At 48.3% G+C, this 140,949-nt stretch overlaps 6 protein-coding genes across 6 annotated transcripts; 3 read left to right on the top strand and 3 right to left on the bottom strand.

Moving 5' to 3' along the window:
* Positions 1–5,721: 5,721 nt before the first annotated feature.
* CNGB1 (cyclic nucleotide gated channel subunit beta 1) lies at positions 5,722–50,233 on the bottom strand (the record flags this gene model as incomplete). The annotated part of the gene is made up of 31 exons (XM_083370245.1): positions 5,722–6,404; positions 7,149–7,332; positions 8,333–8,479; positions 11,557–11,675; positions 12,958–13,041; positions 13,125–13,222; positions 14,914–15,073; positions 15,710–15,851; positions 15,950–16,072; positions 17,549–17,613; positions 17,826–17,912; positions 18,441–18,491; positions 18,852–19,060; positions 21,254–21,412; positions 21,705–21,862; positions 24,623–24,724; positions 27,322–27,478; positions 31,743–31,984; positions 32,131–32,225; positions 33,769–33,853; positions 36,510–36,657; positions 40,334–40,391; positions 41,028–41,120; positions 46,125–46,196; positions 47,095–47,170; positions 47,743–47,902; positions 48,584–48,617; positions 49,348–49,429; positions 49,740–49,812; positions 49,926–49,965; positions 50,057–50,233. 31 exons carry the CDS (start codon positions 50,231–50,233, stop codon positions 6,204–6,206), a joined length of 3,681 nt encoding a protein of 1,226 aa, XP_083226371.1. The 3' UTR covers positions 5,722–6,203.
* Positions 50,234–71,500: 21,267 nt separating this feature from the next.
* Positions 71,501–75,167, top strand: SPMIP8 (sperm microtubule inner protein 8; the record flags this gene model as incomplete). Its single annotated transcript, XM_083370900.1, has 7 exons — positions 71,501–71,723; positions 72,141–72,202; positions 72,532–72,706; positions 73,349–73,410; positions 74,374–74,438; positions 74,545–74,577; positions 75,130–75,167. The coding sequence occupies 7 exons, from the start codon at positions 71,501–71,503 to the stop codon at positions 75,158–75,160; spliced, it is 651 nt and encodes a 216-aa protein (XP_083227026.1). The 3' UTR covers positions 75,161–75,167.
* A 4,935-nt stretch (positions 75,168–80,102) lies between these two features.
* ZNF319 (zinc finger protein 319) lies at positions 80,103–84,925 on the bottom strand (the record flags this gene model as incomplete). Its single annotated transcript, XM_083370244.1, has 3 exons — positions 80,103–82,712; positions 82,846–82,932; positions 84,246–84,925. 3 exons carry the CDS (start codon positions 84,923–84,925, stop codon positions 80,966–80,968), a joined length of 2,514 nt encoding a protein of 837 aa, XP_083226370.1. The 3' UTR covers positions 80,103–80,965.
* Positions 84,926–97,043: 12,118 nt separating this feature from the next.
* USB1 (U6 snRNA biogenesis phosphodiesterase 1) lies at positions 97,044–106,853 on the top strand (the record flags this gene model as incomplete). Its single annotated transcript, XM_083370589.1, has 7 exons — positions 97,044–97,177; positions 98,412–98,572; positions 100,578–100,761; positions 102,454–102,507; positions 104,107–104,212; positions 104,534–104,617; positions 105,437–106,853. 7 exons carry the CDS (start codon positions 97,044–97,046, stop codon positions 105,539–105,541), a joined length of 828 nt encoding a protein of 275 aa, XP_083226715.1. The 3' UTR covers positions 105,542–106,853.
* An 859-nt stretch (positions 106,854–107,712) lies between these two features.
* Positions 107,713–120,294, top strand: MMP15 (matrix metallopeptidase 15). Its single transcript, XM_083370524.1, has 10 exons — positions 107,713–107,898; positions 108,022–108,170; positions 111,511–111,633; positions 112,569–112,876; positions 113,502–113,663; positions 114,708–114,892; positions 116,052–116,190; positions 117,452–117,602; positions 117,681–117,796; positions 118,563–120,294. Exons 1-10 carry the CDS (start codon positions 107,797–107,799, stop codon positions 119,042–119,044), a joined length of 1,917 nt encoding a protein of 638 aa, XP_083226650.1. The 5' UTR covers positions 107,713–107,796; the 3' UTR covers positions 119,045–120,294.
* Positions 120,295–130,420: 10,126 nt separating this feature from the next.
* On the bottom strand, positions 130,421–134,213 carry CFAP20 (cilia and flagella associated protein 20). The gene is made up of 6 exons (XM_083370334.1): positions 133,798–134,213; positions 133,610–133,689; positions 133,395–133,506; positions 133,120–133,308; positions 131,480–131,590; positions 130,421–130,830 (listed from the first exon to the last, which is right to left on the bottom strand). Exons 1-6 carry the CDS (start codon positions 133,879–133,881, stop codon positions 130,825–130,827), a joined length of 582 nt encoding a protein of 193 aa, XP_083226460.1. The 5' UTR covers positions 133,882–134,213; the 3' UTR covers positions 130,421–130,824.
* Positions 134,214–140,949: the final 6,736 nt, after the last annotated feature.

Genomic DNA, 140,949 nt, shown 5'->3' with positions numbered 1-140,949 from the left:
CGTGCCGAAGAAACCATCTGTGTCTTGCCTCAATGACTACCGTCCCGTTGCACTTACTCCCATCATCATGAAGTGCTTCGAGAGGCTCGTCATGAGGCACATAAAGACCCTGCTGCCCGTAACATTGGATCCACTGCAGTTTGCATACCGCTCAAATCGTTCCACCAATGACGCCATCTCTACTACAATCCGACTAGCTCTCACTCATTTAGAAAAGGACTCATACGTACGTATGCTGTTCATAGACTTTAGTTCAGCATATCCCCCAACACCTGATGGGGAAGCTGGCCCTGTTGGGCCTGAACACCTCCCTCTGTAACTGGATCATGGACTTTTTGACTGGAAGACCTCAGTCAGTCCAGATTGCGAATAACATTCCTAACATCATCATACTGAACACTGGGGCCCCTCAGGGCTGTGTGCTCAGTCCCCTGTTGTTCACCCTGCTGACACACGACTGTGTAGCAATGCACAGTTCGAACCACATCATTAAGTTTGCTGATGATACGACCGTGGTGGGTCTCATCAGCAAGAACGATGAGTTAGCATATAGAGAAGAGGTGGAGAAGCTAATAGACTGGTGCAAAGCCAACAACCTGTCTCTGAATGTAGACAAAACAAAAGAGATGGTTGTTGACTTCAGGAGGACAAAATACGACCGCTCTCTGCTGAACATCGATGGCTCCTTCGTGGAGATCGTAAGGAGCACCAAATTTCTTGGTGTTCATTTGGCGGAGAATCTCACTTGGTCCCTCAACACCTGTTCCATAACAAGGAAGGCCCACCAGCGTCTTTACTTTCTGAGGAAACTGAGGAAGGCACAGCTTCCACCGCACATCCTCACAATCTTCTACAGAGGGACTATTGAGAGCACCCTGCCTGGTTTGGAAACTGCACCGTTTCGGATCGCAAAACCCTACAGCGAATAGTGAGGATGGCAGAGAAGATCATCGGGGTTGCTCTTCCCTCTGTCATGGATATTTACATCACATGTTGCATCCGTAAAGCCAGAAACATTGTGGCTGATTACACACACCCCTCACACACACTCTTCACTCTTTTTGTCATCTGGAAAAAGGTACAGGAGCATTTGGGCTCAGACATTCAGATTGTGTAACAGTTTCTTCCTACAAGCCATTAGAATTCTCAACACGAAGAAACTGGAACTATAAATACTTGTATTTGTAGTTTTTAAGTTTTTAGTTTAGAGTTATGTGTAGTTTGTTGTTCTGCTCTTCTTTTGATTCGTGTCGTCTGAGGGTAGCACCTTGGTTCTGGGGAAACGTTTCGTTTCACTGTGTACTGTACTGTATATTGTTGAAATGACAATAAAGTCATCTACCACTACTACTACTACTGTTACTACTACTACTACCTTGGGGCTGAGGCTGATGGCTATGTACTGTGTTGGATTTTTTTGGTGTGAGGGATTGATGATTCTAGGGATCTTTTTCTAATCCCATCAGCTCTAAATTTCCTGGTGCCAGACCTTCTGAAAGGATTATGATATCTGCACTTCTGCTTGGGGGAGGGAGACTTGGGTCTATTAAGAAAAACTGGGCATGCTTTTCTGCCTTTTTAAGATCCTTTGAGGAAATATAATATTCTGCCTTTTTAATATTTCGGGGGGGGGCTGACTTCCCACATTTGTTTTTGATGAATGCGTGCTGGTGTGGGAAGTCTGGGCAAATGGGCATGGATGGAGGGCAGGGGCGGAGGGCCAGGGGCCAAGCCTTAGTAAGACCAGACTTGGAACACTGCACCAAGTTCCAGTCACCCCAATATAAAAGCGATGCTGAAACTGGACTTAGAAATCTGGTCTAGATCTCAGCCTCTTCATTCTTTTTTGAGGTGGGGGAGGATCAAAGGGATCCTGCCCATGATGCGAGGGGCCCCCACCCCTGCTTTACTCTCCCACCCATCGCTTTCACTTGCAGGGCTGGGCTGTACATCCAGGTGCAGATGGAGCGACCGGCTTTAAAACCAAAGGTCTTTATTCTTCCAGATTCGGCCATCTAGTTTCTGCTTTGGGTTTTCCTACACGCCTTCCTCCAAAAGCAGAGCGGTTGTGTTCGTCTCTGAGCTTTACTAATTTCCAGATCGGCTTCCCGGGTCGGTTAAAATTCTGAGAATTTAGCCCGGGGGGGGGGGGGGGAGGAATCAAATTAAAAGGTTGTGGCTTCCAGTGGCCGGCAGGAGGCGCTCCGCTTCTCCCATCCCAGCAGGGGCATTTTGCCCGCGCTGCTCCCTCGTCGCCCCTCCCTCAGTCGGAAGGGGCCGCGGGAAGACGCGTGTAGAGCTGTGGCTGCCAGCCGGGTCTGCCCGGGGTCTCCGGATGGCGGGGCCCGAGGTTTGCAGTGGCGCAAGCAGGACTGCAGCCCCCTCCGGGCTGTAACTGCGCTTTTCACAAGCGGAGGCCGGGAGACGCGAGATGCTATAACGCAGGGGTCGGCAACCTCGGCTCTTTTATGACTCGTGGACTTCAACTCCCAGAATTCCTGAGCCAGCTACGCTGGCTCAGGAATTCTGGGAGTTGAAGTCCACGAGTCATAAAAGAGCCGAGGTTGCCGACCCCTGTGCTAACGGAACTGTTCCGCCTTCCTCACGACGCGCTGCTCTCGGACTGCCGAAGGTGCCTTTCCAGGAGGCAGCCGGGCGTTCTTCGTTTCGCTTCTCGTCCAGGGAGCTTCTTCAGCCTGGTGGAAAAGCCCCTCTGGGAGACGACCGGGGCCGCTGAGACTCTCCGCGGGCGGCCTCTTCCGAAAGGGCCTCTTCCGTCCGCGGACCCCCGCTGCCCCTGGCTGCGCTCCGAGGGAGCCGGGAAGGGAGCGGCAGGAGCCCCGCTGGACCCCGGCCCGGCCCCGCCAGCAGAGGGCGGCGGCGGCGGCGTCTCCGTCCAGCCCGGCGCCGGGTCCCTCTTGCGGCGGGCGGGGCCGAGCCGAGCAGCCCCGGGAGAAGCGGCCGCGCACCGACTCTGCGCTTTCGCTCTGCGCGCGGGCCGAGCCCGGAGGGACCCGCGGGGCGAGGCGGCGGCCCCGAAGCGAGCGGGCCTTCTGGGGAAAGCGGAGCGCCCGTTCCCGGCCGCTGCTTCGAGGCCCGGAGCCCGAGCGCCGGCGGCGGCCCAGAAGGCGTCTCGGAAGGGCGTTTGGGGAAATTCCGGCCCGTCGGAGCAGCCGGAGATCGAATGGAAAACTCCGCGTCTGGAGATGCTAACGAGCTGAGCAACTGATCTGATACAGTCCATTGAGGGCCTCTCAAATTAATATTTCTATAGGTGCAGTTCTGGTTTCGTTTTATCTTTACTGAATTACCTTAATCCCTTCAATGACTCTGGTATTGTAAGCAAATAAGGCAGTTCATTTATTTTTAAATCTCTGGAAAACAGGTCAATATTTTGGACCTTTTTCTTCTACTCTGTGGCAGCTAGCAGTGCAAACGACTAGATAGCATAAAATCAATCTTCTACTTGGCCTTTATCTTCTACTGTGTGTAGATCAATGCTGTTTTGTAAACTATAACTCACACTTTTTTTTGCACTCTTGTGCTGTGCACTACAACAACAACAACAACAATAATAATAATATAAAGTTGGAAGGGACCTTGGAGGTCATCTAGTCCAACCCTCTGCTCAGGCAGGAAACCCTATACCATTTCAGGCAAATGGCTGTCCAGTCTCTTCTTAAAAACCTCCAGTGTTGGAGCATTCACCACTTCTGGAGGCAGGTTGTTCCACTGGTTAATTGTTCTCACTGCCAGGAAGTTTCTCCTTAGTTCTAGGTTGCTTCTCTCCTTGGTTAGTTTCCATCCGTTGCTTCTTATCCTGCTTTCAGGTGCTTTGGAGAATAGCTTGACTCCCTCTTCTTTATGGCAGCCCCCCAAATATTGGAAGACTGCTATCATGTCACCCCTCGTCCTTCTCTTCATTAGACTAGACATACCCAATTCCAGCAACCGTTCCTTGTATGTTTTAGCCTCCGGTCCCCAATCATCTTTGTTGCTCTTCTCTGTACCCTTTCTAGAGTCTTAACATCTTTTTTACATCGTGGTGACCAAAACTGGATGCAGTATTCCAGGTGTGGCCTTACCAAAGCATTGTAAAGTGGTATTAGTACTTCACGTGATCTTGATTCTATCCCTCTGTTAATGCAGCCTAGCACTGTGTTGGCTTTTTTGGTAGCTGCAGCACACGGCTGGCTCATATTGAAGTGATTGTCTACTAAGACTCCGAGATCCCTCTCACAGTTACTACTATTGATCAAGGTACCACCTATACTATACCTGTGCATTTGATTTTTCCTGCCTAAATGTAGAACCTTACTTTTTTCACCATTGAATTTCATTTTGTTAGATAGTGCCCAGTGTTCGAGTCTGTCCAGATCCTTCTGTATCTTAAGCCTATCTTCTGGAGTATTGGCTATTCCTGCCAGCTTGGTGTCGTCTGCAAATTTGATGAGTTCTCCATCTATCCCGTCATCCAAATCATTAATGAAGATATTGAAGAGCACTGGGCCCAGAACAGAGCCCTGGGGCACCCCACTACACACTTCCTTCCATGTAGATGCGGTTCCATTGAGGACCACACGCTGAGTACGGCCTGTCAGCCAGCTACGAATCCATCTGGGGGTAATGCTATCTAACCCACATTTTTCTATCTTACCAAGTAGTAGGTTGTGATCTACTTTATCAAATGCCTTACTGAAGTCCAAGTAAATTATATCTACAGCGTTCCTCTGGTCCACTAATTTTGTCACTTGGTCAAAGAATGTAATAGTATTTGTCTGGCATGATCTGTTTTTGACAAACCCATGTTGGCTTTTAGTGATAACTTTGTTCGCATCAAGGTGTTCGCTAATTTGTTGTTTATCTTTTCCAGAATCTTCCCAGGTATTGAGGTCAGGCTGATAGGTCTGTAGTTTCCTGGATCTATTTTTTTCCCTTTTTTGAATATGGGAACTACATCAGCTCTCTTCCAGTCCTCTGGTGGTTCCCCAGTGCTTCAGGATCTTTGAAAAATATAGTTCAGTGGTTCTGAGATCACGTCTGCCAGCTCCTTGAGAACCTTGGGGTGTAATCCATCTGGTCCTGGTGATTTGAACTCATCTAGGCTCATTTATGGCACTGGTTTGAGTAGGTTGGACTGTTTTTTCCCTTTGTGTAAAGACAGATGCAAAAAACGAATTAAATAGTTCTGCTTTCTCCCTATTGCTTGTCACCTTCTTGCCACTTTCCCCCACTAATGGACCAATCATTTCCTTAACTGTTTTCTTGTTTTTTATATGTTGAAAGAAGCTTTTTTTGTTATTTTTGACTTTGGTCGCAAGCCTTAGTTCATTTTGAGCCTTAGCTTTCCTCACTTCATCTTTGCAGGCACGGGCTATTTGCTGATATTCTGCCTTAGTTATGTGCCCCTCTTTCCACTTCTTATACTTGTCCTTTTTATCTTTCAGTTTATCAGAGAGTTCTTTATGCAGCCATGGTGGTTTCTTTTGAGAGCTGTTATTTTTCTTCTTTGTTGGTATTGTACTAGACTGGGCCTTTATTATCTCACTTTTCAAAATTTCCCAAGCTTCTTGAGTTGTTTTCCCCTTTAGGATTCTCATCCATGGAATTAAAAGACCACACAACAGAAAAAACTACAGCCATTTTAAGCAAATCAAATTTACTGTATATATAGAATCTTTAAAAAAAACAGTATTGCTTAAGAGTTTTCACTCGCTCTAATTTCTTTTGGATTTTTGCTGAAATTCTTCTAAAAGATACAGTTAAACAGTTTGGTGTGTAAAAATGTGCTTTTTCTTCCATTCAGTCATGTCCAATTCTCACAGACGACCAGGACAAGTCCCTGCAGTTTTCTTGGCAAGGTTTTTCAGGAGTGGTTTGCCATTACCTTCTTCCAAGGGCTGAGATAGAGTGACTGGCCCAAGGTCACCCAACTGGTTTTGTGCCTAAGGTAAGACTAGAACTCACAGTCTCCTGGTTTCTAGCTTGACGCCTCAACTATGACACCAGACTGGTTCTCTAAATAAAGCGTAAAAAATTGTAGGGGGTCTCTAATGGCCAGCCCTCCGTCTCAGCCCCCTTTCTTCTTAATAGCGGAAGGCGAGAGATTGCTTGGAGTGGCTGGATGATCCAAGCAAATGCGACCAGCAAGGAGCCTTTCTGGACTTACAGCGTGCACAGACACGGAGGCTCGTCTGCTTCGTCTAGTTGCGCTTCTCTTTTTCTAGGATTTCCACCGACAGAATCTCTTCATCCCCAGCAGGGCTTGGACTCATGGAAACCCGAATAGGATGGTCAGGACGTTTGGAGGGCATCGCCTCAGTTCCGCAGTCGTCGGGCTTGGAAGCAGCTGGCGAAGCATGGCTGGCTGGTGACTTAGGGACAACTGGTGTGGAAGCGGCAGCCTGAAAGAGAAGTCGGTCAGGTTGGGAGTTCTGCAAGGGGTCTTGGTAGGAAAAAGCTGCTTGCCTTAAAACGGAAGCAACACCTTAGTTCTAGAGTCCATCCTTCTAGACAGGGCCCAGAGCAATGTCCCTGGGCGTGAATAAGCCCCGAGATATTTCATCCACTTGGCTCCCTGCTCAGCTGACTGTTGGGTTAGTAGGGTTAATTACAATGAGATTGAGACGGGAGCTGGGATGCTGCAGAGCAAAACGCCCATGGAGCAGCAGAAGCATTCCTGGAAGATAAAATTGACCTCAGCCCCAGACAAGATTTGCTCATAAAGAGGAGCAAATTTGGTAGAATCCACCTTAATGAGGGGGGGAAAGTGAAGAATCATCAGCATCATCCCAGTCAACAGTTATTTTGGGACCGGCCGTGCTCAGCTGCTTTGTGAGAGCACCTGACACGCACTCCCAAAATATGTGCCCACCCCCTCCAAATGGGGGGGGGGAATCTCATTGAACCACCTGTTCAAGGCTCAGCTATGATTTCCTCCATTCTGGTGTCTCAGGGGTTTACTGTGCAAGCTGCAATTTTCTGGGTTCATGTAACGCTTGAGCCGTGGTTCATTAATTTTTGGCTTGCTGAATGACAACCATGATTTAAAAGCTGTAGCAATTATATCCATTAGTGGACCAAGCCCAAGGTGAAGAAGGTCAGAGGGCTCCAGCCCGGCCAGGCCGCCTGCGGCGTTTCCAGCGCACCTGCATCGCCTTCAGCTCCTTCAGTTTCCAGCGGAGGTGAGCCAGCCGGCCCTTGCCCCCCATTCTCCCTGCAGCCACCAGGGCGGCTTGGAAGAGCTTGGGGGTGCCAGCTCTCGGAGGGATGATGAGGACATCTTTGGGCAGCCCCTTTTGTTCTTTGGGCTTGGTGCCCTTCAGCATTCGCCTAGAACAGAAGAGAGGCACAGAATTGGATCAGCCAGATCTGAGGGAATAAACCGCGTAGCAGACTGAGCGAACTCTTCTCATGCTCCTCCTCTGATCTTCCTGCAGAGGCTCCTTGTTTCTTTGGAGTTTTCTTCTAAAGCAACTTCCAGATGTTACTGCCCCGTGTGAGTCACCAGAATCACTTTGGATAGTGAGACGTGTGGCACACATCTGTTTGCAGTGAGAAAACATAGGAAGAGTGCAAATAGAAGAAAAATCTTTTTCCCTCTTGGGGCAAAGAGCTGTATAGCTAAACCTCATATGGGAACTCTGGTAGTCCACAGAATTGTGCTAATCAAGAGCAGCCTACCTGTTGTTTCCATGAAATTGGGGAAATCATCCAAGGTATCAAAAACATGGATAATTGAAGAAAATAATTTAAGCAGCATCTGAAGTGAATCGTAAAGGCCGCCTCTAATAGCAACTCTTAAATATAACTCGTTCAGTGCCATTCATATATTGAATCTCTTCCCTGTCTTGATCTGTTAGCCCCCCTCCCCAAATTTGTCTTGTTTCATGGCAGGTATGAGGAACCAAATAAAGCCCGAAGGGCTGAAGGTCTGTTATCTGAACTGTCAGTTGGGCAGAGCGATGGGCAAGGAAGTTACCCCTGGCAGACAAGGGTGTTCTCCTGACAGATTTCCACGGACAAACTCAACCCAACACAGAGGAGAGGAGAAGGGAGGGGGAGGGGAGGGCTGGAGGGAAGGGGAAGGTTGAGGAAGGGCGAGGAGACCAGATCACACAGCAGATCAAACCAGATCCGGTCAGGCAGGAGAGGAAGGCATATTTTACCACCAACTGATCCCGACAACAGACCTGGCCTCTTGGAAAATAAGCTCCTCACACATCGGCTAGCATGAGCCTCTTGGAATTGGATTGATTGGAATGGCATAGAAAGGAGAGCAAGTTGATTAATGAATCAATTAAAATAAACCCTTGAGCATCCTACATCTCACCTGGCTTTCTTCCGCAACAGCTTTTGGGACTCTGGATAGTGCACCAGAATTTCATTCAAATCCTTCTTATCCAGAATGAAAAGGTTACTAAATCCATGTGCCACAACATTAGCGGTACGTCGATTTCCGCCTCCCACAGCCAGTAAACTAATAGAAACGGCAAAAATACAAACTCATCAGCCAATTTCTCATCTCCCACAGAAAGGGGCAGCAACTTCATTCTGCCTGTCTCCACCGTATCTTTTCAGTAACAACAAATGCAAGATCCAGTAATCCAAGCAGTTCGAAAGTACAAAACCTCTGCAGCCAGAGCAGCGGCTCCGTCTGTCGCGAGGGGAAGGCAGGGCTGCGCTGGCAGGGACTGGCCTGCTCCTGACTCCTGCTGGCTGGGCAGGCGGGTGAGGGAGGCCAGCGATGAGGGGGCCGGGATCCTCTTCTCTGCTGTTTGCCTGACAAAGGGCTTTTTGGAGGGTGTCTGGGCTTGTGTGGCCAGGCCTTGAGACCTGCACTTGGTGGGCATTCTGGCTCTCCCGGGGGCATCTTCCTGGCTGCCACCTGCATGGCTCTGCCAGAAACAGCAAGTACTGGGCAGGGGGGGACCAAGCCGGGCCAAGAGTGCAGCTCTTGAAGCTTTCTAAGACGAAACTGCGTCCTCGTAGCTGTATGGGAAACCTGGTGTAGGGTCTCCTGCTTGGGCAGGGGGTTGCACTAGATGACCTACGAGGTCCCTTCCAACTGTTACTCTGATTCCTCATGCCTTGCGATACAAGTAATCCTCAATTTATGTCTAACTCTGCAAAGTTATGGCAGTGCTGAACAAAGGGGCTTATGACCAGTCCCCAAAGTCACAGTTGTTGCAGCGCCCACATCACAGGACCAAAATCGGGGTGCTTAGTTGCCCACTTGCACTGAGGCCTGCAGAGGGGTGCTTCTATTCCCCCCGCCCACCCATCTCCCCATCTATGTCCTTTTTGCACCCCACCACCCAGTTGACCCTCGCTACCTTCTTCCTCCTGCCTCTGACTAAGCTTGCCTGGCCGGGCCTTTTGCAAGGCAGTTGCCGGCTGCACAAGATTTTCTTTACAAGATGGCAGCTGCTCCTGAGGCCTCCTGTGGCCAGCAGTTTCCGAAGCCAGGCCAGACACGTTTTGTCAGCAACAGGACCAAGAAGCTGCTGAAGGCCTGCTGGGCAGGTGGGGTGGCTGGAGTCAGAGCGGCTGCGGTTTCACGCCATGCTTCTGCAGCGTTCCGGGAGGGCTTTGTGCTGCTCTGCACTGTAGCTCAGCGACCTCTTGCAGCCCCAGAGCTGCAGTGTGGCAGGCAGCCCCAGAGCAAAGGCAAGGTGCAGAGTACCCAAAAGGACAGAGATGGGGGGAGATAGGCAAGTGGGGGCAGTTGAAGAAGGAGCTGTCCGTTGCTGACGCTCAGGGCAGCAAGGGAGCAAGCCCCAGATGGCTTGAATTGGGGTGGCTTGGCTAGCAACTGATGAGATTCGGATAATAATGCCGCTGGGGATTGCTCTCGCTAAGAGACGTGCTCAGATGACGTCAAGCTTTACAACCACATCCCTTAGCAATGAACATCCTAGTCCCAATTGTGCTAATAGGTTGAGGAGTACTTGCATCTGATGTCTTTCGGAACAGAAGTCTGAGGCCCGCCCACTGTAGCGTGGGAGACGATGGGGTTTGGTGAGCAAAGGATTTGAAGTTGCTGCTCTGTGTTTGGCCAATTTTTTCAATCTGAAGCTGCACAGCTTTAATCCATTCTATAGGTTAAGAAAGTCAGTCTTTACTGCTTACTGATCTTGTGCAGCAAGATTGGTAAGTTCTGGGACCCTCTTCTTGGCACCCCAAACATTTCCCAAGAAGTCCCATAGCTGTTGTCTAAACAGAGAACTGGATGTAGTCAGTGTCTTGGTGCCAGCGGAAAGTGCCCCTCCCCCCACCTTTTCTGCTTGTCTAAGCCATCTGCACTTTCCCCAGCCAGACAAGGAGGGGCTGAGTAGCCGGACAACTGGGGGCTGAGTAGCTACATCCCATTGAGTTGCCCTGAGAAGCTGAAATTGTCTACCACACCCAGCCATTGTTGAAGGGGGGGCGGGGATTCAAACTTTGCCAGGAGCCATATGTTCATTGAGTAAGGCACTACTACTGACTACTATGGTGCCAGGCCATAATAGCCATGCAGCCTCAAGATAACCTGAGGGGGAGATGGGAAAGGACCATCAGATTTGTGGGGAGAAACTGAATACAGAAGCTTAATTAACCAAGATCTTTGCTGCTGGAGATCATCTCGGCGAGGGTTAAACCTTTGACCTCTTGCAAGTCATCCAGCTAGCAGGCTAATAAAGGCTATTTTACCTAATCTCTAAGACTGGCCATGGCTGGATTCCATTTACCTCAGTTTCTCCCTATTTATTCCAGCTACCAAGCCCGGTTTCCTCCAGGCAAGATGGTGCAGCTTTATTCAAGCATTTCTTTTATTAGGTTTATGACCTGCCTTTCTACTTGTATCAATGTTCAATGCAGCTTATAAGTTTAAAAATGTTCAAAGCAAACATTAAAATTAACTATTAAAGACTAAGTGAAAGGATGTTCTTTTGTATTTTTCTAATCCTGGAGATAGGAGATGGTGCAGTTTTCTTGGGAGATGAGCCTCCAGAGGCAGCAAGGCTGTCTTCAGAAGAGCTGCTCTGGTGATGGAGACCCACTTGCTCCCACCAAGCTGCTAGAGCAGGGGTCCCCAACTCCCACTCCGGACTGCAGCATGCCAGCAACCGGTCCACACAAACAAGCAACGCCCCCTCTGTGAGATTCAGTCAACAGAAAAAGCCAGACACCCTCTAGTGCACGGAAAAACCTCTCTCCATGGAGCCGGTTCCTGGTGCCCAAAAGGTTGGGGACCTCTGTGCTAGAGCCTCTCATTTTGCCTGGAAAGTCACCAGGAACAGCATCGTGGGTTCCTGGTTATTGCACCTGTCAAGGGTTGCTTACATAAAACTATGTCTCGAGATGAGATGCCTAAAGAACAGTCTTGTGGCCTAGATGCTGGATTTGGAAGGGGAGATTCAGATGATGGCTGCCCTCCTTGCCCACACTGGACCAGTCCCGTCACGGGCTTGTTGCTGTGAAATGCAGTTGGAGAAGCTCCCCTGAGCCTCGGAGAAAAGGCAGAAGAGAAATGCAGCAGAGGAGAGAAAAGGAAGATCAAACGGTTGGCCTGACCTTATTTCTCCAAAGACGGAGCCGGCTTTCAGTGTCACGAGCACGGTTTTCCCATCCGGTCCCCCAAGCACTCGGACTTGTCCCACCTGAATGATGTACATCTCGCGGCCAATCTCTCCCTAAAGGAAAAACAAGGAAAAAATGGATCTGAGCAGTTCTGCCCCCCTGGGTCCTTCGGCTCTGCAGAGTTGAGGGTTAGTTGCCTGAACTTCATTAAGGTTCCCCTCAAAGGGAAGAATAATTGGCACAACTTTTTCTTTTGAAAACCTTACGCAAATTATTATTGTAGTTCATCACACAGTCAGCCAGCTGTTCAGACTGGATTTGGGATTTTTATCCCCCTATCGAGTCCTTCCCAAAGACCTGGGATAGACAGAGGTGGATGTTTGATGGTGTTAGATCTCGTCGCAGCACACTAGCTGTTCTGAGCAAAGACGCCTTTTGCAATTGACTGAGGGTGAATTTGTCGATTGTAATGGTGTTCAGTTGTTTTGGGATTGTACACTCAAGGCGCCTATGACTATTGGTGCTACCTTTGCTTTATTTTGCCACCCATCTCGTGATTCAAGGTGACTTTGATCGGAGTTGCCTTGAAATTATAACTTGTGCATCCTAGAAAATTGCATCTGCAGTTGCAAAATGGAAATGCAGTATTTCTGTGGGCTAGATAGAGATTTTAACAAGGGAAGTGTTACCAGAGCAACTTAAGGCTTAAAGAGGCTTATAGAGACGGTGCTGTCTTCAGGGGAAGGGCTGAGCTACCATCCTTCCCAGTGTAGGCCCCAGAGAGGTTGTCAGAACTGGTCTGTGAGGAAAATTTGCAGCACCAAACTTTAGACAGGAAAAAGAACTAATTTGCCATCTCTTCATTCTTGTGAACTTAGGGTCAGCAACTGTAACTGGCAAATAATGAACAGGAAAATGAATAATGCCTGATATTTGTATATTTGCAGATAATCCTACTTTGGATGTTTTTTGTCCTGTTTTCATTTGTAACTTCTGATTTTCAGAGGAGAAAGAAGAAATGAATTCCCTTTTAAAGAAACCAAGCTCTTCCTCCAAAACTTTGTGTTTTTTTTAGCTCTGCTGCTTCTGCTTTGCCATTATTTTAGCTTCTGACTTGAATGCTGCTTTCCCTGACACCTAATCATTAGGGATCGTGTAATGGTTGTGACGATGGCCAACTAGATTTGGCTACTGCAACCAAGCAGATCTAATTCCACTGACATTCCCCCACTTAAAAACAAACGCCCCAGCGAAATCTTTGGATAATACCTGCTTCAGTGGCATTGTCCAAAAAAAGCACAATGCGGGGAGTGTGAGATGCAGAACACCACCTGTGCCTGGGAGCCTCCCTTACCATGCTGACTGAATTCTGCTGCAGAAGTACTCGCTGGTTACCTTTTTGCACACGTAGTCGTTAGGTAGGTACACCACGGATCGCAGCCTCTTCAGCATGTCAAAAATCATTTGCCGATCACAGCCCTGTCCCAAAAGAAGGAAAGAAGGATTGGAGTCTGCTCTTTCAGCCAGGTGAGTAAGAGGAGCCCGGAGTCAGCTGGCAGTACCTGGAAAAGCGGCACTTTGCTCACAATGCTGTAGTTTACATCGATCGCAATGTCCAGCTTCATCTTTTCGGGAAGCTGCGTGAGCAGCTCTGACTCATCTGCAGCGGGGGAAAGAAGAAAACCTGTCTTCTGGCCTCGTGTTGCAACAGAAGAGAACTGGGCTAGGGTATCTGTGATGGACCCCATCCCGGAATCATCCTGAGCAGCCTTGCATTTGCTCAGGTGGGAATACCAGCCTCCCGTGATGAGAAACTTCTCAAGGCTTGGTGGCTCTTTTTGCCTCCAGAAACCTGGAGAGGGCCAGCAATGAGCTGCGCTGAGTTCAGCCGATTCTCAAGTGATGGGCAGAGAACCAAGATTACGGTGCCAGCTGGATAAGAGGGAGGTAAAGGCTCTCACCCCCACACTCAAAATGCTCCCCCAGCATTTTAAATTATTATTTTAAATAACATTTTCACCCCAGGAAGAATTGGATGTAATACGATACATTGGATGTGCACTACAATAAAGGTTTCCCTGCCGAGTCATGTCCAACTCTATGGGTGGTGCTCATCTTTTCTTAGCCAAAGAACCAGCATTGTCCGAAGACACTTCCACGGTCATGTGGCCAGCATGGCTATACGCCAAAGGCGCATGGAACACTGTTACTGTCCCACCATGCCTGCTTTCGAATTGCTAGGTGGGCAGGAGTTGAGGCAAGTAATGGGAATTCACCCCTCTGCCTGGTTCTCAGGACCCAGGCTATCAGCTTTCCAGCTGACAAGCTCAGCATCTTTAACCCCTGGGACATTGCATCGCCTCCACAAAACAGGAAAAAAAGAGAATGCCGGGAGGCGCAAGAAGTATTTTTCCCCAGCTTGTGCAAATAAAATGTTTTCAGCTGTACCCCCAAAGTGTCTCCGTCAGCCTTCTCAGCAGACAGCAAGAGCGGGCTTTGCTTAGCCAGAAGAGCGACTCTTTCGCAGGTAAATGGAATGAATTCTCGGAGGACCCTTTGGACCCTGAGCCTACAGCTTTCAAGTGTGAATAATACAGACCAGGACCGAGCCATTTGTCTCAGTGGTACAATTTAGAAAATTGACTAGATTTTGGCATTGCTGGAGCTTATGCGCCATTATCAAGGGCTGCATCCTGTTACAGGAATCCTGCCAGAGATTGCAAGAATCACCACAGCGAACCGGCCCACCCCATGGCTGGAAAAGAGGACCCACCACTTTTCTAAGCCCCGCAGCTTCTGCAAGATCTTGTGACATCAGAGGACAAGAAGGCGGCTTCAAACGGTGGGTCTAACCATACAGAGGGAGAACCGTCTCCAGAGCAGGCAAGGGGAAGGTGTTTTTTTAAAAATTGGGATAGGGAAGTGCAGGTTCTCAGGAGAAGAACCACCCCTGCAGGTCTGCTGATGGACAGGAGACCATCTCCCCCCACCCCTTGCAGGCTTCCTTCCTTAGCTGACGATCGGCTGGGAAGCCTGTTGGGCAGGACTGGAGAGGCAGGAGAAGACTGCTCTCCCCTCTAGTTCCTGCTCTCAGGGTTCGCTTAAGTGCACAGATTTGGGTTAAAATGCATTTAAATGCATTTAAATGCTACACCTAGTCTGCCGCAAGGAGTGTTTGCCAGGGAGGATCGAAAAGGCAAGACGGCAGCAACATTATGATGCACATAAAAATGGGCAGGACATTTGCCATCACCATCTTCTCTATACCTCTACTTGTAGCCAACAATAATTGTAATTACACAACAGAGAAAGACCAAAGAAATCCTTTGCCTCTGAAAATAAGGTGCTTACCCAGCATGCCTTGGGAATGCCAAGTATATTCATACCAAGTTTTGATTCGGTTCTGAACTGAACGGGGAATTCTGTAAAAAGCCATGTATTTTACGGTATTATCCATGCAACTCCGATAGTACGATTGTCCTGCTGTGGCAGCACCAACAACATCCCTCATCTGTATAAGATTTAAAGAAAAGGACAAATGGGAGAACAGTATTCCACGGTGCCAACAGTCACGACTCGGTTGATGGAATTCACTGGGCTGCGGCAGGTGACTCAGATGTCAAAGAGGCCTTCGGTGCTGAGATGGATTAGCCATTAGATACATCTGAAGAGCTAAACCTAACAGGCTGAGAATCTGGCTTGTTTTTGTTAGGCTGGGGCACAATATCTGAAGGGCAACCCTTCATTTAAGGACAGTTCAAATGGCTTCAAAAAAGTGATTTATGACCTGTACTTACACTTAAGACTCTTGCATCACCCCCACATCACATGATTGCAATTGAGGCGCTTGGCAATTGCCCGGCATTTATCACCGGTTGCAGAGTCCTGCGATCATGCAATTGCAATTTACAACCATTTTTGCCAATTTTTGGCAAAAAACACCCATTGGAAAACCTGGATTTGCTTAACAACCATGCTGATTTGCTTAACATCTGCCATAAAAATTGTCAAAAAATCAGGTCCAACTCAACAACTGCTACGGCTTACGATGGAAATTGGCATTTCCATAAAAACCGTGGTATGCAGCAAATGAGAAAAGAAGGCAGCAGTTTTCCTAACCCAGAGAAGGTGTGAAGTGAGAGCCCACCTGACCAATCATCACTGAGAAGGCAAAGACGCCTGTGAAGTAATTGAGCAGCTGAAAAACGATCTCGAAGAGGTTGTGGGGCTCTGGCAGCCCTCCGATGGTGATTAGCGTCTTGACAGCCCAGTAATAACAGCGGATGTAACTGCCAAAGACAAAGCACAGGAGACACACAAAGGTTGTGCACGTCTTCCTCCCTGCCCCTTCTCCAGAGACGGCTGGCCAGTTGCCCGTGATGTCTACCTGTTTCCTCTGCCGTCGTAGACCCAGGCGGAGGAGCCGAGTCCCTGGAAGGAGGAGGCCCAGTAGTACAAGCAGGTGTTCAGGTGCAGGCTGAAGAGCAGGTAGGCCGTGATCCTTACCACTCTGCCAAGAGGGCAAAACAACAACCCTGCTAAGGATGGGCTGCTGAAGTCCCTGCAAGACCTGAGGCTGCCTGTGCCCTGCTCCTCTGCTGCTTCTCGCCCCACCCCACCCCTGGAGGGCATTGCTTGCCCTGCGTTGCTCCCAGAAGGAATGCAAGAAGCAGGACCCTCAGAGGGTGCACGGGGAATCAGGGATGGCTGGAGAGGAGCATCCACACGGCCAGGTGCAGCCCAGCTCTTCTAAGCCAGCCAAGATAGCGAGATTGTCTGCAAAGGGCCCCCCCACAACAATGCACTCACAGCTCTGCCTGGCTGCTATGTAAATTGTGCAACACACACACACACACACACACAATACAGGCACTGCTTCGATTGCATATCACAGCTGCCATCTTGGCTTTCTTGACTCTGTCCTGCAGACCAATGGGGGGTGGGGCGCTCCGTTTTGAGTCTGGAAGTTGCTCCTGGGCGTTCAGGGCCTTTTCCCTCTTGCAGGGCCCAGGGTGCTCCTCCTCCTCCTCCTCTCCTCCTGGTCAGAGTGGCAGTCAGGAGCCTTTCTTTCCCTAGTTTCTGGGCATACAGTCGTTCTCTTGATGTTAGGAGGGGATGGGGCTGGGGTGGAGGAGGGGCGCAAGAAAACCAGTGGCCTCCTTCTCTTGTTTCTCCTTGTACAATCCTTTCAGTTGGGGCATCCCATCCCACAGCAAGGAGAAGGCCTCCGAGGCAGAGGCTAAAGGCCAGGTAGCCTCAGGCTTTAAAATTGGTCTGGGGTTTATGCTCAAAAAGGTCACAGATAGTACAATCCTTTATGGATCAACATATCCAGCTCCCAGCGGCTCCTCCAGCCTCCATGTCAGCCGAGCTTCCCAAGCTGTTTCTAGAGGTGGCCCTGCACAAACTGCGTTATTTAGTCTGTCTGAGGATTTCTGCTTTAAATTCAGTTTACCTCAGCATAAAGGTAAAGGCAAAGGTTTCCCCGCACGTGCGTGCTAGTCGTTTCTGACTCTCGGGGCCGGTGCTCATCTCCGTTTCAAAGCCGAAGAGCCAGCGCTTGTCCGAGGACGTCTCCGTGGTCATGTGGCCGGCATGACTAGATGCCAAAGGCGCACGGAACGCTGTTACCTTCCCACCGGAGTGGTCCCTATTTTTCTATTTGCGTTTTTACGTGCTTTCGAACTGCTAGGTTGGCAGAAGCTGGGACGAGTAACAGGTGCTCAGCATACCATAATATTAACAAGAGTGCTGGCCTTTAAAGTAGAAATCTCCGCTCTTTGGCTGCAATAAGTGGCTTGTAACATTGGAAATAAAGTGGACACACATTTTGATTCTACAAAACCATCGTGTAGATTTTCCTGTTGCTATTTCTTTTAGAGAGTCGCATGTCAGATTTTCCTGTTGTTGCTATTTACTTTAGAGAGGTTGCATGTCAGTCAGACACGTGAGAGAACTGCTCCCTGCCCAGAAGGAGAGAACCCACCTGTAAACATAGGCCTTGCTCAAAATAGCTTCCAGTCGATTGTTAAACTCGAAGAAGGCCAGGTACTGTGAAAAAGAAATAAAAGTCCCAGTGAGCTCCAGAGAAGATTCTGCCCACAGTTCACGAAGGAAAGGAAAGGAAAGGAAGCTACGGGTGAAGTGTTCAGGAGCAGCACGGAGAGGGACCAGTCCCTTGGGAGCTCCTCTGGGTTGACCTTCAGGGTTACGCCAACACCTCCTTCCCGGAAGGTGCAAAATCAAGATGGCGCAGGACTGACCTTTAGGCAGCGAGGCAAGCGCAGGAGAGGATGAACGCCAACCTTGAAGTACAGGAAGTCCAGGGGAAGAAGGCAGAGGGCATCCATCTGCAGAGAGAAAGAGCTTTTCTGGCATCCCATTGACAGACACATTCGACCTGCGTAATTCATTTGTAAAGGTTAAACAAAATTGCAAACAAAAATGTATATATCTCAGAAATATGCATAGTAACATGTTTTTGAGCAAACATTTTAAAAGTGATCAGGTGTAATGAATCAGATTTTACCATTTTACAAACAAAGAGACCAATTAACAGAAACTAATTTTGAAAAAGATAGACTCACCCATCTCCCCTTCACTCAAAAGATATCAGTGATCCGATATTCCCAAATTATATATGAATATTATACTGTATACAATTTTTACTGCACATAACAAGAAAGACATTAAACATAAACCTTACATTTGTAAACTTCCTAGTCATTGTTACAACAACCCAAGCAGATAATATCTCTAGTATGACAAAGAATTCAGCATCCAGAATACTGCTGATCATATGATGGAGAACAATGTTTCACTCAGATGATTTTGGGGGTCATTTTAATTAGGGGTAAATTAAACAAAACACTACACACCTTAAAGCGACGGGACTTCAGGTAATTCTTCCTCATGGCTCTCTTATCAGTCTAGAAGCAGAAAGAAAATGCAAAAGGGCAGCACCTGAAACTCAAAGGGAAACTGAATTTATGTGTCCTGGTCTGGCATCAAAATCTGCTGCACAAGAATTGCTGCTCTTCTGAAGCTTCTTAAGTCTTGCAGATTGTTTATGCTCAGTGGGGTTACTTGCCTGTTGCAGATGATACCTCGTATTATAAACCTAAAATAAATGTCTTGGGAAAGGCTTGGGAAAGTCTCAGTGGTCACTGAGGTTTTTGCAGCCCGGATTTGGTAGCTTATTTATGGATGAAGGGCTTCACTGCTTCAGGTATGCTCTCAAAGCAGGAGTCAGAACCCAGACACAGCTTGGCTTGCTGAGTGCCACTTACAATAATATCTCCTTGATGGACAAACTGCAGGCGGACCTGAAAGACGGCGATGTCCAGAAGGTAGATGAGATCACAGAAGTAGTCAGTAGCCATCCAGTAATAGACATTCTCAGATGATTGATATGGGAAAGCCCAGCGGACCGGAATCAGCCAACAGTTCCAGTTCCATGCCAGGACCACAAGTAAGAGCCACAACACATACATCAGATCTAGAAGAGGAGGGAAGCCCAGGAGATACTCAGGACTCTTGTGGAGCTTCCCTCAAATTCCCATCTCCAGGTGCAAGAACAACTTGCAGATCAGAGAGAAGATCAGAGACCAGGCCAGAGTTGTCACACAGTGGGCCAAATGGCCTGTGTAGCAAGTGGTGGGCTAAGAGGTGGAACTACTCCTCCCAAAGTCAGTTCAGCATGAATGTACTGGCAGACCACGTCCCAGGCATCTTTCTCAGCTTCAGAAAAAGTGATAAAGATGGAGATATCGCCTTAGCCTCCCCATAAAATATGGAACCAACACAGAACAGAATCAGAGGGCTGGAAGGGAGGTCTTCAACTTCAAGCTTCTGCTCAAGGCAAACAACCTTATACCATAGACAGTTGTCCAGTCTATTCTTGAAAACCTCCAGTGATGGAGCACCCACAACTCAGCATCGTTTTTCTATCACAGGGACCAGATACAATTTGCATGCAGTACACAGTACCCCTAGTTATACTGTGCTCACTAGTGCAGTACAAAGCGGTACAATCACTTCTCGTTGTCTTGACGCTATCCCTCTCTTGATGCAGCCCAGGACTATACTGGGATTTTTTGGCAGCTGTAGCACATTGCTTGGCTCATACTTAAATGTTGGTCCACCAGGACTCCTAGATCCCTCTCACAGTTACTGCTGTTGGGCTGGGTACTGCCTATTCTATACCCATGCACAGTGCTTTTTTTGTAAAAGAAAAAGGTGCCGGAACTCACACATGTCATACAACCCGCCTTGCCTACCCTACAAGGTTCCATCCAAAAAAGGTGCCGGAACTCCGTTCTGAGCGTTCTATGAGAAAAAAAGCCCTGCCCATGCACTTGGTATATCCTGTAGGACTGACTTTTCTCACCAATGAACTGCATTTTTTTTGGATAGGGCCCAGTGTTCAAATCTGTCAAGATCCTTCTGAATCTTGAGTCTATCATCTAAAGTGTTACCTATTTCCAGCTGACACTTGATGTCATCTGTAAATTTGATGAATTTCCCTTCTCTCCCCTCATGTAGATCATTTACAAAGCCGTTGAAGAACACCGGGCCCAAGACAGAACCTTGGCATACTCCCTGCATGCTTCCTTCCATGTAGATGTAGTTCTATCAAAGCCTATCCATTCAGTGCAATTTGCTTATTTATTTGTTCAATTTATATGGCCGCCCACCGCGTAACAGAGTGAGCGCCTGTTACTCGTCCCAGCTTCTGCCCACCTAGCAGTTCGAAAGCACGTAAAAATGCAAGTAGAAAAATAGGGACCACTACGGTGGGAAGGTAACAGCGTTCCGTGCGCCTTTGGCGTCTAGTCATGCCGGCCAAATGACCACGGAGACGTCCTCGGACAAGCGCTGGCTCTTCGGCTTTGAAACGGAGATGAGCACCGGCCCCTAGAGTCGGAAACGACTAGCACACACGTGCGGGGGAACCTTTACCTTTTACCTTTACAATTCAATTAGTCAGCCAATTGTGAATCAATTTGGTGGTCATTCTCTCTATCCCACCTTTGGCTAACTTATGAAGAAGTAAGCTGTGTCTATTTTGTCAAATGCCTTACTGAGATGTGGAACTCTCAGGAAGAGTCCTCAACGGTCCCTACCAATTGCTTCCAATTTCCTTCTGGGAAGTCTGTTTGGAGATTAAGAGAGGCTTATGGATGGTTGTCCGCAATCAGTTTGCAGCTTAATTTATTTAACCTACATTGCAAAAATACTATTGTGGGTTATGAGTGTCTTTTCTCCACTTTTTGGACTATATTTGCAATAATTGAAAATGTCATTGGGAAAGACCTGAAGTACCTTGCTGTATTTAAGGGTTTATACAAATGATCTTGCGTTTCAAGGGATAAGGATTAGCTTGGTCTGCATTCCTGACAGGCACAGAAGACCATGAAGTTCCAGTTAAACTGATTTATTGCTCATGCAATAAATGGATTAGCACATGATATGGATTAGCACTAGATATGGGTTAATGGAATTCAAGGAGAGTTGGACTTAGTCCATTTGTGACTATGTAGAGACTCTAGGCTGATTTCTCTTTTGACTCTGCCCCTGGTTCTGCTACTCTTTCTCCAAGAATTCCCTTTGCAAAGTCTCTCCTGCTCATCCTTCCCTTCTTTCTCAGGGTTCAGCTCCTCTTCAACCCAAAGCCCTTCCTGTTACTTACTGGAGGAGGGGTCAATACTGCTGGGGAACTGGACTTTCTTCACGTGGCAGAGGAAGGGGTGGCATTTAAATCTGCAGCAAATGGTTTCGTAGAAATGCTCCTCTCCATCTTTCTCGGCTTCTTTGCCTTTCTCCTCTGGAATTTTCTCTTTGGAAGGAGCTGAGGGAACAAACCAAATCAGTGAAATTGAAACAAAATGTTTTGCCCATCATTAGGGGCCAAATGAAGAGAAAGTTCAGACACACTCTCTCTAGCAAGAGTGGACAACCCATACTGCAGCTTGCACCTTGATGGCCTCTAGGATGTCAACCTGCCAAGGCGGAGGCTGCTTTCCCCCTGTGAGCTGAGCATTCCCCCCCCCCCCCCCGCCAGCCCCAGCTGGCCAGTCAAGGCTCTCTCTCAGCCCCCTCGGGACATGGGAGCCCCAGCCCTTAACACCAGACTCACTCACAGGCTGCTGGGGTCTCATCCTCGGAGGAGGCGTCGGGGTCCGTCAGCTTCTCCTTGACCTTCTCAGTTCGGTCCTTGAAGAGTCGCACCAGCTCCTGCAGGCGGTCATTTATGACGGCACTACTCTGGCTGGCGGCTGAGCTGCTGCGCCTGGGTGAGCTGTGGAGCAACCAAGAGGGAGAATCGGCTCCTGCCTTCCCAGGGACTCTGGAAGGGCAGGGCCGGACATTTGTGGCTGAGGGGGCAGAGATAAGAGTGGGAATAGAAGAGTTTTGCCCTGCCTTCTCACTCTGTTTGAAAACCCCTCCAAATGTGCTTCATCTGATTTGCTGCTGAACCCTTAGTGGGGTGCTCTCGGCATGTTTAACAGATGGCCCCGGGGCTCTTGGGGCCACATGCAGCCCATGCCTTCCTTGTCTTTTTCTTAAGGGCTGCTTGGAAATTCCAGATCATTCCTCCAAGAGCCATTTTGTTCCTGCCCGGGGAGTCACACAACATTTAAAAAATACATGTAATTCCTACAGTTGTGTCGGATGTTTCTCCTTGAGCCAAAGCCATTTCCCTCGCTGTGTAAAAACAAGACTTGGGGGGGACAGGGAAGAGGGCAAGAGGCCTGTATCCAGAAGTCCTTGATCAGAGACCAATCCAGGTGGGAAAAGAGGAGAGGAAGCACCTGGTCACTTGTCTGGGTTCTGAGCTAAGACTTCATGAAGGGAGAATAATCCGATGCAATAAAAGGAGCACCTGGTCATCCAAAGTCATCCCTCCACCAGTCTGCAAGACCAGCTGCAGAAGCCTCATAGACGCCACTCCCATGCCCTTTCATGGGCACAATCGAAGGCAGAGCGCAGGCAGGGCCTTTCAGCACAGGTGCTCCACAGAGCTTGGTCAAGTGACCCGTCCTCCCACCTTTGCCCGCTCTCTGGGCAGAACCTGACGTTGCATTCAGAAGTGGTGCCATTGGCACTTCTTCTCCCAATGGGGGTCTTGTCCAAAGAAGACCCTGAAGTGGCTCCTGGACGCTGCTGGGATAACTTGGTCGGGACGGGAACTGCCAGTCCTGCTGGCATCCGTCAGTCCTTCTAGGCAGACAACAGCTGGGAAATGCTCTTTTTTCCTATGCGATGGGTCGGATATAATAGTGGAAAGCTTTTCCATGTTTCTGTTTGCTCCATCTCATAGCAAATAAAATCAAAGTGGGGTTCTTTTGAGATTCTTATTCCTGATTTCTGCATTTCCAGGACAGAGTAATCGTTCCCTGAGCTCTTCCCCCCTCCCTCCTTCCAGAGCATCTCTCGTTGGGGCAGAGACAAGAAGCAGAAAGAGCTGATTCTAGCACGAGGCCTATATTTAAAAACAACGCAAGCAGCACTCCGCGCTTGTCCTGATCGGAAAGAATTGGGGGGAGGGGTTGACCCCTTGCCTTTCTACTTTTCCCGGCTTTTCAGGGGGGAGCCACCTCCCTCTGCTTCTTTCTATTCCCCTGTTTCTCTTGTCCCCCATCAGTTCTGCAGCCGTGAGAGCAGGGAGGGGAATGCTAGGAAGGGTCCCTAGCCCGCTCCCCCCGCCCCCCCGTGTTTCCTCCCCATTGGTCTTTAGTGTGTGGAGACATGCCAGATGGGAGACCCCTCGATGCATGTCGAAAACACACAGAGGGAGAGAGACAGGGGGAAAGGAAGGGGGGGCCTTAAGCTCCCCATTCTCTTCTCTCAAGATTTATTCTGTGGCTCAGAGAGCAGCTGGACCCCTTTTAACCTGCAGCAGTTTGGACAGGTTAAAAGGGCTGGTTAGAAAATAACCAAAATAAGGTTTTTGGTTCCCTGGTTGGCTGGTAGCTGCCCCCTCTGGCCTTGGGGGGGAAGAAGCAATTTTACAGGTGACCTTACGCTTGGATAGCCTTCTGCACCTGCTCTGCCGGACTGGGAGGTTCTACCCAGTTAAAGCAATGTTTGATCTCTCTCTCTCTCTCTCTCTCTCTCTCTCTCTCTCTCTCTCTCTCTCTCTCTCTCTCTCTCTGTGTGTGTGTGTGTGTGTGTGTGTGTGTGTGTGTGTGTTTACCTGGTGCACTGCCTCCTTTTGAGACACAACCACTCACCCCTCAGCTCCCCCCTTCAGCTGCCCCTTTGACTGAGGAGCAGTGAGAGAAGGTGCCGCCTGTCAAGGCAAGAGGTGAGAAAAATAAAAATGTGTCAGACTCCATCCAGTCTCCCCACCCTCCGGTCATCCCTGAATGGGCCCCAGAATATTCTGATGCCTTCTGTCGGTCTTAGTCAGGTTAGGCTTTCTGTGAGGGAGGAAAGATTGGACCAGGCTGAGGAGCCGTTATGCTTTGGGCAGCTTCGCCTCCACCTGAAGGACAGGACCGCTGAGGGGCCCCAGACCCCACCAAAGCGCAGATTTACCCCGCTTAGTCCACGCTGTTCTCTGCAAACTAGGCTCTCTTTCCTGTCAGGCATTTTGCACCCAGGAGGGACTCCATGCTGGAGTCCACCAAGAGGCTGACTCCCTCTGTCTAAAGCAGCCTTTAGTTCTCTGGGTCCATCCCTGTCTGAGATGGAGGGTTTGGGCCTTCAAGGAGGGATTTTTCTGAGATTTCTGCATACTTTCCCATCGGCACACAGAGTAAAAAATTACGGTTTGTGCAGTACCAGAGTGGATGATATTCTAGATTTTGTAGACTTTCTTTTTTTCCAAAACATGACTTTCCTCCATAATTAAATAGGCTTCAGCTTTTCAGGACACCATTTGGCAACTGGAGCAGGTCTGCCTGCGCCACCCCCAGGAGGGCGGAGTGGGATGCCATCCTGTCAAATGGTTGAAGTGTGACCCAACCACCAGCCCAGTCCCGTACGGGAAAGCGACAGGCCATTCATGTGGTCTCAAGCAAATCTGCTGAGGTAGGATGTTTTGGGATAATACCTGCTGAGTTCTTCTTCCCGTTGATTGGACTGGTCTGGCCAGGCATTGACTGGGGACAGTCTCAGCTCTTCCACATTTACTTCTTGGGAAGAGGATTTCCTCCTAAGGTAGGCAAAGAATTTGGAAAAACAAAGCATCACCACAGTACATTAATTGCTCTATAATATCTGAGTACTGAAAGGAATAGAATAGAATAGAGCTGTAAGGGACCTTGGAGGTCTTCTAGTCCAGCCCCCTGCTCAAGCAGGAGACCCTATACCATCTCAGACAAGTGACTGTCTAACCTCTTCTTAAAATCTCCAGTGATGATTTCTGAAGTCAGGCTGTTCCACTGGTTAATTGTCCTCACTGTCAGGAAGTTTCTCCTTAATTCAAGGTTGCTTCTCTCTCTGATCGGTTTCCAACCATTGTTTCTTGTCCTGCCTTCTGGTGCTTTGGGGGACAATGTGACCCGTTCTTCTCTGTGGCAGCCCCTCAAATACTGGAATACTGCTATCATGTCTCCCCTATTTCTTCTTTTCTTTAGACTAGCCAAACCCAAGTCCTGCAGCTGTTCTTTGTATGTTTTAGTCTCCAGGCCTCTGATCATCTTAGTTGCTCTTCTTTGAATTTTTTCCAAACTCTCAACATCCTTTTTGTGATATGGTGACCAAAATTGGCTGCAGTATTCCAGGTGTGGTCTTACTAGGGTTTTATAAAGCGGTACTAATATTTGCGTGATCTTGATTCTATGCCTCTGTTTATACAGCCCAGGATTGTATTAGCTTTTTTGGCTGCTGCTGCACACTGCTGGCTCATGGTTAAGTGATCGTCCACTAGGACTCCAAGGTCCTTCACATGGTTGCTGTTTTTGAGCCAGGACTTGAATAAGATTAAGGTACCACCAAATAAACAAATGTTTTGGTAGATCAGCTGGAGAAAGATACTCTTGATTACTCTTTCTAACTGCTGTCCCTATCCATGAATTGCAGTAACCAAATAACATTGAGATTTGATGAAGTAATGAAAAAAAATAAAGCAACACACCAACTTATGTGGAAAGAAGAAAGGAAACTTTGAGGGATGTAATTGATTTTAGGGACTAGTTGCAGGCCCCGATCGGAGTCGGTCACCAGGACCAGAGTTTTGTTCTTCCAAGCTGTCAGACTCATGCTGGAGCCCATCCTCAGGGAATTTCTCTCTCTCAAAGTTGATGGCTGGCTATTAAGTCTTTCATTGTTGTTTCCTTGTGCTGCTGTGCCCTTGGCTCCTAAGTACCTGGTAAGCTAGTGACAATAGCAATAGCAATAGCACTTAGACTTATATACCGCTAGGCAGTGCTTTGCAGCCCTCTCTAAGCAGTTTACAGAGTCAGCATCTTGCCCCCAACAATCCGGGTCCTCATTTTACCAACCTCGGAAAAATGGAAGGCCAGTCAAATTCGAACTCCTGCATTCTAACCTCCCTGTCAGGCAACAAATCACCAAGTATTTAGGAGCTGAGGGTGCAGCAGCACAAGGAAATAACAATCAGTGAATTAATAAGTGGCCATCAATACCCCAATCAACAACTAAAAGCCACACACAACCAGGCACCACATAAATGCCACTCATAGAACTGCCCTATGCACACATTCTGCAGACCGAGAAGTTCCCTGAGTTTGGGCTCCAGAATGAGCCGGAAAACTGGGAAAAACTGACTTCTGGCCCTTGTCCAGGGGTCGGCAACCTCAGCTCTTTTATGACTCATGGACTGAGTCAGCTGACTCAGGAATTCTGGGAGTTGAAGTCCATGAGTCATAAAAGAGCCAAGGTTGCCTACCCCTGCCCTAGTCACTGACATATTCGATCCTGCAACATTGTCCTGGGACACATAGATTTGCCTTCATTCGTTAGAGATTAGTGGACAAGTTCAGGGCTGTGAATAGGAATGAGAACTAAGAATACTTTTGCCACAGGCATCAAAGAACAATGATTATCTTTGACAGGACTGACAGAAAGGTTATGTAACAACTCCAAGGTGAGAAGCACAAGGCAAAAGGATTGCTTATATCAGGCAGGAAAAAAGAAGCAGAGAAATTAAACTGCTCTGGGTACAGGAAGCATCACTTGGTGGTGACTGAGGACAAGCAACTCATTCTATGAGATGGAGAATATTTCTACCTAAGAGGCTGAGCCTGCCTGCCAAGGCCAGAAGAGTCAGGGGCCTGCAGACTAGGGAGAGAGGAAGCAAAACAAAACGTGTTACGAAAACATGTCTCTGCAGGCCATGGTCATCCAGGGATCAGCCAAGAGTCTAAAACTCTAGACATGTCTCTAGATTGCAATGCAATGGGCAATCGGGTGGAGTATAAGGCTGCATTCTGGTCTGTAGTCATGTCTGAAACTTTTCTACTAGTCTCATCTACAGCAGAATTAAGGGTTAATTATCTGGAGACTCCTCTTTGCTGAGCCTCACTTGGAAGCCTGACATTATCTAGCTTTACCATGGCAAAGATCCAGGTAGTTCTGCCAAATTTAGCTGGGAGGTTTGCTAGTTCTAAGGAAATGGTCCCAGAATTTGCTGAATTATTTCCAGAAACTCCTGACAGGAGTTCAGGACATATATAATCCAGTGAGGATCTGGTGGGAGGGTGGAGATAGGTATTGCAGAAGAGTAATTCAGGCCGAGGTCCAGGTTCTCACAGAATACCAAACTCTGTATTGACACAGGCTTCGTACCTCTTGGGAGCCTTTGGTGTAGGTGGCACAGTGAGGGTGTGCAAGCCCTTGGGGGCTGATGGCCAAGCTTGGGAGGCAGGAATTGGCAGCCTGGAAGAGCCAGTCTTAGAATCCACTTTTGGAGTATTCACCGTAGGGTGTTTGCCTGATGGTTGTCCTTGGGCAGGAAAGACCAAGAAAAGTTGGGTTATTGACAATATGGATTCTTGACCTCAAGCAAATTCCAAAATGCTCAAAAACATGGCTGTTGGTTACAATCAAAAATCTCTGCCATAAAAAATGGTAGCTTCCTCTATTATGCTCTGTTTAGTTGTGCCCTTGTTTCTAGATTATTTTCTGAAGAAAATTCAAGTCATCTTTTCAAGGCATCAAAATTTTTATTAAATGTCTTATAATTCAACATCTAAAATGGAAAAAGTTGGGTTAAGAAAGGTAAAATCAGACTTTGCTATTATTTTCATAAGCAAGATATCCATTATGCCATTAGAAGATGCTTCTCTAGAATCTTTTCCCATGGAATGGAATATATGGAATGGAACAGAACAGAACAGAACAGAACAGAATAGAATATATGTAATGTAATGTAATGTAATGGAATGGAATGGAATGGAATGGAATGGAATGGAATGGAATGGAATGGAATGGAATGGAATAGAATAGAATAGAATAGAATAGAATAGAATAGAATAGAATAGAATAGAATAGAATAGAATAATAATAAAGGGAGGGTAATTAATGGACTGGAGTGGACTGGAGTGGAATAGAATAGAATAGAATAGAATAGAATAGAATAGAATAGAATAGAATAGAATAGAATAGAATAGAATAGAATAGAATAGAATAGAATAGAATAGAATAGAATAGAATGGAGGAGTATTAGGTATGTTCACTGCATTGTGTTATTTATAAAAATAATAAAGGGAGGGTAATTAATAGACTGGAGTGGAGTGGAGTGGAGTGGAGTGGAGTGGAGTGGAGTGGAGTGGAGTGGAATGGAATGGAATAGAATAGAATAGAATAGAATAGAATAGAATAGAATAGAATAGAATAGAATAGAATAGAATAGAATAGAATAGAATAGAATAGAATAGAATAGAATAGAATAGAATAGAATAGAATAATAATAAAGGGAGGGTAATTAATGGACTGGAGTGGACTGGAGTGGAATAGAATAGAATAGAATAGAATAGAATAGAATAGAATAGAATAGAATAGAATAGAATAGAATAGAATAGAATAGAATAGAATAGAATAGAATGGAGGAGTATTAGGTATGTTCACTGCATTGTGTTATTTATAAAAATAATAAAGGGAGGGTAATTAATAGACTGGAGTGGAGTGGAGTGGAGTGGAGTGGAGTGGAGTGGAGTGGAGTGGAATGGAATGGAATAGAATAGAATAGAATAGAATAGAATAGAATAGAATAGAATAGAATAGAATAGAATAGAATAGAATAGAATAGAATAGAATAGAATAGAATAATAATAAAGGGAGGGTAATTAATGGACTGGACTGGAGTGGACTGGACTGGACTGGACTGGAATAGAATAGAATAGAATAGAATAGAATAGAATAGAATAGAATAGAATAGAATAGAATAGAATAGAATAGAATAGAATAGAATAGAATAGAATAGAATAGAGGAGTATTAGGTATGTTCACTGCATTGTGTTATTTATAAAAATAATAAAGGGAGGGTAATTAATGGACGAGTGGAGTGGAGTGGAGTGGAATGGAATGGAATGGAATAGAATAGAATAGAATAGAATAGAATAGAATAGAATAGAATAGGGAATAGAGTAGAGAATAGAGTAGAGAATAGAATAGAACAGAATAGAGAAGGAATGGAATGGAATGGAATGGAATGGAATGGAATGGAATGGAATGGAATAGAATAGAATAGAATAGAATAGAATAGAATAGAATAGAATAGAATAGAATAGAATAGAATAGAATAGAATAGAATGGAGGAGTATTAGGTATGTTCACTGCATTGTGTTATTTATAAAAATAATAAAGGGAGGGTAATTAATAGACTGGAGTGGAGTGGAGTGGAGTGGAGTGGAGTGGAGTGGAGTGGAGTGGAGTGGAATGGAATGGAATAGAATAGAATAGAATAGAATAGAATAGAATAGAATAGAATAGAATAGAATAGAATAATAATAAAGGGAGGGTAATTAATGGACTGGACTGGAGTGGACTGGACTGGACTGGACTGGACTGGACTGGAATAGAATAGAATAGAATAGAATAGAATAGAATAGAATAGAATAGAATAGAATAGAATAGAATAGAATAGAATAGAATAGAATTGAATAGAATAGAATAGAATAGAGGAGTATTAGGTATGTTCACTGCATTGTGTTATTTATAAAAATAATAAAGGGAGGGTAATTAATGGACGAGTGGAGTGGAGTGGAATGGAATGGAATGGAATGGAATAGAATAGAATAGAATAGAATAGAATAGAATAGAATAGAATAGGGAATAGAGTAGAGAATAGAGTAGAGAATAGAATAGAACAGAATAGAGAAGGAATGGAATGGAATGGAATAGAATGGAATAGAATAGAATAGAATAGAATAGAATAGAATAGAATAGAATAGAATAGAATAGAATAGAATAGAATAGAATAGAATAGAATAGAATAGAATAGAAAAGAGACTAGGGAATAGGAAATAGGGAATAGGGAATAGGGAATAGAGTAGAATAGAATAGAATAGAATAGAATAGAATAGAATAGAATAGAATAGAATAGAATAGAATAGAATAGAATAGAATAGAATAGAATGGAATTAGAGCGGAATGGAATGGAATACAAATAGAATGGAATGGAGTAGAGTAGAGTAGAGTAGAGTAGAATAGAATAGAATAGAATAGAATAGAATAGAATAGAATAGAATAGAATAGAATAGAATAGAATAGAATAGAATAGAATAGAATAGAATAGAATAGAATAGAATAGAATAGAATAGAAAAAATGGAATGGAATGGAATGGAATGGAATGGAATAGAATAGAATAGAATAGAATAGAATAGAATAGAATAGAATAGAATAGAATAGAATAGAATAGAATAGAATAGAATAGAATAGAATAGAATAGAATAGAATAGAATAGAATAGAATAGAGGAGTATTAGGTATGTTCACTGCATTGTGTTATTTATAAAAATAATAAAGGGAGGGTAATTAATGGACGAGTGGAGTGGAGTGGAATGGAATGGAATGGAATGGAATGGAATGGAATAGAATAGAATAGAATAGAATAGAATAGAATAGAATAGAATAGAATAGAATAGAATAGAATAGAATAGAATAGAATAGAATAGAATTAGAGCGGAATGGAATGGAATACAAATAGAATGGAATAGAATAGAATAGAATAGAATAGAATAGAATAGAATAGAATAGAATAGAATAGAATAGAATAGAATAGAATAGAATAGAATAGAATAGAATAGAATTAGAGCGGAATGGAATTGAATACAAATAGAATAGAATAGAATAGAATAGAATAGAATAGAATAGAATAGAATAGAATAGAATAGAATAGAATAGAATAGAATAGAATAGAATAGAATAGAATAGAATAGAATAGAATAGAATGGAATTAGAGCGGAATGGAATGGAATACAAATAGAATGGAATGGAGTAGAGTAGAGTAGAGTAGAGTAGAGTAGAGTAGAATAGAATAGAATAGAATAGAATAGAATAGAATAGAATAGAATAGAAAAAATGGAATGGAATGGAATGGAATAGAATAGAATAGAATAGAATAGAATAGAATAGGATAGAATAGAATAGAATAGAGTATTAGGTATGTTCACTGCATTGTGTTATTTATAAAAATAATAAAGGGAGGGTAATTAATGGACGAGTGGAGTGGAGTGGAATGGAATGGAATGGAATGGAATAGAATAGAATAGAATAGAATAGAATAGAATAGAATAGAATAGAATAGAATAGAATAGAATGGAATGGAATGGAATGGAATGGAATGGAATAGAATAGAATAGAATAGAATAGAATAGAATAGAATAGAATAGAATAGAATAGAATAGAATAGAATAGAATAGAATAGAATAGAAAAAATGGAATGGAATAGAATAGAATAGAATAGAATAGAATAGAATAGAATAGAAAAAATGGAATGGAATGGATTGGAATAGAACAGGATAGAATAGGATACGATAGATAGGGTAGGAGAGAGCTGGAAGAGATCTTGGAGATGAATCCCTTGTCATTCTGATATCACTTTGAACAAATGCCTGCTCCCCAAATTGTGCACATTTCTCCTACATTTTGGAGGTGATGTATGTTGATCCCTCTGGAAATAACACTCTACTTGGAACTAAACCCAAGTGCCGGAAGGTCAGCCAGGAAAGCTGCAAGCACTAAAGTCTTGGCAGGTGCTACATTACCCCTGATGCCTGAGCGGGAAGCTTCTTCCTTCCGAAAACCGGGGTTGCTCAGGCCAGCCTTTGGTTTCCTAGGCAGGAGGATGGGGATGTGGGAGGGAGGAGCAGAGCTGCGGTAGCTGGGGACATTGGGCAGCTCTTCCACGCCAGCTGAGCAGGAAGGGGAGGCATGCGGATGATGGCGCGGCTTCTTGGGCACCAGGCGAACCAGCTCCACAGCGCGGGTTGGCCTGGACATGGCGGCACTAGGGAGCCAGATGCTTCAGGGCGAGGCTGGGAGGCTGGGAACTGCAAGAAGAAGCACACAACCGCCCAGTGAGGAGGGGCGTCATTCCGCCCTGAGGGAGGCCCTTCCCTGGGAGCCCAAGAGGTCCGAGCCGATGGGAACCACCTGGTGCCATGAAGGGAGACGCTGACTCTCCCCAGAGGGTGGGGCCTTGATGCCCACACGTCATTCTGGTCGGGGCACTTCCCAGACCGAGGCACCTAAATTCAGCACCAAAACAGCCTTTTCAGAACAGAATCTGCTGTTAAACCTAGCATAAGACGCTTTACGCTCACCCTTAACTCCCCTCCAATCCGCCCCTGAGTGTAAAAAAAAACCAAAAACAAGAAAAAAGGCAGAGGCTGAAAACTTTGGCCAGTGCAATTTCTGAGGGTGTCCCTGGTTTATGACATCGCCCTGTAGTCCCAAATAATTGTGTGTGTGGGATACAATTAGGTTGAAAACATTGCCATGGAACCGTCTGCATTTGTAAGCAAATCTGAAGTATCTGGAGATAATTCGAGATGACTTCACTTTTAACCCTGTTTTCCAGGCTTGTCCATAGGTTGTGATCCAAAAAGTCAAAATGGCAGCTGCACTGGCCTGATCAGTCTCCCCCCCCCTTGCTTGTTATGCGCACCAATTGCACTGGCAGAGGGCATGACCTTTTTGACTAACCCCCTGCAGGTACCCTGCTAGCTTCTCGGCACCAAAAGCTGGCCCTGCACTCCCTGGAAGAGACCCCAGTAGCCCACCAGAAGTGGGGAGGGGATGGTGGTCCTGCAGGGGGCAGACTGCCCTGGGTGATGCATGTGGTACCTGCAGGGGCAACCAAGGTGGGGGCTGCTGCTGTTGTTGCTGCTGCTGCCTTTATCTGAAAACAAACAAATAAACAGACATTATTCTAGAGAACATTAGCAAGGAAAAGCATCCCATCTCCCCAAAATAGCAAAAATGTGGATTTTTTTAACATATACTATAAAGATTTTGGAATCGAATTTTATTCCATTGAATTATTTATCAGTGTATAAAACATTTAATGAATCATTATGCTCTCAGCTGGTCATCAATCAACCACATATGTGCATCCAGCTCACAGACTTTTTAACCACAACATATTTAATTGGCTAAATTATCACATTACACTAAACAAGAATGTGGTTTGTCTAGCTTAGCCTTAGCATGTCTTGCAAACTTATCTTTCTTGTCTGTAAACCATGGTTTGTGACTTACTTCTGTACCAATTCAACAAATCAGGCTTAATGTGATGTATGAACCCCAGTGCTTTTTTTGTAAAAGAAAAAGGTGCTGGAACTCACACATGTCATACAACCCACCTTGCCTACCCTACAAGGTTCCATCCAAAAAAGGTGCCGGAACTCCGTTCTGAGTGTTCTATGAGAAAAAAAGCCCTGATGAACCCTATATTCAATTGCTGTAAGATTTGAACTAGATATGGTTTTCTGGAGAGCCTTCTGTTTGAGCAAAACAAAGTTAGCAGAAGATTCCCCTCAGGTCTCAGCAGTAGGCAGGCATCAACCTTTCCCAAGCACGAACAGTCTGAAGCCAAAGGCTCTGAAGGCCATGTACAAAATGTTCTTCATCAATGATTTGGAATATTAATAGAAGTAGTAGTATTAACATAATTTCTGTTGAGTGTTAAGAAATATTTCCTAACAATAAAAGCAGTTCTATTACTGCGAAACTAATTACTTAGAGGATAAATAAATGAATAAACATAGAAATACATGAACAGGCACCAACCTGAATTAAGGGGGTTGCAATGTCATCCCCTGCTTCAACTTTTGCTGAAGTCAGTTGTCCCAACCTGCCACCATTTGAAGCTTCCCTGGGACAAAAACTTAGTCGTCAGGATCAGATGGAATGGAAAATCACAATGGAATCTTACAGTCCTCTGGATCTGACTGCAGCATTCACACAGCTCACGTTAGCAAAGATCTTCAAATGGAGAGCACCGCAACCCAGAATTACCTGAATATCATCGCCAGGGCTTACTCCTGGCACTGCCATGAAGGTTACTTGCCTGGCTATTAAGCTTGCCGAAGTTGCAAACCTAGTGGCCATCCAGGTGAGATGTCCACTCTGCACAGCATAAAGATGTGATATAAATCCGATAGATAGATGAATAAACCAGGGTGAGGGGAAACATTTTGTAGTTGCACATGGGAGGTTTGAGTGTGCACCAAATGCTCCCCAGCCTTTTGCGTTACAGCACGGCATGATAAAGAAACAGAAGCAAGATGGGGCGAGAGGAGGGTCCTGAAGTCTCCCCTCCCCTCTGGGTGCTTTGCCTATCAGAGTGAAATCTCACGGATGTGGAAGGAGACTCCTGGAGATCTCTGGGCAAAGAGGTTCAACAAAGCGTCAGGCAACTTGAGCTCTGAATATCGGACCTTCTCATAAGACATGGAAATTGGGCTTCCCTAACACAAAGTAGGAAGAATTCTTTAATTGGAAGGCCCGATGGACAGAGCAAAAGTTGTCTTGTTCTTAAGGGCAAAATAAAAAATGGCCACCTCTTCCTCACTGAAGGCCCTGGGCATCCTTCGCGACTTTTCCAGTATCTGGAAAGTACCTTTGACTCATGAACCTGACATCAAATGAGCCCAGTTGAATTTATAATGGGAAGCATCACAGGAAAAAAAGAAAGCCCAGAACAAGGAAGCAGCAGCTGAAGACTCACCTGCTCGCCTCTTTGGATCACGTTCCTCCAAGGGCAAAGCACCGTCTCACCCTTCCATCCACCCTCGGGATTTGCTCCATCCTTCCAAAAGGCTTCCCTGTCTGATGATGCTACAATAATCCGCAACCGCTTCAGAGCCGGAATTTTGCCACTATTTTAGTTGCTGCTGGTTTAACTGCCTGCCCCTTTTCCTCCTTAACCAGGGTGTGTGTGTGTGTGTGGCTGTGTGGGACCTGCCCGTCCACCCGCCCTGCAGCCGAGCAGTGCTTGGGGACCAAAGACCTGCGGTCTCCAGGAGCAGAGGCAGTTGCTAAGAGAGAAAGCAGGTCACCAGGAGGCTCTGACGGTTACTAAGCACCCTGCAGCCCGGGAAGCGCTAACGGAGGCTCTTTCAGGCAGCGCTGCGCTGGATGCGCTCCTTTGGTGAGTTCAAAAACAAATGCAGGGACAATCCAAGGGGAGGCGTCGGGCACTTCTATTTTTCAGCTACAGTGCAACCTTCTGCCCTTTTTTGAGAAGTCAAAAGGTTTGGAAAGCATTTAATTTCTATTACTGCAACACGTGCCTGAAGCTGTTCTTTTAGAAACACGATTAATCTGAGCTCCTGTGAGGCGCTAATACTGCTTGAAGCCAAGGGCTTCTTTTTCACCTCTGTCTGAGGATGGATGTGACCACCGGAAGATGGGCTGATCTTCTGACTGCTGACTCTGAATGCCAAGGAGACTTTGGCTCAGAGCCAAAGTCTGACCGGGTCTCCATGCAGATGGGACTAAAAGCAAACTCAAAGGACGGAGGCTTTTTCAAAGGAAACGCAGGCTCTGCTGCTCTGGGAAAGGGCCTTTCCCTCGCGGATTCTCTATTTATGTCATGCCTGTCCTCTTTGTCTGCAGAAGCTGAAGGGCACACCCAGCACACACCCCTGCCCCTACTGGGGCCCATGGCAGCTCTCGGGGGGGAGGGGAGGGGCTGAGAGGGGAGTTGGCAGCTTTCCTGCCAAAGGAAGGGCCAGATCCTCGCCGGACTGGAACCACCCAGTTCCACCAAGGGCAGAGAGGGAGGCCTACCCCACCTTTCTCAGGGAGCTTCTGCGCCTGAGGGCTGCCTGAAACCTGGCTCTCCCCGCTTCTAGTCCAGCACCTTCACCCCCTGGCTCTGGGGTCCAGAAGGACTCCCTCAGGGTCCCCAGGAAATGTCCAAGGATGGGGGGGGATAGAACTCGAGTCTCCCTGGTCTGACGTCAAGGCCTTAATCCTCACCCTGCTCTGCCTCTTGGTCAGCCTTCCCAGGGGACCCGAGTAGGAAGCCCAAGTCAGGCAGGCTAAAGAAACTTTTATTACAGAGCTGGCCAGGCTCAACATGCCCCCCCATCTTTGTGGGAGAAGTAGGGAGACTCCTGCCTCAATTACATTTGTGTCACAGATCCCTCTGATCTGACCATTGTCTTGGCAGTGGTTCTTCCTCCTGCCCAAAGCCTCCAGGAAGCTTCTGGCACTGAGGAGGACTAGAACCTGGTTCTCCCTGCTCCTAGCCCAGCACCTTCATCACTAACCATGTGGGTTTTCGCAAGGAACCGCCCAGAGCAACCCATGGTTGCTGGGACCATCCTTGAAGGGTCTGCTTGTGGCAGTGGAAGAAGCAAGAAGAGTCCACACCTCAGGAAGAATGTTCTGGAGGATCTGGGATCCCATCCAGCCTTTGCTAGGCAGCCCCCAGCCCCGCTCTCACCCCCACCAGGCAAGGCCCTGGCCACAGCTCTCCATCATCTCCCATCTGCCCCAAAGGACCATTTCTTAGCCTTGACCTCTTTCTTTCCGGCTGGCCTCCGTAGGGCTTCCTGCCTGGGCTGGGGGGAGAGCCCAGAGGACACTCGGCTGGGTAGGTCCAACATCTCACTTCCACGACCATCTCGTCATCCTCTTCTGCATCCCTCTGCATGGAAAAGGTTCCGGCTGGAAAAGAGAAAGCGAGGCTAAGAGGTGAAGGTGGACTTTACAGAGGCAGCGGGAAAAATGGTTTCTAAAATAGGTTTAGGAAAGAAAGAGGAATGTTTTTGTTTTTGTTTATCCCATTTATATCCCGCCCTTCTCTGAAGACTCAGGGCGGCTTACACTCTAAGCACAAATCAATGTGCTTAGCAATAGCCTTCATTCTATGTATATGCCTGCTTATTAGGGCTTTCGGCCCCATCTCAAGCGGCATTATTACAAAGTCAGCTTATTGCCCCCAACAATCTGGGTCCTCGTTTTACCTACCTCGGAAGGATGGGAGGCTGAGTCAACCTTGAGCCTGGTGGGATGCGAACCTGCACTAATTGCAGGCAGCTGGTGTTACTTAAGGAGGCATTAGCCCACTGCTCCACCAATGTGGAATACTTGTGGCTCCAGACTGAATAGCCCTGCCTGATTCAGACTCTTCTCTTGCTCATCAAACCACCTAAAGGGCACCTGGGCTCACAAGACTCAGAAATCACCTGAATGGCTGCGTGTCTTTCTCTTAGCTGCCACACTGACAATTGACAGGGGACTCTGGCATGGAGGACCTTCACTTCAGGTCCCTGTAAGGGGTCCTGGCCTCTTTCAACTGGCTGTCTTTCCTTGGAGCGACTCTCTGGCCTGCCTATAAGACAGTTTCTTCCAGAGACAACAGCTTCCAATTTCATTCCCTCATGAATCTTCCTGGACAACTGGGGCACCATCTTGACCTATTTTGTGCCTGGACTGTGTTGTTGTGAGAGTAGAATAAGGGGAAGCAAACCACTATAAGTGGGTCTCTACTGGTGGGACTTTTGCCTCAGGTGGGACTCAATACTGTAAAGTGCTCTGACAGATATATCATCAGTATGTTTCTAAATCAAAACATTATTCTGGGAGAAAGTGGCCTTTTTCTTTCAATCATGAGGTCCTTTGATAGAGTGAGGGGCAGGACATAAGATGTAAGATTGAGAACATTGGTGTGCTGGTGCACCCCAGACAAAGAGTGGGCTAAATGTACAATACTGTCAAACCTGCCCCAGTTTGCTCTCTCAGGAAAGTAGGACTTGTTGACACCATTTAGTTGAAGCAAAGGAACTTTTGTGAAAGAAACTGGTTGCAGCAAAGTCAGGCAGAATCCGGGGTTCCCGTGCAAAATACAAAGCTATTCTTTCCAACTCCAAATCCCTCCCCCACATGGCCAGTCCCCCACCCCGGCCAGGCAATGTGATGCCGGTATGATGTTTTGAGAAACTCTGAGGTGTGAAACTGCTAACCTTCCATTCTCAGGGCAAATGGCCTTGAAGATCCTGGCACAGTTTGGTGATCTGGTCTTCTACTGTTGTCACTCCCCCCTCCCCATTTCCCACCATTAGATACACAGGTGTGGATTGCCCCAAGATGCCTCCCCCTTTCCCTTCCCCTTTGATGGCAGGAATCCAGCAAGGCCGAGGATGGAGATCCGGAGGGAGGTCCTAAATAAAAAATTAGGACCGATCTGGACAACTGAGAATCTGAGATTCAGGCAATACATGACCTGTGGATGCCTCCTTCGAAGTCTACTAAGCTCCAAATCGTTGTTTCATGTAATTATTTGTACTGTAGATTCTTTTCATTAAAAAGAGAAAATAAGTGGGAAGATAATATTCTGGAGAGCATAGCACCATCCTTTTCATCCCTGGGATCCACAGGTTTCTTGTGGAGATCTTCTAACTACTGTATTTGTAGAACCTACAAATGTTGAGCGAGTGTGAGAGTTTGCTTGAAAATGTGTTCACAGTCTAGAAAAAAGAAAGAATTAAAAGTAAACTAAGGTAATTGAGGCTGTCTGTTACCCAGAAAATTGCTGAGCGGCTTGATTTCCAGAACATACATTCTGTAGCCTGGACATGCCCACTGCAGAGGGAACTTGCTCTTTCATGGTTAGTGCTTCTCCACCCAGAGGAGCATCAACAAAGAGCCCTGGTTGTTTGATTTAGCTGGCCTGGACTGAGGGGTTTTAAATTTTTAAATTTTAAATTAAATTTTAAATTTGGGCTAACGTTATTTAATTTATTTTAATTTTAACTGTATTCTAACTTTTGTACTGTTTTAACTGTTTTTAACTTTGCCCTGTAAACCGCCCTGAGTCCTTCGGGAATAGGGCGGTATAGAAATCTAATAAGTAAATAAATAAAATAAGTGTTCAAACAGCAACCCCATCTTAGTATTTTCATCACTGTAAATAAGCCTTCTGAGCCATAAGGAAGATATTGTTGCAAGCTCATCAGTGGGAGATGTTCCTAACTCTCAAAGGCCGACTAGAACAGCAGATGCTCCTTGCTGGAGGCTCCTGCAATCCCCAGCAAGAATCCTGGGAAGCAATGAAGTTGGAGTTGATTTCACAGGAGCACAAACAGCCAAGCAAGGCAAGCCTGCATCAACTTGGGGCTAAAAGGGAAATCTTCACAAAGATCACAAACCACTGCCTGGTTGCTCCAGGACTGCCCTTTTCTGGGGCCACAATTGGTTGTGGTTGTTTTGGCACTCAGGCCCTTTGCTCAGCTGGGTCACCTTAGGATCTAGCATGTTGTGCGGACAAGACAGCACAAAGGGCACCGGGCCAAGAGCACGGATTAACCCCAATCCGCAGTTAGGAGCCCTTGATGAATCAGACTGCCTTGTTCACTGAGAAACCAGATCCGATCAATTGGCAGGTAGTATTCAAGCCACAAAGAGTCAGTCAGCTTTTCAAGAAAAATGGATGGAGCCATACAAAGCCAACAAATAACAGAGTTGGAAGGGACTTTGGAGGTCTTCAACCCCCTGCACAAGCAGGAGACCTTATACCATTTCAGACAAGTGGTTGTCCAATCTCTTCTTAGAAACCTAAGGCAAGCCGTTCCACTGGTTAATTGTTCTCACTGTTAGGAAGTTTCTCCTTAAGACTCAGTTGCTTCTCTCCTTGATTAGTTCTCATCCTTTGCTTCTTGTCTTGTCTTCTGGTGCTTTGGAGAATAGGCTGACCCCTTCATCTCTGTAGGAGCCCCTCAAATATTGGAACACTGCTATAACATCACCCCTAGTCCTTCTTTTGACTAGACTAGACTAGACTAGAGCTGGAAGGGACCTTGGAGGTCTTCTAGTCCAGCCCCCTGCTCAAGCTGGAGAACTCATACTAGATATACCTATACTAGACAACCAGACATACCCAATTCCAGCAACCGTTCTTCACGTTTTAGCCTCCTGCCCCCTAATAGTTTTTGTTGCTCTTCTCTGGACTTTTTCCAGAATCTCAACATCTTTTTTGTATTGTAGGGACCCAAAGCAGTATTCCAAGTGTGGTCTTACCAAGGTCTTATAAACCAGTACTCCACATGATCTTCTTCCGTCACTCACTGCTAAAGCCTGCCAGGTGAAGGGGTCTTGACAAATGACCAAAGGTCTGATGCAACAAGAGGGAAACTTGATTGGCTTTGGACTAACCGCGTTTGGAGTGACATGTGATCCCAGCTATTGAGAAACCTGGGGCAACTCAAAGGCTAACCATTTTATTATGACATAGATATTTTGGGGGGAGGAGATTCTCCTCAGATTTGGAGATGGTTTCAGGTCCAGAAAAGTTTGGGGTTGTTTTTGAAATCCACAGAACTTCCCAGTGAGGCAGACGACTCACACGTGACCCAATCCTGCCGCAGATGAGGGTGGGCTCCAGAAACCGCACCGATCGGGTCCTGGAGCAGAAGAGGTGAAGCAGAGCAGGGGCTGTGAAAAGAGATGGGCAGCTGAGCGAGGAAGATCTCAGATGGCAACAGACGTGGTGGAAGGAATGGCCAGGACTGTGAATGCCGACTGAAAGTCCATCCCAGCTGCTGTGGCCAGATCCTGCTTTTCGGATCACATACGGAGTCGGAGCAGGCAGTGCACACACGTCTTGCCTTCACAACAAGCAGTGATGGGAGACTTTGGTAGACACTGCAGGGAGAAGCTCTGCTACTCTCCAGGAATTTGAAACACTTGACATTTGCCTCCGTTGAAGAGACTGTGTGCCGCACTTGGAAACCTCTGCCCTTTTGTTCCATTTGTTTGTCCTTAACGGTGCCGCCAGGCCCTTGCTGATTTGGGCCAAACTTTGTAATGTGTTCCTACACTCCCCATCCTCCCCAGCAGAATATCACCTCTGTAGAAAGGGTGGGAGTGTGATGCTTCTCTCTGGCTAAGGAGGGAAGCCCATGAACTCCTGAGGGAGGCTCCTCACTGGCTTTCTTTTTGCCTCACTCTCAGTGGGGCAGCCTGGAAAAACAACAGAGGAGGGAAGGGTCCCCAAACATTTGCCTAGGCCCGCTTTCACAAAAAGCAGAGCCCCTCACTTGCCCAGCAGATTTTCCATTCTCTGCCCCCAGGGCCGGCCAAAGGATGGTGCTTGGGCTGGGAGTGAGAAGTTGAGGATGCAGGCCCAAAACCTGGGGGTGTGCCAGAGCAAACATCAAAGTGGTTGCATCTAATTTGCATCTTAATTGCATGTAATTAAATGAAATACAGTTAATATACTGCATAGGGTTTTTTGCCTGTCAAACTGAATTAGCCTTTGAATGGCAGCTTCTGGGGGCGTCTTACCCAAGATGCTCAGGTTGTCACAAGGCCCAGGGGCCTAAGGGAGTGGGAGATCCCACCACTGGGGCTGGGCCAGGCAGACTCTTGTGCCTTGCTTCAGATGCTCTCGCTTGGCCTGGAAATGATTTTGACCCACCCTGGCAAGACCAAGGAAACGTCCGGATGCCCCTGGACTTTGAAGGTTGCAGCCAAAGACTAGGATTAGAAGGAGGGTCAGCTAGATCTATATATTCTGGCCACCAGCTTGCAGGTAGGTGGCCGAGACTACAAACGGAAGGAAGTGCTTCAATAGACAGTAAACCACAATGCACATCCTGGCTTCTTAAAGAAGGCTTTGTAGCCATAGAATCTTTTCTCTGTCCTAATGAAGGAGAATTGATTTGGAGTTATCCGAGTCCTGTTTCCTGCTAACCTCCTGCTTGGTTGGGACTTCTCTGCTTTGCTTAATCATGCTAACTGATTTCCTGTCAGATGCCTATCTTCGGCTTTCTCTGAATCTGGCTAGCAACTGCCATAACCAGGGGGGAGGGGGCATTTGGGAGGGGAAGAGCACTGGAGGTGTGAAAGAAGGCTGTGAGGATTTGGGGAGTATGGATACTAACAGGAACTGGAGGTGCCAAAGCGAACCATCTGCCTGTCCTCAAGGACGCCGGCCCTGGGAAAGGAACTTACAACGGCGCCTCAGACACCAGATTCCCAAAACATCGGACCAGGACTGGACTGGACTCCTCTGGCCAGGGGGAGGGCTTTGGACGTTGGGGATTCCTTTCAAGGTACGATTTTTGCGCAGTTTTTCTTTTCTTTTTTTTTTTTTTTTTTATTGAAAAGTTTTATAAAATACAATTTTCCTTTAAAAAAACCCCCCTTCCCCCTCCCTCCTCCCCTCCCTACCTCCCCCCTATCTCCCCCCCTCCCCCTCCCCCTCCTCCCTCCCCTACCTCCCCCCCTCCACTTCCCCTCCTCCCCCCTCCCCCCCCCCCCCCGACTTCCCAGAGCAAAATACAAGGTATATATCTAAAAGGCAATCATAAACAATCATATACTAACAATTATAAACTCTAAAATCCATCACTCTCTAGCTTGTATATAGTAAACCAATCCTTAATAATACTAAATATATATAAAAAACTAAAATAAAAGAAAACTAGCATCATTCCCATCTATGTTCTTCCACAATTCACTATTACCTTAACATATTCTCATTTGCACTTTAATAAATAGTTCTTACACAAATTAACCCACATTAACCCACAAAACTTTCTTCCTCTTCCTCTGTAGTAAGTTGTCCATTAATTCCAAATTAAAAAAAAAAAAATCTATTACCATACATAGCATCCCAAAACTTTTTTTTTTTTAAAAACACAACTACCACTTAACTATAAATATTTTGTGGAAGTTCCATAGATTTCTACTGGTCTTATTTTTTTTTCTTTTTTGAGCGTTTTAAGGCAGCACGCGTCACCCTCTGTTCTCTAAGATCATCCAAAAGAGTTGCAGCTTGAACTCCTCCTGTACCCTTCTCGTCTATCTGTGCATCTTCATCCTCTTGATGTTCTCCTTCTCCAGATCCCTCTGCAGCTTCCAGAAGTGTTGATGGGGTTACTTCCAAGACATTATTATAAAAATCATGCGCTTGCTTCACATTACTCAAACAGTATCTTTTGCCATCATACATGAAGCTCAACCCAACTGGGATCTCCCATCTGAACCTTATATCTCTTTGCTTGAGCTCTTGCACAAGAAATATAAAATCCTTCCTTCTCTTTAAAATCTTTGGAGGAATTTCTTTTAAAACCAAAACTTGTTGACCAGCAATCACAACTTTGGTATCGTAGGCAGCTTGTATAACTTCATCTCTAATTTCCCTTTTTACAAAATAAACCACCACATCTCTAGGCAACTTTCTCTGTTTAGCAATCCACGAATTCACACGGAACACTTTGTCCATACCTTGTTTTAATTCAGATGCTGGATGGTTCAATACTCCCTCAAAAGCCTCAGAAACCAGCTGCTTTAAATCTTCCTTAATATTCTCTTTTAGGCCTCTAATTCTCACAGCAAACTGCATCTGGTAAAATTGGGCCAAGCTCTGTTCACTGTCAATTTTGTCTTTTAAATCTTCAATTTCCAATACTTTTGCTTCTAATAAAGCATTCTTTTGAATCAAGTCTTGCACTTGATCATCCAGCACCTCCACACATTTAGCAACTTTTTGCACTGAGGACAAAATGTCTACCTTCATTTCTCTAAGTTTCTGTTCCATCCTTTCTTCCATTCTCTGCTCCAATTTCTCCAATTTCTCCTCCATCTGTAGAAATTTAACACCCATTGACTCCAAAATTAACTGGGTATGTTTTTCAAGATCCTTCGATGTCAATACATCAGGAGAATGCAACGCCTGCAGCAATGATTGTTGTTGCACCGGAGAATTTCCAGCACTCCGAAAAGTTCTAGGGGGAGGTTTAGCCGCCATCTTTTACTTACAATTGTGACGCACTTTCACTTTAAGTTTTAAACAAAGTCCATCAAGCTTGAGAGTAAAATAAAATCTTCTTCATCTCTTCATCTTTCCCTCTTGTACTGCTCTGCCTGCTCTTTCCCTTTCATAGTCTCTCCTTCAAGCAGGGATGGTCGCAGACGCCTGGCTCTGCTCCATAAAGTCCGGAGCAGAGACGCTGGTCAGCTGGGAGCAGCCCAGGCTACGGGGGAGTTCAATCCTTCGGCCGCCCAAGCTCCAAGCTCAGGCGGCCCCGGAGAACTCAACCCCCACCTGGGGGCTCACCCCCTCCTCTTCTCCCGAGGAGGGGGCTTCAGATTCGCCCGAACAGCTGATCGGCGCTGTTTCGGGCGAAAAAACACCAGCTGAGCCGCGGGCAGCCCGGGAAGGCTCCCTCCGTCGCCGCGGAGCCACCGGAAGCCGCAGTTTTTCTTCAGAGCTTGCCTCACTCGTGCTGCACTCAGCACCTCTAGTAAAAGTACCTTTTCTCTTAAGACCCATGGAGTCAAGGGTCGCTCTTTCCCAGGGTCTAAACTGGGGCCAGTCTGACATTTCAACTGCAAAGAGAAAAATATGGACAGATCCATGTCAGGTAGGGAAGTGAGTGGTGTAAGATAGGAGTTCCATGGAATCTGCACTTTGGCTGACTTTGGGGTACAGAAAAAGTGATGTTAAGTTTGGGTTACTACCAGTGATTTCAGTTAATTTCAGTACATTCGGTTAGTTTAGATTTTGCTGGATTGAGTGAATGCTCCCCGGAAAGCATTGATTTCATAACTGAGCCTCCCCTGTTGTTGTGAACACAGCCAATATTGGCGTGACACTAGGGGGATGTGAGCCTCTATAGTTCCAGAAGAACTATAGCTGGTGGGACCCTGGAAAGACACAGGCACAGCTCTTGGTATGCTGGAGCTCTGTGTTAAGACACAGCAAGCAGGGTTTCAGTAGAGCCATAGCAAGCACAATCCTCTGAGCAGAGAAGGGCCAAGTCTGGACACATTCAGTAGTACCATTTGGGGGCAAAAAGCAAGATTCAAGCACTTGATTAAAACTAATTTTATCCAAGTTACACCCCTGCCCCCCCCAAATTAGCAGTTCTTGCTATAATCTTTTGAGGCACAAACAACATTCAGCTTTCAAGGAGAGGCGCTGACCCTAAGTGACCATCAGCTGGAGCCACAAAGTCACTAAGCAGCGCCTCTGTTCAGTGAGGCTTTAGCTAGGGCATATGACCTGCGGCTAAAAGGATCTCCAGAGGAGGAATGATCTTGAAGGCCACTGTCCCCAATTCTCCATAGGTTGCTTTTTTCACATACTTGTAACCCAGAAAATTATCTCACATTCAAAATTTACTATAAGGTTTACTTTATTTAGTTTTGGAAAACAAACCCTCTGAACTCTAGTTTTTCATGATTCTATACCCCCAAAAAAGTCAGGCTGGCTTCACTGGGTTCATGAAAAAAGATCTCCCAAACCATCCATGTCCATTTGTTTCAGGGGTACTAAGCCCCTTTGCTTGCTGAAACAAAAGGAGAAGGGAGGGAAGTTAGATGACCGTGAACTCCTTGGGCAGGAAGAAGGTGAGAAGGCTGGCCCTTTCCTCACAGGTAAGTGAGCTGGCACTGCTCCTCAGGTGGGCTTGGCTCCACTTTCAGTTGCCAAAGGGATCCAGGGCTGAAAAGCACCAGCCTCTTCTGGGCAACCAAAGAGGTGAATGGAATGCCTGAATGGCTGTTGAATGTGTTAAAGAAAGCATAGCTGGTTGCTCCCGAGAGTGACTGGCTTTTCAGAGGACCCACTCCCAATTCTAAGTGGGAAATCATTGCCCTTCTGCATGGATCCCGAGAAAGACACACACATACACACCACCACCCAAACTTGCCTTTCCGAATGGTGATGGAAACGATTAGGATTTGCAGCTTGACCTGTATATCTCTCGGAAGAAATGTTCATCCTTGCGTGAAATTGAAAACCAGAAGGCGGGCCAGGTTCACACGTCATGCCATGATTTGCCCCACTGGATGGGTTCATATAGTACCACCCTTATGGTTTAATGTATTGTCTGAACCTTGGCTCCATTGGCCTTACAAACGCTCCAGGGTAAGGGATTCCTGAATCAGATGCATCTGACTGAAACCCTTCCGGTATATTGAATTACACTTCCCACAGTGGTTGCCAAGACATCTGCAGGGTGCGAAATCAGAGCCGGGCTGTGAGACTGACCTCTGCAGCCCTTTCCTATCTGATATCAGCTGACAGGGCCTCTCTTGCAACAGGCTGCAGGCCCCCATGGGGTGGTGCTGCCGCCCGCCGTCTTGAAGGGACGAGAGCTGGGGGCCACTCAGGGCTGCCTAACAAAACAGCATAAAAGGGAACCAACACTGGACTTACTTTCTTCTTCTCCGCCCTGGACTGTGCTCTTCGTTTGCTTGGGGAAAAGAAAAACAAGCAGGAAGGCAGTTAGTGGCTGTCCTCTCACCTCTTTCGCTGGCTGCCTCCAAGGAGCTTTGTCAGCCTGCCTGTTCCAACTGAGAGACCAGGACCATCAAGCCAAGGGAATATTCAGCTTTCTTCCCTAGGGCAGGAAAATCCCCATGCCCGAGTCCATGGAAGGCTGTGGAATCACCCCTCCCTCCTAGTAGCCAGAAGGAGACTGAAGCAGGTGAACAACAAGTTGGACTAAGAGCTGGTATGTTGCCGGGTGAGCAGCAAGCCTGGTCTTGGCTGAAATCTTTCTGATAACGAGATTCACCCAGCAAGCCCTTGAAGAGGCTTCTGGATTTATGAAAAGATCCTTTCCTTTCCTTTCCACCTTTCCATCTTTCCTCTCCTCTCTCTCCTCTCCTCTCCTTCCTTCCTCCCTCCATCCCTTCCTTCCCCCATCCCACCATCTCCATTTGCTCTCTCACCCATGGTCCCTGTATGAAGCCTGACAGGGCATTGCTGGGCCCAACACGCTGCAAAGCAGGACTAGCAGAGAGAGCAACCATTTCTCCAGGGCCTTTGGGAAACCTGTTGGCAAGGCTCAGCTGACCAAAAGGAACAACCAATTTCCTTGACCATGCATGGAACCTGGGTGGGTCTCCGTGGGTCTTTTTCTCGGGCAGAGATGCTCAAGGACCTGGGAGCCCAGTGGATCTTTTTCCCTCCATGCTTCCTTAGAGAGGTAGACTCTCTCTCATTAAGTTGCTGCTAAAAGCCCAGGACTGTATCTTTTAGCTTCTCTCTTGGCCTGCTGATTTTTAGGTCTGCCAACTACACAAGTTAAGCCAACTGATGGCTCTGTTTGCAACTGCCCCGTAACCAGGGAAGGTCCCGCTCCTTACCTGCCCATCTTGTTTTGCTTTGGTGACAGGCTGGGGCACCACTTTCTCCAGTCCGTGAAGGAAGCACCTGAACAGGCTGTTGGGGAGGGAGAAGGGTCTCATTAGAAGCACATCCAACTTCTCCCTTGTTCCCAGGAGGCCTTCCTGACAGGCTGTGTGACAGCTCTTCTCTCCACTAAATCACACGGGGGGGGGATCCTCCCAGGGAGAGTGGCTGCTCCTAATTGTTCCGTTGTCTTCCCCTTCTTCGTCAGACCCTCTCTGGACTCAGGGGAAAAGCAATGGCTTTTTACAAGTCATTTTCTCTTCCCCCAGACATAGTGATCCTTTATATAAATCTCAAGTGAAAAAATAAAAGCATTTTCTTATTTAAAACTGGGTTCTTTCCTCTTTCTTGCTTCTCCTTTGTCTTTACACTAGAGCTTAACAAATTTCTTTCATTTATTCTCTCTTTTCTCCATCGCCAGCTTTGTGCCTGGGAAATGCCAGGGGGACGGGGGATGGGCTGGGTTCTCTTGGGGCAGTCACCAAGAGGGGCTTCCCACCCGCCAGGTGCCCAATCCCAGTTCAACCGAGGCCACGATCCCCCGAGCAGCCCTCTGCCCTCTTGGGCCCCGTCTGCCTCGGGGTTCTGGAAGGCTCACCTACCTCTGTGCCCCATTGCCTGGGGGTCTCTGGGGAAAGAGCGGGAGGCTGAGGTAGGACTGCTTGTCAGACGAGGTGCGAACTGTTGCGCCAGTGGAACTGGGAGGACTGGCCAGGAGGGGGTCACTCTGCGATGTCACTCGGCCGCTCCCTTTTACATCGGCTGAGGATGATTTACACACAGGAGGGGTGAGGGTGGCAGGGATGTTGTACCACCAGGCCCGCAAAATGTTTTGGTGGTAAAATTCCATTGCAAACAGCATGGCTTTCATTGATTAAAAAGGCAATGCACAAAATACAGTTGTGAAATCAACATAATTAAGATCTACTTTAAAAATAAAATAGGAAAAGCCTTGCCTGACCTTCCTTCTCAAGGAAGACTAAAGGCAGAACTGATTCCAAGCCTTCCAAGGAGGCTTCAGGGACGGAGAACCTCCGTGAGATTCCAGGGCCAGCTCAGTGCAGATTTTTCTCCCTTTTCCCAGACTACCAGGAGCGAGGTTTGGGTTTTCAGTTATAATACCTCCCTGACTCCGAAACCTCAAACATTTCCTGATACCAGTGCCTCGATGCCTGTTGGTGCCATCTTTTCATGACTCTGATTATTCAGATGCCGAATTCTCTGCTAAGCCGTTGTGAGAAGTGTGAATTGTCAGCTTAAATGGCCAACAGTGAGAGAGGCTTGTTCCTGACACCACTCAGGGAAGTCCATGGAAAATAAATAAAGCCAGGACTTGCCCCCTTTCCAGCTGGGAGGAATAAATCAGTGCTGTGTCCCATCAGGATTTAAGGATTGCCAAGGCCGCCTCTCACCCAGGCCCATACCAGGGGGTTAGTCACTCACCACTTCCTCCAGCCGCTCTTCCTGGGGTCATTTCCTGGTGCAGAAAGAATAAAATGAGCACCCAAATCACACCACAAAAAGCCATCATGGCCCCCACACACTGGGATCCAAGGGCTTCGGGGAGTGTGTAGCAAAGGTGCGACAACTAAAACATCAGGTGCTCTGAGATCCATTGATCACTTCTATGCATTGAAACGATGCTAGTCATCTTCAGTACCGGTTCTTAAGTTTCCTAAGCACAAAAGTCACACGACCTCTACTTTTGGGGTGATCATAAGGAGAAAGGGGAGTGCTGGCCATGGAAATACAAACATGGCAGGTGTAGGGGTCCAGCTCAGCCCCCACCCCCAAATAACTACAATATACAATTTGGTGACAGTTAATTCCCCCACTCTTTCTGATCTAGATTGGCCGTGTGCGTGTGGCCAAAGGACAAGACACATTGTGTGGAAATGCCGCAGGGAGCAGGCAGAAGCAAGCATGATGTTCCCTAATGACAACTTTCTCCTGAGGCTTGAAAGTTTGACTGAACTGGGCTGGGTTGGAATTCAGCAACTTCTGCAAAGCCTTCAAACACCCAGGTGGAGAAATTGCTCTGGCTGCAGCTCAAAAGTTCCCACTGCACATTATCGTAATCAAGGTTTAGAAACATAGGTTTACACAGAATGGTTTTCTATCCCTATGGATTTTGCTTGAATGTACCAAAAGTTCTTGATTTCCTGGCTGGATAAATTAGATGACGCATTTGCCTCCCTTGCACTCACCTCGACTTCTCTCTTCTTCTCTGGCTGAGGCATTATTTTTCCAAGTCCTTCCATCAGCCAAGTAAATACTTTACCCCCATTGCTAGAAAGAAGAAAGAGCCCTGGTTAAGGACTGAGGCAGCTCCCACAAGGGTTGTGACTCAGGGCCTTGGGCTGAGTGATCCAACCCCAGCCCCCCCTACCCCCCCGCCTCTGCCCTCTCCTGCAGGTGACACATTAGGCGTGGGTGGGTGGGCTGCAACCAACCACGGACTTCCCAGGGGCCCGTGGAGTAGCATTTGCCTCAGAAATAAGAGCACCAGGTAGGTCTGACTTGGAAGCTTTCCGGCCTGCGTGTTCTTTTTTAATCTAAGCCCAGAGGAAGATCAGATTATCCGGGGGGGGGGACTTACCTGTTATCAGGGGTGTTGCCATCACTGCTGGACTCCTCGTCAGATTCCTCTTCTGACTCAAGCACCGCAATGGCTGCAAAGAAGAAAGGTGCCTGATGACCCCATGCGTGGAAATGCAGCCCAAAGCTCTAGAAGTCTGTGCAGGCTACCTGCTTCTTCTAGGAAAGGTACGTGGCCAATGTTTACCTAGTTCCTCCTCTTCTTCATGGAAGCTTTGGATTTCTGTCTGAACACAGACCAAAAAAGTCCTTGTTACCACCAGCACCAGGATTCCCGCCAGGAATTAAACCTCCAAAGGCAGCAGCATCCTGCCTCACCTCTTCTGGAACGTCAACGCTGGCGTCCAGGGTCTTGGCAGCCGGCAGCTGTGGAATCGCCTTCTGCAGTCTCTGGGAGAGCCAGAAGACCAGGCCCTGGCCAGCCCTGGGGGGAAGCGGAGGAAGCCGGTGAGGGAGCACCAGGGCCAGGAAGACGGAAGCAGCAGTAGAGGTCATTTGGCCAGAACTGCTCTAAAATAATGGGCAGCCATCCCAGAATTCCTGCTTGGGACCTTCCTGCCTCGGCCCTTCCTGCCAATGCTCTCAGAAGGCAAAGCTGGCGCAGGCATGGCCTCTTCCCCTTTTCCTCCTATGTAATGGATTCCAGCCTTTCTCCTCCCAGAGCCAGAGACTGACCCACGCAGGACAGGGATCCACACTGTCCCTGCGAATGGTCCGAGAGGCCGCTGGGGAAAAGAGTGACCTCCTTCACCACTGGAAACCCCTGTAAAGGAAGCACCTGGTACCTTTCCCTCAGCAGCCACAGGTCCATGGTGCCAAGGTCTTCTCCTTGGAGGGATGCTAAAGGGAAAAAAAGCTGGTGAGTCTGTGAGGGTGACAGCAGCTCTTCGCTGAGAGGGCAGCCGTGAGTCTGGAGGCCGCTTCTGGGCCTTTCTCCACACCAAGTGCTGCCTCAGGCGAGAAGCCACCTAAGATAATATCTGCCTCCACCTAAATTCTACTACTGCTTTCAGCAACAGCCTTTTTTCCTCAGGGGCGGTTGCTGGCTTTCACCAGATCCTCAGCATCCTTTTCCTTCAGCCACACCGGCTGAGGGTCAGCAACCTTGCGAGGACCAGGCCCCCAGGCCTGCTTCTGGAAGGGAGCAACGCAGCCTTGGGGCTGCTGTGGCTTCAGAGTATTTACTCAGGAAGGGGAAACGTTTCACCCAGGGTAAAATTGAAGCAGCAGCTTTGAGGATGGGGGGTACAGTACTGTGAGGCTCAGCCCGAAACAAGATAGAACAAGTTCAGATCTTTATTTACTCTTGCCAGACTAAACCCATAATTACTCTCACCCAATGGGTATGCCCTGAAAGACTCTAGGAGTGGCTATCCTAAATCTTTTCCTCTTCCATAATCCAGCTCCGGACTGTGCTGTCTCCTCTCCTAGGGATGGGCTCCCTCCTTCTGGCCACTGTACTCTAGCCCAGGGGTAGGCAACCTTGGCTCTTTTATGACTCGTGGACTTCAACTCCCAGAATTCCTGAGCCAGCATGGCTCACCTTGGAAACCTCTCCCTTTCCCCTCAGCACGGCTGGCTCAGGAATTCTGGGAGTTGAAGTCCACGAGTCATGAAGGGGCCATAGTTCCCCCATGCTGGCTCAGGAATTCTGGGAGTTGAAGTCCACGAGTCATAAAAGAGCCGAGGTTGCCTACCCCTGCTCTAGCCCATCCCACCACCCTCTCCATAGGCACTGTCCCCAACGGACACCAAGTGTAACAGAATCTCAAAAAGTGGCATCTTTTCAATCTCAAAAAGTGGCATCTTTTCTACAGGTAGTTTCAACTTCTGTCTACAGAAGTTGAAAGCTGAAAGCAGCACCTTGCGTTGCACTCCGAATTCACGTGGCAACCGGTGTGGCTCCCACAGCAGGGGTGTTACATAAAGATGCTGCCCTAACTGGAATGGCTGTTTGGCCAACTTAACTTCCAAATGGCCTTCAGGGATATCCCTGCCTAGAGTGTGTTCGTTGCAAGGTGACTGAGATGTGACCATCAGGAGTTGCCAGTCCCTTCCATCTTTCTCCCTGTCTGAAGGAGAAAGAAAGATTAAGAGACTATTGCAGAATATTTTTATAGCTCTGAAGATGTTGCTGGGTGGAATACACAACTCTGTGGTAGGAGGATATTGCAATTGCTTTCTGCAAAATTTTAAAAGATGCTGAAATAATATCAGAACCATGGGTGAAAGGGGCCCATCGGACATCTTGTGAATAAGTGAATACTGCTCCCAAACTGGGGAGGGTGAGACCCAAAGGAGGGAAAGGAGTATCCCAGGAATCAAGTGTGACTCTCCCCCCCCCCACAAGACCTGACAGAGCACACCCCATGGGACTGGCAGAGGGCAAGGACTGCCTGGGCACCTGCCCACCAAAGCTTTGACAGGGAGCTGAATTACCTTCTGCTGGATTGCAGCAATCTCCTTCTGGCAGCTTTAAGAAAAGAAAGGATTATTTATTTATTTATTTATTTTATTAGATTTATATACCGCCCTTTCCCGAAGGACTCAGGGCGGTTTACAGGGTGATTAAAACAACCAGTACAAAAGTTAAAAACAAATTTAAAAAGATTAAATCATCCCTAAAATTAAAAACCCCAGTTAAAAATTCTCTGCCTGGGCCGGAGAGCCCAGGTCTTCAGGTCCCGGCAGAATGAGCGTAGGTCAGGGGCAGTCCTGAGCTCCACGGGCAGCTGGTTCCAGAGGGCAGGCGCACCCACAGAAAAGGCCCTCTCCCTGGGTGTTATCCGCCGGCAATCTTTTACCGGCGGCACCCTGAGAAGACCCTCTGCGAGCGCACTGGACGAAGGGAACTTGATGCTGGCAGCAGGTGTTCCCTCAAATATCCCGGACCCAAGCCATTTAGGGCTTTATAGGTCATCACCAGCACCTTGAATCTCACCTGGAGGGCAACCAGAAACCTATGCAGCTTGCGGAGTAGAGGTGTTACATGGGAGTATCGGGAAACCCCCATCACAACTCGCGCGGCCGCATTCTGCACCAGCTGAAGCCTCCGAGTGGTCCTCAAGGGCAGCCCTATGTAGAGAGCGTTGCAGTAGTCTAGACGGGAGGTCACGAGCTCATGAAAGCACCAAGCAGAGGAAATATGGAACAGCCAGCAGGAGGCTCTGACTCCATCCTTGCCAGTCTCCTAGTTCTGAGCAAATTCTGCAGTGCTTCCTGAGAATATCAGCCCCTGAGGAAGGGAAGCCAGTCTGGTCAGTCCTTCAAGGCAGACCAGATCAGGAAACCAAAGTCATACATGCTAAGACTATTTTTAATTCTCAGGTCACAGTAACAAAATCTTGCACGTCTCCCCTGCCTTTTTTTTTTAATTCCATTTATATCCCGCCCTTCTCCGAAGACTCAGGGTGGCTTACAAGCTTAGCAGTAGCCTTCATTCCATGTATATGCCTGCTTATTAGGGCTTTCACACACACCCCCAAGCGGCATTATTACAAAGTCAGCTTAATTGCCCCCAACAATCTGGGTCCTCATTTTACCTACCTCGGAAGGATGGAAGGCTGAGTCAACCTTGAGCCTGGTGGGACTAGAACCTGCACTAATTGTAGGCAGCTGGTGTTACTTAAGGAGGCATTAGCCCACTGCTCCACCAAGGCTCTTCATAGGGACTGTGGAGGGTCTCATATGAGCAGAGCTTTTTTTGTCATCCAACGCCCAGAACGGAGTTCCGGCACCTTGTTTTGGATGGAACCTTGTAGGGTAGGCAAGGTGGGTTGGTATGACGTGTGTGAGTTCTGGTACCTTTTTTTTTTTTACAAAAAATCACTGCATATGAGACATTTTTTCAGTTCTCTCCACATCAAGGGGGTTCATCCGCTGGCCATAACTGTCTCAGAATAAAATGAATAATGCAAAACAGAGTCTAGCACTTCTATGCATCGTGGGATCTCTGCAACTGTTTTGCCATAAGGCATGCTGCAGTCTATTCCGCTGAGCCCCTACGGTGCATTCGCTTTAGCAGAGCAAGTTGGGTGAATGCAGCCACACTACCACAGCCTGTTTAGCCACCAGCAGTCAAGTGGCCAGTGCAACTTCAGACCATGACACAGAAGGACCCAAGTGTTATTCCCCCACTGTGAGTTGTCCCTGAAAGGTCCACTTCCCCTTGTGAAAAGTTGGAGAACTGATTGGATTTTGCACACACTCACTTGGCACTGGCATTCTGTGGAGGTAAAAAGAACTAACGGCCTCTTCAAGGCAGCCACTCACCAGCTTGGCAAGTCCTGGCCCATCCACAGCTGTACTCTCTTCCACTGGTGCGTCTTTCTTTCCCACCACCGAAACGTGGATCTTCACAGGAGGCTGGGGTACCACCTTCTCAATCCAGTCAAACATCCTGGCACTTGCACAAGGCTGAATCAAGGACAGGGTGCCAATGTTGAGCCAGGGGAGACCTGGAAATTGGATGAAGCTCTGAGATTAAGAAGCATCTGGAAAAGAAACCCCAGGGGGAGGCATGTTGGAGGAGAGATCGGTGGTTGGCTTGGCTCAGAGAGAGCCACCAATGGCTGGCCGCCCTTCCTTATTCTTACAGTCTCCTAGAAGGACAGGGAATGGTCCAAAAAGTCCAGTGGACAGTGATGGGTCAGTGCTCTGCCATTTCTAATAAACCCACCTGCACTTTTGGGACCAGGACCTGCAGAGGCCCTTAGGTGTTGCCACACTGTGGTGAGTGGCTATCGTACTTCTAGGGCAACTGCTGTAAAATCACGACATGGTGCTCCAGTAGACAGCAGGGATGGTCCAAAAAGTCAAGAGGGCAGCCACAACGCAGCAATTGAAACTCCACCTGCTTTTTTTATGTGTGACACATTTGACAGGAGACCTTGACTAGTGAAACTGCGCTGGCATAGATCATTCTGAATTGTTCCAAAAATAGAAAAATGATCTAGAAGGATCCTGATGGCCAGGGAATTGCTGGTCACTGGTCCAGTGAAGCTTAAGCCCAAAGCAGAATCAGCAGATGCAAACACTGCTTCCCAGCTACTTCCTAAGTGGATGGTTGCAGTCGGTAGTGCAAAGCAATTCCCAGTGAGGTCCTCAGGAAAGCTATCTCGGCTTGTGGCTAAGGATTTTAAGTTCAGTGTACAGACCTGAGAGCCAAGGGCCTATATGGGAGATGGTCGAGGTTTTGGCAGCAGAAATGTTCTGGCCTCTTTCATTGGGAAAAAACCGGCCCATCAGGAGGCAACACCCTCCTGTTCCAGTTTCACCAGCTCCAGTCTAAAATGGTCTGGACTCCTCCCCACAACCAAAGATCCAGCTGCAGCTGTCATTTTCATACCCTCCATGCTGCCACTGGCTCTTTCTCCAACCAGGGAAAATGGAGGAGTTGGGTGGCAACAGCAGAACTAAAAGATCCCAAGAGAAGAGATGAGAGAGAACCTTCCTTGAAGTCTCTCAAAAAAAGGTTCAGAGCTCCTCTGACATCCACGGTACCGAAGAATGGACTCACCACGGAATCACCGAGAGGCAGATTCCAACTGAAATCTAAGCTAAGCCTTTTGATAGCGAAACCAGGTGGCTTCCATGATTGGATGCATTCAGATGGCCACTGGAGAGCATTTGCTGGGGAGGCCGGGGTGCCTGCAGTGGGGGGGGGGAATTGCAGGCCCAGACAGACACACGAACACACCCCGCATGCATGCTGATAGATGCAAAGAGGGAGTAATGGAGGTCAACCAATCTTACCAAACAGAGACAAGCTCAGCTCTTCTGATGGCTAAAGACCAGCGTATCCTCAAGCAGAGAAGCATCTTCCCGTTTGCTTCCCTTGCAGATGAAAGCCCAGATCTCTCTGCTGGGATCAGAGCCAGACAATGATCTGTGGCCCTCTTCAGGTGACTGAAGTAGCCCACCCAGCTCCTCACCTGCACGTGGGGAGCAACATCCCAGCCCTGCCCTCTCACTGTAAAAGCAACATTCCCCCCTCTTCTTCCCAAGGGGAGGGGCATTTTCCCCACGTCCAGTTATCAGATCAGGCCCCCCAAAGCCTGAAGCCACTCTTTCCTCTGGAGGAAGCAGCTCTGAGAGCTGCTGATACTTCAGCACCTGATGGGGCTGAACCTGGGGGTGGGGGGACTACCTGGATGCCCAAGCCCCCCCTTCCTGGGAGTGCCAGGGACCTGGGAAGGGAGGCTTTCCAGTACTCCCAGGCACCAGGCAGGCTCTGGCCTCTGGCTGCTCTGGGACTGTTTCCTGCGGGGCTACACTTACCGGAGCAAGGCCGAGGGGAGGCTCTGCCCCCTTTCCTCCCCCCAAGAAAGAAAGACCGTCTGCTTCCTCCTGCTACCCCTGGAAAGAAGCCTGGTTCTGCTGCACAAGGGACCTGGGAAGCTGGGCAGGGGATTAATTAGCTCAGAACAGAGTGCAAATTGGATTAAGGCAGCAGGCTTGTACTCAAATCCCAGAGAGCAGCACTACCCCACCCCCTCAGGCCCCCACCCAAGCGTGTAGATGAGGGCTTTGCTGAGGAGGAGACCGTTTGCGGCCGAGGGAAGCATGTCGTGCATTGCGGGGGACGCTGCAAGAGGAAATCTGAGGGCCCCGGGCCCCTTAGAGGGAGCAACACGAGTCTCGATGCCCTTCCTTCTGCGCTCGGGTCACCTGGATTGGCATCAGTCCTTCCCCCTGCATCTGCGAGGGAGGGGCTCCTCCTGGCCAGGAAGGTCGGCCAAGCCACTCCTGGATAATCCAAGGATTTTAGTTGTTGCCTCGGTTGCTAGGAGACAGGGTCTTCTGCACCCTCAGCAAATTGCAGATGGCTTAGCACTGTTTCCAACGGCTTCATTCAGGTCTCTGATGCTGCCCAGCTCAGAGTAAGGCACAACACAAAAACAAGGATGTGCAATCAATTAGAACCAAGGAAACGGCAAAATAATTACAGGACAGCATATACAAATAGAGAGCATCACAGCCAGGGGAGTCCTCTTTGCCTTCTCCAAGACCTAGGAGAACACCCAGGTTTTTGCGGTCTTCCAGAATGCCAGCAGGGGGAGATGGATGCATACACACATGCTAAATGCAGGGATACATTTGTAGAATGTAAAGTCACTTTGATTTACTTCTTAGCAGTTTATCTAATTGGAAGGGTTGGCCCAGCTCTTTGTACTCTGGATTGTCCCAGGCAGGTAACCTACAAAATGTGATTATTAAATTATGAAGAAATAAATAAGGTATGAAATTGCCCCTCTGAAGCTCCATGTTTGTAATGGATCTCTGGAGCTAGTAATTGACATTGCTGAGCCAGCTGACTTATCTTTCCGGAAAGTGCACAGCACCTGTATCGATTGCCTACGTAGCTTTGGAATATCCAGCTTGCACTGTTACCTAGGAGCTCAGTCCCCTCCATGGCAGGGAACTGAAGGAGCCGACAGCATTCCCAGAATTTCAGAGAAATGCCACATTTACCTTTGCAAAGAAACGTTTTTGCTCACCTGAAAATACAACCCACCAAGAAATTCAGGCAAAGTAAGGAATATTTATGGGGGAGGGAGTAGATTATATAGGGTATAATATATAATGTATACAATTTTTATATAGGATACACAAACAAATCATACATACATTTGATATATGTGATGCATTAGATAGCAACAAATCAAACAATAAAATACATTAATTGAACCTGAGAATTTAACAATAGAAAATATTGACTCTAGATCAGAGCCTTTCTGGGTTGACGGCCTAGAGCAGACATGTCAAACACAAGGCCCGGGGGCCGGATGCGGCCCGCGAAGTGGTTTCATGTGGCCCGCAAAGCCATCCTGGAAACAGTGAGGGAACGGCCCCCACTGCCTTGGCACTTGCCCCGGTCCCATCTCCTTCTGCCAGAGACCCTCAGATCTGTCCCACTCCTGCCCAGGCCCCCATAGGCACCCTTGATGCAAACGATGTCGAGCTGGCCATGCCCACCCAGTAGGCCATACGCACTCTAGCCACGCCCACCCAGTAGGCCACGCCCACCCTGGCCATACCCACCCGGCCCCCTGAGGGCAACCACAATGCTGATACGGCCCTCAGTGAAATTGAGTTTGACACCCCTGGCCTAGAGGGAAAGGGAGGAGCAGGGCAATGTGTGTGTGTGTGTGTGTGTGTGTGTGTGTGCGCACGCGCGTGCACGCACAAACAAATGCATGCATGGTAGTGGCATTAGCACCTGTTCTTGTTGTTGTTAGCTGCGAAGTCGTGTCTGACCCATCGCAACCCTATGGACAACATTCCTCCAGGCCTTCCTGTCCTCTACCATCTTCTGGAGCCCATTTAGGCTCACGCCTCCTGCTTCAGTGACTCCATCCAGCCACCTCCTCCTCTGTCGTCCCCTTCTTCTCTTGCCCTCCACCTTTCCCAGCATTAGGCTCTTCTCCAGTGAGTCCTTCCTCCTCATTAGGTGGCCAAAGTATTTGAGTTTTAGCTTCAGGATCTGGCCTTCTAAAGAGCAGTCAGGGTTGATCTCATCTAGGACTGACCGATTTGATCGCCTTGCAGTCCAAGGGATTCGCAGGAGTCTTCTCCAGCACCATAGCTCAAAGGCCTCAATTCATTGGCGCTCGGCCTTTCTTATGGTCCAACTTTCACTGCCATACATTGCAACTGGGAAGACCATAGCCTTGACTATACGCACTTTTGTCGACAGGGTGATGTCTCTGCTTTTTAGTGTGCTGTCTAGATTTGCCATGGCTTTCCTCCCAAGGAGCAAGTGTCTTTTAATTTCTTGGCTACAGTCCCCATCTGCAGTGATCTTGGAGCCCAGGAAAATAAAATCTGTCACCTGTGCAATGTGCAAATGTGCTGGTAGCATGAGTGGGGGGGAGGTGCACGCACACATGCGCACACTCACCAGCCATTTCCGAAGCCCAGTGGCCAATAGGTTGGAGACCCCTGCTCTAGATAACATTTCACAACTAGCAAATTTATGGGTTATGTTACTCCTTCCCAATTGAGTTTATATTTTGCCAGTGTATTCTAGACCAGGGCTTTTCAACCAGTGGTACGGGTACCACCTGTGGTACATTGGCACCTAGAAAGGTGGTAGCGGGGGAGGGGGAATGAGCTGAACTGGTGGCGGCACCGCACAAGCCTGAGCGAAAGACGGCTGGAGCTGCAGGGCTGTCAGGGCTCAGTGGAAGCATCTCGACCAGCGCCAGGATCCAGCTGGAGCTCGGTGCTGATCCTGGCACTTCTGCTGAGCCCAGAAGAAGCGCCGGTCAGCTGGAATGTTGCAGCATCTCCAGGGTCTTGTGATTTACATTCAGATGCTTGGCAACTGATTCATATTTATGATGGTCATGTGCTGCAACCACCCAGCAGATGGGGGGAATAAAAACCAAACACCCCCCACCCCACCCCCGCTGCCAATTCTCAACAAAAATGCTCACAACAATGAAAACCTCGGACAGGAGGAAGAGCACTGCCGGGCAGGCAGGCAGGCGTCTTGCTCGGCTGTGGCTTGGGGGGCACTTTTTTCAGTGCCATTGTAACTTCAAACAGTCACTAAGCGAACTATAGTAAGTCGAGGACTACCTGTTCTTCATCACTCCCCCCCTTTTTTTTGGTCATCAAGTTTTTGACCCCTTGCTAGGCGACTGGTGGTACTCGGATGTTGCCATATCTTAAAAGTGGTACAATGGGTGAAAAGGTTGAAAAGCCCTGTTCTAGACCTTCCAAAACATGCTGCCTATTGTATAATTGCTGAAAAGGGTAGATTTTGTATATTAAAAAAAAGAAATGCCTTTGACTAAAATGGAATTAGGTTTACTGAACTTCAAAAGGAAGCATGGTGGTCATACTAAAATGCTAATATCACCTTTATTAAAAAGCTAATAACTCTTTATTAATCAGTACGTTTGCCATTTCAGAGCATACTTAATAACTGATTCTTTTTAATGTTAGTTTTATTGTTGTTTTAAAATTATTATGGTTTGTCACATAGCCAGCCAGAAATTTAGACTGGATCTGACATTTTTATCCACCTATCAAGTCCTTCCCAAGGACCTGAGAAAGGAAGAGGTTGATGTTTTATGACGTTAGAGGTATCCTCACAGGATCTGTTTTGAGTAAAGCTGCCCCACTGATGGTGAATTTTTCAATGCCGATGGTGTTCCAGTTGTGCTCCAGTAGTTTTGGGATTGCCCCCAAGGCACCTATGACTATTGGTGCTAACTTTGCTTTCTTTTGCCAATGTTGTGTAATTTCTGTTTGCAGATCTATTTTGTCATCTTCTCCAGGTATCCTTCTCTTGTATTCTGCTCTCCCCAGGAACTGCCAGATCCACTATTCAGACTTTTTTTGTCTTTCTTATCAACAATTGTTAAGCCTGGCGTGTTATGTGGCAGGTGCCCATCTGTTTGAATTCTAAAGTCATGGAGCACTCTAGCTTCTTTATTTTCTATGACTTTCTCCATTTTATGGTCCCACCAGTTCTTGCTTGCAAGCAAATGATATTTCTTGCGGATCATCCAATGTTGCTACTTTATCATGCCACTCTTTGTAGTCAGTCCGTGTGATCTTCTTGCAGCAGCTAACCTGCTGGTCATCTGTTTCATCAGCTTCTTTGCAGAGGTGGCACTTGCTGTCTGTTGCTGTCTTCTCAATTCTGGCTTTGTATACATTTGTTCTTAAGGGTTGGTCTTGTGTTATTTCTTCTTATTTATTTAATTTATATCCTGCATTTATTATTTTCACAAATAACTCAAGGTGGCGAACATATCCAACACACTTTCTTCCTTCTATTTTCCCCATAACAACAACCCTGTGAGGTAGGTTGGCTGAGAGAGAGGGATTGGTTCAAAGTCATCCAGACAGCTTTCATGCTAAGGTGAGACTAGAACTCACGGTTTCCTACTTTTCAGCCTGTTGCCTTAACCCCTGCTAGGCCATACTGGAATAATCTAGACCCGTGGTGGTGAATCTATGGCACGTGGTTTTTTTACCCATAGTCCCACAAACACATGGCAAAGGCTGAGAAGCTAATGGAGAAACAATGCTGCTGAAAGTCAGGTTAGCAAAAAAAATGCTTGGGGGAGGCGAGGGCATCTGGGTGGGGGTGGACATGGCAACCTTTCCCTGCATGATGGCAGGAGGGTGGGGGACGTGGCATTGGGCACAATACACGAGGCGGCAAACAGCCGCACCACGCTAAAACTGGCCGTTTGCCGCCTCCTGCCCAATGCAGCTGCCATGAGGTATACCAGTTCCTTGCCTCCACCCAGCTTGTTCCGCAGCCTCATGGCAGCTGCATTGGGTGCAACACACGAGGTGGCAAACAGCCATGTCATGCCAAAACTGAGGGGCTGGCAGGCTGTGGCTGCTGATGGATACAGTTGGCTCCCATGCGCTTGCTGTGTGTGGGGGCTCATGGTGTCAGGCAGCAGCCACCCCAGCCCCTACCTCGTCTTGCCCTGCGGCAATGGCACCCCTCCCCTACCTCCTGCCTCGCCTCGCTTCACCCCGCAGGACGAGCCTCCTGCCCACTGTCCCACCCACCAGAGACCCCCTGGATCTCCCCCAACCCTGCCTGGTTCCCATAGGCATCCCTCCCCACAAGCAATATCGAGGTGGCCACACCCACCCGTTACACCCACCCAGTCTGCCATGACCACCACAGCCACGCCCACCCAGTGGGCTATGCCCACCCAATGGGCCATACCCACCCAATGGGCCATGCCCATCTGGCACCTGACGATACGTAAGTGTTGTGATTCAGGGTCAGCCTGTGGGTTCGGCAGTTGGGTCGGACGATTCAGAGGAGGAGGAGGGCGGTGTTGGAGAGGTTGCTGAGGGTGTTGGAGAGCTTACTGATGAGAGCCCTCAGCCAGGCCCCTCCCACCTGGTTACGACGCAGACCCAGCTGTGTGAGCCTGACAGCGTGGATGAAGATGACCCACAGCTGGCCCTGTTCAAGGACGCCGGACGCAGGAGGCAGTCAATCAGGAGTAAACAGAGGAAGGCAATGGAGCACCTCGGAAGGAGGCAGAGAGAAGCCACGCCCTGAACTGTTTAAAAGGGGAATGCGTGGGAGGGCTGGTTTGCTGAAAGCAACTGTTTGAATAGCTCCTGTTTCATGGTTCATGTCTTGTTTTTGCTGTTTGCTTTTGTGTCCATAAATTTGGCAGGCTTAGTTCCAGCCTCTTGCCTTCTTGTAAAGGGGTTGTCCCTGCCTTATCTGCAGGGCCGGTAGTAGGCTGGTACAGAACAGTAAGTGGGTTTTGGGTTACAGTTTGGGCACTTGGTCTCTAAAAGGTTCGCCATCACTGATTCTAGACCAGGGGTGTCAAACTCAATTTCACTGAGGGCCGTATCAGCATTGTGGTTGCCCTCAGGGGGCCGGGTGGGTATGGCCAGGGTGGGCATGGCCTACTGGGTGGGCGTGGCTAGAGTGCGTATGGCCTACTGGGTGGGCATGGCCAGCTCGACATCGTTTGCATCAAGGGTGCCTATGGGGGCCTGGGCAGGAGTGGGACAGATCTGAGGGTCTCTGGCAGAAGGAGATGGGACCGGGGCAAGTGCCAAGGCAGTGGGGGCCGTTCCCTCACTGTTTCCAGGATGGCTTTGCGGGCCACATGAAACCACTTCGCGGGCCGCATCCGGCCCCCGGGCCTTGTGTTTGACATGTCTGTTCTAGACCAATCGTTGCTAGCCACCCAAAGTTGCATGCTACAGGATAGGTAATCATATAAATCTTTTAAAAGAATAAACTGGTCAGAGTTATGAGAAGGTGGATGAGTTTGAAACCCACCATCTCTCTCAGGAGTTGCTGCTTTTTGGAAAGACTTCTTTCATCATCTGGAATTTATCAAAATATGAAGAGCACCTTGTGTAGAGGGCTACTCAAAAGTTACAGAAGAGATTTTCAAACAAGCAGCTCTAATTTACCAATAAAAGGAGAATATTTGTAGCTCAGGATTGAAATGAGGGGTCCTTGGTGCTCTCTGAGCTTTGTTTTCTTGCAGATGCATCATTACTCAAACTAGGTAACATAATCAGCGCACTGATGATGTTACCTAATTTGGGTAATGAAATGTCTGCAAAACAACAAAGCTCAGAGAACACCAAGGATCCCTCAGCTCTTATTTATTTACCTTCTTCTTTCTACTATGGGGGGTGGGGCAGTCAAATTTTGGCCACAGCCTTAAAGCAGGGCTTTGATAGTGTGGTTGTGGCCACTATCCAGACTGTTTTGCCCCCTCCCATCAACACCCTGTCTCCATGTCCCTTATTCCCAGAACTTCAATTCTTTTTTTTCCTTTTAGTTGCTTATAGTTGTTATAAACAACAGTTTGGAAACCTTGGAAAACATCTGAACTTGACATTTGGATGCTGTTGGGGAGGGGGGCTTAGCTCAGTGCCTCCTGTGAGCACTAGAGAGGGACTCCGGCCTCAGGTGACCTGGCTGGGATCACCTAGCAACCTGGCCCTCTTAACCAACAATTCCTGGCTCCCTGAGGTTGTCATGGAGACTAAGAGGGCAGGGCCCATAAGGTAGACCAGGCGCTCAGCATGTGAAGGTTTGAGGGATGCCACAGGACTCCCCTTCTTCCTCACAAGTTGGGCCCACATCTGGAGAGGAGCTTGCTTGGCATTGCCACCCCAAAGCATCAGGCCCCCCAGAGCACCCCTCTCTGCATCTTCCTGTCTGGCTTGCCTGGTCCTTCCTGCCCTCCTTTGTGCTGTGCAGTGCCCGTCAAAAGATTAGGGTAAGCAGCTTCCCTGCCAATTGAAAAAGGAAGACTGTGGAAGAGAAGGGATCATTCTAAATGTCTAATAATAGTAACAATATATTTAAAGCAATTATCTTAACATTATAGCATTATTGTTGTTGTTGTTGTTGCTCACAAACTCATCCAGATGTGGATGTTACAGATATTGTCGCAGGATGTAAGCCATTCTGAGTAAAGCTGCCTTTTGCAATTGACTGGTGAATTTTTCAATGACGACTCCAGTTGTTTTGGGATTGCCCACAAGGCACCTATCGCTAATTGGTAGTGTCTTTACTTTCTTTTGCCATAGTCATTTTAATTCTATTTGCAGGCCTTTGTACTTTGTGATTTTCTCCAGTTCTTTCTATTCTGCTGTCCCCAGGCACATCCGTGTCTACAATCCAGATTTTTTTAATCTTTCTTATCAACAGTTATTAAAATGGGATGTTGTGTGGTAGGTGCTTGTCTGTCTCAATTCTAAAGTTATCTGCTCGCAACAATGTGAAGTCACAACAGCCAGTCCTTTAGCTAGAGTTGGCCTTCATACGCATCAGTTTCTCACCAAGAACCCTAGGATGTCATAATATATCGACATAAGTATATGTATGGATCCAAGCAGTGTGGCCTTTCACCTGTCAATTGCATATTTTGTCAAGGTGTACACTGTCTCTCCATGATTTTCTGGTATGGCACCTTGTGTGCTGATAACACTGTGACCATCCGAGCTGGTTTATGCCAGAATCTTTATAAATTTTCTGATCTTGGTATTTATTTATTTATTTTATTTTAATTCCATTTATATCCCGCCCTTCTCCGAAGACTCAGGGCGGCTTACAAGCTTAGCAGTAGCCTTCATTCTATGTATATGCCTGCTTATTAGGGGCTTTCACACACCCCACAAGTGGCATTATTACAAAGTCAGCTTAATTGCCCCCAACAATCTGGGTCCTCATGGTATGTTGATATTCTCCAATTCTTTGTCTTTTCTATGGTATCCCCTCGTATTGCCACATCCATTACCCACACTTTCTTTTTTTCATCTACCATTATATCTGGAATGCTATGTGCAAGACTTTAACAGTCTGTATTCAGAAATCCCACAATATTCTAACCTGTTCATTTTTTAATCACTTTTTCAACTCCCATTTTTCAACTCCCATAATTTCTAATCGATGTTCCAGTGAATCATTTTGGTATTATGGGTTATGCTGTTGTTTATAATCAGTTTGTGCAATTTCTTGCATGATAAGTATGTGATCTACTGTTTCTTCTGCCTCTTTGAACAATCTGCATTTTGAATCAACAAATTTTCAATTCTGGCCTTGATTGCATTAGTTCAGCTAACTTACTCTTGAGCAGCCAAAATCAAATTTTCAGATTTTTTTTTAATGTTCCAGTTCTAAACCATTGCCAGGTTGCATCCACCTTCTCTTCTGTTGACTGTAGAAACTGACCATGTAGTATAATGCTTTTTCTTGCCAACATTCTATTCATATTTTTATTACATCATTTCAATATTCAAGTTTTGTTTCCTACACATTCCATAAGTTCCAATTGCAAATTTGCATCAATGTTGGCCTTGCTATCTTTTATGTAATCAGCCAATACCTGCTTTTCATCTTTGACAGTTTGTTTGACATGCAGTAAACCTCTGCCTCCATTTCTGCCTCCATCAATATCACCACAGGGAGATAATGCATAGTAAATAGTTATCAGTTTTCTTGTTTAGTTCAAATTGTCCAGTTAATAATTACTGCAGTGTATTATATCACAGGATTGGCCCAGGTACTGATGGCTTTGATGGTTATTGTGGTTGGTCACACAGTCAAATGTTTAGACCAGATTTGACATTTTAATCCACTTATCAAATCCTTCCCCAGGATTTGGGAAGGCAGATGGTTTTTTTTTGATGGAGTTAAATGCATCTTTGCAGGATCTTTCCTGCAGAAAAAAAGATGTTTGCATATCTTTCAAAAATCCTGGAGCATTGGGAAACTACCAGAGGACTGGAAAAGAGCTGGTGTGATTCCCATCTTTAAAAAAAAAGTGGGGGGGGGGAAACAGACCCAGGAAACTGCAGTCCAATCAGGCTAACATCAATACCTGGGAAGAGACTGGAAAAGATAATCAAAAAACAGATCTGCGAACCTCTAGAAACAAATAAAGTGATAACTAAAAGCCAGCACGGGTTTGTTAAAAATAGATCATGCCAAACCAACCTTATTTCATTCTTTGACAAAGTGACTGAGTAAACCAAAAAAATGCTGTGGACATAGTATATTTACGACTTCTGGAAGGCATTTGACAAAGTAGACCACAACCTACTTCTTGGTAAGCTAGAAAAAGGTGGGATAGACATCTCCACTAGATGGATTTGTAACTGGCTGACAAACCGTACTCAATGAGTAGTCCTTAATGGTACTAGGTCTACCTCAGACATGTCAAACTCGCGACGTTCCATGACGTCACGCAACGTATGGGGAGAGTTTTGCCATTGCCAGCAATGGGGTGAACATGGCTTCTGGATGACGCGTCTGGCCCATGGGCCGGCAGTTTGACACCCCTGGTCTACATGGAGGGAAGTAAGCAGTAAGATACCACAAGGTTCTGTCTTAAGCCCAGTACTCTTCAATATCTTCGTAAACAACTTAGATGAGGAAATAGAAGTGGAACTCATCAAATTTGCAGATGACACTAAGCTGGCAAGACAAACTCAGGATCCAAAAGAACCTTGACAGACTTAAACAATGGGCCCTATCCAACAAAATATTAATTAATATTTTACACATAGGCATGAAAAACCAAAGGTACAAGTATAGATTAGGCGAGATCTGGCTTAAAAACAGTAACTGTGAGAGGGACCTTGGGAGTCCTAGTGGATGATCACTTAAATATGAGCCAGCAGTGTGCAGCAGCAGTCAAAAAAACTAATACAATTCTTGGTTGTATAAACAGAGGCACAGAATCAAAATCACACAAAGTATTATTACCACTTTATAAAGCCTTAGTAAGGCCACACCTGGAATACTGCATCCAGTTTTGGTCACTACATTGCAAAAAAGTTTTTTTTTTTAATTCCATTTATATCCCGCCCTTCTCCGAAGACTCAGGGCGGCTTACAAGCTTAGCAGTAGCCTTCATTCTATGTATATGCCTGCTTATTAGGGCTTTCACACCCCCCCTAAGCGGCATTATTACAAAGTCAGCTTAATTGCCCCTAACAATCTGGGTCCTCCTTTACCTACCTCGGAAGGATGGAAGGCTGAGTCAACCTTGAGCCTGGTGGGACTCGAACCTTTGGAAAAAGTGCAAAGAGCAACTAAGATGATTAAAGGACTGGAGACTAAAACATATGAAGAACAATTGCAGAATTTGGGTTTGGCTAGTCTAGAGAGATAGGGACGCGGTGGCTCAGTGGGTTAGGATGCTGAGCTTGTCGATCAGATGGTCAGCAGTTTGGCGGGTCGAATCCCGAGTGCCGCGTAACAGAGTGAGCGCCTGTAACTCGTCCCAGCTTCTGCCAACCTAGCAGTTCGAAAGCATGTAAAAAATGCAAGTAGAAAAATAGGGAACACTCCGGTGGGAAGGTAACAGTGTTCCGTGCGACTTTGGCGTCTAGTCATGCCGGCCACATGACCACGGAGACATCCTCGGGCAAGCGCTGGCTCTTCGGCTTTGAAACGGAGATGAGCACTGGCCCCTAGAGTTGGAAACAACCAGCACGCATGTGCGGGGGAACCTTTACCTTTGAGTCTAGAGAAAAGAAGGATTAGGGGGGACATGATATCAGTATTCTAGTATTTGGGAGGCTGCCACAAAGAGAAGGGAGTCAACTTATTCTCCAAAGCAGCAGAGGCACGACAAGAAACAATAGGTGGAAACTAATCAAGGCGAGAAGCAACCTGGAACTAAGGAAAACCTTCCTAATAGTGTTCCACATCCTGTGGAACAGCTTGTCTTCAGAAATTGCAGGTGCTTCATCACTGGAGGTTTTTAAGAAAAGATTGGACAACCACCTATCTGAAATGGTATAGTCTCCTGCTTGAGCAGGGGGTTGGACTAGAACACCTCCATGTTCCCTTCCAGCTGTATTCTGATGTAAGCTGTTCCAACTAAAACTGCAGTTTGCAATTGACTGATGGTTCAAAAGGGACAAAATGTTTGAGAGAGTTGAAGTTATAGGAATTTAGGGGGAGTGACCATGATATGCTTGAATTCACTGTGATGCAACCACAGGTAACTAAACCAGCTAGACTAGTGTATTAGATTTTAAGAGAACTGACTTCAATAAGCTAACAGAAAGATTAGGAAAGATTCCACAGATGGATGTCCTAAAAGGAAAAACACTTGGGAAGTCTAAAAAAGAGATAATGAAGACCCAAGCAAAACAATTCCACAGAGAAAGAAAACAAAGAGATTCCAGATGAGACCAGCATGGTTGTACAAAGAGCTTTCTGACAAATTAAGGGACCAAAAAGATCAAATATAAAAATGTAAAGAAGGATACATAACTAAAACAAAATACCAGCAAATAGCCCAAATCTGTAAACCAACAGCCATGGGAGTTCCAGCGTCTTGGTGGCTGGAGCCTGGCTGCAGTGAGCACCTTGTCCTGCGAGTCACGTAATGGTTCTGATCCTGTGCTCGGTGCTGCAAGAGCAGAGGGCACTCTGTCCTCAGCTATCCGCCTATCTTCACAGGCAGAAGGTCCTTTAGAACACTCCTGTGACATTGGGAGAACGTGGATCTTCCCACGCAACTTCAGTATCAATTTGGTGATTGAAATTAGAATTGACACCAGGTTAAACTAATTAGGACTGGAGGCAATAATCAAGAGCAGAATATGTCTACTGCATATTCTCAGCCTGCACCTATTCCCAGGTCGTGGGCCAGCCAAATGATTCAGGTAAGTTTACCACTTGATATACCTGCACTAAACCTCCCCAGGGTACAAAAAAAAGTCCTCCTTGTAACCTTTTTTTTAAAAAAAATGTATTAATTTTTTAACATAACCACCTTAATATTCGGTAAACAGTGTGTTGTCTGGGTTTACATTTAAGAAACATTCACTAACAGTTGATCTCTATCATCTATAATCCACATAACTTTGATTTCCTCTTTTTCCCATAATGTTCTCTTTTACCAACCTTAAGTTAATACAATTCTTGTTGTTTTAATGAATGATGATTGAGATAAAAGTTTTCTAATATTTCTACAGATAATAATCACATCAATATAATTCCTTTTCTATCTAGTCATTCTGGTTGTCTCATCATAGATCCTATTTACAGTTCTTGTTTACCTGTGTTTTTCCCACAATGTTCAAAATATTATTCCTGGTTAAGATTTTCTCAAAGTTAATTACATTTAAATATTTAAGTCTATTTTTCATCATGTAAGCCAACCCAATAATTTTAACTTTCTTAAGGAATAAATAAGACTAAAAAAAGAAAAAATAAGAATTAAAAAAGGTACTATGCTACTTAAAATCCCTATTTCCTATAAGCTAATACATATTTATTTCCAAAAAAGTTTCGTTCTTTTTTACCATAATTAAACATCTATTTAATCTTTAAATATTCCATTTACTAAATCTAGTCCTTTTAACTCTTGTTCAAAACATTTTTAATCCATTGTAATTTTCTTAAAGTCAATCACCTTTAGATATCTAAAACATTTCCTTTATATAAGACATTCCAACTATTTTATATTACTCATATCAAGAAATAAAATAAAAAAAGAAAAAGACAGTACTATGTTACTTGAGGGGCTCTTCCCTCTTAAAAGTCAAATTCACATCCAAAATTTTCTATTCCTTTAACCATATTCAAACAGGTGTTTCTTTTTTAAAAATTCTCTCTGATAGGCCCCATCATCTATTTTCTTAATTTTCACTTTAGCCTTTTTCTTTTGCTCAGTATCTTTCTTAATCAATACTGTATGTTCTGCTGAGTCAAAGAATCTTTCCATATTCTTGTAGATGTTACTGTAGATATAAAAGGTAAGTCAAGTACAAGTCGTGTCCTACCCATCGTGACCCTATGGACAACGTTCCTCCAGGCCTTCCTGACCTCTACCATCTTCTGGAGTCCATAAACTCACGCCTACTGCTTCAGGGACTCTATCCATCCACCTCATTCTCTGTCGTCCCCTTCTTCTATTGCCCTCAATCTTTCACAATATCTTGGTGAGAGGCATTTGCCCATTCACTTTTGTTGAAAATCTTTTTGTCTGCTTTTCTTATCATTTTTGTCTCTCCAGTTCTAGTGTTTTTCCTGGCATCTCTGCAGTCCATTTTGTCCAATCTTTTTTCTTATCCTCAAATTTGTTTTGTGGTGTTAAAAGTGTAACCTGTCTTTTCCAAATCCAGTATTTCTTGTAATTTTTCCCCATTTGGGTTAAATCATACTTCTTTGTTTTGTTAGGTTCTATCTTTAAGTCTCTATCCTCAAATTAGTATTCAGTTGTCTGTTTTATGTGTTCCTTCTCTGTTGTTGTTTCCTGGGATTTTTTTGTTGTTGTAAAGTTAAATTGGATATATTTTCAAAGTTATTTTGGATTTCTTTGTGGTTTTAAATCACTGTTATTTGAATTAGTTGTAACATATCATATGTCTCCTCTTAAAAAGTATTTATTTTTTCTTGATAGGTTCTTTCTATAAATCTCTGATTTTCCATGATGACCGAGAATCCAAATGTTCTTTTCTCTGCAAATAGCTTTGGGGTCTGAGTTAAGTAGATACTTGTAATCCAGAAAGTTCAAAAAAGTTTTTTTTTGTTCCCTGAAGTTTGTAAATCTCACTTTGTCTGCAGCTCAGATTTTCTTGTCACAGCTGTTCTCTATTGTTAAGAGCTTTGAAGATCACAAGTAGAGATTAGTTTTTTCCAGATTTTGCCAAGTCCTGCATGAAAGCCATAGTTGTCGTAGTCTTCATCCACCACTAGATGTCAGCAGTGGTTTATTTTTCAAATTTTCAAAATGAACAAATTGCCTTTGAAATGAGAATCTTAACCATTCAGTAACTTCAAACTTATACAAATTTTGGTCTTATAGTCATTTCATTTCATTTCAATACATTTTGGTCCTCCATAAAAGGTTTAATTCACCACTTCCGTTAGTAAAAGGGTGGGGCAAAAATCCCCCTCTTTCATTTTTGGAGGTTTTTTGCTTTTTGGGATTATTTTTTTCTTCAAGAAAGTTGGTAAGTAGGATAGAGAAAATCAATGTTCTTACACGGATTCAAACGCACTGTTTACAATCAGCTTAAAATAGTGCTTTTGACTTTGGTTGCTTGCAGCTTGGGCTAGATTCTGAAGTTAGGCTAGCCTTTCTCCTGTTGGTTTCTGGAAGGCTTCTCCTGGACCAATCGGGTCGACCGCCATCTCTCCAAGGTCCCCGGGACTTCTTTCCTTCTCTGCCAACTCTTCAGGGTGGCTTCTGGCCCATTTAGGGCACCCTAACAGGAAGAAACTCAGCGGAAGGGCACAGAGTCCCAAACCCCTCGACTGCTGCGCTGCTGGCAGGACCGAAAGTCTCCCTCCTTGTAACCTTTTCCCCAGTGCAGCAGTAGCTGACATCACCCCCCCTCCCCCTCCCAGCATTATTGCACTGAGGTAAGGAGGGACAAGGGAGCAGGGCAGGGCAGCCAGCTGAGAAGTGCCAGCTAGAGCTCAGCATATTCACAGCTTGTCAATCACCAAAGTTGCAGGGAATGCCAGCATGGTAGTGAGGACTGGTGCCCTTGCCAGGCAGACGATAGCTCCTGCGGGACAGCATCTTGCCCCTCCCTGGAGGAACAGCATTCCCAGCTCTGTCAGGGAATGGGCCAAAAGGCCTGGCTGAGGTTCCAGAGAATGGGGCTGCTTCAACAAGGACAATGTTCCTTGGACATTTACATTGGGTCCACCTAAGTGATGTGGCAGTCAAATGGAGAAGATATGGCCTGACGGACATCGGAAATGTAATTCTCCTCTTCTCTTTTGGGCTTGCAGAATTTGCAGCAATGGCCCAAGCTCTGGACTTGGTGCCCTGGCCGCCAGATGCCGGCCCCGTCTATGCAGCACCCGCAGTTCTCATTCCCCTGGAGCCCAAGAAGACCATGTTAGCTGGAGTGAAGGATCGCCTCTACCACCCCTGCCTGCCAACGCTGAGGCGCATGGACATGGACACCGTGGCCCACAGGCTCACCGACACGCACTCCCGGACCACCACCACCTGCTCCAAAGGTATCAGCCCAGCCAAGCTGTCTGGGAGCTGTTTGGGAGCAGAGCCGGGGCAGGCCCGTCTGCTCCTCTTTGTGCCATGCAGTCCGAGTGCCAGCCGTGACGGCCCTGCAGTCAGAGACCCCAGACTGGAGGCAGAACTTGGGTCTTGCTCCAGCAGGTCAACTAGATGGGACACGTGAAGCTCTGCCTGTCCTGGGCCTCCCAAATGTTTTGATACGATCTTCTTTTAACGGGGGAGGCGGCAAATCTTAAAAGTTTAGTTGGTGCCCCCTCCTCTGGTTTTTTTTTGGGGGGGGGAGTTTCTTTCTCTACATCTGCCAGACCTAAAGGGCCCCCCCTGGGATGCAGCCGGTTTCGGGTAGCGCTTCCAAGAGCCCGAAGCGGCCTCCCCGCGTCTTTGCTTGGTGTCTTCTGCAGAGGATTTCCAAAGGGCGACCTTCACCTTGGCCGGAGTGCCCAGCAGGCCCCTCCCCTCCCGGGTGAGTCACGCCCGGCGGACCGGGACCCGGGGCCAGGCGGGAGGGGGGAGAAGCCACCTGCGAGGCGCCCTCGGGCAACGCCGCTGCCCCTCCTGGATTCCGGCTTAATCGCTCCATCCGGGCGCGGCTCGGGGTGGCTTCGGGCCTCCCGTCGGCCGGGCGAGCAGCTTGCAGCCCGCGCGGCTTTGCCAGATCAGCCGACGGGCCCGAGGCCGCCGCCCGCCGGGGGAAGAAGCCCTGCGCGTAGGGCGGGCGCGGGGCTTTCCCTTCCCGGCGCCCCGAAGCGCCCCCCGCCAGCGCTGCTGCAGCCGCCCCCCGTCTCTCGCCAGGCCGCGCTGGAGCTGCGCCAGTCGCCGGCCGGCCGGTACCGCGCGGGGAAGCTGGCCCCGCTGCCGCCCGGCACCAACCAGGAGGAGTGGCCCAGCTACACGCGCGCCATGCAGGACTGGTCCCGCTTCGTCTCCGCCGCCGGCGAGTTCGCGCTGCCCAGCCTCGAGCGCAAAGGTAGGGCGGGCGGCGGCTGCGCTTCTGCCGGGGGCGCGGAGTGGGCGGTACCGCGGCGAGGCCGCGCCAGGCTGGAGGGCCGCCAGACTTTGCTCCCGGCGGGAGCTGCGGAGACTTAGCGGGAAGCCCGCCTGCGCCCCCCCGCCCTCCGCCTCAAGAGGGGAGGGGAGCGGAGACGCCTCGGGGGCAGGAGGAAGAGGCAGTGGCCCTCCGCCCCTCCTGCCACCCACCAGAGCTTGGCCCGGCTCTGCTCCCTCTCCGGCCCCGCTGGCGGGACTCCCGCGGCTCTTCTTCGCGTGTGGCGGGGCAGGGGGCTCCAGCATCCCCGCTGGCAGCCGCCACCGCCGGTCCGAGCCAGGCCCGGCTCTGGAGCGAGGGGGCCCGGCAGAGAGAGGCAACTGCGCTCCTGAGCTGCCCGGCTTGGCTGAGCCCAGGCGGGATCCCTCGGCCGAGGGGGGCCTTTCCGGCTACTTGCCTGAATCCGAAGGGCCAACGCCGTGACCTGAGCACGGGAGCTAATTGGGTAAGGAAACATCTCGCAAGAAAACAACCAAGCTCGGAGAGCCCCGAGGACCCCTCGTGTGGACACTGAGCTACAAACGTTCTCCTATATCGGTCTCTCTTCTCCCTCCTCTTTCTCAGTCCTTGGGTTCAGCTGTTACGCTGTGAGATACTTGAAACCAGACATCACTCAAACCTGGAGGGTAAGCAAGAGGTTCTCCGTTGGGAGGGTGAGCCATCTTCTTCCAGGGTTGGGGTGCTCAAAAGACATTTTCGAAAGGGCAAAGGGGATCTCAATGCAACTGTCGGATCCTCGATTCCTTCAGAAGGGAGGTGATAGCCGTGCAATTATTTCCTCTAGTCTAGTTTTGTTTTGTTGGCCAGGAAAAAGCTCTTTTAGCGGAAGGATTGCCAAACCAGAATGTGAACGTGACTCCAGCAATTTGATCCCAATGTTTCGATGGAACATTTTATTTTTTTAATTAAATTTATATTTTCAAGCTACACTCTATTAGAAAAGACCATATAATATTTATTATTAATTTGTGGCAGCACAATACGTCCCACATTTAAAAACTTCTTTAAATGAGATGTTCCTGCTCAAATACCAACTCACTAAACATAACCTAATGCAGCCATTAAAAATACACCTACTAAAAATTTGGGGGCAGAAAAACTCTTCTGGTAATTTTATTGTTTTGTCCCTGGAAATTTTGGAGCAAACAAAAGTTATTTTTTTAAACGAAAAAAGTACACGCTCATCTGCCCAAGAACAGCTGGGCCCTGGGTTCGCTCATCTGCCCAAGAACAGCTGGGCCCTGGGTTCTCAGCAGAACCGAAGCCCCGTTAAATTCCCCCTCAGGCTGTTGCAAAGTTCAAAGGCTCCACTGTGCAGAGAAAGCTTGCCAGGGATCCTGTGGCTGAAAAGGCTCCATGCTATTTGACAAGGGAGCCTCCCGCCTCTAACTGCTGCTCAGCCGCCCTCCCAGACACCCCCCCCAGCAGAGCCCAGAGCAGGGAACTGGCTCGTGGGGGGAGGGGAGAGCAAGCGCAGGGAGAGCCTGGAAGCGGCGGGGGGGGGGGGAGAGGAAAGGGAGAGGATGGAGGAGAAGCACGGATGTCCTCCGTTTTAACATAAGGCATCTTCTTCCGCTTTTTTATGCTAGTATTGCCTCAATCAGAATCCTAGCTTGGATCGATATGGACCGAAGCCTCTTCCTTACAACACTGTGTAAATATCGCCCCTGCACTGCCTCTTGCCTGGCGCTCATTCCCCCCCCCCCCCGCCGCCCCGGCTTCCCAGCAACTCACCTCAATGTTCTGTTCTTTGGCTACAGGAACACCTACAGGAGCTTTGGAACGGCCCACAGGTACCTGACTCTTCAGGGGACCAATAGCGGGGGGGGGAGAGAAGGCTCTGTTCTCTCCACAGGCCCAGATGGGAGGAGGGAGGTGGTTGGCTAGTTGCAAGGATTTTGTTAGCTGAGGGCAATTTGCAATGCCAAACCTGATCGGATCACAGTACGTGGGCAGAGGTACCAATTTTCCAAAAAACTCTTCTGAAGGTGCTCGAGTGGAAGGGCCAACCAGCCTTGGCTGACCTGAACCGAGCAGGACTGACTAGGAGAGTCCAAGAAAGGTCAGGGTTGCAGGCCGGGCTGCTGTGAAGAAATCTCATCCTCCAGGCTGTTCAAACGACCGCGCGATCCCCAGGAGGCTGCCTGCCGAGGAGAAGCGCAGAGTCGATGGCTCCTGCATGGAGAAGCTCCTGCTCCCCAGTCATTCCTCTCTGGGGCTCAGGCAAAACTCTTCTGCAGTGATCCCGGACCAGCCTGGGGAGGGATCCACAGGGAGGATCCTCAAGGCTTGAGCAGAGGAGCCCTGGCAGACGTGGAGCAAACCTCTGTCCTTTTGCCTTTCAGCCGCTCTCACTACCTTGAGCCCTGGCGCTAAGGAGCTGCTTTCTGAAGAGGCCCCGGACGAGGCCGGCCTGCTTGCCAAGGCTTTGGGCATCCACAGACAATAAAAGCAGGCCAATCGTGTTTTCCGCCTTCTGCTTTAAGTTTGCAGGATGCAGACAAAGAGGGAAGGAATCCCGGTCGGTCGTTTCCCCAGCATCAGCGTCATGAGAAGCAGCAGCCCCAGCATCAAAGCACCTTCTGAAACAAACTAGGATCTGACCAAGCTAAAAAGGGCAGCATCTTTCTTTCACCACATGGAAATTTGGGGGACCAAGAAGTCCTTGTTCTCATCCGGAGCTGACGGAGGCATTTCTGCCACAAAGCCAAACCAGCTCTGTATTTAACATATGCCTCCGTGAGGGGGGCGGGGGGGGCGTCCATCCAAGGCCCAAAGATGGCTCTCCAGACTGACCCAGGAATGTGAACCTGCTCAGCAGATGCAGACCGGGTGGAAACGGGGAGGCCTGCCTGGGTGGGCCTGGAAGTGCCATTGGCCTTAGCAATGGACAGATGGTCCTCACCTGACAACTGCTTAGTGACTGTTCAAAGATACAATGGCACTGAAAATAGTTGCTTATGACTGGTCCTCGCACTTATAACTGCCGCAGCATCCCCACGGCCACATGGTCAAAATTCAGTCACTTGGCAACTAACCTGTATTTAAGAAGATTGTAGCATCCCGGGGTTATTTGATCGCTATCTGTGACCTTCCCAGCTGGCTTTTGACAAGCAAAGTCAATGGAGGAAGCTGGATTTGCTTAGTAACCGCAGATCCACTTAACAACTGCAATGATTCACTTAGCAACGCTAGCAGAAAAGGTTAAATTGGGTGCAGCTCGCTTAACAGTCACCTTGCTTAGCAATAGAAATTCTGCTGTTCTGGGAACTTTCTCACTAGATTCACCAGTGCCGCTTTCCAGCCCAGGAGCCGAGGGAAATTGATGGCCTCTGAAAGAGACCCTGGCCGACTGCACTGCCAGCCCACCCCCAGAAGCACATCAGGGCTTCTGCCCACCCAGAAGTGTTGACTCTTGGAGGTGGGCAAGATCAAGAAACATGGCGGGAGTCCCAGGCACATCTGCCTGGAAAGCCTGCCCAAGTTCCTCCTTGCCCATTTTCTAACAGGCAAAGTCAAGATTGGGTTATTTTGAGTTCCTTTCCCAGAAATGAGCAGTTTTTCCCCTCTCCATCCCAAGGTCGTGCATGCATCCCCCTTGTTACCTTTGCCTGTGGGAAGAAGGGGGAAGTCTTCAGCTGTCAGTTCCCCACCCCATGGTGCTAAAAGATTAGAGAAGGGATAGCATTGGGGGGGAGGCAGACTCCTGCAACCCAAAGGGAAATGGCCCTAAATATCAGGGCTCAGGGCAGTGCCAGCGAAGCTTTGGCTGATCAAAAGGATAGCCCTCCTGGTTGGCTGAGTGCTTGGCATGGCTGGTGCCAACTGAAGGGGAGAGGGAGCAAGGAAAGACAGGCAGAGGATGCCATGCATCCGTGTCCTTCCAGATGGTCAGGAATCCTCACACCAGGGCAAGCAGCAGGTGCAAATGAATGTTGGTTTCCAAATAACCCAAGTTTAGCCTGTTCTGCAAAAAGCCACCTTTGGAAAATAACTCCCAGCATGACTAGTTTTGTAGTTGGCATCTGTGGCTGCTGGGCATGTTGGTAGGAGCTGCTGACAGTGCCACATCTGGAGGGCAGACATTACCACTCTTACATTTGAGAACCAGGCCAGGACAGAGCAACTGCACCCCTTAACCAAAACTTTCAGTAAGGCTCCAAAGATGGTATCCAGCCCTTTGTCTCATCCTGGCATTTCCTCTCTCCTTCAGGTGCACTAAACAAGGCTATTTGCTCTCCAGCCCTCCCCAAAGCGGCAGCCTCTGGCGCTCCACTTTCTTTGCTGCTCCCGGCTGCGCCAACGCCAACTGCTCTCACCAACCGCTCTCAAAGCCCCACTTGAGGTTTTAACCAACAACTTCCCTCTGCCCTGGAGGCTTTGTTGTCTGTGCCCCTGCACTGACTGCCCAATTCCTCCAATGTTAGAATTCTGGCAGAAATTGGTCCAGCCTTGAAAGCATCCATTGTTGTAGGAAAGCTGCTGTTGTGATCTCAACTGTCCACCCTCGGCAGTGTTACCATTCAAGAGTCTTTGGGTTGACTGAGTTTCCAACAACCCATTAGGATTCAGCAGCTGACATTCAATAATGGGGCAATTGTTTGTGCCCAAGTGGCTCATTCCCACACTCAGATGACACAACCCTGGGGCAAGGCAGGTTGTGGGCAGAGCCAATGGTGGCCTTTCTGCAGAATAGTAGCATTTCAGGCACTTTGAATTTCAAATTGTTTTAAGTGTGTATAATCTAAGATAACCCCAGATCTACCTGGTTTTGATGTTCAGTTCTTGGTTTGCCTCCTGAATGCACAAACATCCACCTGAGGCTGCTATGCATAATTCAATCTTGGGATTGTATTGATAGAGACATACTGCTTGTGTTGACCTAGAACAGACACCACTTCAGATATTGCAGGAACACCATGCGCTTGGGTCTGCATTCACGGCACCTGTTGCCTTCTGCAAGCAACCAAATGTTGGTCTTGGCATCAGTTTGGGACAGGCCCCCTTCCGTTTAAGACACATTCTTATCCGCCATGAAGGGAAAACGGGAAAGGGGAGAGACAGATGTGCTGCCTGAACTCTTTAGGGATCAGTAGAATTAAAATCCAGAAAGACATCTTTTTTGATGACAGAAGCCTCCTTGTCCTGCAACAACTGTGCGCTGTTAAATGCTGTTAAATGTATGCTGTTCCTGAAATGTTGACTGCTTTAAAAACTACTGGCGTTTTACCCATCCAATTGCCAGTGCTGGTGCTTACCATCTGCCCTGAACCTCTTCGCAGGAGCTTGGCTTGAAACCCAGCCTATGCATAAACTCTTGGGCAGATTCATTTTCTCACACCTGGCCTAACCTAAAGGATGTTGCAACAGATAAACAGAATGAGGTAGTTCTGAGCTCTTGGCAAAAGAGCATATTTCTTTTTTAAAAAAATAAATATATTGGGAAATCTGCCCTGGGTGCAATACAAGTATTTCCCTTCCAAATTTTGCCTAGAACCCAGCAAGGACTATTGTAGCAACAGAAAAACAAAGCACCAAGAGCTTCGTTTTGTATCTGGGCATGGAACGCGAGTTATATGAAGGACCCACGCTCTGGCTGTTTTATTTTTTTATTATTATTTTATTCCCATTTATATCCTGCCCTTCTCCAAAGACTCAGGGCGGCTTACAATCTAAGAAGCACAAATCAATGTGCTTAGCAGTAGCCTTCATTCTATGTATATGCCTGCTTATTAGGGCTTTTGCCCCCCCAAGCGGCATTATTACAACGTCAGCTTAATTGCCCCCAACAATCTGGGTCCTCATTTTACCTACCTGGGAAGGATGGAAGGCTGAGTCAACCTTGAGCCTGGTGGGACTCGAACCTGCACTAATTGCAGGCAGCTGGTGTTACTTAAGGAGGCATTAGCCCACTGCTCCACCAAGGCTCACCTTTAGCTGCTACATATTTTATTTTTTATATTCTTGGAAATATTTTTGATTTAATTTTGTTTGCCACCTGCTCACTTGAGATGGGCAGCCATCGAAAATAAAGCAAGACAAATTCACTTTTTACTCCTATCATTTGTTACCTACATTTTTATAGTACGGAGATGAACTGAGAAATCTCTTTTTCTTAGTGATTCCTGCGGAAGCCCGTGGATTGTTTCCCATCAAAACTTAGTTCTGTAATATGTAATTCTGAGGTAATTTTCATTGGATTTCCTGTAGTTCTGCTTATATAGATTGTATATGTAATACAATATATATATGGCATATATTATAGCATATTACTGCACACTGAGAGATCCCAAGCAAGGATTTAAGCAGAGGAGCCACCAGGGGCTGAAGCGTTGCTTGAAGTGCCAAAGGACATCCTGCAGGAGGGAACGCAGTGGACGAGGCTTGGATTGGGCTCCGTGCTTGCTTCTGCCTGCCCAGAACAGCCCAGGAAGGCAAGTGTGCTCAAGCACTCTGGTTCCAAAGGCAGGGAGCTCCATGGGGCTTTTTGCTTGGGATTTCAAGCTGCGTTTCTCTTGAAAGACCAACTCTGCTTTATACCAGACAGGAGCGCTCCGATTCAGGGGTCAAGGGCAGCAAACAATGAGTGGCCGGTCACTCTCCTTGGCCAAATCAGCCTGGCTTCCTACAAACGCTGGAAGGCCTGTGCCCGATCTCATGCAGGGATCTGGGTGTCCCAAAGAATATTCAGAATTTAGCTCAAGCGAGAAAGGAAGTGGAGCAGAGACAAAAAGGGGCTCGGGTGGCGGAAGAGTGCGGGGGAGGAGGAGGGGACAAACAATGGAGCCGGCGGAAAGGAAGCCCACAAAAGATGGTGGTAGAAAGAACAGCCGCCCAAGGGAGGCCCTTCTCAGGAAAGGGAGGGGCCTGGGGGCCTGCTTCCATCTCCCAATGCCCTACCTAGTGGGCTCTGGGCAAAGCCCCCCCCCCCCCAGAAATGAGACTGGAGCCTCCTGCAGGGACAAAGAAAGACACGCTTTTCTAAGACCGATGAATTCAAACTGGGGAGACTCCACTGCACACAGCTTTTGCAAGACTGTAAAACGGACATCTAGCTGGGTAGTTAATCACAACTTTAAAAAAAGGAAAATTCCCTAAAGGCTACCTCGTTGCTGTGGGATGCCATGAAAAGGCCCAGAACCCACAAGAAGTCAGCAGCTCTCCTTGCTTGCCCCCCTCCCCACCCCAGACTAATTATACTCTGCTCCTCCTTCACACGTGATACAGCCAAAGGGATCTGGGACAGAAAGCCACCTCCCCGGCCCCGGCCAAAAAAAGATAGCATCACTTGCTTTTTTACACTGACCCCACTGCTGGTTTACAGCCATCTTCTAATTTAATGCAGAAAGTCATTTCTACGCACCTCATAGACATGTATATGCACAAACACGCACCTGCTCCACACACACGAGTCCCCGATGAAGGCATGTGCAGAAGTTCAGCTATCTCAAATCTGGTTTATCTGACTGGCAAGTGCGCCCTTTTCGCACTTGGGGTTCCAAAAGGTACAATTCCAGGATAGATCAGTGCAGTTTTAATTAATGTTTTGTGTCCAAGCTCTTCAGTTGCATGTCTTGAATGTTTACATTTCTCAGAGGTTACAGAGAAGCCTATCTATTTATACCACAGGGGAGGGGAGGAGGGGGGAGAAAAGGGAGGAGGGGGGGTCTGCTCTAGCTTTATAATACGTTAAAATAGATAAATTGAGTTTTCCTCCAAGCCCTTCCTGCTACATTTCCAATGGCTGGAGTGGAGGAAATTCAATCCTAATGCTTTTAGATTATTGAAGCAAAAACAACCACCTAAGGGCTGCCGGCTGGAGCATCTACATGCAGAAATCATGGCAATGAGCATGAGGAGGCCTTTCAGCCTGGCATGCGTGCCTCCCGAGTGCTTCTTCACGGCTGCTTCTCAGCCGCTCTGAGTCCTGCTCCATCGTTCACAAACAGCAAAGGCTTCACTCCGGAGACAGCCCTTTGCTTTGCAAACACAATGGAATCACGGCAAGGCCTGGCAGGCTTAAACAGCCAGTCTTTCCAAAGCCAGATACGGCCACACTCGGGCACTGCACAGTCCCGTCGCTCCTGTGGCTTAGTTTACTCTCACATTGAAGGGCTCTCTTCTGGCAGACTGGGACCAGCTCCAGAAGGACAGGAGGGCTGTGCTTGGCAGAGACGCTGCTCAGGGCAGGCAAGGAGCCACTGTGTAAGTGCCTTCCGCGGAGGTGTGCTGTGCGCTGTGCTCCTGCAGCAGGCCCAGGTCCAGGAAGCGCTCGCCACACCACATGCACTTGTAGTGCTGCTCCCGGGTGTGGACCCCGTGGTGCTTGTTCAGGTGCTCCCGCTGCTTGAAGGCCTTCTCGCAGGAGGGGCACTTGTACGGCTTTTCTCCCGTGTGGACACGACGGTGGCGCTGCAGGTCAGAGGCATACTTGAAGCGTTTCTGGCAGTCTGGGCACTTCAGGGGCCGTTCGCGGGCAGGATCACAGCGGTGCTGCACAAACTCTGAGGAGGAGAAGAAGCGCCGTTCGCACAGGGTGCAGCGGAGAGGCTTCTCAGTACAGTGCGAAGCCAGCTGGTGCTTCTGCAAGGCGGAGGCCCGCTTGTAGGCCTTGCTGCAGGCGGTGCATTTGAAAGGCCGCTCAGCGCTCTGCACGCAGCGGTGGCGCAGCAGCTCAGAGGACTGGCTGAAGCCCTTCTGGCAGGCGTTGCACTTGAAGAGGTTCTCAATGCCATGGACATGCTGGTGGTAGAGCAGGTGGGCTGGCTGCACAAAGCCTTTCTCACACAAAGAGCACTTGAAGGGCGGCGGGCCGGCCTCCTGCTCCGAAGAAGTGGCAGGGGCCACAGCCTTGTGAGTGCGGCGGTGTCGCATGAGCGCATACTGTTGCTTGAAGCTCATCTGGCAAAGGTCACACTGAAAGGGGCGCTCCGTGCTGTGGGTGCGCTCATGCTGTCGGAGGTCTGAGGGCCGCCGGAAGGCCTTGTGGCAAGCCGCACAGCGGAAGGGCCGCTCGCCACTGGGCGTGCAGGGATGCTGCAGCAGCTCCGAGGACTCTTTGAAGTGCAACTCACAGACGTTGCAGCGGAAGAGGTGGGCCTCGCCCGAGTGGGCGTACATGTGGCGCACCAAGTGGGAGCGGTGCTTGAACGCCTTCTCACACACGGTGCACTTATAGGGTCGTTCTGCACTATGTGTGCGCTTGTGGTGTACCAGGTGCGAGGACTGGCTGAAGCTCTTGTCGCACAGGCTGCACTTGTAGGGCTTCTCCCCAGTGTGCACCCGCTCGTGTCGCGACAGCTCCGAGAGGTGTTTGAAGGGCTTCTGGCAGATGGAGCAGCTGTAAGGCTTCTCCACTGGGGTCCGGTTGAGGGCTGCCGGCTGCTGTGGCGGGGCAGGTTCCTCGGGAGCTGCCGCCGCTGCCGCCACCGCCTTGTAGGTCTTTTCGCAGATGGAGCACTTGACGGCCGTGTTGCCATTGTGGACACTGTGGTGCTGGGCCAGCGAGGTGAGCAGAGAGAAGCCCATCTTGCAGACGCCACAGACGAAGGGTTTCTGTTCCACCTGCAGGCACTGGTGCTCCAGGAGGTCTGTGGCTTGATGAAAAACCTTCAAGCACTGAGTGCACTGGAAGGAGCGGTCGTGGCCACCTTGTAGGCACTGGTGCTCCTGGGGGTTGGAGAGGTGAGACAGGTCGTGCCCACAAACCCCACACTTGGGAGAGGCCTCCCCTCCAGCGCTGGCAGAGAGGGGCGGGTGCTGCAGCCCGCTGGGCTCCGGCTGCAGGAGGATGCCATACACGGCACAGCCCAAAGGATTCTCGGTCACCGCACTGGGCGGGATGGGGTGCTCTGGAAGGGCAGCCGCGGCCCCATGATGTGAGGGCTGCTGGGGGGGTGGCGGCTGCTGTGACCAGGTTTCTGACATGCTGGAGAGAAAAAGAAGGGGTTCCACAATAAGCAGTTCTGCTGCTCAACTCAGGCAGAGCAATCAAGGAAACCGATTCCTAGAGACTGATCACTAGGGTGGTTGTACGAATCCTCACAGGAGGGGCCAGCTACCTTTGAGACACATCAGACCAAAGCAGACCAGACATCCTGGTGGCCTCCCATCCCCATGTCCTTCTTCCAGAAAGCTTCTGGGGAAACCTGCAAGGAAAGAGAGCAAGCCAGTAAGAATCACCGACAACTGCCTTCCCAGCAGAAGTGGATTTCAGGTTGGGATCAGGGTGCGAGAGCCGCCAAGCGTCACCTTCTGCTCTCCGTAACGAGGTTCTTTCACATAAAGCACAGCATTGAAAACTGGCTATGAGAATCAGCAAGAGAGTTTTGCTCACCAGGCCGTAATTCAAGATCTGCCTCCCCCGCCACATGTTTCCATCATCCTTGAATTGAAATATCTTGCTTCCTTCACTGCTATCTGGACTTCGCTCAGTTCTTAAACCAAGAAGTCCTACGAGCAACAGACATCACGGTGCCTGGGAGATCTTTTTTTGGAAGTTAGGAAGATTGTAAGGTGGCCTCTGTGATCCCCAGCCTGGAAAGAACTGTCTGCTCAGTTGCTGGTGGGCTACATTACAGTCAGAAAAATACTCACTGCAAGGACCACTGATGGAAACGAGCCTTAGGGTCAATTCCGCTTCTTTCAAACAAAGTGAGATTACCTAAGAATGGTCACGTGGCCTACATCTCATCATGTTTTCCCTCATCTTTCTCATCTCCACAGCCCTTCAGCTGCTCTCTGGGGATCCCCTACTCTCAGTTCCAGGGCGCCCTTTCTGCCTGGGGGGAGCAGAACTGGGGACGGGGTCCCAGGGCATCTGCCCAGCGCACCCCAGAGCGGGAGAGCTGCTCTTCCTTGGCAACCTCTGCCCAGGATGGGACAGACCCCCGGGTCCCTCCAACGGCTGCCACGCATCAGACGGGCTGCCAGCCCAGCCTGGCGCCTGTTCCAGCCAGGGGTCCTCTGGCGGGGGCGCGGCGGGGGTCTCAGGCCTGCCACACCAACTCGACCCGGATCCTCGGCCCGAAAGCTCCACAGAGCGGCGCCTCCTTCCGCTCCTCCCGAGGCGGGGAAGGGCAGCGCGAAAGCCGCCGCCGGCCTTTGGGGCAACCTTTCCTCCGCGGCTCTGCGGCGGCATCCTTAGCTCTGCGCGAAGGAGGCCCGGACGGGCAGGGCCGGTGGCTGCGAGCCCACCCCACCCCGCCGCCCGGCTTCCATTTCTCGCCGCGACCCGCAAGGCCGCCCCCGCCTGCTCCTGGGCCGCGCTTCCTCGGCGCTGCTCTGCCGAAGCCCACCGAGCGACCGAGAGGAGCGGTGGGGCGGCGGCCGGAAGCCCCGGAGGCCGAGGGTGCCGATCGCCGGGCGGGGCAGGCCTGCGCGCTTCTCGGGCGGGCCCGGAGTCGGAGCGCGGCGCCCCCTCGCTCGGCCCCGCAGCGCCCTGGCGCGCCCTCCTGCCTACCTGGGGCCTGGCGCGCCGCTCCGATCCCCGGGCTCGCGTGGCGGGCGGGCGGGCGGGCGAGGCCGGCTGGCTGGCTGGCCGAGAAGGCGGGGGGCGCCGGCGGGCGGGCGAGGCGGCGCTGGAGGAAGGGGCGGCGTCGGGGAAGAGCCGCGGGATCGGCGCTGCCCTCTACCGGACCGCAGGGGCAGCCGCGTCGGACGCGAGGGGGAACTGCAGGCGAGCGCCCCTGCCGGTGGGTCCGCCCGCCCTGCCAGCCGGGCCGGGAGGCCTCCGTCGCCCCGGGGCCGGCCGCCGCGCGCAGCGTCCCGGGGAAGGGGCGGCATCAGGCGGAGCCGGCCGGCCTGTTGTGCCACCCAGCCGGGGCTCAGCGCCCCAGTGGATTCCTTAAAAGGGGCCCGTGGGGCGAATCCCCGAGTGGGCGGCCGGGGAGGCTCCTTGGAGAGCCTGAAGCCCTCCCCGCCGCCGCAGCCAAAACGCTGCTCCTCTTGAGAACCGCGGCGATGGAGCGGCTGCTCTTCTGTCAGCGCTGCTCGAGATCTCGTGGCGCCCAGGTGGCCCTTGCCCAACCTTCCGATCCCCCAGACCCAACCTTGCACACGGGGCTCCGTTTTTATCTCGCCTAAGTGCAAATTTGCGTTTCTGAACTGCACCTTATTAAAAGAGGACCAATATTTAAGCATATTGATATGCTTATAGCCTAATTTGTGGGGTTAGCACCTGGAAATTCTATTAAGGTAAAGGTTCCCTCGCACATGTGTGCTAGTCATTTCCGACTCTAGGGGCCAGTGCTCATCTCCGTTTCAAAGCCAAAGAACCAGCGCTTGTCCGAGGACATCTCCGTGGTCATGTGGCCGGCATGACTAGATGACGCTGTTACCTTCCCACCGTAGCGGTCCCTATTTTTCTACTTGCATTTTTACGTGCTTTCGAACTGCTAAGTTGGCAGAAGCTGGGACGAGTAGCAGGCGCTCACTCTGTTATGCGGCACTTGGGATTCGACCCGCCAAACTGCCGACCTTCTGATTGACAAGCTCAGCGTCCTAACCCACTTGAAGAGCGCAGTCCTGTGGGCAAGACTTCCAACCAAACTCATTTATTTTCCTTGGTCCATATTCCTTTCAGCATACACGTGCAAACTGATACACAAGCCATGCAGATGCATTAAGCAGATTACCATTAGCCACTACAGAACCGGAACCAGCGCCTGCTGAACAGATTGTGGCAATCCAGGATCTCCCAGAATGCCCGTTCCACGCTACCACAGCAGATAAGGTCCTCAGCAGAGTACAGGCATGGGTGGTTTCAGGGTGGCAAGAAAGGAGTCCAGGCCCGGAATTCCAGGCATTCTTCACGAGGAGACATGAGCTGTCTTCTCACAAGGGATGCCTATTATGGGGTAGCAGAGTCATCATTCCGGAGAAACTTAGGGACAAGTTCTTACAGTCACTACACGAGGGACACCTTGGCATAGTCAGGATGAAAGCCTTAGCCAGGAGTTATTTGTGGTGGCCGGGCCTGGATAAGGCTATTGAGGAACAGGTAGCGGGTTGTTACACATGCCAAAGATCGAGGCCAGAACAGCCACACGCACCAGTACACAAGTGGGAGGTGACACACAAACCGTGGTCCAGAGTCCACATAGATTATGCTGGCCCGTTTCAAGGTCAAACTTTCCTAGTAGTAGTAGACAGTTACTCCAAATAGTTAGAGGTAGTACCAGTGACGAGCATGACCACAGTCAAAACGGTCCAGGCGCTCAGGGGACTCTTTGCTACACATGGTCTTCCTGATGTGATAGTTTTGGATAATGGCCCACAATTCACATCTGCTGATTTCCAGGATTTCACGAGGGCCAACTTGATTAGGCACGTCACCTCCGCGTCCTTTCACCCATCATCTAATGGGCAAGTAGAACGTATGGTGAGGATGACCAAGGATGCATTGAGACGCATCATCAGCAGAAACTGGCATCAGAGGTTGGCCCAATTTCTTCTGGCACAACACACCACTCCTTGCACAGCCACAGGCAAGAGCCCAGCAGAACTGCGGTGGGGCAGACATCTCATCACAAAGTTGGACCGACTCCACCCTGACAGAGTGGCCACAGACATAGAACAACCTTTACCCCCCAGGGAACTACACACGGGGAACCTGGTTTGGGTCAGGAACTATGGGCCGGGACGTGTGGATTCAGGGGGAGGTGATTGAAAGAACAGGGCCGTTGTCTTACATTGTAGAGGTGGAGGGGGGTCATCAGGTCAGAAGACAATTGACCAAATCAGGAAGCGGGTTCCTGAAAGGTCACCGGGCAACCAATCCACCCAACTACAAACAATGGGCCCTGGGGAGGAGGAGGATCTCACGGACAGTGTACTGATGCCAGAGACTTTTGGCAGGTCGGAACAGCAGCTGGAACAACAGGTTCTGAATCACCAGGACGATGTGGCTGCCAGAGCCCAGAGCCAGGTCTCAACTTATGACTTGGCTGTCCAGGGAGGGGAGCAACCGCTGAGAAGGTCAAGCAGGGCTCATAGGCCACCTGCCTATTTGGAGGACTATGTTAGGTCGTAAGGAAGGACGCAACGTGCCTAATCATCACACAGAAGCATGTGTTAAAAAATAAAATTATTGGTTTTTTTATGGGGGAAGGGGTGTTATGTATGTTATGTATGGGGATAAATAAAATACAAGTAGTGGCTCATTGTAACCATCAGGGGGTGCTGTGCTGCGACAGGATTGGCTGGGACGCGGCCGGCAGGAAAACCCAAGTAAAGGATTGGCTGCCAGTGCACCTGGCCAGGTATATAAGGGATACAGGTAACCCCTATTGTTCAATTGAGCACTACAACCAATAAAGAGCTGCCTTGCTGAGTCCATCGTCTTTGTCTCGCCATGCAGTCAAGACCCACTACACAATATAAAGTATACACAGAGATTTGGAATTTATGCATCAAACTACGTTATTATTTGAATAATGCTCAGTTAACGAGGGTACTAAGCCTTGAGCTCTGATTTATAAAGCCCAATTCCTTGGCTCATGAAACCTGTTAAGTCAAAACTAAAACAGCCCATTGTGGCCCATGTGACTAGATGCTGGTGGGACCTTTGCCACAGAGGTGAGACTTTGACAGTGACTCTGGCAGTTGTGCAGGACTTTGGAGTTCCTGAGACTAAAAGTTTCACAGAAAGCAACGGCCTTTAATCTTGCCCAACCCCTTGCCCACTCCTGGCAGGTGCCATCTGTCCCCTTCAGCCAATAAAACCACCACTTGCAGAGGCAGCCTCACCCACTGCTGAATGGTTCTCATTGCTAGAAAATATTTCCTCACCTACAACAGAGCTTCTTGTAATGCAAGCCTACCACATCTTGTCCTGCCTTCTATATGACAGCTTTTCAGATAGTCCTCACTTAATGACCACACATGAGCCCAGAATTTCCATTGTCCTTCAAAAGAAGAGAGGGAGGGGCGGGGAGAGAGAGAATTAGGAAAAGCAGGATTAGATCATTTTAGTTTATCAGGATATTGATTATAGAAGTGTTTAAGGAATTTGGCAGCTTTAACGTGTTTAAGATCCACCCACTCAGATTCGGAATGGGGAAAGTCTTTCCAAGCTACCAGATACTGAATCTTCCGTTGGTGTTTGCAGGGATCCAAAATGTCTTTCACTTCGAATAGCTGCTGGTCCCTGGACCAGGACCAAGCTGTGCTATGCGCACAAACAAAACCATGCTCCCTCTGGTCCGTAGAAAAAACTCTCCAAATAAACGGTTCCTGGTGCCCAAAAGGTTGGGGACCTCTGACCGTTGAACACCGTTTTCCACTCAACTCCCTCTTTGATCCTAACTAGGTAATATCCTCCTTGCAGGTCTAGCTTTGTAAAGATTTTCCCCTTTACCAGAGGAGTCACCATGTCTTTCATTAGGGGCATGGAGTAAACATTTTCTATGCAGACAGCATTTAACCCTCTATAGTCCACACATAGATGAAGCGATCCATCTTTTCTTGGAGCAGAACTGGGGTTGAGACCCAGGGTTGGGTCATTTGGATGAATCCTTGTTCTAAATTTTTGTCAACGAAGGTCCATAGCTCGCCCACTTCCCCAGGGCTCACTGAGTATAGCTTGGGTTTGGATAATTTAGCCCCAGGTAAGATTTCTATGGAACAGTTTTATGGGCTGAGGTGGTGGGAGTGTGTCCGATCCCTTTTCACTAAATACATCATGTCTTGGTATTCTTTGGGGATTTGAGGGCTTGCCTCCTACTGTTCCTGGGATGCCGCTCTTATCTCCTGCACATCAGGTTGCCCCATCCGAGCCAGCGTTTCATGCGCTTTGAGGTTCTCAAAGGCCCCCTGCATGAATTTTATGGCTTTTCCATCATCCAATTTGCCCGGTTGCTCCCTCTGCACTCATTGCTTTCTCCCTCCAGCCTTTCCAGCTCAGCTTGCTTTCTGCATCAGTGGCTGCCTCCGCCCCCACAGATGAATGTCACCCCTTGGGGTTTCTCTTCCCACTCCTCTTTTTTAATAGTAATAATATAATAATAATAATAAAGTTGGAGGGGACCTTGGAGGTCTTCTAGTCCAACCCCCTGCTCAGGCAGGAAACCCTATACCATTTCAGACAAATGGCTGTCCAGTCTCTTTGTAAAAACTTCCAGTGTTGGAGCATTCACAGCTTCTGGAGGGAGGTTGTTCCACTGGTTAATTGTTCTAACTGTCAGGAAATTTCTCCTTAGTTCTAGGTTGCTTCTCTCTTTTGTTAGTTTCCATCCGTTGCTTCTTATCTTGGAGAATATTTTGACTCCCTCTTCTTTCTTACTTGTCAGGAATCTGTTTAATCTTCCACTTGGTGCAGAGTTTGTCACCCAATTGATGTCAGGGTGATTAAAGTCCCCCATTACTATTGCGATGTGCTTCCTACATACCGTAGTTAACTGACTAGCAAAACATTCATCTATTTCCTCTTTGGTTGGGTGGCCTGTATTATGCAATGTCATTTTCCCCTCTTTTTATATTAATCCAAATGCATTCAACACAGTTTTCATCATCGTTGTGCTATTTCTGTAGAGATGTAATTATTTCTTATATATAAAGCAACTTCATCTCTTTTATTTGGTCTGTTCCCTCTAGCAGTGTGTTCCATTTGTGGGTTTCATCCCACCAAGTTTCCGTAATGGCAACAATATCATATCTGCCCTCATTTACCTAAATTTCTAATTCACCCTGTTTATTGCTCATACTCTGTGCGTTAGTGTATAGACATTTGAATCCTTTATGACTGACCCCGTGTTTACTTTCTACATAACCTGTGTGTTGCCTGAGTTCCCCTATTTCCTTACCATCTTTTTGATTAGTGCACTTGGTGTGGCACTCACTATTAAAAACTTGATTTTGCTTGACAGCAAAGGTTAATATTCTTATCTGCACACACATCTATGTTATGTGCACTGATAACCCTATTAATTTTATATTGCCAGAGACAGGAATGTTTTATATCAGTTAACTCCCTGCTCCCGTTATTCAGTTTAAATATTTCTCCAGAAAATCTGTGAATTTAATGCCAAGTAACTCAGTCCCTTTTTTTGATGGATGCAAACCATCTCTTTCGTACACTTTTTCATTGGACCAGCTGCAGACATCGTGACTAATATAACCAAAGACCTTAACACCACTCTTTTGGCCACATATTGAATTCTGCTATACGCCGGCCTTTTCCACTTTGTTCTTTATACACTGGTAAAACCTCTGGAAAAGCCTACAGCCTATCCTGCTAAGTTTTTGCCCCAGGCTCTGGAAATCATTCTGCACAGAGAGTACATCTCTTTGGGACAGATTAGTGCCAAGATGTACAATGGCATCCACGTCACGGTCCTTTTTCCCAACCCCTAGGGACCATCGGGGTCTTCCTCCAGCCATTCAGACAGATGCAGTCCTCCCAGTGGGGGTCTTGTAGATGCTGCTCCCCAGGTTTCAATTTCTTCCACCGTAGAGGTAGAATCCTCTCTGGGTTGACTAAAATTGCAGATTCTGCCTAATGTCAGACTTGCCCCAGTTTGGTCTCTCAGGAAAGTAGGACTTGTGGCTTTAGTTGAAGCAAAGCAATTTTTACTGAAAGAAACTGGTTGCAACCAAGTCAGGTGGAATCTAGAGTTCCAGTGCAAAATACAAAGCTATTTCCAACTCCCAATTCCACCACCCCCCATGACCAATCCCCCCTCCCCTTTCATTCTCAGGGAAAATGGCCTTGAAGACAAGCTGGCATAGCGATCTGGTTGTCACTTCCATTGTCACTTCTCCCTCCCCATTTCCCACCATTACATACACAGATGTGGGTTGCCCCCAATGCCTCCCTCCCTTCCCCTTTGATGGCAGGAACCCGGCAATATGCCAGGCTGACGATGGAGGTCCTGACAAAAACTTGGGAGGTGGTGGTGTCTGTAATAGTTTGAACAGTTGTTAAATGATCAGTCATTATGAGAGGACTACAGAATATAGAGTAAAAGAAGCGGTCTTGGAGGTCTTCTATCTAATCCAACGCTCTGCTCAAGCAGGAGATTTTGTACCATTTCAGACAAGTCACTGTCTAATCTCATTTTAAAACAACTTCTGGAGGCAAGTTGTTCCACTGATTAATTGTCCACACTGTCAGGAAATTTCTCCTTAGTTCTAGGTTGGTTCTTTCCTTGGTCAGTTTCCATCCGTTGTTTCTTGTCTTGCCTTCAGGTACTCTGGAGAATAGGTTGAACCTCTAGTCCTGGTGGCAGTCCCTCAAATATTGGAACACTGCTATCATGACACCCCTAGTCCTTCTTTTTGCTGGACTCGACATAAACAATTCCTGCAACCATTCTACCTGTTTTTGCCTACAGTCTCCAAATCATCTTTGCTGCTCTTCTTTGAACTCTTCCTAGAGCAGGGGTGTCAAACTCAATTTCATTGAGGGCCACATCAGCACTGCGGTTGCCCTCAAGGGGCCGGGTGGGTATGGCCAGGGTGGACATGGCCTACTGGGTGGGCGCGGCTAGAGTGTGTATGGCCTACTGGGTGGGCGTGGCCAGCTCTACATTGTTCGCATCAAGGGTGCCTATGGGGGCCTGGGCAGGAGTGGGACAGATCTGAGGGTCTCTGGCAGGAGGAGGGTCTCTGGGCCAGGGCCAAGGCAGCGGGGGCCATTCCCTCATTGTTTCCAGGATGGCTTCACGGGCCGCATGAAACCACTTTGTGGGCCGGATCCGGCCCCCGGGCCTTGTGTTTGACATGTCTGTCCTAGAGTCTCAATTTTTTTTGTATTGTAGTGAATAAAAGTAGATGCAATATTCCAAGTGTGGTGGTACCAAGACATTATAAAGTGGTACTTACACTTCATGTGATCTTGATTCTATTCTATCCCTCTATTAATGCAGCCTAGGACTGTCTTGGCTTTTTTTGGCAGCTGCAGCACACCGTTGGGCCATTTAAGTGGTTCTCCAGTAGGACTCCTTGATCCCTCCCATAGTTACTGCTATTTAGCCAGATACCACCTATTCTATACCTTTGCATTTGGTTTTTCTTGCTTAAATGGAAACCTTACTTTTCTCTCCGTTGAATTTTATTTTGTTGGATAAAGCCCAGTGTTCAAGTTTGTCAAGAACCTTCTGGATCTTGAACCTAGTTCTCTATCTGAGATTGAAGCACTTAGAGGAAAGAAACACTCATGTGCGTTTGTTGTTTGTCGACTTCAGTTCGGCATTTAACACAATCATTCCCCAGCATCTAGTAGACAAACTGGGCCTTTTACGCTTAAGCACCCCTTTGTGCAACTGGATTCTTTTATTATTATAAGTTTTATTAATTTTATACTATTTACATTCAAATATTTGTGAAGCAATACAGTGGTTGGGTAATCAAAAGGAAACAATATCAAATAACAGGTTATTTGTACATAGCTCAGGTTACATCAACAAAAATTCCCTCTCCGCTTCCCTTAGTTATAACATAGTGAACTTAATCAAATTAATACGTTTCTAATTGTGACCTACTCAATTAAAAGAGTTTTCAATATATTTTCATTAATACATATCAATATCCTGTTTTTAGGTTTTATCTAATTGCAATGAAATAATCTAAAGTAGCCTATACTAAATGAAAGAAAGGTTACTTTTGTGTGACCCACATTTCCCTCTTTCAATAAAAAGTAATTAACCTGTCTACAAAACTTATATTATTCATTTCAAAACAGTCTTATTTTTACCAATATCTTCTATTTATTATCTTAACAATTCACCACTTATATCAAAATATATTATATCTTTCCAAATTGTATGATATATATCGATTCTAATAATTTTCTTTTAAAAAATAAATACAAGATAAGTTTCTATCTATATCATTACAACAAATATATTCTATAAGTCGTCTTAACCGTACTTCAATTGTTAAAATACTATCTTTTGATATATCATTCCAAATTCTATAATATAGTTCAGAATTATATTCTAAAAGCTTCATTTTGTTTTCCCTTATGGATCTAAGACCTAAGTGTAAAGTGTATCTTTAGGAATCCCAAAAAAAAAAGACAAGTTCAATTTTTTAAATCTAACTCTTGCCTTCCTTTTGTGCCAATCAGGCTTCACTTTTGGCATCTTTAAATTCTCAAATGTATCTCTCTTTCTTCCTATACCCCTTATCTGAATCCAGGGAGAGTATCCAAATGTCAGTTTTGCAGAGAAAGTGTCCCCTTTGTCTTCACTCTTAATGTTGCTTTCTTCCGGTGCTATTGCTTTTTGAGTTGTAAGTTTTGTAGTTGCCATTGAAATTTGGACTTTAAGGTTCTCTGTAGGTTGCATTTGTTGTTCTTTGAAATCTCCTATTTTAGTGTTATTTCCACTTCTATTTGGTTTTGGATTATCATTTCCTCATCTAAGGTCAGAATTTGATTTGGTGGCTTTAAGTTGTCAGATTTTTCTTGCAGTTTGGCTTTAATTTGCTCTGTCATTGCCAAAATTGTGTCTAGTATCAGTTTATAGTGAAGTGGTGGGATATATTCATCCATTTCATTGTTGTTTGCAGCTAAATCTTCCATGGAGGCTATTTTAATAAGAGTCAAAGATTATCCACCTCCAGAAGAGTTGTTTTCAGTGCCAGGTGTTCCCACACTTATCTTTAAAAGTAATGTCAAGGACAGCTCTGTTATTAAGTCAGCTCTCACAACAGGAAAAAAATTTACTTGCTGTACCACGTTTTGCCACAAGATGTCATCAATAGCATATAAAATGGAATGTAAAAATTTTCTTTTTTTCCAGATTAATATAAAACTTTTGTAGCATTAGTCCAATTTTTTTTCTTAATTCACAGTTTAGAGAGAAAATAGGGTAGTAGATCCCCACTAAAAATAGGAGCTTTTTAGTAAATACAGATAAAATTGCTTAATTTCTTTGCTGAATTACTTGAATTTCTTTTAAGGCTTTAGGATTTGTTCCCGGAGTAAATATTCGCCGTTTTTTCAAAAAATGGGGAAGGAAATTTTCAGGAAAGTCCCACAGGAAAATGGTTAAGGGAATAAGAAAGGTAAACTCTTGCCCAGGTCCTCCAGATTGCTTCTTAGTGCTAAGTAGTGCTTTTGGCTTTCGGCAGCGAGCGGCTTAATGATTGGCCATCTTTATGGCCGGTCTCCTCTTCTTCAGGCCAAAGAAGTTGTCCCAGACAGGGAAGGCCTCCTCATGGTAGTCACCCCTCCAGGGCGATTTTCAACCCTTTTCAGGGTCCTCCAAAAAAGAAAGGACGGCAGTGAGTGGATCCTTCCTGAGTGTCTGGAAGCGCCACGCATGCAAACCGGAAGCCTGTGCAACTGGATTCTTGATTTTCTAACCAATAGGCCCCAATACGTGCGAGCTGGAACAAATACCTCTTGTAATGTATTGGGATTTTTACTTGAACCGATTCACATGTCTGTTTGAATGCTGCTTAAGGTTGCTCAATGGTGTGTCTGTGTAACGGTCACTGACTAAGCCACTTGTTGTTTCCAAGAAGATCATTGGATGATTTGGAGCAGGAATGGGTACCTTTAAACCTATTGGCCGCTGCCTAGTGGCCAACTGTATAAGTAGCTGCGCAGCAGCCTCTGTTTCAGTTCTGTTCCTGTTTGCCTGAATAAAGCATGTTCCTGTTTGCAACCTTCTGTCTCGCTTATTGCCTGCAAAGAATTGGCTACACAACACCTCTAATACCATTTTCTTGAGCACAGGTTCTCCTCAGGGCTGCATCCTAAGTCCGCTGCTGTTCACCATGTTGACTCATGACTGTTTATTTATTTATTTATTTATTATTGGGACTTATATGCCGCCCTATCTCCCGAAGGACTCAGGGCGGCTAACAACAATAAAATACAATAATACAAAAGTTAAAAAGAAATTAAATTAATAGCCCCAGTAGTGGGCCTTATTCATGATGACAATGTGGAAGCTTACTGCAAGGAGGTTGAGGGATTGGTGAACTGGTGTAAGGAAAACAGCCTAGTTCTAAATACCAGAAAAACCAAAGAGATCATTGTTGATTTCAGAAAAGGCAGGCACAGCCAAACTTCTCTGTGCATTAATGATTCACCTGTGGAGAGTTACCAGCATCAAATTCCTGGGTGTGCAGCTAACGAGTAGGCTGGCTTGGTCGCTCAACAGTGAGAAACTGGTGAAAGGCACAGCATTGCCTGCACTTTCTGCGTCGCATGAGAAAAGCACATCTTCCTTCCTTTGTTCTGACCAATTTCTACAGGGGGACGATGGAGAGCATCCTGTCATACAGCATCACAGTCTGGTTTGGAAGCATCGCTGCTTCAGACAGGAAGGCGGTGCAGAGAGTGGTGAGAATGGCCCAAAAGATCATTGGCAGTTCCCTCCCTCCCATCCAGGACATAGCACAGAAGCGTTATTGGGACACTACTCATCCTCTTCACAACCTGTTTTCCTTGCTACCTTCTGGGAAGCGGCTTCATGGTATCCATAGCAGAACATCCAGATTCAACTATAGTTTCATTTCATACAGCATTAACCTTGTGAACTCTCCGACTTCCTCCTGCCATTATATATTCAAGTTGGACTATTTAATATTTTATTGTTTGCATATGTATGGGTGGGTGTAGGTCTATACATATGATGTATATTGTATGCTTTAGGTGTGTATCATGTATATGTTTCACTTTGAGAGCGGGCAACTAAATTTCATTTTTGATGTGTGCTGTTGTCCCCACAGTAAAAAATGACAATAAAGATTATCTTATCTTCTGGAATGTTGGCTATTCCTGCCAGTTTAGTGTAGTCTGCAAATTTGATGAGTTTCCCTTCTATTCCCTCATCTAAATCATTTAACAAGATATTGAAGAGTATTGGGCCTACAACAGAACCTTAGAATAGAATAGAGCTGGAAGGGACTTTGGAGGTCTTCTAGTCCGCCCGGTTCAAGCAGGAGAACCTATACCATTTCAGACAAGTGACTGTCTAGTACCTTCTTAAAAATCTCCAGTGATGGAGTTCCCACAATTTCTGAAGGCAAGCTGTTCCACTGGTTAATTGTCCTCACTGTTAGGAAGTTACTCCTTAATTCCAGGTTACTTCTCTCTTTGATCAGTTTTCAACTATTGTTTCTTTTTATAAATATTTTATTAATTATTGTTTCTTGACCTGCCTTCTGGTGCTTTGGAGAATAATTTGGCCCCTTCTTCTTTGTGGCAGCCCCTCAAATACTGGAATACTGCTGTCATGTCACCCCTATTTCTTCTTTTCTTAGACTAGCCAAACCTAATTCCTGCAGCTATTCTTCATATGTTTTAGTCTCCAGGCCTTTTATCATCTTAGTTGCTCTTCTCTGAATTTATTCCAAACTCTCAACATCTCTTTTGTGATATACATTTAGTGTGTATAGGTGTTCCTTTACCTTGTCTACTTTCTTGTCTACTCTGAGTTTTATTCCTAAAATGTATTTTATAAGTACTGTTTTGAAGGTTAGGCTGTTTTTTTCCCTTTGCATGAAGACAGATGCAAAAAAATAAATTAAGCAGCTCTGCTTTCTCCCTGTGGCTCACCTCCTTGCCCTCGTCTCCTATTACGTGAACCGATCATTTCCGTGACTTTATTCTTGCTTTTTACATGTTGAAAGAAACTTTTTTTATTATGCCCCACAGCTGGCAGAAGCTTCAGTTCTCCTTCAGCTGTGAGGCACCGAGACCGGCGCCTTCTCCCTCCCTCGCCTTCCGTTTTCAATCCAGTCCTCTCGGGATAACGGGCGGGCCTGTTTCCCTTCAATATCACTTTCCAACTCTTGGCGAGTCCGCCGTGCCCGGGAGAAGCGCGGCCTCAGCCCGCAGGAGGAGAGGCGGGAGCCGGGGTCGCGTCTGGCACGTCCGCCCGCCGGCCGCCTCTGTGTCCGGCCGCTCTCCCGCTGCTCTGCCCCCTCGTCCTCCCCCCCCCCGCCGCCGCAAGGGCGCCCCTGGTTCTCCGGGAAGGAGGTAGGGACCCCTCGAGGCCATCGAAGCCACCCCGCCAGGAGACGAGCCCAAGCTGCTCGGCAAGAGCCAGAGGCCTCGGGAAACGAGGGCCCGGCCGTTGGCGAGGGGGCCGCAGCGTCCGAGGCGGAGGGGCCGAGTCGGCGGTCAGTTCTCGCGACGCTCGTCCGCTCCACCGGCGGACCACCCGAGCTTTGGAACTGAGCCCGGAAGCGGGCCGCCGGAGACGACTCTGTGGCTGTGAGTCCTCGCCAGTGGGCCAAGGTGCCACTTCTGCGCAGGCGCGACGCTTCGCTTCCCGGGCGGCCTCTCCTGCCTCCGGCCATGAGAGCGGCGCTGGTGGACTACGGCAGCTCCGGCTCGGAGGGCGAGGGCGAGGCCGCCGCCCGGGGGGGAAGCAGCGGGGACCCTGGGCCTGCCCCGGCGGCCGGCCGCGGCTTCTCCCCGCCGGGCAGCCGGTGAGCCTGAGGCGCTTCCCGACGGGCTTGGGCGCCCCGCGAGGGAGGAGCGGCCGGGGACGAAGCCTTCCGCCCGGCCTGCTCCTCCCGCCACGCCCGGCGAGGCTCCGGAGCCGCTGGCTGCGCCTCGGTGGCGTTCACGGGGCCCGAGGGCCCGTCCTGGGCGCCGCTCCACCCCGGGGCCTTGGCCGACTCGGCCGGGCTCCTGACGCCGCCGCCGCCGCCGCCGCCCGGCTGGAGAAGGGCCCGCCCTGCCCGGGGGCGCTGCTCTCGCGCTCAGCCTTCCTAACGCCTAAAGCCCCGTCGTTTTAGTTGAAATGGTGGGCCGGGAGGAAGGCGGAGTCTCAGACTCCAGAAGTTTTACTGAAGTGCTCGGGGCCTCCTTTAAATAGCAGCAAAGGCAACGCCATGCCGGTATCTGGGGGCAGATTATTCTTAATCTATTCTGGTGTAGAAATTGGCAAACTGAGACCACGGCATACATTTAACTTGCCCATTGAATTGAACCAACTTGGATTGGCACGATAAACTCTATAAACACAATAAGTAAAACTATAAAGAAACTGACCATCCTAGGTTAGTGTGTTCTGGAAAAGGCAGTTCTGCTCTCTGGCCCAGTTAAACCTGTCTAGCCACAAATCACTTTTTCTGACTGGGCGCTCCTAAGGCTGAGAAATTTCTCGTTAGACACGCTACAATAATCCGTGCCCAGATTTCTGACCTGTTTTTCCTATTTCTTCACTTGATGTCGGTGGGGAGGAAACCATCCCTCTGTGCCTTAGTCCTGGAATACCTGTTTGCACTTCCCTAAACTGGAAAAGCCTGCCCTTTTCACTTACCCTGACTCAGGGGTGTCAAACCCAATTTCATCAGCATTGCAGTTGCCCTCAGGGGGCCGGGTGGGCGTGGCCAGCTCTACATCATTCGCATCAAGGGTGCCTATGGGGGCCTGGGCAGGAGTGGGAGAGATCTGAGGGTCTCTGGCAGAAGGAGGGTCTCTGGGCCAGGGCCAAGGCAGTGGGGGCCGTTCCCTCACTGTTTCCAGGATGGCTTCGCGGGCCGCATGAAACCACTTCGCGGGCTGGATCTGGCCCCCGGGCCTTGTGTTTGACATGTCTGCCCTAACTGGACGAGTGGTGTTCATTTTCATTCCTGTTGGAACAGGGACAGGGGCTTGTCTTCTGATCTTTGAGCAGAAAATGCTCAGGGTGCCAACTCTCCATCCATTTTGCAGAGCTGCAGTGTCCTCCCTCCCCTTGCCCGACAGTGTGCAGAGGATGTTCAGAGATCAGGAAGAGAAGGAAAGGGTGGTGGATGATTGCAGTAAACATGGAGGCCGCCTGCGGACATTTCCTCATGAACGAGGCAACTGGGCAACCCATGTGTACATGCCACGTAAGTCTCTTGATGTTTTCCTCTTCTCTGAAACAGGAATGGAGGACTGACCCGTTCCGAAGGAATCTTTAGGGTTGCCTTGAGCAGAGTGGAACACCAGGAGCACTTTCTGTGCTTCTGATCTGCCTAGAGAACTAATGTTTCCAAATGTTTCTAAAGCAATGAAAGAACTTTGGGTTTCTGGAAAAAAATGAAGCACTTGAGTATTTTTTTCTTGAGGTACCCAGTTTGGTGCATTATTTTTTCTAATTGTTGATTGGAAAAATGCATTGCAAAATTTAAGAAACCCTTCATAGTCAGATCACGCACTGGTATCCTTCAGACTTTGTTATGCCATCCCTGTCTATAGGGAGACTGGGCCCATATGAGTGGTCTACCCTGGCAACCATGGACCCAAATGGGTTCCAGAGCGGGGAGGACTCTGCAGAGGAACGTGTTGAACTCCTGATGGACAAAGTCACTTGAATTCATTCCCATTTGGAACCCATGCATGGTGAGGTCCACGTGGGATGCCTGTAAAAGGTCTTGCTCACTTATCTGGGAACAGTTCGTTCTTGTTGGACCCAAGGAAGTGAACAGTGTCCTCAGTATGGTCAATGCAACCATCTGGGAATTAGACCCTTGTCCCTGCTGATTGGTGAAAGCCTCTAGGATGGTGACTGGTAGGTTCAGGCAGTGATAAATTCCTCACTTTTGATTCGCCCCTTCCTCAAAAAACCATTGCTTGATCCCACATGCCTGGACAATTTTGTTCCATTTCCCACCTTCCATTTTTAGGGAAGCTGTTAGAGAAAGTGGTTGTCTGGACTGCTTCCAGTCTGGATGTAGGCATGATTATGGGATAGAAACAGCATTGATTGTACTTGTGGATGATCCCTGGCAAGAGCAGGATAGCCTTCAATACCATCGGCCACGATTCTGACCACCCCAAGGCAGAAAGAATGCCAAGGGGCTGGAACGCATGCAGCAAAAAGCCCCCCATATGGTGAGGGGTTTGCGGGCGAGATCCTGCAGAGCAGTTGAAGGGATGAGGCTGTGGAGCCTGAAGAAGTGAAGAGTTCTTTCAAACTTCCATGGACAGGGGTGAGTTTACTTTGCACAGCTCCTGAGGGCAGTTTGCACAGCTCCTGAGGGCAGAACTGGAGCCAAGTGTTGGGACCTTTGCAGAGAGCAATCTAAACTGAAACTAAGAATTTCCTGGCAGTAAAACCTATTAAGTGGTGGAATAGCCCAGCTCCTGAAGTTGTAGGGCTGGGAGGGATCTGAGGATTCCTGGGCTAGGCAGAAGGTAGACTGGAAGGTCTGGTAGTCAGTCTGCTGCATGGCAAATGGGCAACTCCATCACGCTGGCCATCTTGCGACCATCTCCCAACTCTGGGATTGTAAATACAACTTGAGCTTTTCTGGGTGTCAACTGTCCAGTTGGCCGAGCCAGAAAAGAGAAACTCCTGGGACATTATTTTACCAAGAGTATAAACTTGACTGAATAAACCATCCTGAGACAGATGAAGCAAATTGAGCTCCGGGTTTCCCACGCAAAAGCTAGCCTAGTTGATTCCTCCCTCCCTTTCCGTTACATCCACCTGTCACTTCTGTTCATCTTGGAATGGGAACCAGCGAGCCCGCTGTCCACCTGCTCAGTGTGTCCTTGGGGTGGGCACTCTCGCACGGGAACAGGCGGTTCCCCCCCCCCCGCCATTCCATTCCCCTTTTCTTTGTCAAGCTGCAAGCAAAGCGGAATATAGGTGAAGTGCAAATCAGTCTTGACGCTGGCATTCTTGGCCAGGCCAAAAGGCACGTAAGGCAGTGATTCTTTACTGGGCATTATTAGGGCACGTCCTGTAATTGTTTGCTTGCAAACTGGGACTCCTGCTGTTGAGATGCTTGCGTAAAATAATAGACTTTGGGGGGCGGGGATTGGGTTGAGTGGTAGTATTTTTTGGGACCAGGAAAAGGGGTAATGAGGTCGTATAGTTTAAGAGCGCGTGCTCTGCTTTTTCTGCAGACCAAGCTGGGGAGGACTTTCTGGATTTACTGCAGCTTCTCCTTATCTGTGGGCGCACTTACGTTCCTGTGCTGATGGGACAGGAAGAATTCCACGTCAGCCTCTCTCAAGGGGTGGTGTTGCGCCATCACTGGATCAACCTTTTTGTCCAGTCCCTCAAAGAACGCTTGGCTTCCTGCCACAGGTGAGGCCCATTGACCATGCTGGCGGTGAGTTCCTATCATAACTGACAGGCTGCTTTGGGGAGGTTGCCTGGAGATTAGGTGGGCTTCTGACAAAAGCAGGCAAGCAGATATGGGCAAGGCAGAAACAGAGGCCCATCGGGTGTTGATAAATGCCTGTTGGGGAGCAGGAGAAAGCATACACAATAACCTGCAGGAGGAGAGACCTGTTGGGGCTGCAAGCAGTGGCATTTTCCTTCTGCAGAGTGTTTCTCAAATTTGGCAAGTTTTAAATTATGTGGACTTCAAGTCACAGAATTCCCCAGCTGCAAAGCCACATATCTTAACCTTGCTGAGATTGAAAAACTCTGTTCTACAGTCACAAAAGAGTAAAAGGTGCAGTGTGTCTGTGGGGCCAGAAGGTTCTGCTTCTTTCCTGTGTTTTCTGTTGGCCATTCTGAGGGGAAGGTTCTTGTTTTCTTAAAAAAAAATTATGAAGTTTTTTTATTGCTTGCCCCAAGACAGCTAATTTTCACCAGATGTGACAAGAAGGCAAGAAAAGCGCAGAGCTGCCCAGAATTGCCCAGCTGAGGTCCCCTGCTCGCCCAATATCTGACATGCTCTGCAGTTCCTGATACTTGAGAAGCACCAGTTCTTCGGGGGTCCTTGGCTGTACTTTCCACACATGGAAGCTGTCAATTTTTGGGGTCAGGGACATTTCTGATAAGTTGTACAGGGGCCCTTGCAAGGTGGCTGCCATGGGAGGACATGGCTAGTATGACCAAGTTGCCAGCAGACTGGCTGCCAAAATGCCCTTGGCTGTCCCGGGAGGGCTCTGTGGGGCCTAACGGGTTGCTGCAAATCAATATGAGGCAAGAGGCTGGTGATTTGTTTGGCAGCTTCAATTCCCATCATTAACTGTGACCCTTGGAGATCAGAAGAGCCCCAATTCCGTTAGCCTTTTATAAGGCCCTAAAAGCCAGTCCTTTCCACCAGCCTGGGGCACTGAATGGGCTGAGGGTCCCGTTTCTTGGCTCTGTTGCTAACTGGCTTTTAGTCTGGTGTCTGTGGAATTAGATATTTTCAATGTTTTTCACTGGTTTTATTGTAATATAATAATATATAATAATATATAATAATATAATATAATATAATATAATATAATATAATATAATATAATATAATATAACATAACATAACATAACATAATATAATATAATATTATAATATAATATAATATAATATAATATAATATAATATAATATAATATAATATAATATAATATAATATAATATAATATAATATAATATAATATAATATAATATAATATATAATATAATTTATAATATAATATAATATAATATAATATAATATAATATAATATAATATAATATAATGTAATATAATAATATAATTAATATAATTAATATAATATAATTGTAATATAAGCCATCCAGGGTCATTGACTGAGATGGGAGGCCATAGAAATTGAACAAGTAAATAAATTAGGCAAGCGTCCCCAAATCTTAGCATGCAGTGAATGAGGGGAAAGTAGCACAGTGATTAAATTAACATAACTGGATTGGGCTTGAAGCTTGGAAGTGTCATCAGAAAGTCCCAGAGAAGCAGAGAAATAGCCATGACATGCAGTCCTCTTGCGCGTCTTGTTTCTGCCTTTCATTTCCATGTTAGTTGGAATCTCTTCTGTGTTGCAGGTTCACCTTCAGAGCTGATCAAGTGAAGGTTTACACCAATGAGACCAAAACCAGGTGGGTGAACAATTGTCGATCTCCCCCCTCAAAGAGATGTGGAGAGTCTGGTGGGCTAGGAATAAGTGTGGAACGATTGCTTCGGTTGCATTAGCAAAATATTTCTGGAGGTGAAAAAGAGGAAGACCAGACAGAGGAGGTGAGAGATGGCAGGCAGGTGTGGGCTCAGCAACTCCATTGTGGCCTTTCCAGCTGCAGGAGAGTCCCTGTTCAGGGGTTTTGCCTGCCCCTGTTACAGTTCCAAATCTGATGGTACCTGAATGGATGTGCCTCTGTCCTGAAGAGGATAGGCATTGGCTTCCATGGCACAAGGGCTGCGGTGGCTGGCAGAGGGAAGGGAGCTCTCTTGGAAATGTTTTGCATGAATGGAGGTGTCTATTCATCCTAACAGGGACAACTCCCCCTGCAGTTCCAGGCACAGCAGATCCCACCAGCCCCACCTTTTTGCCAGCACCTCCCCTTCTTTCCTTTTAGCCCCCGCCAAGGTCCAGGACATCCCTGCTCAGCAGATTTTCTCCATTAAATCCTCCTCAGCCAGTGCAGGTGGTGCTTCTGTAATACAGTTGTCTTCTTGACAAACTTGAGCAATGGGCCCTATCCAACAAAATGTGTTTTAATGTGGAGAAAACTTTTACATTTAGGCAGGAAAAACCAAAATGTACAAGCACAGATTGGGCAAGACCTGGCTTAAAAAGAGTAACTGTAAGAGGGACCTTGTAGTCCTAGTGGACGATCACTTGACTATGAGCCAGCAGTGTGCAGCAGCAGCCAAAAAAGCTAATACAATCCTGGGCTGTATAAACAGAGGCATAGAATCAAGATCATGCAAACTATTAGTACCACTTTATAAAAGCCTAGTAAGACCACACCTAGAATACTGCAGCCAGTTTTGGTCACCATATCACAAAAAAGATGTTGAGAGTTTGGAAAAAATTCAGAGAAGAGCAACTAGGATGATCAGAGGCCTGGAGACTAAAACATACAAAGAATGGCTGCAAGTCTTGGATGTGGCTAGTATAAAGAAAAGAAGAAACAGAGGAGACATGATAGCAGTATTCCAGTATCTCAAGGGCTGCCACAGACAAAAGGGGATCACGTTGTCCCCCAAAGCACCAGACGGCAGGACAAGAAACAGTGGTTGGAAACTGATCAAGGAGAGAAGCAACCTGGAATTAAGGAGTAACTTCCTAACAGTGAGGACAATTAACCAATGAAACAGCTTGCCTCCAGAAATCATGGGCTCTCCATCACTGGAGGTTTTCAAGAGGAGACTGGGCAGCCACTTGTCTGAAATGGAATTGAGCAGGGGGCTGGACTAGAAGACCTCCAAGATCCCTTCCAGCTCCTCTCCTATCCTCTTTTCTCACCAGAAATTGGTCCTTTGCTTTTATGCTGCCTCTTCTTTTCCCCCTGAACTTTAAAAACTTTTGTGCTGTCAGTTTGGCATCACCCGAAAGCCATGCACATCTCCAAGAAAGCCTCTGTTTTCTCCAGGTGCCAGGTGATCTTCTCTTGTGTTTGGGAATCAAGTAGCCTTCCATGCAAGGTGTTGATCCTGGAAGAGCTGCTGCAAGTTACTCTCTAAAAATCTTCTTGCAGGACCTTTGTTGGCTTAGAAGTCTCTTCAGGACATTCTCAAATGTTGGAGTTGGTTTCAGAAGTGGATGAAGTTATGGAGGAATTTAACCTAATGCCTTTTTACAAGGTGAGGCTTGCAGCTATCTCATGGAAAATAAAAAGTTACTGCTTTAGAATGAGTCTCTGGAGGAAGCTGAATAGTAACTTGAATAATCATTTAAGCAGCTGTTTAAATGCACTTCAAACAGCTTCATCTTCTTGTCCCGTCCCGTCCGTTCCCCCCCCCTTAGGGTAGAATCAAAATACTGATTCAGTTACCAACATTTGATTCTTTTACCTCTGCTCTTTTATGAACTCTGACCCATATTGCAATGCAGAATATGACTCCAATTTGCTCTAATTGAAATGCTGGCAGTCAATTCACCTGACCACTGGTGGTTGTTCATAGGATCCCTCGTTCCACATGAGCCTTGCCTGGTGTGTGGGGAATATGTCGGAAGCCCTCAGCGGCCAGTGTATCCAGGAAATGCAGGTAACCAGTCTGGAAGCCTTTAGCTGTTGGGAAACACCCTGCAGGCAAAGAGGAGGGATCAAGTGGGGAACTACTACTGAGTGATTGCACAGCCACAAGAGACCTCGGGCTGACCCCCCGACCCCCCCAAAATTCTTTGGGGCCTTATCTGTTTGTTCCCAAGATAAGGCAAGCAGTATAGGGAGATTCTTGTATTATAGGCAGAATACAACAAAGTAGTCAGCTTGAACCCTACATTTGTGGCCCTGGTTGTGTGTTCCTGACATTAGCAGAGAGCTACATGAGACCTCCATACAGGTCATTCTGTGTCCCAGTTTTGAAATGGACTTAGTTCAAACTTCAGACATGTTCAAGATGGATCCATGTTAGACTCAGATCTCTACCAGTCAGCTTAGAAGATCCTGTTTGTTCACCTTGAAGCCTGGAGTGAGTAAAAAGACCCAGCTGGCTGTGAGGGGCACAATGGAAGATGGTGACCAGAGGTAGCATGAGACATGCAGCGATCGGCTTTATAAAATCTGCATTTCTTGATGCACCTTTTTGCAGGTATGCTAAAGTCAGGCAGCCTTTCCCCTCCAGGGGGAGTTTCCAAGAGACTTGTAATTGTTTTAGCCATGGAAGACTGAGCAGGGGATTGGGATGGAGGCACATGTGAAGAGGGCTCCTGATGTTTGCAGGGATCCAGCTGTGAAGGCTTTAAGCAACTTAAAATGAGGTTGGGACCAGTGGATAGCCAAAGAACTGAGCAAAGCTGTAGGCGAAAAGTTGTGCTGATAAATTCTGCCGGGCTGTTCTTATTTTGCCTTCCTATTGCTGCAGGAGATTGTGGATGGCTTTGAGGACTCTACCTACTTGCTGCGAATTCCTGGGACTGAAGTCCGTTGCAAATCTGGCAATAAGGTTTTCTCGTTCCCTCTGCAATAGAGAAGCCCAGGAACAAGAGCAGCCGACTTGCGATAGGTGCCATCAGCCCTTTTCCAAAGATGGGCAGACGTGCCACTGGATTTCCACGGAGTCCCTTTGGAGTCAACTAGACTCGGCAACAGCAGACCTTCCAAGAGCCGAGGCAGTGAATGCCCTCAGACCTCTGCCAGGCCGGGTCCTACCTCACTCAGTTCTCAGCTGCTGGAGAAACAAAAGCATGGCTTTCTGAGAGTGAGGGGGAGCCAGTGGGATGTTTCTCCAAGCTGCAGGACTTTGTCTGGGAGAAGGCTGATCCAAGGGTGGCGAGAGGCCCTTGGGGGACGCCTCGGGCACGGCGGTCTGAGGGTGAACCACAGTTAATGAAGAAAAGGAGAGCCAACTCTCTTCATGGTCGGTTTCAGACGCTTTGCTGAAGGGGTTTGCTGAAGCTTCCTGGATAAGTGATTCCTCAGAACCTGCTTTGATTGGTCTGTTTGAATGGGGGGGGGGGGAAATCATAAACAGGCACAAATTAAGAAACATGTACGCAGCATTGGAGTTAGATGAGCTCTCCTATGCACATACTGACAAAATAATTCCTCTAGGTCAAAATCCAAATTAAAGGGCCCCCCCCTCATTTGTCCATCGAAAGCACAATAGTGGCCTTGAAGGGCATTCAGATGTGCCCAATTCACAAGAGTTGGAAAAGGTAAACTCCACACGATCCACACTTATTTCCCTGCATTCTTGAGAGGAACTGGGAAGTGTGGAAAAAGACTAGTTCCCCCAAAGAGCATAAGCTAGGTAATTTTGAGATTTGTTTTTCATTTTCATGATCCAAGATGGAAACTTCTGAATGCAATAAATCAAAACGCTGGTTGAGAAATTTGGTGGGGGCAGGTTACGGAATTGAAATGTTACCAGCTTTTAGTCAGTTTCCATTGGCCCTCCCTAATTGGCATCTCTCCGGTAGTGCTGACTTTAGCTCCCGTGACCCCCCCCACACTAGCCTTGCCTTTTGGGGATGCGGGAACCATTGCCAATGTCCTGCTGGTGGGCTTCAGGTCTCCTCTGTTAACTGTCATGGGACTAAGGAAGTGGGCCTTTCTGCTCCCCTCATCCCCCGGGACCACCCTCCCCTGGGGCCCCCAAATGCCCTCCAGAGCTGACGTGTCACACGACCCCCATTGGGTTTATTATTTGATTGTCTCACTCGGGGCTGCCTGGGGGTTATGTTTTTTAACTGTATTGTTTTGTATTTGTAAACTGCCTATATTCTGTGAGAGTGGGCAGCTGTAATAAATTTAAATAATATATTTTGTTATGAAAAGTATACCAAGCCAGAATTTCTCCAATGCCTAATACATTATTTCTCTCTCTCTCTCTCTCTCTCTCTCTCTCATATGGAACATTCACATCACATTTTAATAAAAATAAAAGAAATACAAAATATAAAACATCTGGATTGCAGCTATAATTTTTTGCTTCATTCGTCTCTGTTATAGGCTCTGTTTTGGTACTCTCACTATATGTTGGATAGTTGTTTTTTGGCCCTGCAGTCACAATTCACAATTTGCAGATCAACCATGGCCAGTGCAAATTTGGTACGGTGTTGTCCATATCACACAGGCTGGTCAAATCCTGGTGGCTTTTCCAAGATGCAAAGCAAACTTGGTAACGAATGTTTGAACACAGATGCGTTTTGCGCTTAGAAGGGTTGCAGATTGGCTCTTGTGCTATTTGAGGTGCTCAACTGTATTTTGAAGTTTTTGCATTGACACCGACTAAACTTACTAGAACCTCTTAAAGTGCATCTTATCCCTGCATTTGTCCTGTGAAATTCTCCAGTTTTCTAGAAAAATTTAAGATGAAATTGTAGTTTGACAAAGAGCTGCAACCGTTCGGCAGCAGCTCCCGCTGGGCTGCGGCTCCGGGGTGGCGAAAGGGGGGCCGACGCCCATCGGATGTGGGTCCCCCGAAGCGCCCGTCCGCAGCCTCCGCCCGCAGGGCCTCGAGGGGGTTTCCCCGGCCAGCCCGCTGAGGGACGCGCGGCGGGGCCTCCCGAGGAATCCGGTCCGCGCCGCGAGTGGCCGCCGCGCGCAGGCCGGGAGCCCCGCTGCGACCCCGCTGGCCGTTAGGCGGCAGCCCCGGCCACCCGCGCCGGAAGCCCAGCCCAGCCCAGCCCGGCCAGGGGCGCAGCGGGCGGCGCTTGGCGGCGGCGCAGGGGACGGCCGCGCGGGCGGGCGAGCGAGCCAGCGAGCGGGGCGAGCACCAGCATGGGCGGCGGGGCCCGGTTGCTGCCGCTGCTGCTGCTGCTGCTGCCGCCGCCGCTCCCGCGGGGCTCGGCGGGGCCGGTGCTGAGCGAGCAGGAGGCCGAGGTGGGTGCGGGCCGGCGAGGGGCGGGGGGAGCGCCGACTGGGCTGCGGTTCCAGCGGCTTCCCTGCCCGCCGCACCTGCCGCGGACGCGGCCGGCCCCGTGCGCAACTCTCGCTGCCTTGCAGGCCTGGCTGCGCTCCTACGGCTACCTGCCCGCCGCCCGCCGGCAGCCCTCCAGCCTGCGCGCGGCCCGGAGCCTGGCGGCCGCCCTGGCGGAGATGCAGGCCTTCTACGGCATCCCGGTGACCGGCGCGCTGGACCAGGAGACGCGCGCGTGAGTGCCGGTCCCTTCGCGGGGGGCGGGGAGGGGGGTCCTCGGTCCCGCCTGCCGAGCCGGGCTTCGCTCCCTGGCGGGGCGGCTTCTGGGCCGGGTCCTTCCCGCGGAGTCTGCGCAGCCCCCGAGGAGCCCGTGGCCCCCACCGGAGAGCCCCCCCCGGGCACCTGCCGCCCACCGGCCGCGGCAGAAGCGGGGCTCCGGAGAGCAGAGCCGCCCGCCGCCCGCCAGTCAGGCAGGCCCGGGACGAGGCTCGCCCGGCAGCCGGGAGCAGCTCAAGAGCGGCAGCCCGGCCGTTCCCTCCTCCTGCCCGAGAAGGTGGAGGAGCCAAAGGGAAGGCTTTGCGACGAAGCGAAGGCTGCCCCCCCCCCCCGCCCCCGGACGCAAGGATCCTTCCCAGAGGCCAGAGCAAATCTCTCCTGGCAGCTCGAAGGAAGGTAGCCAGGCAGCTCTTGGACTCCTGCCAGAGGTTCACCTCTTGCCCCCTTGGCTCTGATGAAGCTGGTGGGAAGGGCAGAATGGAGGGGGAGGGTTGCTTTTCTGTCCCAAAGACCTCCACTGCCCCATTTGCAAGCTTCCTTCCCGCTCCGTTACTCAGCTCTCTCAATCCCCTTCTTTGTTTGAAAAGTACACAGTTGGCAGAAGCTTTAGACTGGTTGCCTCTTCATCTGACATTGAAGCCTGCAGCCCGGCTTCAAAAGGCCCTCGCTAGCCCCTTCGGATGACTTTCCAAATGACAATTTGGAAATAAGTCATTCATCCTTTATTCTCACCAGCATTCTCCTTTATCAAATATGAATTTTCAGTAACGCCCTATAGGTTGGTTAATGTCTCCGGTTTTGTTGTAGATTTGTCAAAATACTTTCTGATGTTTTGGACGAATAGTAGTGGTACAGTTGGGGGACATGCTTTTTTCCCAGAAAAGCTACATTTTACAAGACTGAAAATGTTTTTGAGAAACTGCAGACACAAACTTTTTACGACAGGGAAAAACTGCTGTTGATCTTCCCCAGTTGGACAGTGGGTTACTAGATCTCTACATAAGGGCTATCAAAGTATAGTACATATTCTCAGGGCAGTCATCTAGAAATAGGACAGATGTCTAGTGTTTTCTGAGCTTTTCAAATTATTATAGAAACTCTGCAACGTCTTCGTCAAAACTCCTAAAGGAGGATATGTTAAGATGGTTGCAAGCTCGATTACAGAATTTAAAAATCTTTCTCTCTCTCCTCAGACAGCCAGACTGCACTTGTCCCTCTGTGAGGCAACCAGACGCCTCCAGGCCAAGCGTGAAGCATTGTTCCCTTTCTAGTTGGACTAGAAGACCTCCAAGGTCCCCTAGGATTCTGTGAAAGGAGAAGCCAGACACCTATCATGGGTGCTCTTATTCTGTTGACTTCTCTTGACTGAATAGAACGAGGACACTTCCCTGCGAGTGTGGCTTGTAACCAAGGCAGTGTTCTCGCAAGGAAGGCGTCTCCTAGGGGGAGTGGCCCCTCCAGGACTGTTTGGGCGTACAGAGAATACAAGAATTTGAAGATTCTGCAAAAAGCCCACTCTCTCTCAGCATGTCAGATCGGTTGGGCACAATTTTCTCCTGTTCGGGTTTTTGTATCACCTACATTCCTGGCTCCCAGGAGACGGTGTCAGATGCACCATCTTGTAGACCTATGACTTTTCATGTCAGCGAAACCCATATATTGAATTTTCACTTCTTTCTTTGTTCAGCTTGTTCACAGTTGCTTCACTATAGCCAGTTATATGACTCCCCTTTTTTAAGGGAAGATATATTGCAACTTTTTCATGAGAGTAGAACTGTTGGATAGGGGAGGGGTTTTAAGCTCTCTCAGCTCAGGTGTTTAGAGAGCTCTGAGGGTGCAAGCAGACGCCGAGGCCAGCACTTCCTCCATCCGTGTTTGCCACTGGGTCAAGACTGAGCCTTGAAGCCAGAGGGTTTGCTTCCACTCCTGCTCCCCCAGTAGCACCGGAGGAGTTGCTCCTATGGCCACGTGATGCTCTCTCCCACGTGCAGGGTTGGTTACACAACCGTTGTTGGGTAATGGATTTGTTTACTGAGGGGGCTCGTATTTCTGTCGAGGGCCTTCTGCCAGCTCGGGAGACAGAAGCGTTTTCTAGGGTTTCTTGAAAGTGACCATTGGAGGTCCCCCAAGATCCTCTCAGGGGTCCACAGAATCAAAAGTATTTGTCAGCAGCGTTGAAATAGTGTAGTATTAAAATCCCATCAACAATTGTGAGACATGGTAGTGACAGCAAATATGTCAGTTTTGATTTTTAATATGGTAAATATTGATAAAAATAACTCATATAAACAAAGGTTCTGTGGAGGTCCTTTCTAAATTTTTAAAAGCAGGAACGGTGCCTGAGAGAAAAAAGGAACTCTTCTAAATGACTGTACTAGACAATTACTCAGTCTCAATTTACATCCACATAGTGGCAGATCCTCTTCAGCTAGTAAGGCATTCAGATTCATTTGTCATACTGGAATCATCCGGGCTTCAGTCTGTAAACTAAGAATCGATCCCAAAGGGCAATACCCCCTTTTCAGGCAAGACCCTGATTTTGCCCCCCTGCTCCCGTGCTCTCCCACCACTCTCCCAGTGAGGCTCAGGAAGAAGAGGCCTCCATGACAGACTCCCCAGGTCAGGCCAAACTGCAGCAAGCCTGGTCATGAGTTCGGGGAAACGGCAAGTAACGCTGGGGGAGTGACTCTGAGTTAATTCCCGTAGCCCCCCCCCCCGTTGTCTTTGAGCATGGAAGGGGGGGACTGCAGGAGACGGTGGTCTAGAGGATTAGACTCCTGGCCATGAAGAAGGAATGCAGGAGCAGTTACATAAACATCAGTTTAGTCATGAAAGGGAGGAGCGGATGAGAAAGTCAAGATTGTGTTGTCTCGGTTCACTTGGGTGTCAAGGGGGGAGGTGGACACTCAAGATTCTGTTGTTACAGCCTGAAACAATAGAGTTTCAATAGTCCTTATGGAATCTTCACCTACCTCAAATGCCCCAATGGAATGGACTATAATTTCAAATAAATGTAGTATTTAATTTGCCCACCTTGGGATTGTAGCCCTAGGCTCAAAGCCCCCCCTCCAATTATGCAGTTCTGTTCTAACCTTGCACCCTGAGATTTCTTCCCATAATGGCCACCCTGTCAAGGGCAGGCCCAGAGGAACCAGGGGGTGAGCCTCAGGGTGTTTTTGCCCTGCATTCCTTCGGTTCTCCCGTTATTTTCTAAAAAGGTCAGCGTGCTGAAAGTCCAGTGAGGAAAATCTTTTGTTTTTGCTGCTTGTCTTCCCTCCGCTGATTGTTGCAACTTGCAGGTGGATGAAGCGTCCCCGGTGTGGAGTCCCTGACAAAATTGGGGCTCAGGTCAAAGCCAACATGAGGCGGAAGCGATACGCACTGACTAGTCGAAGGTGGAGCCAGATGCACCTGACTTTCAGGTATGTATCTCCAGCTGTTGAGGCCTGAAGTGGAGCTACTGGGAGGCAGCCCAGTTGCAGCTCTTTGAACTGCTGAGTGAAAAGAGGTTCACATACGTTGGCTCGATGCCAGGGTCCGATGGCTGCCACACTCCGAAGATTTTGCCAAAGGTGGACGGGAAGGGCTGGAGGCAGGGATGAGGTTCACGGAGAGGAGCCCGTCGCTCCGCTCAGAAGGCCAATTCCCTGTTGGGGTGATTGAAGATTTCCAGGACCAGCGGGGACGTTTCTTTGCTTCCAGGAGAACGAAGTAACACCTGTGGAGATTAGGAACCCTACATTAGTCTACAGATTCATTCTTGCATTTTGAATTTGAATTGTCCAAGGTGCACCTGAATTATGTTGTACAGATGCTTGGGATAGCAACGGTGTCTGGAGTCCCTGGAAGAAACATTCTTCCTATAGGTTCTCTTAGGACTCTAAAGGAAATGGCCCACCTCTTCAGATGCCCCCACAGCCTGGTCAGAGAGGTGGCTGCTGTGATGTATTAAAGCTGTACGGGAACTGAGGTTCCGTGGCGGAAAAACCAAGCGACAAAGGTGAGGCCTGTGGGAAAAAGTGGCGGTGACGTGTCCTCGTAGCAAGACGGGCATTTCAAGGCACTCTCTGCTCTCTGCCTTCTCTGGAGCTCAGCACTGTCCTCGGCTGCTCTTCTGCCACAGGACCACCCTTCAACTTTGCTGGAAGCTGCTGTTGACCTCTGCAACTCAGCCTGCTGTTCTCTTGCTCTCCCTTTCGGAAGGCTTGGGGGGGCGGGGGGGGCGCCTTGCAGACCAGCTACTGAAGCATGGGGAGCTGAGAGACAGGAGGGGAGGGGGAATCCCTGGAGGACTTTCTAACCAGAGGCAGTAAGATTTCTCTGTGTTTCCCACCCCCTCCTGTTCTTTTTTTGGAAGCATCCAGAACTATACGGAGAAACTGGGGTTCTTCCATTCATACGACGCCATTCGCCAGGCTATCCGAGTCTGGGACCGAGCGACCCCACTGGTCTTCCAGGAGATCCCCTACAATGAAATCAGGCAGAAGCGGAGAGCGGAGGCAGACATCATGGTGCTCTTTGCCTCGGGGTTCCATGGGGACAGTTCCCCCTTTGACGGCACCGGGGGCTTCCTGGCACATGCCTATTTCCCAGGTCCTGGAATGGGAGGAGACGCTCACTTTGACTTGGATGAGCCCTGGACGCTGGACAAGAGGGACGTGCTGGGTAAGGAAGCTGTCCTGGGCGGGGAGAGTGAGGAGGCCCAGCAGGACAGGAGGAGCCACCACTAAGGCAACAGGGATAAGGGATGGGTGGGGGTTGAGCCCCTTCCTAGAAACCAGGTTGCTAGTCAGACAACCCTCTCCCTAATTTCCATGAAGATAAAGTGAGGGAGGGGAGAAGCCCATGCAGACCTGCAGAATTCTGTCCTTCTGGTCTCATAGTAAAATAATCCTGGCCTGGATGCCTTTGCCTTCACTCTGGTCTACCTTGGAAGGACTGACTGGGTGGGAGGGGGGGAGAAAGGGGAACAGAGAGCTTGTGTGGGCCTCAGCCCGCAGTACCAAATGGCGCTTTCCAAATGATTTCCACTTATTCAGTCTCAAGAGAACACCTGTCTAGATTCAACTGGTGAAGCATCTTTTTTGCTTGAAAATGTGTCTCTTCCATCTTATACCAGCCGGCACAGCGTCCTTTCCTGAAGCTGCTGGCCCGTGTGTTTCTTAGTGTGGAATCTTTGTTTGCTCTGGATGTTCCTCCTCCGAGTGCAAAGGTCCCCCTTCGGCTTTCCTGCCCTGTAACTGGTGTACTGGAGGCCTTCAGACACCACAGACTTTGTTGTTATCTACAGGAAACAATCTCTTCCTGGTGGCCGTCCATGAGCTCGGCCATTCATTAGGCCTGGAGCACTCTAGCAACCCGAGTGCCATCATGGCTCCCTTCTACCAGTGGATGGACACAGATCGCTTCAGGTTGCCAGAAGATGACCTTCGGGGCATCCAGCAGCTGTATGGTAAGTAGCAACCGAGTGTAGTTCTGGGCGTATCTGTGTGGAGGGTTCAGATTTTTTAAAAAAGGGGGGGGGATGCAGGATAAATGGTCAAAGCTGCGTGGCAGGTATCTCAGGATGCTGCCTGCCAGGGTTGCTCTTTCTTCGTCATCTCCTGATTAGCAGTGACCAAGTAGAGATGATGATTTTTGCAACCGTCTTCATGATATTTTTACCATTCTGTCTCGAGAGCTGCCTGGCGGAGGCTGGAAAATGTTCTTACCTAGCGAGGAATAAAAATGTGCGCAAGGCAACCACCAAACTCAGAGAGCGCCAAGGACTCCACAATTCAACCCCGATCTACAGAGATTCTCTTCTTTTGGAGGGTGAAAATATTTGCTTTTGGTGCTGGATAAGTGCTCCATCTGAGATTTGGTCTATTTGAGAACAGCCTCAGGGCATCCCATGGCAGCCGCTGGTTTGTTCTTTTGGCAGCCGTCCTCTCTGAGCATAATTTGGGTACTTTCCTGCTGGAAGGAGGATGAGTTGGTTGTAAACAAATGTTTATTTCTCCTGGCACTCCTTCCGAGCCTCCAGAACACCCCAAGTAGCAGGGCTCAAGAACCCGTTTCAAAAACATACACATCCTGTTTTTTTCTGTCACAAGCAATTTCAAAGGAAACTTTGCAAGCTTGGCCTAGGCATTGTGGCCTTTGGAGGGCAAAGTTTGTTGTGTTGCATTTTTTATTAAGCATTTCTAAGAAAAGGAGAAAGGAAGGAAAAAAGAAAACATACTAGATAAACATATGTATATATATTTCATTTACAGTGCGTCATAGAAATAGATTAAAAATCTCAATATTTCATTAATTATTAGCACCTTTAAAACGTAAATCATTTTAAAAACTACCAGCCCTTGTTAACCTCCAGGTAATACATCCATAGCCATTCTCAGCATAGTATAAACCATAAAGAGGCCAACATTTAAAGGCAAGCGAGCTCCTGCCCAGAGGCGGCTCCCTCCACCAGGGTGGGTGACCCCTGTGCTGGCCTTTCCTTTCCCCTCAGGGACGCCAGGAGAGCAGCCCACCAAGTCCCTGCCTACTGTGCTACCCCGGAAGCCAGACCAGAAGCCCCCAGACAAGCCAGACCGACCTCCCCAGGCCGGCCCCCCTGACACTCTTCAGCCCAACATCTGCGATGGCAACTTCGATACCGTGACCGTTCTGCGTGGAGAGATGTTTGTCTTCAAGGTGCTTCTTTTTGCTTTGCTTCTCAGGAAGGCTTTGGGGGGTGACTTCTGTGGCAGCTCTGCCACCTGGGCAGTTTGCCCTGAAATGCAGGTGGCTGGTTCTGGAGGGCTGGTCTGGGCTTCAGGGAGCAGATTGCCCCGCTTGGCACTGGAGAGCCAAGCTCTGAAATGGGCCCTTTCTCAAGAGCACAAACACGCTTGCTTTGGCATCCTACCGTGGGGGCAGGACCTGATATTAGCTTGCCTATTCCCGGCCCCAAATGACGTCATCTCAGATGCCAGCTGGTCAGGTCTGAGGCCCAGTCTGCTCCGTCCCTTTGTCCCTCACAATCACCAGATTTCTTGGATACCTGCAAGTAGAAGACACAATCCCCTCCCGTCTCTTCCAGTGGGCATTTGCCCAGCAGTGATGCTGAGGTTCACGTCCATCAATTCTTGACCAATCAAGAAATTGCCCAGCTATTTTTGAAGGCCAATCAAGTCTGTGGCCATCATCACATCTGCTAGTGACGAATTCTCCTGAACTGCTTCAGCTGAAAAATTTGAAATTGCTGTGATAAAGACAGGGTCCCTGGAGGGCCCTTCTTTTACCTGCAGAAAGGCCCCAATCCAGGGCACATCCTTCTTGGCTGAGCGCCGCCTGTCGGGGGACCCCTGCGCCATGTGTCCCTTAGGGGAGTCCCCATAGCTCTGCCTCCCCCTTACTTTTTTTTCTCCCCTCTGGCAAAAACGTTGGAAAGGGTTTCTGCCAAAATAGGAAAACAAATTCCACCGCTGGAATTTTGGTGGCCCTTTTGCAGAGCGCAGGTTTTGTGCTTTGCCTTTTGAAGGATTCCAGAGTCTTCAGCCTTTGTCTGCTCACCAGGATGGGGGTGGATGGAGCTGCTTCTTCGCAGGAGGGGCGGCTCTGCTTGGATTGCAGTGCGAGAGGGGGAAAGTGCCCCCCTTGCACACCATTGGGGGGGCTGGGTGTTTGGACTAACAGGAGGGAGAAAGAAGGAAGGGCTTTGCTGCTTTCAGGGTTACGCTGTCACTTGTTTTTTATTTTAATAATTCTTGCACCTTAATGCCATTTCGAGATCTCTCACTCCTCCGGAGAGCAGCTGCACGACCCTCCTCCTCTCAAGTCAGGGGCTGAGGGGCTGCTTGCTTCCTTTCAGGGCCGCTGGTTCTGGAGGGTCCGACACAACCGAGTGCTGGACAACTACCCCATGCCCATCGGGTACTTTTGGAGGGGGCTTCCCGGGAACATCGACGCTGCCTACGAGAGGCAGGACGGGCGGTTTGCCTTCTTCAAAGGTGAGGGGCTGCGCCTGGGAGCAGGACGGGAAAGAAGAGTTTTGGCTGGGCCTGGTCAGAAAAATGGGCAGAAACGTCTTTTCCTGATTCCAGCTTCAAAACCTTTCTGGGCTGCTGCTCAAACAGTCCCTCCATGGCCAGGTAGGGCAAGGGACCCATCTTGTACGTGGGCACCAGAGAGACAGTCTTCAGTGGCACAGGTTGGAGGTGTCTGGCTATCTTTTCAGTCATGGCCCTTCCTACTGTCCAGCCCTCCTCCGTGATGAATTATTTTGGAGGAGGCAAAGCTTGCAGGGTCGCACCTGATCAAGGCGGTGGGGGGATGTCCAGGGGGTGGTGCTAGCAGCCAAGGAGAACCTGGGAACTTTCCCCGGGACAGAAAGGCAACTGGAGTGAACCTGAAACCCTCATACAAGGCAGCAGCTTCCCTTTGCTAACTATTGCTGAGGCTTGGTGGATGAACACTTATTCTTAAAATAAAGCACTCATAGGATAGAGCTGATGCTCAAAGGAAGAGACACCCTAGAAAAAAGGAGAAAGGGAAAGGTAAGCCAACAGTGTCTCTTATCAGCACAAAAGACTCAGGTTTGGGTGAGGATAGATGAGAGAAACAGAAACTGCAGTTACAGGACGCTCTGCTAGCTTTAAATGTGGTTGGCCAGAGGAACTCGAGATGGTGGGAATAGCGGGGCAAAGTGGCGTCTGGGGGTCGTACTAGAAGATCCTTAAGGAAGATCCTTAAGGCTACGGTTTTTATGGCAGCTTAGTGAAAACAAAGCCTTAAATATTTCGTCCTTCTCTCAGAAATTTGATTCCAGTAAACCAGAGAAAAGAAAATGGGATTTTTTTGATGTGAGATGGATTGCCCTATGGCAAAGGCTCTGGGGTTGTAGCTGATGCTGAAGGGAGCGGAAAGGTTGAGGCTGGCTGGGCCTGGGAGGGCTCAGGTCCCCTCTGGGCTCGGCTGCACCCGGGCCCCTTTCCGGAAGCCCCGCTTGAGGCATGGCCTGGGCAGCCCAAAGGGCGTCATCTGGAAGCACCGTCCAGAAGAGAAGCTTTTGGGGGAGAAGCCGTAGCAGCCCTCGGGGGGAGCAGGGGCTGTTCCTCTAGAGGAGAAGGTTGGGGTCTCCCGGAAGCCCCCTGGGGCGTCAAAGGGCTGCTGGGGTCCCCCACAAATGCCCCCCCAGTGCATAGATCTTGACAGGTGGAGCCGCTGCCTGCTCCTGGGCTGGCCTGATTTCCCTGCCCGTCCTTCCTCCAGGCGGCCAGTACTGGCTCTTCCGAGAGGCCAACCTGGAACCCGGCTACCCGCAGCCCCTGAGCAGCTACGGGCTGGGCCTTCCTCACGACAGAGTGGATGCTGCCGTGTGGTGGGAGCCCACGGGGCACACCTTCTTCTTCCGAGGAGACAGGTGAGTCACGGCTGGCACGGCGGTCCCCTCTTCCTCGGACGGGCTTCCCTTCACGCTGGGCCCTTTCCTCCGCCGCAGGTACTGGCGCTTTAACGAGGACGGGAGCTCCGTGGGCCATGGCTACCCAAGGAAGGTCAGCGTCTGGGCGGGGATTCCGGCCGCCCCCAGGGGTGCTTTCCTCAGCCCCGATGCCGGTGAGTAGAGCAAGCAGGCCCGGGGAATGAATGGCTGCAGATGGGAAGGTCACCTGGGGGCGAACAGCTTGTCCGGAGTGGGACGCTGGGCAAGGGAGAAACTCCCGAGGGAGAAAGGAGAAATGAAGCATTACCAAAGAATTTGAGGTCATCGATGTAACATCAGTTTGTGCTTGAAAAAAATGCGTTGTAGGAAACAATCGACCAATTTGCTTACTGGCTGCCCTACATAAATTAGGTGTAGTTTTATTAAAACTACCATCTGTTGGGCTGGTTTCAGCCACCTGGCCTCCTTCAGATGTTTTGGGCTGCAGTTCCAGGGTCTCTGAGTGAATCGTAGTCATGTCCAAGTCCAGTATCCTTAAGCCAGAGAAAAGTAATCCAGTTTAATAGCAGCCGGGTGTCACTTGTTGGCCGGTGGTCCTTCTCCCTTGGCTGGCCCGTGGTGAACGCAGCCACTAAGGCCTTCAGACTGGGTGCTGTGGCTTGCCTCCTGTCTCGCCCTTCTGCTCCTCCTGCTGCTGCCCTTCCTTCTCAAGGGGCAGGGGTGGTGCTGGGGCCACTGGTGGAACGGCCCTTCCAGAAGTCAGGGAGGTGTGGATCTAAGCAGCCATGCTTTGCGAAATGCATACAGTCCAGGGGATTCTTTGTGCAGAGCTGTGCACACCAAAGGTGCCCGGTGGAGATGCCACAGCCTTATAGCTGTAGTGGAGGATGGAGGGCTTGGGGGGGCTTCCTGACACATTGCTCTCCTGATGTCTTCCAGCCTACACATATTTCTGTAAGGGCAGGTTGTACTGGAAGTTCAACAATGAGCGGCTGAAAACGGAGCCCGGCTACCCCAAGTCCATTCTGCGGGACTTCATGGGCTGTCAGGAGGAGGTGGCTGTGGATCCGGACCCTGGCCATCGCTGGCCTGACACGGGGAGGCCCCCCTTCCAGCCCCGGCAGGACAAGGAAGTGGAGGAGGGCACTGCTGCCCCCCGCCCAGGCCTGGAAGAGGAGGAAGAAGAGGAATCTGTCTTGGAGAAGGAGGGCGGGGGGCCGGTTGAGGAGGGAGGTGGAGACGTGGACATTGTGGTGCACATCAACGATTACCCGCTGACGGTGAGCATCGTCATGGCGGTGCTGCTGCTGCTGCTGCTGCTCTGTGTCCTGGGCCTGGTCTACGTCATTGTGCAGTTGCAGCGGAAGGGCCGGCCCCACATGCTGCTCTACTGCAAGCGGTCCCTGCAGGAGTGGGTCTGAAGCTGGGGGGCCGAGCCAGGGAAAAGGCTCCTCTTCTTCCGCGTCCTCCGGGCAAAGTGGGCGTCTGGTGGGAGGACACCCTGGGCTTGCCCAGACTCTGATCCATGGCGGGGAAGGTTCGGGGGCCCAAATGTGAGGCTGCAGCCCAGGGCCGAAGCTGGAAGCTGAGCCACTGTGGCTGGAGGAATTGTCGGCCTGGTCAAGCGAGGAAAAGGGAGGCGGCTCTTGCTGTGAAATCATCCCTCCGTGGGGATCCAGCTGCAGCTTCACTGTTCGGCATCCGTGGATCCGCTTCTGCATGTGTTCCAGAGACATGTTTGGACCTGCTGGCTGGGCCTTGGAGGCTGGGAGAGCCCCCCGTGCCAGTTGCACAGCTAGCTTGGCCAGCAGTGGGCATCCTTAGTGGCCAGTTGGCCAAAGGTTGAGAGGCTGACATCCTGAAAACCTTGATCTATTTTTGTACATTCTTTTTTCCAGAGCTTCTTTGGTTACAAAGCTAAACGTGGAGTATTTCTACTGTATAAATATTTCTACTCCTACATGCTTATTTCTGCTTGAACCCCCTGAAGACAAGACTCAGGCTGAACAGCCAAAGTCTGGTTGGGTGACCACTCAGCTCTGCCAGCCCCCCTCCCCCACCTTTCTGCTCCTTGGCAGGCATCCAGGCCAGGCCCACTGCTGGCTTCTTACACCTGACTTGTCCTCTCGGGAGGTGTTGGGTGCAGCTCTCCACCAGGAGGGCCTTTTGGGTTCTCCCAGGCACAGCCTTCCAGCAAGCCAGGAACGGGCTGGTGAGAGAATAATGATCCTTTTCCTGGATCTGTTTCCCATCGATCCATGTTCAGAGACTTGAGTGGCCACCAAATCCATTGAAGCAATGAGGCGTTGTCCACCTCTCTTTGGGGGAGGGGAGAAGGTCTCTGGGCAGAGGCAGATGGAAGGAACCACCTGCCCAGCACACGGGGGACCCCCAACGTGCTTCCTGCCAAAGATTCCTTGGAGAATGGCTGCCTCCTACAGACCCTCCCTCCCTCCCCTTCCTGGGGGCTACCAGTCGATCTGCTGCGGTTGGTGTTTGGCGCATCAGGGAAGGCTGCGGGGGGGGGGGAAGGAAAAGTATTTCCTATGCACCGGCTGTGGCAGCTTGTCTGCTGATTGGGGAGGCTGGAAGAACTGATCCACGTAACACGCATAAACACGCAAACGGTCATTGTTCACAGGCTGTCAATAAAAGTCATTTGTGCTGACGCTTTGACCTGCTTTTTCTTCTTTGTCTGCCGAACCTGGCTGCGTTTCCCAAGAGGAGGCTCTCCTCAGGATGGTGGGCAGACCTGAGCTGGGGACCAGGCCAGCCTTCCCTTTGGGGGTCCTCGGAGGCCTTTGAGCCAGCCTGGTCACAAAGGGGTTGGTGGGGAGAGTTTAGGTCAGCTAGTTGAGGGGGCAGCCTGGCAGTCCCATCATGGTCTACCTGGAAGGTTGGGGCAGGCTACACCACGCCACGCCACTCCTTGGGTTCAATGATGATTTTGTTTATTTTTTATTTTAATCCCATGTATATCCTGCCCTTCTCCGAAGACTCAGGGCGGCTTACAATCTAAAGCACAAATCAATGTGCTTAGCAATAGCCTTCATTCTATGTATATGCCTGTTTATTAGGGCTTTGCCCCCCCAAAGCGGCATTATTACAAAGTCAGCTTATTGCCCCCAACAATCTGGGTCCTCATTTTACCTACCTCGGAAGGACGGAAGGCTGAGTCAACCTTGAACCTGGTGGGATGCGAACCTGCACTAATTGCAGGCAGCTGGTGTTACTTAAGAAGGCATTAGCCCACTGCTCCACCAAGGCTTAACAGTTACTGAATTCAATCCCATTTTGTAAAACTAAGCAAATGGCTTCGACTCGTACAGCTGGCCAAGCTGACCAGATGCACAAATGCAGCTCTTAAGGTTTTAATCAACTTGGCAAAGAGGGTGGTGCCCGCGTGGCTCCCAATTTGGATTCCAACATGGAGACCAGCAGTTTGGGCCCTAACTTGTTCTTGCTCTTTGATCACTTGGAGGTAGCAAGATACTTCTGCAATTTGCACAGGACTGGAAGTCCTCCTGGAGCAATTCTCCTCTGGAAAGGAACTGGAGCCCCCACTGATCACGGCTGTGTCCCTGGAGGAAGGAGGGGAGGCCGTTGGGGGCCCAGCCCAGACCCCTCTCGAGTCCAGTTTTGGTCCAGCAGCAGAAGGATTCTGAGGGAGTGGAAAGAGGGCCGAGAAGAGCAGCCAAGAGAGTTGCAGGAAATCTCTTTCGTGTGAGGGGGGAGAGAGAGGAGAGTGGGCATCTAAAGACAGACTTCAAGGGTCTGAGAGGCACAGAAGAGGGAGAGAACTTCCTCTGCTGCTCCAGGATTGGACTTAAACCCACAAGGAAGCCAATTCTTGCTGTTGGTTGTTTCATTATGAGACAGTATAAGGTGAAAGAATTGCTGATTGTGGAGAGCTCTGCTCCAAAGCCAGCTTGTTCCTCCACTGATATTGCTTTCCTTTGCCACATTTTTAGATCTCAGTGTGGCTTTTGTTTCTACAAATAGAAAGTTTCTTCCAAAAGGAACTTTTATTAGGAGAAGCTGATAGCAGGCATGATAGACAGAATCTGAGGGTTTCCCACTCAGATCAATAGGTTAAAAGTGCCCCAACCAAGCCCCACCCCATAGTCCATCCAGTCAGCTTCAATGGGCCAAACCCCAGGTGTTAAGTCCCTTGTGGGAAAGAGGAGACAACACCAGGTTGTCTCAGGGTTGCAGCCATGTTTTGTCGGCTCTTCACACCTTCCCTTCGGAACGCGGAGATAAACCATTCCTTTCTCCTCCCCGCTTTGGTAGCTGACGTGAAGGGGAGAGAGAGTTCACAGAGGAAGTATGCAGAAAAACAGCCAAGTGTCACAATGTAGGGATAGAGGAAACCAGGGCAATAACCCGCAATGCTTCCTCCCCCTCCCCTCCAGGAGCATGGCAGAAGCCAGAAGCATAGAGAGGAGAGTTTGAGCTAAAGAAAGAAAAGAGCCCCCTCAGAATATGGGTTCTGACACATTCTGTGAATGAAATTGGCCAATTTAAATATGGGATCCAGACTCTGTATTTTTGGTCAAACACCTATCTGAAAGTCTGCACAGGTGTCAAGGGCTCTCTAAGTAAGTCTATACCCACACATAACAGTGTCAGATTGGGTTGTATTCTAGCCCCAATGCTTTTTGATTTCTGTGTCAATTATTTACCAGGATTTCTGTATACTGCAGACACTAATATTCCAAAGATCAATGATAAATTTATTAATATCCTTTTATATGCCAGTGACATAGTTCTAATGGCACATTTCCAATCAATAAGGCTTGAGAAGACTGCCGCAGAAGCTAAATACCTTAAAATTGATGGTATTTTGCAAAAAAAAGTGTGAAATATAACTGGCAGATAAATGGGAAGCCTATTGAACCAATGAGTTTTTTTTACCTATTTAGGAGTGGTTTCACCAGAACTGGCTCATGGTTAAATCATTTTAAAAGAAGCTTGGCAAGGTCTGAGGTCAACAGTAAAAGATTATACACTACAACTACCTAGGTACCTTGATTCATATATTGAAAGTATTCAGGGTGCTGCCCTATGGGCAAGAATTGTGGGGCCTTAATAAAGCAATCCCACTTGAACAAGTACAGAAACATTTTAAAGATGTATCCTGAGGATGGATAAGAACACATCTGTCCTTGCCATCAGAGCAGAAAAAAGTATTAATTCCTTACATAGTGGTCCAATAACTAAAATTTTCACATAGTTTAGAGGCAGAGAATCCATTCAATCAACCCTGACAGTCTTCCCAAAATAGCCCTAACAGAACAGATGAGTGTGGCCTGGCCCAACTCCTGGCCCAACCATCTTTCCAAAATTATTTCACCATGGGGCTTTCTACCCAGCATCTGTTCTGAATGGCCTCACAGGCAAGAGAAAATTTTAAACCAAGAGTCTTGGATATCAAACTGACATGGAGTTCTTGGCTAAATTGATCCCTAAATTGGATGGTGAAGAATAAAACTATTTTTTATTCTGGAAAATACTTTTCATTGAATCTGACAATCTTTAAAAAGGGCGTTTTCAAAGAGCAAGATTTGAGCTATTGGTGAAATGGCAAAATATGGGTGCTTGCACCATGTCATATTTTGAGAAAACCTGTATATTCAGCCACTGAAAATATCTCTCATATTTTGTTTGACTGTTAATTGTACGCCCCCATAAGGCTTAAATACTTAGTATCCTCTTTGGAAAGAACAGCACAGTGGGATCTGAACCACAGATTGATCATCTTTTCTCCTGGGCTGAACAGTATATATTGGACATAGAACCACTAAGTTTATAACTAAGGCAGTCATGCTACAAACCCAATACACTGAACAAATTGGGGCACACTGCAAAGGGAGATTCATTTATCTGATCATTGTCTCTCTATTAACACACAAGTATTTTATCACTTTAATTCCTCCTTTCTTATTTCAAAATTAGACTATGTACTGTATTTTATTTTATCTTATTGATAAGGTCACAAGACCAATCAATGAATAAACTACTATTCCTACTATACTACAAGGAAGCAGGTTCTGGTTAGGCATGAGGAGTCAAATACATGCTTGACTGCAGAAGCTGCTAGCCAGCAGAACAAGCTCTCATGTGATAAATGGAATTGTCCTTTGCAGGAGGCCTTCAAACAGAAACTGGAGGGTCATCAGTGACACAAAAGGCTAAACTAGGTGACCTCTTTAGTCCCAACTCTATGGTATTGTGGTTCCTTAAACATTTGTATTGTGAGAAGACAATTAGGCAAACGCAACCTTCTATATCTGCCTAGAAAGCCCGCACTTTGGGACTCCAGTTGCGGAAGCCCAAATGCCGTTGCCCATGCCAATCCCCAAAGCAAAGGAAAGTCCTTGTTGATGAGAAACTGTGGAGGAAGGAATTTTGCCCAGTTCTTGAATCTGAAACTGGCCCACAAGCATAAGACAAAGAAGTCTTTTCTTTCCCCTAAAGGAGGAGAGCAGGGCTGAAACAGACCCAGGGCTCTGCTGAAGTCCACACTGAACAGCTTTGTCTTCAACTTTTAGCCGATAGTTGGACATTCCAGCAATATCTTTTATTTGCCATCTGCATCCTGTTCACGTCTTTCCTTAAGAAAGAAATCTGGCTGGTAGAAGAACAAATCCATCCAGCTGCTCATGTAATTAATAAAAAAGGCCACCCAGGCCATGTCCATCTGCAAACAGATGCTGGACTGTCCTTTCCAGCTGAAGGGCAGGATAAGTCCGTATGGAAATGGAAATTTCCACAGCAAAATTCCTGGCAGATTGAGTATGGACATTATTATGCTGTTATAAATACACTCAAAATCTGGAAGGATGGAGGTGAAAAAGAGACCATGAGAAGGTGGAGAACTTATCAGAATTCTGAGGCAAGAACATCGACAAAAGTTCTTAGGATGACTGCTAAACAGAAAGCCGCAAAAGCCAGCAAATCCTGAGCCCACCAGGAATACATAAAGCCTTTTTGCACATTAAATCTGGGGCAAAAACTGGCCCTCGTCGTGGAGTTTTAAATGCAGTAAAACAATGTCATTTGTATTTTAAAAAATTACCCTTTATGCTTCCTGCTTTTGCATCCTTCCAACCAGAAGGCAAAATGGACCAAGCTAGAATTTGGGAGGAGGATTTCCATGAAGCCTGGGTCCACTGAAGACCTACCGTTACTGGTGCTGAGGAAAGCAATTCAGCCTTCTTCTTAGATGGTGCTGATCCTGTGTCAGTTCAGATGGGAAAAAGTGGGCAGAAAGATTGACCCTCGACTCACAACCCTTCAAAGTTACAACTTTATGGACTATTCAAAGTTACCATGTTACTAACTTAACAACTGCAGCGATTCATTTAACAATTGTGACAGAAAAGGTTGAAAATTGGAGCAAAACTCACTTAACAATGGTCTTGCTTGGCAATGGAAATTTTGGGCAAAGTGGATTGATGCCCATTTTAGCAGTCCACCTAGGCCAGGGGTAGGCCACCTCGGCTCTTTTATGACTCGTGGACTTCAACTCCCAGAATTCCTGAGCCAGCCATGCTGAGGGGAAAGGGAGAGACTTCCAAGCTGAGCCAAGCTGGCTCAGGAATTCTGGGAATTAAAGTCCACGAGTCATCGAAGAGCCAAGGTTGCCTACCCCTGAGCTAGGCGGACAGTCAAGCAGTGACCCAAACCATGGAGCTATGGCTGAAGGGCAGGTGGTTGTTGCTGCCTTTATTACGTGCTAATGGAGTGATCCCAAAGCAAAGGACACCTGATTCTTGGGCAGATCCAGTTCAGGGGCCAAACAGAGGAAAAGATTCAGCCCAGATGACTGGCTGAAATTCTTCTCCCAGGTTCAGATGCTGGGAGCTGGAAGACTTGCCACAGAGAAGCCGCTGCTCCAGGCGCCCAAATGGAGGAAGTGTGTGGGACAGAGCAAGAGATGCTAGAACCCGGCCAGCTCAGAGAATGGCCGACTCCTGCCGCTGCCCTGGACCAGCCAGTGGATGGACGGAAATGGGAGGAGGAGGAGGAGGAGCTGGCAAGGCAGGGGGAGCGGGGGGGGAGAAAACTACAGCAGGACTTTTCTCTGTTGGAACAAGCTGAGGGCCACATCCGGCTCAGCTAGAAAAAGCCTGAGATGAAATTGCCCAGTTGAAAGAGGAGAAGCAGGTTTTAACTCATGAAACCAAAGTGATTCCCAGGCTGAAGAAATTAATTCAGGGGTTCTCTTCAAGGGCTAATTAAGCTGGTTAAAAATACTTGTGCCTGTGACAAAATTATTTCCAATTTGAAACAAAAACTATAAAACAAGATTTTTCACATAGCCTGATTAGCTTAAGACCAAAGAGGATTCTGCACCAACAGATGTTCGGGGCTCTGACTGACCACTCTGCAGCTGTGCCAGGCAAAGAGGAAGTCAGTGGCTCTATAATTAGATAAAGGTAAAGGTTCCCCCGCACACGAGTGCTAGTCAATTCCGACTCTAGGGGCCGGTGCTCATCTCCGTTTCAAAGCCAAGGAGCCAGCGCTTGTCCGAGGATGTCTCCATGGTCATGTGGCCGGCATGACTAGATGCCAAAGGCGCACGGAACACTGTTACCTTCCCACCGGAGCGGTCCCTATTTTTCTACTTGCATTTTTACGTGCTTTCGAACTGCTAGGTTGGCAGAAGCTGGGACGAGTAACAGGCGCTCACTCTGCACTCGGGATTCGACCCGCCAAACTGCCAACCTTCTGATCAACAAGCTCAGCGTCCTATTAGGGGGAGTTAATTGGCGAAATGCCTCTCAAATATTTGGCCTGTGTCCTGGATCCTCCACTTGCACTCCAGCTTCTCTGTGTCCAGAAAGAAAGGAGGTTGATGGTGGGATAACGTTGAGCCATGCTTTGACCCAAACATGCAGGACATCCAGGTGATGCAGGACAGGTGCAGCGGCTGGAGGTGCTGGCATTCTGAGAAACAGCTGCAGGGATGAAGCCCAGGCTGCAAACTGGGGAAAGCCTCAGGATTCCATTTCAGCGGGGCTACCGTGGATAATTGTGGGAACAGATAAACCCGGGAATTAATTAGCTTTAAATTTAAATAGCTTTAAATTCACAGCAAACCCCACAAACTGTTATGTGGAGGCTAATGCAGTCCTGGACCTTAAGGCCTCAGACAAGCCTGTTTGTGGCACCTGCTGAGACACCCACCTGGCTGCCAGAGCAGTTGCAAGCAGAAGTCCAAAGGAACCTTCAACTAATAGCTCAAGACCCAAAGTTGATGCAGTTCGGGCCGGGGCCCACCTTTCTGCACATCGGAATGCCTACTTGTTACAGTGGTGCAGTTTTTCCTGCATCTGGTACATGGAATCAGACCACTTCAAGCGCCATCTTTCTCCTGCCAGCCTTTTTCCTGTCTGTCCCGCATGGCACAGTTCCTCTCAGGTTTTGGAATATTTCCTGCTGACAGCAACAGACTGACAAATGGAGTCCCGAATCTCTTTATATTATGTCTTTCCAACATTCCATCGGGCTGGAAACTATAAAAAGAGGTAATCTGAGCAAGAATACCATCACCCATCTTCAGACATATAATCAGCTCCAGTTTACGTATGGACCTCGTACATCACCATGGTGGAGGTTAAAGAGCGTTATTGCAGGCAAACTCTGCGGGCAGCTGATGGAGTTCAAGGTTCATCTTCACTAAACTTTCAGTTCATCTCTTCTGACCTTCTGAGGTCAGTAAAAAGAGGAGCCAGATTGTTGGGGGGTGATTTGTAAACTGCTCAGGGCGTGCTGTAAAGCAGCATATGAGTCTATTGCTATTGCTATCGCGTCCTGCAGCAACTCCTGGAGAAATATGTGCTCAAGAGACTGGAGTCCTGCTCAGCCTCCCGGGGTCCCCATTCTGCCACTGACGCTCGTTATGGAGATGCTTTTCCCAAAGTTGATTTTGTTCAATTTTTGCTATTCCTATCTTTGCTCATCTGCCTATAATGGTCTAATTCAGTGCTGAAGGTTGGCAGAGCTGGACGAAGGGGGCCCCAGGCAGCCACTCCGTTTTCTGACCAAGGGGGTTCCAGCTCCCCAGCTCTGCCAGGAGCACTGCTGGTAGGGGGGACCCTGAGAACCCCCTGGCACCTGCACCCTTCCTCCCACCCGGCGGCTCTGTCCATTGGCAGTGGCTGCCACTTCCAGGCCATGGGCCTGGAGCAGAGCTGCTCTGCCGGCCAACAAGACCTATCGGGGGGCCCTTTCCTCCCAAATTTTACCACAGGAGACTATCACGGCCTCTTTCCTCCCTCCAAAAGGCTCTTTCTTTGGTGGCCCTTGAAGGAGGGGGGCTCTCTGAGAAAGAGAAGCGAGCCCAGCAGCCATCTTGCCAAGCCCAGAGGGAAGGGGAGAAAGAGGCGCCAGAAAGCGGGCAGAGGTCAGGGAGGCGAGCGCCAGATGTGGAGTGGAGGACAATGAGAGCCTTCTGCTCTCCAGCCAGCCCCCTCGCCCCCCCTTGTTCCAGCTGGCCATGCAACAGCCTCCCCAACGGCTTTCCTGTCCCCATGGCAGCCCCAGGAAGTGTGCCCTGGAAGGCGCAGCCGAGCAGGTCTTGGCGGATCCCAAGGAGGTGGCAAGGGGCTCTCCAGGGGATCACTTGGGAGGGCAGATCCAGCCGGTGAGGGAGGGAAGAGGAGTCTTTTACCCAAGAAGAGCAGCTAGTGCCCTCCTGGGGACCAGGCAGCAAGCGAGGGCTCCGGCCAGGCTGGGCTCCAGCAAGGTCTACGCAAGCAGGCTCAGCCTGGAAGGGCCAGAAATCCCTGGGAGTTGGCAAGTCTGCCTTGGCAAGAGAAAGGCCAGCGGCCCCACAGCCTCCGGCTGTTTTTCCAGTCTCCGTCCAAATGTGAGAACCGCTATCAGCGGGACGGCTTGCGTCCGGAAGTGGTGGGCGCTCCGTCACTGGAGGATTTCAAGAGGAGATTGGTCATTTTTCTGGAGTGGCATAGGGCCTCATACTTGGCTGGAGGGTGGGATGCTGTTTCTATTCATCTACATTCCCTTATGTAATAGGTATTAACATATATTTAACATTAACAAAGAAAGACCTTGCGTTCACAAATTTGCTTTTCATTTTTCCAACTCCAAACTTTATTTTACTCAATTTCTACAGCCACCCAATTCAACCAAGTGGCTCTGAATAACGAAAGAGAGTTGGAAGGGACCTTGGAGGTCTCGTCCAACCCGCTGCTCAAACAGGAGACCCTACCCCATCTTATACAGGCAGCCCTGGGCTTATGACAACTGAGCCCAAAATTTGTTAAGTGAAACATTTGTTAAATGAGTTTTGCCCCACTTTACCACCTTTCTTGCCAGTTGTTAAATGGATCACTGCAGGCGTTGTTCTTTGTTAAAAGAATCTGCCTTTCCCACTGACTTTGCTTGCCAGCTTACAAAAGGATCATGTGATCGCAGGACATTGGGACTGTCACAGAGCAGTCAATGGGCAAGTGTTTGAATTTTGATCATGTGACCATGGGATGCTGCAATGGTCATAAGTGTGAAAAACAGTGCTAAGTGTTTTTTTTCAGGGCCGTTGAAATGAACTGTTGTGAGTCAAGAGCTATGTGTGCTTGTGCCCCTCCACTTCATTTGTCTGTCCAGCCTGACTGCCCAAAGTGGGATAGCAGCCTGCAGATCTTCCTGTGACTTCGCTCTGCCTGCAGCAGAAGTCTTGGCGGGAGGGTGCAGCTGGATGGAGAGAGAAGTGGGTCAGTGCACATCAGCCCGAAGTAGACCAGACCAGGGGATCAATTCCAGATTGCTGGAATTGGCGAATGGTAGAATCTTGCAATTGTTCTGGACTTCCTCTCATTGTCAAATCTGCACCATGGAGCTCTGCCCAGCTGGACGACCTCATTCCCTCAGCCGTAAGGCATTGTGAGCCCAGTGCAGGGTGTGGAGGTTCAGGCCTGGCCTGGCCAGAGAGATGCCTCTGCCTTACCAACAGCTTCCTCCAGTCTCTTGCAAAGATCTGTGGCTTTGCTATTCTCCATGTAAGAGCCACCCATCACACCCCCAGCTCCGATGCTACCAGCAACCCTTACCTCACCCTGGTGAAGCTCTAGAAATTAGCCCTTCGGTTTGTGTGTTGTGAGCTCAGCTATTCTTGTAAGTCATAGACAATAAGTTATAGAACTGGAAGAGACCCTGGAGGTCTTCTAGTCCAGCCCCCTGCTCAAGCAGGAGACCCTATACCATTCCAGACAAGTGACTGCCCAGCCTCTTCTTAAAAACCTCCAGTGATGAAGCACCCAGAACTTCTGGAAGCAAGCTTCAGCTGGTTAACCAACCTGGCTAATTGTCCTCAGTGTTAGGAAGTTTCTCCTTAATTCCAGGCTGCCTCTCTTCTTAGTTTCCATCCTGTTTCTCGTCCCCCTCTGGTGCTTTGGAGAACAAGTTGAGCCCCTCCTCTTTGTGGCGACCTCTCAAATACTGGAAGGCTGCTATCATGTCACCCCTAGTCCTTTTTCCCCCTCTAAACTAGCCATACCCAAATCCTGCAACTGTTCTTTATGTTGTCTCCAGGCCTTTAATCATCCTAGTTGCTCTTCTCAGCACTTTCACCAAAGTCGCAATATCTTTTTTGTAATGTGGTGACAAAACTTGGATGCAGTATTCCAGGTGTGGTCTTACTCAGGTTTTATAACATGATTTCATTCTATGCCTCTGCTGATACAATCCAGGATTGTATTAGCTTTTTTGGCTGCTGCCTTGTATTTAAGTATTTAGCTCCAAATGGCCAAGAGAGACCAAGCACAGCCTTACAAAGAAAATCAAATATTTAATAGCAGCTTCCAGGGGAAGAGTAGCTCACACATACTTAGGGCAAACACAGAGACAGAGCAAAGAAGGAAACCACTGGCATCTGTGAGGGCACCAGAGTTTCAGAACTGCTTCAACAAAACCTTCCACTTGCTAGGCAAATCAGTTCCACGATTCACGGTTTCCCTAGGAGTGATCCACAACTTCAAAGTGGAGCCCGATCCAACTCTCACACAGAACAATGATATGCTTTGTTTTGTTTGGTCCCAGCATCAGAGATACCAACTGTTATTAAATATAGTTACTCAAGGAAGTCCACACCTACATTTTCTTTCTAATTGAAAAAAATACTATTCCATCAGCATCTTCGCATTGTTTCTGCTGGAGACTTCCCATCAGGCCATCATTGCTGCATTGGGCAACATGTGCAAAGAGACAATGTTATTCAATATACACATAGCAAACTTTTTACCTGGACAGAAAAACACAACTCTTTGAGCAGCGTACATTTCTAGAAACACAAGATAGAATTTGTTAGGAACATGGTGCTCAACCACAATGTGGCCTTCTGAGGGGGAACTTGCTGGGCTCTCTAAACCTCACGGGGGCCCTGCACCAGGCATTCTCACATCAGCAGCAGTGCCCACAGGTTGTAAGAGGCCGACTCCTTTACTAAGATGCCTCCTTCAAATGCTGAATGCTAGAAAAACAGATCAGTGGGGGCACTGAGAGAAGTGTGGACTTTTTTTTTCAATCAATGTGTTCAAGCCATTTCTCTTGGGAGATGCTTCCAAGTGAATTTCTGCATTGAGCTGTGGTTGAACACTGGCAGAGGGAGCCCTTCCAGAATTTCTTTTGGGAACACAAGGAAGACACCAACCTGTTCACTGGAAAAGTTTCTCCATAGAGAGCAAGCAATTTCTTAGCCTCAGACATTTTTCCTTAGAGCACCAAATGCTATAAGGTCTCCCACCCACAACTGCCCTAATGGGAGTTGCAGTTGTAGTTGTAGGACACTTCATGGAACAGAACATCCCATCTATCCCCCACCTGCTCACCTTTGCCTTGTTCTGGACAGGAATGTAAAGTTTGAACTCAGCAGGAAGCTCATCCTCAGAGTAGAGTCTGTCTGAGAAGTAAATTCTGCGGATGCGACAGTTTGCATGGATCTGAAAAGGAAATCATATCTGAAGATGCAGCAAGAGCTACTTCAAATCCTACGCCCATCTAAAAATGCCTTGGTATTTCATTCAAACCAAATTATCAAATTTTTACAGTCTAGTTCCTGGAGAACAAAATCAGGCAGGCAAAGGACTATTCACTTATTGGATACCATCTCCAATCTGGACCTTTACTCTCTGTATAGTTAGATGGAGGGCTTATGCCAACGATGGTTTCAACAACCATGGCCAAAGCCCTTTGGACTTCCCTACAAGGCTCATCTGCCTAGCGAGCTCCTAGTGACAACTCTGCAGATCCACTGCCCAAGAACTCACTTTCGGTGACCCAGAGCTCCTGAGCACAAACCCACTCTATGGATTTCTTCTACCCATATTCATGCCTAGAAGTTGCACAAATCTTGATCCTTCAGCGTTGACAAGTTTTGAAGTGGTTGACTCTTGCTATCAAAACATCCTACAATTGCCTGATTTTTTTTACAGAAAAAAGGGACGCTCTCTGTTCTCTGACAAATTACAGATCCTCCCTCCAGTAATGAACATTCACAGCCTAATACTATCAACTGAGCTATTCACACTTAACTCATTTGTTCTGCATTTTATTTTATTCATTTATTTTATTTTAATTCCATTTATATCCCGCCCTTCTCCGAAGACTCAGGGCGGCTTATAAGCTTAGCAGTAGCCTTCATTCTATGTATATGCCTGCTTATTAGGGCTTTCACACACACCCCCAAGCGGCATTATTACAAAGTCAGCTTAATTGCCCCCAACAATCTGCATGGGCTGCCATTCCAAATTTGCATCTATTTTAACTCAGCCCAAAGGTCAAACTGGAGTTGATGTGCGACTGTATTCCAGTGTGTCCAAAGACAAATTAAATCACAAAGGAAATAGAGCACTATCTTGTGCTACATTTCTTTGCAAAAACAAAATTGGTAGCTATCAGCCCATCCTCTCTTTTGCTTTTGTAAAAGAATAAAGATTATAAAGGAATCTTTTAAAGATTCCTAAGGAAAAGAATATCTTGAGTTAAAATTAGATATTACTTTTTTTAAAAAAATCAAAACCATTTGAATAAATAAAATTGTAGGTGATCCACCTTACATTATTGGTAAATTTTGTAACTTGAAATAACAAATCCTCATCAGACTATGAAAAGCAAGTCCTGCTTCTTTATGCATCCTTTTGTGTCAGTCTGATATCTTGGGAATTCAAATAATTGTTGGAAAAGCCATCCTCAAAACCCAACATTGGCTCCTATGAAAAGAGATGTTCTCTCCTATAATTTTGCTCAGAAGATTCCTTGGAGTCAATAAAAGTACAGAATGTGTTTTACAATACAACTTGGTTGGAAGAATTATCCAACAATTACGCAACAGTCAGGAGGAGCAGCTTTCCAGAGGGGCATTTGTTTTTCTTCCTTGGGCACATCAACGCTTTTTAAAGAGAAGTGACTTCACCGGCACCTCTGGGAATTCACCAGGGCCCAGGAAGCTCCTGGCCCTTCAACTCTCTACCTGCACTCTCAGGGTCTCGATGTAGTTGGTGCCGTAGGCCCGCCGGGTAAAGTCGGACAGGTTGAACTGGATCTGGTTCCAGCCGTCGTCCAGGCGCATGGGCATGGTGCAGATGAAAGGCTTCACCCGCGTGGTGCTTTGGTAGTTACTGGCACGGAACCGTCGGCGCACGTTTTTATCATCCAGCACCTAGGAGAAGGAGAGGGGGAGGGAGGAAGCGGCCCTGCCGAGGCTCCAGGCAGAGGCAGCCTCCGCTCCTTCGGCTGCACACCCACCTGCACTTCAAAGGTGAAGTACTTCTTCAGGTTTTTGATGATCATCACCAAGAAGGGCAGCTTGATCCCCAGCGTCTTCTTCGGGTCGGCGGGACACGTGATGTAGGTGGTGCTGCGGGGGGGGGGGGGAGAAGCGACCTTCCCGTCATCGCCCGACCTTCCCCGGCGGCAAAATGCAGGCCCGCCGGCCGCGGTGCCCGGGGAGCCCCTCCTACCTGACGTTGGTGCCCTCGATCTCCAGCACCAGCGACTGGATGTCGTTGTCGGTGATCCGCTTGATGTGGCCGTTCCGCACCTGCCGGGGAGACGGAAGGAGCCCCGTCGCCGCCTGCCCAGCCCCCCCCCGCCTCGGGGCCTCCCTGCCGCCGGCTCCCGCCCTCCGCGGCCCGTCCCCGCCCGGCACCTTCTTGTCCCAGATCTGCAGCGGCTTGCTCCCGATGCTGTAGAGGATGGACAGGAAGCCGCTCTGGAACGTGTTCTTGAACATCCCGTCGCCGCGGCGCCTCCGCACCGGCCGCCCGTCCGCCGCGCGCGCGCGTCCCTCAGGCCGAGGCCCCGGCGCGGAGGGAGACGGATGGCGCTGGGCAGAGAACCTCGAGGAAAGCGCTCCGCCAGCGCTCGCTGCCTCCCAAAGGCGCCCGTCGCCGGGAGACGGACTCCTTTCCGGACGGGACTCGTTTTGCCCCCGCCCGCCCGTCTGTTGTCCGACCTCTTGTCGCCGCGGCAACCAGAGGCTCACAAGCCCCGCCCCCTAAATCCGGAAAGGGGACGGGGATCCCCGGAGCCGGAAGGCGGCGCTGCCGTGCCTTCTAAAGCGCTTCTCCAACCCGGCGCCCTCCGGATGAATTCGCAGGAGGAGAAAATCGGAATAGATTCCTGGAAAGGGCTTAGAGGACATCTAGTCGGGCACACCCCCCCCCACCCCCAGGAAGCCAACAGATGCAACTTCGGTGAAGAAAAGTGTTGCCCATCCTTGGAATGTTCCACCTGGGGCTGGCCTGAGCTGCAGAGGACGAGGAAGGCCGACCTTTGGGGCCTTCTGAATTGGCTGCCTCCGGAGGGGGAGGCTCAGGGACGGCAGGACCAGGCTGTCCCGGGGCGGCGCTTGCACCGGGCACCCAGGAATCCCAGGCTGTGGGCCACACTCCGCGGAAGGAGCCACCCAGCTGCCACGCTGCAGCTCAACCTGCCTTCTGGAAAGAGCCAGGGATCGGGAGGAGGCACCAGAGGCCCAGGGAAACATGTCCTCCTGGCCGTGGACTTCCAGTTGGGGCCAAAGCACATTCCCAACGGAAGACCCGTTCAGGAGTTTACGCTTCCCTCTGTGCCATGTAGGGCTGACTCCCACTGGTCTAGGGCAGCCACCTCCATTTCACATTCACTGTGACATTCAGAGCCTATTTCTACCTGTTGCCAGACTGGATGCCAACTTGCCGCAGGACAATCTATGTGGGATAACTTGCTATGATGTTATCTTCCAGTTTCTTCTACAGTTGCAAGAAAAAGTATGTGAACCCTTTGGGATTACGTGGAGTTTTGCATGAATTGGCCATAAAATGCGCTCTAAACGTCATGTAAGTCACAACAATAGAAAAACACAGTCTGCTTAAAATAATACTACACAAACATTAGCTGTTATCATGTTTTAATTGAACATAAGATAGAAACATTCACAGTGCAGGGTGGGAAAAGTATGTGAACCCCTAGCCTAATGACTTCTCCAAGAGCTAATTGGAGCCAGGAGTGAGCCAACCTTGACTCCAACCAGTGTGATGATATTGGATGTGTTGCTGACATCTGTCCTGCCCTTTAAAAACACACACCTGTTTTGGGTTTACTGGTCTCAAGAAGCACTGTCTGATGTGAACCATGCCTCGCAGAAAAGAGCTCTCAGACCTACGATCAAGAATTGTTGACTTGCATGAAGCTGGAAAGGGTTACAAAAGTATCTCCAAAAGCCTTGATGTTCATGTGTCCACGGTAAGACAGACTGTCTACAAATGGAGAAAGTTTAGCACTTGCTACTCTCCCTAGACCCCTTCATGGATTACTGCCTTGTCGTGGCGAAGGGGCTTGCGTAATTCAATGAAGCTATGAGCTATGCCGTGCAGGGCCACCCAAGACGGACAGGTCATAGCAGAGAGTTCTGTCAAAACGTGATCCACTGGAGAAGGAAATGGCAACCCACTCCAGTATCTTTGCCATGAAAACCCTATGGACAGTACCAAAAGGCAAAACGATATGACGCTGGAAGATGAGCCCCTCAGGTTGGAAGGCGTCCAATATGCTACTGGGGAAGAGCAGAGGGCTAGTACTAGTAGCGCCAGAAAGAATGAAGCGACTGGGCCAAAGCCGAAAGGACGCTCAGCTGTGGATGTGTCTGGTGGTGAAAGGAAAGTCCGATGCTGTAAAGATTTTGTCTCCATAGGAACCTGGAATGTAAGATCCATGAATCAAGGCAAGCTGGACGTGGTCAAACAAGAGATGACAAGACTGAACATTGACATCTTAGGTATCAGCGAACTAAAATGGACAGGAATGGGTGAATTTAATTCAGATGACCATCAGGTATACTACTGCGGGCAAGAATCCCTCAGAAGAAATGGAGTAGCCTTCATAGTCAATAAAAGAGTAGGAAAAGCAATACTAGGATACAATCCTCAAAATGACAGAATGATCTCAGTTCGAATCCAAGGCAAACCATTCAATATCACAGTAGTCCAACCACCGGTGCTGAAGAGGATGAAATTGACCAGTTCTATGAAGCCCTACAGCACCTTATAGAACTAACACCCAAAAATGATGTCCTTATCATCATGGGGGATTGGAATGCTAAAGTAGGAAGCCAAAAGATAACTGGAATAACAGGCAAGTTTGGCCTTGGAGTACAAAATGAAGCAGGGCACAGGCTGATAGAATTCTGTCAAGAGAATACGATGGTCATAGCAAACACTCTTTTCCAACAACCCAAGAGACGGCTCTACACATGGACATCACCAGATGGTCAACACAGAAATCAGATTGACTATATGCTCTGCAGCCAAAGATGGAGAAGCTCTATACAGTCAGTAAAAACAAGACCAGGAGCTGACTGTGGCTCAGACCATGAGCTTCTCCTTGCAAAGTTTAGGCTTAAACTGAAGAAAGTAGGGAAAAGCACTAGGCCACTCAGGTATGAATTAAATCATATCCCTGTTGAATATACAGTAGAGGTGACAAATAGATTTAAGGAATTAGATCTGATAGACAGAGTGCCTGAAGAACTATGGACAGAGGTTCGCGATATTGTACAACAGGTAGCAACCAAAACCATCCCAAAGAAAAAGAAATGCAAGAAAGCAAAATGGCTGTCTGAGGAAGCTTTGCAAATAGCTGAGGAAAGGAGGGAAGCGAAAGGCAAGGGAGAAAAAGAAAGATATGCCCAATTGAATGCAGAATTCCAGAGAATAGCTAGAAGAGATAAGAATGCCTTCTTAAATGAACAGTGCAAAGAAATAGAAGAAAACAATAGAATAGGGAGGACCAGAGATCTTTTCAAGAAAATTGGAGAAATGAAGGGAACGTTTAATGCAAAAATGGGCATAATAAAGGACCAAAATGGCAGGGACCTAACAGAAGCAGAAGAGATTAAGAAGAGGTGGCAGAATTACACAGAAGAACTATACAAGAATGAGCTTAACGTCCCTGATAATCACAATGAGGTGGTCACTGACCTCGAGCCAGACGTCCTAGAATGTGAAGTGAAGTGGGCCTTAGAAAAGCTGAGCAACAACAAAGCTAGTGGAGGTGACAGTATTCCAGCTGAGCTATTCAAAATCTTAAAAGACAATGCAGTAAAAGTGCTACACTCAATTTGCCAACAAATTTGGAAAACTCAACAGTGGCCACAGGATTGGAAAAGATCAGTTTACATTCCAATTCCAAAGAAAGGCAGTGCCAAAGAATGTTCAAACTATCGCACCATTGCACTCATTTCTCATGCTAGTAAAGTCATGCTTAAAATCCTACAAGCTAGACTTCAGCAGTATGTGGATCGAGAACTACCAGAAGTACAGGCAGGATTTCGAAGAGGCAGAGGAACTAGAGATCAAATTGCCAACATACACTGGATCATGGAGAAAGCTAGGGAGTTCCAGAAAAACATCTACTTCTGCTTCATTGACTATGCTAAAGCCTTTGATTGTGTGGATCATAACAAACTGTGGCAAGTTCTTAAAGAGATGGGAGTACCAGACCATCTTATTTGTCTCTTGAGAAACCTATGTGCGGGTCAAGAAGCAACAGTGAGAACTGGACACGGAACCACTGATTGGTTCAAAATTGGGAAAGGAGTCCGGCAAGGCTGTATACTGTCGCCCTGCCTATTTAACTTATATGCAGAGCACATCATGAGAAAGGCAGGGCTAGATGAATCAAAAGTTGGAATTAAGATTGCCGGAAGAAATATCAACAACCTAAGATACGCAGATGATACCACTCTAATGGCAGAAAGTGAAGAAGAACTAAAGAGCCTCTTGTTGCAGGTGAAGAAGGAGAGTGCAAAACTTGGGTTGAAACTTAACATTAAGAAAACCAAGATCATGGCATCTGGCCCTCTCAATTCCTGGCAAATAGATGGGGAAGAAATGGAGGTAGTGACAGATTTTATTTTCCTAGGCTCCAAGATCACTGCAGATGGGGACTGTAGCCAAGAAATTAAAAGACGCTTGCTCCTGGGGAGGAAAGCCATGGCAAATCTAGACAGCACACTAAAAAGCAGAGACATCACCCTGTCAACCAAAGTGCGTATAGTCAAGGCTATGGTCTTCCCAGTTGCAATGTATGGCAGTGAAAGTTGGACCATAAGAAAGGCTGAGCGCCAAAGAATTGAGGCCTTTGAACTGTGGTGCTGGAGAAGACTCCTGCGAGTTCCTTGGACTGCAAGGCAATCAAACCGGTCAGTCCTAGAGGAGATCAATCCTGACTGCTCTTTAGAAGGCCAGATCCTGAAGCTAAAACTCAAATACTTTGGCCACCTAATGAGAAGGAAGGACTCACTGGGGAAGAGCCTAATGCTGGGAAAGGGCAATAGAAGAAGGGGACGACAGAGAATGAGGTGGCTGGATGGAGTCACTGAAGCAGTAGGCGTGAGCTTAGATGGACTCCAGAAGATGGTAGAGGACAGGAAGGCCTGGAGGAACATTGTCCATAGGGTCGCGATGGGTCGGACACGACTTCGCAGCTAACAACAACAACTCTCCCTAGGCGTGGTCGTCCTGTAAAAATGACTGCAAGAGCACAGCGCATAATGCTTAATGAGGTAAAGAAGAATCCTAGAGTGTCAGCTAAAGACCTACAGAAATCTCTGGCACATGCTAACATTTTGTTGACACATCTACAATAAGGAAAACATTAAACAAGAATGGAGTACATGGGAGGACACCACGGAGGAAGCCATTGATGTCCAAAAAAAATATTGCAGCACGTTTGAAGTTTGCAAAAAGCACCTGGATGTTCCACAGCACTACTGGCAAAATATACTGTGGACAGATGAAACCAAAATTGAGTTGTTTGGGAAAAACACACAACACTATGTGTGGAGAAAAAAAGGCACAGCACACCAACATCAAAACCTCACCCCACTGTAAAACATGGCAGAGGGAGCATCATGGTTTGGGGCTGCTTTGCTGCCTCAGGGCCTGGACGGATTATTGTCATTGATGGGAAAATGAATTCCAGTTTATCAGGACATTTTGCAGGAAAACGTACGACCATCTGTCCGCCAATTGAAGCTCCGCAGAGGATGGGTGATGCAACAGGACAATGACCCAAAGCATACAAGTAATTCAACAAAACAATGGCTTCAACAGAACAGAATACGCCTTCTGGAGTGGCCCAGTCAGAGTCCTGACCTCAACCCGATTGAAATGTTGTGGCATGACCTTAATAGAGCAATTCACACCAGACATCCCAAGAATATTGCTACACTGAAACAGTTTTGTGCAGAGGAATGGTCCAAAATTACTCCAGATCATTGTGCAGGTCTGATCTGCAACTACAGGAAACGTTTGGTTGAGGTTATTGCTGCCAAAGGAGGGTCAACCAGTTATTAAGTCCAAAGGTTCACATACTTTTTCCACCCTGCACTGTGAATGTTTCCATCTTATGTTCAATTAAAACATGACAACAGCTAATGTTTGTGTAGTATTATTTTAAGCAGACTGTGTTTTTCTATTGTTGTGACTTACATGATGTTTAGAGCGCATTTGGCCAATTCATGCAAAACTCCACATAATCCCAAAGGGTTCACATACTTTTTCTTGCAACTGTATATTATTTCCATTTTTGTCAATGGAAATAATGATAAATAATATTTATCAAGTTGAATTATCCCAGGTGGAATTGTACCATAGTGTGCCAGGCTAAGCACAGGCAGTGATATCTTACAAGCATCGTGGCAAAAGCTGTCTCCTATGAGCAGCTGGGCGCGGGAGGGCCTGGGTCAGAGAAAAACTGCCAATGCACTGGAGGGGGGTGGCTTCTTCTGCCTCTTGCCTAGGTGTCAAGGATGCCTGGTCGGGCCCAATCCTGGCTTTCCGTGGCTTCATTTCCCAACAGGATGCCTGGAATGGGCAGCTCGGCAGTGGCCTTGCAGGGGCATCTCATCCAACACCTTCACTGGAGCAATCAGGGAAGTAGATCTGCTGCCAGATCTCCAGGCTGATTACAAGGTGGCTTTCAAAAGTCCTTACAGATTGGCCCCCGCTACAATTTCTATTCCTGCTATGGTTTTTCTCTTTAATTTGAAGGAATTTGAAGTAACCTTTGTTGTTATTTGCAGCAGCTTATGCTGCCTCTAAGGACCCACAGGTGAGCGATGATGTTACCTAGTCAAGTAATGAAAGATCAGCCAGCAAGCAAACGAGCCCAGAGAGCACCAAAGACTCTGCGCTTCAACCCTGAGCTCTGTGTATTCTTTTCTATGGAAAACGAGGATGACAGGCCTTTGGCCACACTTCTCCAAGGCTGATGCAAACACTCTTGTTTTCCACCAAGGCTCTCAATTGTCGGAGCCCCCATCTCTCCACCCGTCACTCTGCTTCCACTTTTCTGGATGTATGTTTGTAAGGAATTGTTAAGAAAAAATTGCAGAATATATAATCACTATATTCTAAAATACATATTAAGGCAGGAATTGTCACTTAGATTCACTCAAGAACAAATACAATTCTTCTCTATTTTTAATTGCACTTTCCTGAATCTGGGTTAAATAGAAGTTTGCTCCTGCAAGTTTCTTGGAGTAAATGTAAAACAAACATATCCAGTGGATGAACAAGTAAACATCTAGTAGTCAGGGTGACAGACCTCAGGAAGGGACAGCAAATCAAGGCCAGGCAAAACAAGCAGAGATTGGCCCTCTTTTCAAGTTAAGTGTTTCTAGCCCCAACTGGACAGAACCCCTCCTCAACACATTAGTTTCCCTTAAAAGATGTAGGTCCGTTAGCTGAATTTTTATGAGACAACTCCTGCGGATGTGCGACAGGATGATTGCGAGTTCTGCAGAAAAAGCACAGAC

Source organism: Vipera ursinii (genome assembly GCF_947247035.1).
Source record: "Vipera ursinii genome assembly, chromosome: 10".
Classification (NCBI taxonomy): Eukaryota; Metazoa; Chordata; class Lepidosauria; order Squamata; family Viperidae; genus Vipera; species Vipera ursinii.
This window is presented reverse-complemented; position numbering and strand designations above follow the sequence as displayed.

What these genes read in the sequence shown, in the direction of transcription:
- MMP15 (XM_083370524.1), top strand. Translation starts at nt 107,797, where the DNA reads ATGGGCGGCGGGGCCCGGTTGCTGCCGCTGCTGCTGCTGCTGCTGCCG. An exon ending in CTGGACCAGGAGACGCGCGC is followed by an intron (nt 108,171 to 111,510) that starts GTGAGTGCCGGT and finishes TGCAACTTGCAG; the next exon opens with GTGGATGAAGCGTCCCCGGT. An exon ending in GGACAAGAGGGACGTGCTGG is followed by an intron (nt 112,877 to 113,501) that starts GTAAGGAAGCTG and finishes TGTTATCTACAG; the next exon opens with GAAACAATCTCTTCCTGGTG.
- CFAP20 (XM_083370334.1), bottom strand. Translation starts at nt 133,881, where the DNA reads ATGTTCAAGAACACGTTCCAGAGCGGCTTCCTGTCCATCCTCTACAGC. An exon ending in ATCGAGGGCACCAACGTCAG is followed by an intron (nt 133,507 to 133,609) that starts GTAGGAGGGGCT and finishes CCCCCCCCGCAG; the next exon opens with CACCACCTACATCACGTGTC. An exon ending in TCGAGACCCTGAGAGTGCAG is followed by an intron (nt 131,591 to 133,119) that starts GTAGAGAGTTGA and finishes TTTCCTTTTCAG; the next exon opens with ATCCATGCAAACTGTCGCAT.